General features: G+C 36.8%; 3 protein-coding genes across 3 annotated transcripts in view; all 3 read right to left on the reverse strand.

The window, feature by feature from the left end:
- Positions 1-53476: 53476 nt before the first annotated feature.
- LOC150098489 (uncharacterized) lies at positions 53477-68409 on the reverse strand. The gene is made up of 2 exons (XM_090405012.1): positions 68321-68409; positions 53477-57168 (listed from the first exon to the last, which is right to left on the reverse strand). The coding sequence occupies exon 2, from the start codon at positions 57122-57124 to the stop codon at positions 56180-56182; it is 945 nt and encodes a 314-aa protein (XP_090261138.1). The 5' UTR covers positions 57125-57168; positions 68321-68409; the 3' UTR covers positions 53477-56179.
- An 11827-nt stretch (positions 68410-80236) lies between these two features.
- LOC150098490 (uncharacterized) lies at positions 80237-104555 on the reverse strand. Its single transcript, XM_090405255.1, has 2 exons — positions 104376-104555; positions 80237-83291 (listed from the first exon to the last, which is right to left on the reverse strand). Exon 2 carries the CDS (start codon positions 83039-83041, stop codon positions 81839-81841), a length of 1203 nt encoding a protein of 400 aa, XP_090261381.1. The 5' UTR covers positions 83042-83291; positions 104376-104555; the 3' UTR covers positions 80237-81838.
- Positions 104556-135071: 30516 nt separating this feature from the next.
- Positions 135072-144179, reverse strand: part of LOC150098491 (uncharacterized) — a 9401-nt gene continuing 293 nt past the window's right edge. The window contains exon 2 of the mRNA XM_090405686.1: positions 135072-136388. Coding sequence (XP_090261812.1) covers positions 135125-136234 — 1110 coding nt within the window. The 5' untranslated portion in view covers positions 136235-136388 and the 3' untranslated portion in view covers positions 135072-135124. The remainder of the gene's footprint in view (positions 136389-144179) is intronic.

Below are 144179 nucleotides of genomic sequence, written 5' to 3' on the forward strand. Positions count from 1 at the left end.
ATTTCACCCTGTTTCTTAAACACGGGCCATACAGTCAAAGTAGCTCTAGCCAGTGAGCTTCAGCCAGCCTTTACAAGTGTGCATGTTGCTTGGGAAAATTAAGTTACAACCAACTTTTTATGACGATGTTATTGACCAGTTCATAAAGAAGAACTGTAGGGTAGAATTTGTATTCAAGTAGCTAAACTGAAAAAGATAGAATATCATTTGTAAAATAAATGTTGTATTTGTATGATTAAATGTACATAAATTTCTAAATACAGGTAACCCTTGTATAATGTGGTACTTATACAACACAGTTTTGATATAACGCGGTCTAAAATTGTAGTAATAACCCTTGTTGAACGCGGTACTTATACAACATGGTTCCAATAAAAACACGGTCTACAATTTGTAGTAACCCTTTATCTTTTCATATGTTTTTCACCGCGCGACTTAAAAATCAAATTTTATCTTTGTTAAATTTGTGTCTGCCTGTATCCCGCATGTAATTATAAGAAGCAAATTTATATTAGGGTAAATACCGCTTAGCACACATGTACCTCAATTGTTTTATTATTATTATTATTATTATTATTATTCCTGATACCTCCAAGGAGTCCGAAGACTCATCGTGGGAGGACACCTACAACTATCTCAACCACTACACCGAACCTCTACTACGAATCATCTCCATCAACGCCATCTACTGCCCACCTCCACCACAACTAGTATTTTTTGTCTGTAAATTGTGTGTGTTCTGAAGGGCCGATTTGTCTGTATGCGGGATGAAAAACCCGAGTTTCCGGGAGAAAAAACCCTGCTACCTCCATATGAGATCGGCTAACTCACCTTCGATTGAAATCGTCCAGATAAAGATTCCTCCCATTGCGACAAGAATCGAACTTAAGCCTATTCCAATCGAAGGGCACAATGTACCGTCGTTCTTCCAATTGCGCTACGGAGGCAGTAGATGGGGAGAAAATGGAAGCAGTTAACAATTTTGTGTTCCTAGGATCACAAAATTGTTAACTGCAAAAATTGTTAACGAATTAGTAAAGATGGTTATTTTACTGAAGAAGTTAGAAGAAGATTATTACTCGGAAAAAAAGCAATGATAAATTTAAGCAAGATCTTTAAAGATATCAGCCTCACAACAAAAATTAGAATCATGAAAGCAATGGTATTCCCTATGGTGCTGTATGGATGTGAAAGTTGGACCCTAAGAAAGAGTGAAAGAAGGAAGATAGATGCATTTGAATTATGTTTGGAGATGCTTACTAAGAATACCATGGACTGTAAAGCAAACCAATAAATCAGTGATAGACAGAATAAAGCCAGATTGCTCCCTTGAAGCTATGATCATGAAGCAAAGATTGTCATACTTCGGACATATTATGCAAGCAAATGACAGTCTGGAGAAGATGATGATGATGCTTGCTAAAGTTGATGGAAGCAGGAGAAAAGGAAGACCAAGAATTAGACGGGTGGATGGAGTTAAAGAAGTAACTGGAGTGCGCTTGGAAGTTCTGAAAGACATGGTCAGGGACACATCGGAATGGAGAGTGTATGTTCTTGGAGTCGCCAGGAGTTGGAAACGAATCGATGGATCATAACACACACACACACACACACACCTTAATTGTTTACCATATAAAATGTTTATTCTTGAAAATTGTCCTCATTTCTGCCAGGAAAGTGCATTAAAAATCATAAGTGTGTTCATCTCAAGCTGAGCACTTTATTTTCTGGTGAGTTACATACAATATGTAATGCTTGCTTTTTTTGTGTAAAAAATTATTTTTATAGTAATGGCCACAAACTGCAACAAAAGGGAAAAACCAACATTGAAAACAAAATTAATTTCTCTTGAAGAAAAATATTCAAAATCTTGGATCGGTTGAAAAATGGAGAAAACAGGAGTTTTTGCAGGGACTTTGAATTTAAATGAATCAACATTTCAAACAATCAAACAAAATGAACATAAAATCAGAGAAAGTGTTTATTGCTGGGTCAACGATAAGTGCAAAGCACGTTGCTCGTGTACACGATATTCTAATGGAAAAATGGAGAAATCTCTAATGATTTCGATAGAAGATTGCACCTCAAAAGAAAATTGCTATGAATGGAAATCTTATTAAACAAAAAACTCTCAAAGTTTATAAACATTTATTATGCAGACCAGGTGTTCAATGTAGATGAATCCAGGTTATATTGGAAAAAAGTGCAAAAACGTACCTATATTTTGAAAAATGAAAGATCAGCTCCTGGATTCAAAGTTTCCAAAGATAGAATTACTCTACTGTTTTGTAGTAATGCATCAGGTGATTACATGACAAAACCAGTGTTTATTAACCAATCCTCAAATCCTCGTGCTATGAAAGATTAAAATATGCACTATTTTCTTTTGCCTAAAATATTTATGCATTATGTGCAATGAAGTTTAAGTACAATTTATAATTTTTATACTTTTATACTATGTATTTGTTTCATAGTTTATATGTTTTCTTAACTTACATGAATTACCTGAATTAAATAAAAATATTTTTTTTGTTGGATATGTCGTTGTTTATATAATTTAAAAAAAAAAAGATTTTGGAAAATAACCCTACGTTTTCTATGTGATCTGAGACTCGCATAACACGTTTTATATAACGCGACATTTCTGTGGAACCACGTTATACAAGGGTTAAGTTAACATCCACGTTATACAAGGGTTACCTGTACATAGTTTTTAATGGTCAGTAATTCATTATTCTGCTATTCAGACCTCAATCACACCTCTCATTCCCTGAATGATAACAAGAGCAAGCGTGAATTTCAAAACCAGCATTCGCCCCTGATAAATACCCTTAACAACTTATATCTATCACCCCCCCCTCCTTTCTCCTATCCATTGGACTCTGCAAAGTGCATTTTCTCTTCTTTCTTCATACTCAACATTCCAGAGACCAACCTCCCCCCCCCTCATATGTGTGAATGGGCCCATTGACTCAGACTGTTCGAGTCCTTTTGTCCCATCTGCTCTATTTCTCATAGTTCTTTCCCAACTTTGTATATCATCTATAACTAATCGAATATCTCTATTCAAATCTTCCCCAATATCTTTAACATATAAGTAAAACAGCAATACTCCATGATCTTCCTTTAGCAAACCCATGCTGTTCATCAAAGATAATATCAATGTTGTCAACCCAGTTATGGATCTTGGTCCTCATTAACTTCTCTAACAGCATCAGACTGGCCTATAATTTGAAGCTTGAGTCCTGTCACCTCTCTTATGAAGGTACAATCTTGCCTTTCTTCCACTTCTTTGGAACTTGGCCCCTGTGTAACACTTGTTAAACAAGTATGTCATATCCTTCATCCTTATTAACATCAAGTTTATTAAATTACCCATATACCTCTTGCTCATTTACAGTCAGTCTCTCTTCCTCACTTTTCACTGCACTCAAACTCTGCGTGATGTCACATTCACGCACAATGTCTCTCCTCCACCCTTTCCATTGCATTCAAATTCTGCATCATATCACAGGATGAAATATCTTTATGAATTGCTCATTTAATATCTCAATTATATTCTCTGCAGTGATTATATTTTTATCATTTTCACCAATCAATATCATGCTTCCATAATCATTCTTTTCTGTGCTGGCTACATATTGAAATAATTCCCTATGGGTCTTTTTAGCTTAATTAGCTAACTGCTGTTCACTTTTGCTACTCTTACCAACCAAGTCACCTTCCTTCCTTGCCGGTTCTTTGCACTCCTCATGGAACTGATTATTACCACTCAAATGCGGCATTCATAATGCCTTCTTCCTTCAGATTGTGCTAAATCTCTTCATTCATCCATTTCCACCTACCTCATTTAATCTTCTGACCCTTGGAATACATTTAGACATCTGCTAGAATAGTTCTTGAATAGCACTCAAGCAGCATTGCTTGAGTGCTATTCAAGCGATTTCCATCCAACTCATTCCATGATACAGCGGAAGTTCTCTCCTGAACTATTCATAATCACCAGCCTTGTAGCTCTTCATATAGCTGGTAACCACCCTGATAATCACTTTAGATCACTCTCACCAAATGATGGGCATTGCTCCATTAAACAAGGTTTAACAGATCAATGCCCCAGCTAATACTGCACACTATGTGATGTTCTCTTCCCAGTTATCTAGCTTTGACCCTTAAGCACCCCATAATCCCACTCACTATACAAATAATGTACTCACCTAAGATCACTTCCATTTTTTTAATATGTCCCAGAAGGTCCATAGAGTCCCATCAAGTGATTAGTGGTACTGCATCTCTGTTTTCTTATAAAGATTTTGTTAACAAAGTTTTTTTTTATTAAATAAAAAAAATATATATTATATTTTGTCCAGTCTACTACTACTATTCAGCAGCTGACAAAATCTGCAGGTTCAGTGAGTGAGCAAGCATATTTGTCAAGTCTTGTCTCATTAAAGTACCTATAGAATAGACATAGAGAAGAAACTGATCATTTATCAGAGAGCAATTGGAGAGAACCTGTGAGATACGATTCTTCAATTAATGGAATATCATCTTCTGTACAGCATTCAAAACTTAGAGAGAAACCTTTGGTACACCATCCCAAAAGTGTGAGCAGTATTCCATATTTGAATAGATTTGGAATTTATATAGTGTTAAAAGTCATGTCTTGAATGGAAAAGTACAAGTTTCTAAGGAGCCGAATAAGTTATGGCTGGGATGTATGTATGCAAGGTCTTTCTTGTGAGAAATTAGGCAGGACTGTTTTTGAAGTTAAAGTTCACAAGGTTATCTCTGCCTCAGCAAAGAATAGCAAAATAGACCAGAGTTTAGAACATTCGCTATGGAAGATCTTGGAACTTCTAATGATTGGTCACCACAAGGTTTGTCAAATAAGGAAGAAGAATAATATGTACTGTAATCAGAAAAGCTATAACTAGGATTTGAAGTCAGTGAGAGATAATTTATGTACAAGAGGAAGTAGGTTAGAAGACTACACCCTCAGATACTCCTACATTGTAGGGAAATCTGAAGAGAGGAAACCATCTATTACCTATTACTATGACATGTAAAGCAACTAGAGAGGAAGTCTGTAACTAAATCATCCTCTCAGATAACACATTCTCCCCCCCCCCCAAACACACTATTTTCCATGCAAAAAAACTTATTATTATTATTGTTACCCCCCAAGACCTCATGGAGTCAAAGACTCATCTGGGAGATCCCTTTATCACACAACAGCTCATCATACCGTGTCTTAAACACATTCAAACTCCTTGCAGACACTACACTCTCAGGCAAGGCATTCCAATCATTTACAACTCTGCATGAAAAAAAAAAAAAAACCTGCCTCTCACTCCCCTACTCACGCCCTCTTTATACAGTTTCCAGGGATGACCTCTGGTTCTCCCATGATCTCCCACTATTTTCTGTAGAACTACTCCAACATTGATCCTATAACAGCCCCTTACCAACTTGTAGGTCTCCATCATATCTCCCCTCTTCCTCCTGTCCACCAGACTCTCCAAATTACATCTTCTCAATCTTTCCTCATACTCAACATTCCAGAAGTCAGAAACCCGTAGTTAGTCGCCTTTGGACCCTCTCCAACATCTCTTCATCCTTCTGGAAACCAGGTGACCAAATCTGGGCACAATAGTCCATGTGTGGCCTAATCAAAGCCTTATACAACAGAACAAGAATCTCCCTACTTCTACATGTCAGTGCCCTCTGCATCGTTCCCAGAAGCCTTTGTGTTGTCTTCATAATTTTGGCTGTGTCCCCTAAATTTTAGATCCTTATCCACTATCACCCCAGATCTCTTATTTCCTCCACCTCCAACAATATATCCTCACCAAGCATAAATTTTGCATCCCATCTTTGTTTTCCAAATTTTAAAACCTTACATTTTGCAACATTGAACTCACTTCCCCATTTCCGTGCCCAATCACTCAATTTATTCAAATCTTCTTGTAAGGCCACTACATCTTCACTACTCTTCATGGCTCATCCCAACTTTGCATCATCTGCAAACAACTGAATATCTCCATCCAAATCTTCACCAATATCATTAATATACAAGTTAAACAGTAATGGCCCTAAAACAGACCCCTGAGGCACTCCAGTGGTGACTTTCCCTTTCTTGATATTGCTCCCCCATACACAACTTGTTGATACCTATCAGATAGCCAGTCTCCAATCCAATGTACTAATCTAATATCCAACCCCATCTGCTCTAGTTTGACTGTCAACTTATCATGAGGTACTCTATCAAAAGTCTTTGCGAAATCCAAGTATATTACTTGGAGTAGAAAATATGAGAATGGGGAAATGGACAATGAGACTTATTTGTGCCTATGGTCCCACAGAAGGTTCTACTAAGGTAGAAGTGGAGGAATTTTTTGAGGCTTTAGAAAAAGCAACTGACACAATGAAAAATGAAAAATTGGTCCTTGTTGGGGATCTAAATAGCAGAGTAGGAAATGATTGTGAGACATACAAAAATATTTTGGGAAAATTTGGAGAAAAGAGCAAAGCTAATAATAATGGCAAATATCTGTTGGATTTCTGCTCAGGACATGGACTGGTTATTACTAACACCATGTTCCAACATAAAAATGTGCACAAATTCACATGGAGAGAAGAGGCTAGGAATAAGAAAAGTCTCATTGACTATGTTATTGTTGATAGTGATGTTTTCTCGCTGGTGCAGGACACCAGAGTGTACAGAGGATTTGAAATTGGAAGTGATCACTATTTAGTCTTGAGCAGGATAAAATTGAATTTCATATTGAAAAGAATAACATGTAAGAAAGTTTTAAAGCGAATAAAAGTTGAGCAGCTCTCAGATGTGAACTGTAGACTAAAATACAGAAATATTATTGAAAAGAAAATGAAAGAGTTTGAGAACAGGAATCAAACCTTGGAGATTCTGTGGCAAACTCTGAAGGAAACATTGATTGATTCTGCCAGAGAGGCATGTGGTGAGGTTGTGTGCAAGGATAAAAAAAATCAGAACTCCCTGGTGGACACAGGAAGTTAAAGAGGCAGTGAAGGAAAAGAAGAAAGCATATCAAAAGTTCCTGGCAAATAAGTCAGCTTTTACTCTTACAGAATACAGAGACAAATGTAAGAAAGCTAAACAGTGTGTAAAACTAGCTAAACAAAAGTCATGGGAGGACTTTGGCAAGAATATAGAAAATAAATATCAAGAAGGTGGCAAAATATTCTGGAGGTTGTTGAAGAAGCTTAAGAATGGAGGAAAGAGTGCTGTAAAAGGAATTAGAGATGATAAAGGTGAAATGAAAACAGGAGAAAAAGATATCCTTGAAGTATGGAGTAATTACTTTGAAAAACTGCTAAATAAAAAGAGCAGTGATGACAGAGAGTGGTAAAAAACACTGACCAGGCATGCAGTCAGGAATACATATCCATACTTGAAGTAGAAAAAGCCATCAAAGGCTTGAAATGTGGAAAGGCAGCAGGAGTCGATGATATTCGACCAGAAATGCTGAAGTATGGTGGTATAAGAGTCTTACAGTGGCTGCACTGCATAGTTCAGAAAGCCTGGACAGAGGGACGAATTCCCGATGATTGGAGTAGAGCTCTCATAGTATCCATATATAAAAAGGGAAATAAAACTGAATGTGAGAATTACAGAGGTATTTCCCTACTGAGTGTTCCTGGCAAGATCTATGCAAGTATACTTGAGAAACGGTTGAGAAGAATTGTGGAAGAAAAGCTTGGTGAAGAACAAGCTGGATTCAGGCCAAAGAGGCTGTCAGGATCAGATCTTCACTTTACGACAAATAGTCGAGAAAGCATGGGAATATAACAAAGATCTGTATTTAAGTTTTGTCGATTTGGAAAAGGCATATGACAAGGTGCCAAGAGAGAAGCTATTCAATACGCTTCAGTTATATGGTGTCAATGGGGCATTATATCAAGCAATACTTAGTCTTTATTTGAGTTGTGAGTCAGCAGTTAGAATTGAAGGAAGTACAGGAAGATGGTTTAATGTTAAATCTGCTGTGAGACAAGGATGTACATTATCCCCTCTGTTATTCATTATCTATATGGATCACATTATGAAGGAATGTGGTATTAAACCTGATATCAAAAATTGGAGATGTTAATGTCAGCTCTTTGCTTTATGCGGATGATGTTATACTTCTAAATAAATCCGCTACAAGTCTGCAAGATTCTCTGACTAAATTGAATAGCTGTTGTAATAGATATGGTAAGAAGGTCAGCAATAAAAAGATAAAGACAATGAAAATAGGCAGAATCATTGAAAATGTCAACTGTGTTGTGAATGGAGAACCTGTGGAACAAGTAAAACATTTCAGCTACTTAGGCACAATTTTTACTGAAGATGGTAAACTAAATATAGAAATAGACAACAGAATCAGCAAAGCTGGTATCGTGGGAAGTCAATTGAATAAATTCATATGGAATAAGAAAGAAATTAGTCGGAACACTAAATTAGCTGTATACAAGACTGTGTTTCAAACCAATTTTAACTTATGGATCTGAGAGCTGGGTCAGAAGTAAAACACTTGACCAAAGACTAGAGACCACAGATATGAGAGTCCTGAGAAAGATTAGAGGCATGAACAGAGGGCATCAATGGCAATATCATATTAAAAATGAGGATATTAGGAAAGAACTTGACATTGTCAGCATCCAGGAATACATTAGCAGAGCTAATCTCAGATGGTATGGTCACTTAAATAGAATGGGAGAGGAAAGATTAGCAAAACAAGTGTTCTCTGCCAGGTTGGCAGCAAAACGACCCAGAGGAAGACCAAGATATAGGTGGATTGATATGGTACAAAGTGCCTTAGACGATAGAAATATAAGATCTGATAATGTTGGGGTTTTGACAAGTAACAGACTGATTTGGAGGAAAATTGTAGATAGGAAGTTAGTAATGATGTAATTTTTTCATGTAGTACTGTCATATCCTGTACACCCCTTGAGGGTACATGTCAGGAATTGGATGATGATGATGAAGTATATTACTGTGTATCCTTCTCCTCTGTCCAAGGAAGCAGTCACTTAATTATAATAAGTAAGCAGATTACTAAAACATGATCTCCCTTTAGCAAATCCATGCTGTCCACCAAAGATAATACCATTGTAGTCAACCCAACTCTGGATCCTAGTTCTCACAAGCTTCTACAACTTAACCACAATACTTGACACACAGATAGGCTTATAGTTTGATGCTTGAGTTCGATCACTTCCTTTATGAAGTGGCACAATCTTACCCTCCTTCCACTCCTTAGGAACTTGACCGAGTGCAAGACTCGTATTAAAAAAATACATCAAGGCAGGTGTCAACTCCCTGGCACATTCCTTCAGTATACGTGATGATATATTATCAAGTCCCACAGCCTTATTAACATCTAGTTTAATCAACTCCCCATACACCTCTTGCTCACTTAAAGTCAGTCTCTCTTCCCCATCATCAACTGCTCTCAATCTCTCCATGAAGTCACATTCACAAGATTGAAAGACCTTTATGAACTGCTCATTAAGTATCTCCACCACACTCAACAGCTGTCTTTATATCATTTTCTCCAATCAATGTCATCCTTCCATAATCATTTTTTCTTTTGCTGGCTACATATCAAAAGAACTCCTTAGGATTCTTTTTGGCTTCATTAGCTAACTGCTTTCATACCTCTCTTTAGCTACCCTAACCAACCAAGTCACCCTCCTTGCATGGTCTTTGTAGTCCTCATGGAATTAGTTATTTCCACTTCTATTATGCTGCCTCCACAATGCCCTTTTTCTCTGTATCGCATGCTTAATCTCTTTATTCATCCACTCACACCTACCTTATTTAACCTTCTCACCCTTGGAATACATTTAGACATTGCATCTACTAGACAGTTTTTGAAAATCCTGCAAGTTGCACTGATCTCTTTTCCAGATAACTCCTCATTCCATGCTACACCCGCAAGCTGTCTCCTGAGCTCTTCATAATCACCCCCCTCCCCCTTGAAGTTCCACATATACCCTCTTCTCACAGAGCTCCTCACTGCTGGCAATCACCCAGGTAATCACCTCATGGTCACTCTCACCAATTGGTTAATGATTTGACACCTCATTTATGATTATATCCTCTGATGAGATGACAAAATCCATACCCTCAATCCTCGTGTTCCCTCTGTTACATACTGTCTGAGGTAGGTATCCCTCAAAAACTCAAGAAACACATTTTCTTTACTTCCAGTTGCTACCTCATCATTCCAGTCTATATTGCCATAATTAAAATCACCCATAATGATCACCCTTTTCTTATTTGCTTAGCTAATTTGATTATACATTTCATTATCACCACCATCCACATTACCTGGTCTATAACAACATCCCACCAAGTATTTGATTCTATTCACCTCTATCTCACACCATACTGCCTCAAAACCACTGGCACTATTTCCTTCTTGCATCTCTACTTTGTATGGACGACATAACTCTTTCTCTACCATCAACAGTCCTCCCCCTCCCTTTTTACCCCTTCTATCCTCATGAAACACATACTTCTCATTCACTCATGCAAGTTCTAGGGATGGAAACTACATGAGTGTCATTTGTTCTATCCTTTAGACAATCTCACTGCAGACAGTCATTGTCCTTTATATGGGAATATAAAGGACAATGACTGTCTTTATTTACACTGGGAAGATTTCTTTATATTCCATATAAAGAAATCTTCCCAGTGTAAATGCAGTAAATAACTCTCAATGGCTTAATTGTCTCAATCATATCATCCCTTTGTCTGTAATCCACCAACTACAGTTTTCATGTCCTCGGTATATTATCATAATGAACAATGTGCAGTTCTGATGTAATTTTTGTTATCCACCTCTGTACCCTTTCCAAGGTTACTGAGCACAATAATCCATATGTGGTATTAATAAGACTTTATTCAATGGAATCATCATTCTTTATTTCTACTAGTTTACTAGTTTACTTCCTTCAGTATTGCAGAAGTCTTGTGGGTTACCTTCCCAAGATCATGGAGATCAGTCATCTCCAAGATCTCTTGTACTCCATTTCCTCTAGTATAATTCCACCAACAGAGTATACAACTTCCCATCACTGGATCCCAAATTCCAAGAACTTGTATGTAGTTGCATTCAACTGATATCTCCCTTTCATTTTCCCATTTACTAAGCTTATTCAAATCTGCCTGTAGGGTTACAACATCAGCACCATTACTAATAACCCTTCCAACCTTCACATCATCTACAAGCAACTGAAAAATTCCCTACAATCCAGTGACAAAATCATTGAATAGTAATAGTTCTGGTATATCAAGCCTGTGGAATCCCATTTCTGATGTTCCTTTTCCTTGATACTACTCCCCTCCCCCATATACGTGTGTGGTCTGAAAAGTTCTCAGCCTAACAATGAAAAAACAAATTTATAATTTCAAAATTATTTTTATTTTTCAACATAATCTCCCTTAAGAATAATACATTTATTCCAGCGATGCTCCAGTGCCATTATCCCATCCCTGTAGTCAGTGGCGTAGCTAGAGCTTTAGCCACACAGAGCGGTCCCTGAGTTTGCTTCCCCACACACCAAAAATACTACAAAACGTCAAAACGACATATAGGGAAAGAAATTAAAACACTAGGTTTATTTTTGAAGTAAAACTTTAATTTCAACATTCTAAAATGTTGAAATTAAAGTTTATTATTGGTATTATTATTATTCGTGACACCTCCATTATTTTTTCTTGCTTTTCTGTTAGCAAAATCATCGATGACATTGCCGAATATCTATTTCATAGTAATGTAGATAATTCTTAATCAATTTTATTTAGAAAAACTCCTCTCACAACTAGCAACACTTACAGCAATTGTGAAGAAAATTCGCAGTAGTATTACAATATTTGGAACTGAGTTCTCGAGACTGTATTTTAGAATTAACTGCAAAACTTCAAAAAGGTTCAAGTGCTGCCTCCTCTGCACCCCCCCCCCCCCTAGCTATGCCACCGCCTGTAGTGGTTCTAGAAGAGTTTTAATTTTGGGAAGAGATAGAAGTCAGAGGGAGCCAAACCTTGGGAATAGGGTGGGTGTTCCAACAATTCACAGTGCAGATCCCTTAATTTTTCCATTGCCAAAACACCTTTGCAGGCAGATGCGTTGTCCTGATGAAAGACGATTTTTTCTTCTGCAAACTGGGTCTTTTCTCACGAATTTTTCCGTCTAGTCTGGTTAAAAGATCAGAATAATATTCCCCGGTTACTGTTTTACCCTTTTCAAGATAATTAATAAACAAAATGCCTTTAGCATCCCAAAACATCGATGCCATGACCTTTCCTGCTGACTTTGTCTTCGGCGCTGAACAACAAGCTTCTGTCCACTGTTTTCATTTAATGTTTGGATTCTGGTGTGTAATGGTGAATCCAAATCTCATCCATAGTAATAAATCAATGCACAAAATCAGCTTCATTCTTGTTAAAATGCACCAAGCACTGTTCAGAGATTTTCATGCAAGTGCATTTTTGATCTGCTATGAGCAAGCACGGCACCCATCTTGCGCAAAGCTTTTTCATTTGCAAATCTTCATGCAAAATATATTCTACACTTTTTTTTGAAATGCCTATAGTGTCAGCAATTTCACTCAGTTGGACTTGCCAGTCATCCATATTTGACTATTTGATAATTTGACTGGTGTCGAGGCTAGCTGGTGAAAGGACGTACTGTCAGAGAGCTCCTGAAAGATTTGTGATTTTTGTTGATTTATTAATATTTTGTTAGATTTAATTGTGTAATTTTAGTATATTATTGTAGTTTTATTAGTGTAGTTAGTGTACTAAAGTAATCTATGTTGGGAAGTCGCCGCTAGAGGGATTCGTAGTGTGTAGTGTACATGAAAGCTCCAGATAAGATAAGCGTTATTTTCAATTATCGTTGATAAATTTACCTTAATATTGCATAGTTTTGTTTGCCTTGCGTATCTTAGTGCGTTTGTTTGTGTGTTTTTGGTGTTTATAATTTATAATTTGATAAAATGCGTTACTAGTAAGTATGGCTCCAGTACGAAGGAAAATGGCGACCAGTAATGATGGTTCGCCATGTTCTTTCAAGAACGGTAATGTAAAGGAGATGATTTAGTGTACTATCTGCGAAATGTATGCTTTGCGTAGTGTGGTTAGATGATAATAAAGGAGTGAATGTGTGTAGAAAATGTAGGGAGAATGAGGAATTGAAGTGTATTTCGGATCGTGAGTGTGATATTTTTGTCAAGCTTCAGAATGAAGAAAATAGGGATATGACAAGAAACGGCGAGGTTGTACCAGAGAATTGTGAGAGTGTGAATGTAGAAAGTGTGAATGATAGTATTAATGGTTTTACAAAGAATAAAAAAGATGAGATAGATGCAATGAGTGAGATCGCGTTGTTGAATGGTGCGATACAAAGGGCAAAACAGCAGCTAGAGCGTATGAGCAAAAGTCGACTGAATGAACCAACCAATAATAAAAAGTATGACAGGAAAAATAGGCGTATGAGTGTGAACATGAAAAAAATGAAGGATAGAGTGCTGTATGGAGACTCGTTAGTACGAGGTGTGTTAGTAGAGGATTTGACAAAATCGTACTAACCTGGTGCGACCATAAAGGATGTAACTGAATCTATTAGAGAGCAAAAGGAAAGGGTGAAAGAAATGATTGTTGTGGCAGGTACGAATGATTTGAAAGGAGATAAAATGGAAATGATGGAAGACCTGAATGAACTGTTTGAGGTAGCAAAAGAAAAGAGTGAGAGAGTTAGAATGATTAGTCTTTTGCCACGGTATGATAGTGAAATGTTTAAAAGGAGGGCTATAATTGCGAATGACTTTATGCGTGGGTTATGTATGACGAGTGGTGTGGAATTTGTGGATGTGTGGAGTGAGTTCGATGGGCGAAAGGATCTATATAATATAAGATGGATGGCTTGCATTTGAATGGTTACGGTGTAAGGAGACTTGAGAAAGTGTTGCTGAATGTAATGGATGTGCAAATTCAGGGAAACTAGATTTATTAAGGGGGGGGGGGGTAGATATACAGTCCTTAGGGAGGCAGTTGAATGTATGAATGAATATAATATGCCCGAGCAAATAAGGACAACATATGATATATGGGATAGTTAATATAAGGCATCAAGGTAGGGTTGGGGCTAATGGGGGGGTCTTAAAATCATGTACACTAATGCTAGGAGTATTAGGAACAAGAAGGAAGAGTTTTTGGCCATGGTTGGCACTTCCAGACCACAGGTTATTGGTATTAGTGAATCATGGCTGACTGTAGATGATATAGCTAGTGGGATTGAATGTGATGGGTATAGTGTGTTCAGGAATGACAGGGAGAATAAAATGGGGGGGGGGGGGTATTGTTGATGATAGCTGATGAGCTACAACCAAGGAGAATAGAAGTTGAATTACAGGATAGAGAAAAGAGCACATTTGAGGCCATTTGGTGTGAGATTGTGGCTAGCAGAACTAAATATACAATTGGGAGTTGCTATAGACCAGGCGATGGAAAAGATGGTGGTGACAGTATGCACAAGCAAATAGAAGAAATGAGTGGAAGGAGGGTAATTATTATGGGAGATTTCAACTATGGTCGCATTGATTGGAGTGAGGAGAGGACACATGGGAGGAAGGAATTGGGTTTTATGCAGTTATTAAGGGATAACTATCTGCGACAGCATGTAATGGAAAATACTAGGGGTCAGATAGTGCTTGACCTAGTAATTACATCTGAGGATTTGGCTGTAACAAATATGACCACATTGCCACCAATTGGTGAGAGTGATCATAGGGTCTTGACTTGGGAGGTGGCTAAAGGGGTGGAATTTTCAATTAAGACAGGGCACATGTGAAATTATCGGGCTGGAAAGTATGACAAGCTTAGGAGTTTGATTGGTTCAGTGCCATGGCATGTACAACTGCAAGGACTAGAAGTTGATAGTGCATGGGAGGCAGTTAAGAAGTGTTTGCATGAAGTAATGGCTGACTGTATACCTAGAGTCCGAATAATAAATCAAGTAGGGGTTAAATGGATGAATAACACCATTAAGCTTGAGCTGCAAAAAAAGAAACAATTATGGAGGGAATTTAAGGAGAAAGGTAACCAGCAGGCACATGAACGGTATAAAGTGCAGGCCAGAAGGGTAACGAGTGTGGTAAGAAAAGCAAAAAAGGATTACGAAAGAACATTGGCCATGCAGGCTAAAGAGAATCCTAAACAGTTTTTTAGATATGTAGCAAGTAAAAGGAAAAATGTATATGGCAAAATGATTTTAAGGAATGCTGATGCAAGGAGGTCACTGAATTAGTCGATATAGTGGAATTACTGAGTGAGTACTTTGCAAGAGTATATCACCCAGGTGGTGGCATTGGAAGAATGAAGGACCCATTAGTTTATACGGGAACTGTGGTGAATGAAGTGCAGATGAATAGTCTTACAGAACCTTAATGTGAATACATCTGTGGGATTGGATGGTATACCACCACGGGTGTTACGTGATGCGGCTAAAGAATTATCAATGCCCTTGACCATGTTTAATCTGAGTCTCGGGTCTGGTTTAGTTCCGAAGGTGTGGAAAGAGGGCAAAATAGTTCCACTGCATAAAGGAGGATCCAAGACTACTTTTGCAAATTACCGACTGATCAGGAGTTGTTGTCAAGGTCTTGGAGAAAGTAGTTAAGGGAAAAATACAGGAATGGATTGATGAAAATGAGATACTGTACGGGGGGACAGCATGGCTTTGTGAAGGGTAGATCATGCCTCAGTAACTTGCTCGCGTTTTATAACACAGTGACGGCTGAACTGGATAGGGGTAATGGGTTTACAGTGATACTACTGGACCTTGCCAAGGCCTTTGACAGGATACCACATGGAACCCTAATCAGTAAACTGGAGCAGATGGGGATAGATATAGGGTTGGTGAGATGGATAGGAGGGTGGTTGAAGGAGAGATACCAGAGAGTAGTTTATGCAGGAGTGGAGTCTAAAAGTCGGCTTGGGACTAGTGGTGTGCTGCGGGGCTCTGTTCTTGGACCACTGCTTTTCAATTTGTTCATCAATGATATAAGAAAGGATTTGAGAGGAAGTGTTCACTTGTTTGCTGATGATGCAAAGTTGGGTGGAGCAATTGTGAGTGCACAGGATGTCAAAATTTTACAGGATGATTTCGATCGTTTGGAGGACTGGGCTAGGAAAAATGGATGTCAATTTAATGTGGCAAAGTGTAAGGTTTTGCACTTTGGGGTGAAAAGAATAGCAGCAGTATATCGCATTGGTGGAACCATACTCCAGGAGATTGATGAGGCCAGGGATTTGGGAGGGTTGGTGGATAGGGAATTGAAGTTTAGGGGGCACATTGCAAAAGTGACTAAATCAGCTCATCAAATCACTTGGCTTCTGAAAAATACTTTAACATGCAGAGACAAACAAGTTGTTGTTCCTCTGTATTGAGGCTTGATAAGACCCCATCTGGACTACTGTGCCCAGTTATGGGCACCAGGGTTTCTTCGTGATGGGGCGGAAGTGGAGAGGATCCAGAGACGAGTGACCAAGATGATAGCAGGTCTGTGGAATGGACCTTATGAGAATAGGTTGAAGATTTGTGGGTTGCAGAGATTGGACGATAGGTAAAAGAGGGGTGATATGATTGAGACATTCAAATTACTGAAGGGTTTCTATAAGATTGATCCAGAAGATATTTTTGAAAATATGACTGGTGGCGGGAGGACTAGGGGGCCATGCATGGAAGCTGGGCAAACGCGTGGTTGATAAGGGAGTTAGAGCTAGGTTTTTTTACTTGGAGAGTGGTAAATGAGTGGAATAAGCTTCCAGAGTCTGTTGTTGGGTGCTACGACCGTGAATGAGTTCAAGGCAAGATATGATAGATACTGTGTGAATGTCGAATAGTTGTTCTTGACATGATGTTAGGGCCTCCCTCGATGATTCTGTCGACTCCTTGGAGTTGCCCAGAACAATAATAATAATAATAATATTGTGTACTTGATCAATGATTTCTGGTGTTGTTACACTTTTTGGATATCCTTCATGTGGATCTTCAAGCTGGTATGGCCACACGTAAACTCAGCAGACCATTTCTTAATTGTCAAAAACAAAGGAGAAGAGTGCTCATAAACTTTTATGAACTTCGAATGAATTTCTTTTGGCATTAAACCTTCTTTTACAAAGAATTTTATAACTGCACAATACTCGATTTTATCCATTTCAAGGGATACAGACAACACTTGCTTCAGACAGCTGTATAAAACAAACTACTTGATAGAATGACTTGGTAGTTAGTTTCACATGGATGCTTATGACAGATGTATCAACTTAGAAAAAAAAATCTTGCCGATAGTGTTGCCATCTATGGCCAAGGCTGAGAACTTTTCAGACCACCCTTGTACAATTCTCTGATTATTATCAGACAGTTTAATTTCCAATCCTTGTCGCTAACCTAGCATCTATACCCATACATTGCAACCTTGTCAAATGCCTTTGTAAAATAAAAAAAAAAAAAAACTTTCCTTGAGTCTGATATTCCTCATGTAGTTGCTCTCCACCTCTTTCTTCATCTACAGTTTCTGTTTAATTTCATTAGTCATCCACTTTACACCATATCATGTTATCTTTTTCACTTAAGGTGTAAAATTTCCCAGTGGTGCTCATAAATATTCCTTAACTCTGCTCTCGTGCACTGCTGACATCTCTCTTTTCCAATTTTCCACCCATGGAACTCTCCTAAGTTGATTTCTAAGATTATTATAGTCACTTGCTTTATAATTCCACATAAAATTACTTTCTCCTTGACTACTGCATGTCTCTTCATCTTCCATGTCAAGATATGATCACTCTTACCAACTAGGAAGGGCAAGGATGACATCTCAGATCCAGGACCAAATCCAAAACTCTTAAACATTGTATTCTCTCTATCATGTTGCCAGAGATATTTCTCCTTCAAGAATTCCATTCCAATACTACTGTATGTTGGTTCCTCTGCTCAGATGATACTACTATAGTTATAGTTAAAATCTCACATAATAATCACTTGCTTTTCACTTGCCAAGCTTATCTAAATATTTCCTGCTCATCACCCGATCTTCCCTGGCCTATAGCAACATTTCACTAAATATTGAATATCCTGTACTGCACATTTCAATCCATATACTTTCAAAACTAAAAGTGCCTTTTCCTTCCAAATTCTCTACTCTGAAAGGACAAAACTCATCACTCATTGTACACTGCTTAGAAAGAAGTCAACTGACACCATAGTGTGAGGAACAAACAGCCATGGCATCGACCTTAATAACATGTAAGACCTTCTTTCGCTGTGATGAACCATAGCAATCTTACAGGCACACTTTCCACAAGCGTATAATAGCAATCAATGGGAATTTTGGACCATTCTTTCTCTTGGCATGTAATGGGATCCTGGACTGTTGTGGGGCAGACATCCCTTGACCTCACCCAATGCTCCAGTTCATCTTACAGATGTTCAATAGGCCTCCTTAGAGTGCTGTGGAGGCCAATCAAGTTGTAGTAACATTCATGTAGAAATGCCACAAAGTAGGAAACATCACACTGTCCAGAATGTTCAGATACCTCTCAGAGCTCAATGGTCTTGGCACCACAAACAGAAGTCCAAGGCTAAACCAGGAAAAATAGCATCATACCATCACACTGTCACCTCTGAATTTCATAGTTGCAGTTATGCACTCTGGTAAGAAATGTTCACCAGACATTTACCACATCCATACTCGTCCATATGCTCAGTAAAGGGTATAGCATGATTCATTGCTCCACAACACAGCTTTCCAAACTACTTCCATGTCCCACTGTACACACCCTGTACTACTAAAGACAACACTATATGTTACTTCAGGTAATGTAGGGGCTTGCATATTACAGTCCAACTATGGAAACCCATGTTGTAAGCCTCAGTTCTGAATGTTTCTGTGCTGATTGGTGTTCCAGTTGATGTTTGGAATTCTGCATTCAACAGTGTCAGCCAATGAATGGTGGTTTTGATATATATTATCCTTTATAGCACACTATGGTCATGTTTGGTGAGTGTGGTGGGCCGTCCGTTGCAGGTAGCACAGTAGCACTTGCAGTGGACTTCCTGCGCTTTCATCACAGTATGGTACCAGTGATGAAAGCGCAGTTTACCTGGGATGGCCCAATTTGTTAACAATTTACCAAACTGATAGGCACACAACATGGCATCCTGTAACAATGCTCTTTCAAATTCCACCAGTTCCCTTCTTGCAGCGATATCACCCAAACACAGTTGCATTGACTTGGGACCATCATATTCCTCTAATTTATAGGTTGCAAACATGTTACTCATCACACTGCACAATGCCTTGCCCATAAGGTATCCATTGACTTCTATCCAAGCAGTGTATGTATAATTACTTATCAAAACACACAGCTTATCATAAATATCATCACCTACCAAAACTTATCACCTATCATAACCTTTGTACAGGCTATCAATTCTATTAATTCATTCCCTTTATCAGAAGATACTCCTATCATTTGTATAAAGAAACACTAGTCATTACCAGTATTCCTGTTACCTATTATTTTCCTCCTCCAGACTTCATTTGACTCAGCAATATATCATACATTTTCCCAAGTGACTATCTTCACAAAACCCTGCTACCATCCACCCTGCCAACTGTAGTTTTCTACACCTAACTCTCACTTAACCAGAGAACAACAATCTCTCTCTAGATGCCTGCATGCTCCAGTGCTGAAGCAGCTCATCTCTCATGCACATGCTCTTCTGTTTTCAAATGCATTCTAAGCATTAACATGTTCCAGACCTCTCTCTCTCTCTTTCAACATATTCTCACCATCATTATTCCTAATATCAACCTCATCTCTTGCTACCTTTTGGTCATTCATATCGACAATCACTGTCATTTCATCCACATTCTTACTTGCTTCATTGCCATAGTCATAATCTATTATTATTCCACATAAGCCCTCCTCTAGTTCTATTCTGCAAACTAGGAAGCATTGATCTCCATACATCACACCCCTCACAGATCCATTAATTCTTTGCTCACCTGCATCCCTCATTTTTTCTCTTTCCCCCTCCGACACTCTTCTTCCCTGGTCTTTCACTTACCTGCTTTCATCTCATCTCTCTATACCTTGCTCCTATATTCTTTTCACTTCCTCTCATTCTTTGGTTCTCCCATTCTTTCATTCCCATAACTTTCTCTTGCCTCTCCTCTTGTTTACCTCATCTATCTCTCCCTTCACATTCTCAGTACATATTTCATACTCCAATTTCCTCTCTCTCTCTAAGCATTCCACCTGCACTCTTCAGATTCACTGACAAAAGCAACACCATCTGTCAAAGCCTCTAAATCTCTAGTCATACTACTTAATGTTAATCCATTTCTGCCTCGCCCTTACTTTCCTCACCTGTCATTATAATATTCGTATCTCTCTCTCTACTCGTTTCCATCACACCATTATTGTTGCCACTGAAATCAGAGATACTAATACCAAAATCACCCAACTATTCTATATTTCATGAAGACATGCACTCCTCCATCTCTTACCAGCCACATGATTAACTGATAGGAGGTATACATGCCACATATGCAGCATGCTAAAAAATCTTACAAAAAAATGTAATCTTTAATAGTGGCAGGCTTGGTGACAATATATCAGTTAATGGAGGTATGGTAACCACCATACTTGAAAGGAAGAAATAGCACAGACACATTATATCAGAAAAATACTTCAAACAAACATTCCACACCCAGTCACAACTAATGCATGAAAAATTTACTCTATATTTACAAATAAAATCCCTAATAAATTAACTGTGGAAAGGATACAAAGACGGATGACAAAGATGGTTTCAGGACTGTACAAGCATAGTTATGAGGATTTGCTGAGGGAATGTGGACTGCAGAGTTTGGTGGATAGAAGAAGGAGAGGTGATATGATTGAGACTTTTAAACTGCTGAGAGGTGGTTACAGGGTTGACACTGGGGAGTTCTTTCACTTGGTTGAACAGCGGGAAGGAGTGATGACAAGAGGCCATCCCTGGAAGTTACGAAAGGAAACTGTGAGCAAGAGGGTAAGGAGTGGCTTCTTTGCATGGAGGGTGGTTGAACCGTGGAATGCATTGCCTGATGGAGTGGTGGGAGCGAGAACGGTCAATGAGTTTAAGGAGTGGTATGATAGACTTTGTGTTTCTTAGGGGGGACCTCACCTCGATGAGTCTTGACAGACTTTATGTTCTTAGGAAGGAACCTCCCACGATGAGTCTTTTGACTCCATGGAGGCCTAAATAATAATAATAATAATAATGAATATCAAAACTTTTTCCTTTCACCTCACTCTGTTTGTTGTTATTATGTGCCATTCAGTCATTTTTGACTCTTGGTGATCTGGTGAATATTCAACAATTGTAAGTTCAAGTTAGTAAGTTCTTTTATGTTGTCCATCCAACTCGTTTGTGGTCTTCCTCTTCTCATTCCCTCAACCAGTTCCAATGTTTCATTAGCTCACATAATATGTCCAAAGTACATCAACTTCTGTTTAGCGATCATCACCTCCCAGAAGCATTCTGTCTTTATATTCTCTAAAACCTTCTTATCAGTCATTCTTGAAGTCCATGAGATTCTTAATAGTCCCCTCCACACCCATAATTCAAATCAATCAACTTGCTTTCTATCTTTCTGCTTAATAATCCAGCTTTCACATCCATACTGGAAATACCATTGCTTTGACAATTCTAACTTTCGTGGCCTTACTCACACTTCTGTCTTACATAATTTTTGTGCCAGGTTTAACATTAATTTTTTTCCCATGATTATCCTTCTTTTAATTTCATCTTCACATTTACCATCATTTCTGATTCTTGACCCCAATAAATCATAACTTTCAACGATTTCTATTTTATCTCCCTCTATTATAAATTCATTTAAATTGCCAGAAGCCATCACTTTTGTTTTGCTGATATTTAAATTAAGCCTGGCTTTGTTACTTTCTGTCTTAACCAATACAATCAGCTGCTCCAGATCTTCCTTAGTTTCTGCTATGAGGATTATTATGTATCATAATAATATATCTATTCTGCATAGCAAATTATAGTTGTAGAGAATTGTTAGACAGTCGTTGAGCCTAACATTTCATAAACTGAAATGTTATCAACGAGGCTATTTAACAATATTCAAATGAAATATATATTTTTTTGTTTGATGCTTATTTTTAATTGTTCAGAATGAGTAGCCAAAATAATCTAATTTAAAATCTTCAGTTTTACACCTACTGCAGCTGATGCAGTCTGAAAAAAAAAATCTGCAAAGGCCAGAAATGCTTTCAAAGAAGGGCACTGCAAAAAAAGCTAGCAAGAATATCCTTGACACTTGTTCCACCCAGTCTTAAATGAAGTTCCGAAAAGTTTATCATGCCAGTCTGTCCAGAAACAATTGCGGTTGAGCTCAGTACTCCACGTTGTATATCACCTTCATCAACTCAACAAAGTGAAAAGATATCAAAATATTTCTCATGAACTGACATCAGAATATGCTCAGAATTGTGCCAATGATTGTAGAGAATCGTTAAACAATCCTTGAACCTGGTTGGCTGAGTTGTTAGCATATCCACTCTCCAGCCAAAAGGCTGTAGGTTCGAATCCTGCCATGGGTATGGATGTTTGTGATTGTCTGTGGAAATATTAGTGGTGGTGGGCAGTAGATGGCATTGGTATAGTTGCAGTTGGTGAATTGAGTGGTGGAGGCAGACCTGTAGAGGAGGTGCCCTCCCTCAATGAGTACTTGGACTCCCTGGAGGTTTCACGTAATAATAACAATAATAATATTTCATAAATTGAAATGCTACCAACAATGCTATTTACCAATCTGGTTAGCAAAGCAAGTACTTTTGCTGCTCTCCATTTAATACACTGATGGGTTCAAATCCTGTTGTGAGCATGGATGTATGTGAATTTTTTGAGATAAATGAATTTCATCACCCAGTGTGAAACTACTGCCATGCTTAATGGTAGGCTTAAGTGACTTGAAAAAATTCTGTGTTTGTTCTCTCTCTAGAGCTGGTTTTAGGATTATCTAACTCTTAGTCCATCCACATTTTTGAAACCTTTTGTAAGTAGGATCTACATTAAGGAAAATAAAGAAGAAAAGACTACTTCAACAGTCCAAAATTGGTGGATCAACTCAGATGAAGCAATACTTCTAATTCTGGTAAAAGGCTGGGTTCAAGATTAAAGAGTGTTGTGCATTTGGTAAAATTCAAAGGAGAGGAACTCATAGCTATTTCAGAAAAGCATGCCATGAATACTTGCTTTCATTTTCAACAACTAGAGTAAGTGCTATACCATGCCATAAGTGCACTGCATGACAATTGTAAATTGAAAGCAGTCACTCTCCAAGACAATGTAAGGCTGCACAGTTTAGATGGGGGGGGGGGAAATAAAATAAGAGCCTCAAACGAAGCTTTTCTGTCACTCAGAATATCCAAGATCCAATTCTCATCTGATTATCATTTGTTTCCATTGATGGCTCACTTCCTGAGCACAGATGCACTTTACCAAGGTACATGAAGTTGAGAATAGAAATAGAGCAAGACCACAGAGCATAATGGCTTTTATGTTGTTGAATGTTTTTCCATTTTGAAGTGTTAAAATAAGGATGTCAAGTAGCCCAGATATGATCTAAGCATGAATTTATATAGCAGAAAACTTCAAATAACTGAATCTCAATTAACCAGTTTGGTTTAGTTGGAATTGGGACCAAAACAGCTAAAACTATGAAGCATGTTTGTTAAATGGTTGTTATCTGGCAGGTTTGCCTGTTTTTGTCAGATGAAAAATCCAAGCTTTATAGGAGAACAAATACTGACACTACCTTTGTATGAGACCATCTAACTCAGCTTCAGATGACAAGCTCGTATAAAAGTTCATCACATCCTAGACAGGATTTAAACACAGGTCTTTCTAAATGAAAGTTAAAAAGTTGCATTGTCCTCGTGACTACTGAAGAAGTGCTTCAGTTTATTATACATTTTACAAATTCTCTGCAAACTTTGTAAAATCTGCAGAGAATTTATCATCCTTATACAGCTTCCAGGGATGATCTGTTCTCCACTAGTCTCCCACTATTTTATGAAAAATCCCTTCAATAATAATCCTATAATAACCCTTTACTAACCTGTATGCCTCTATTGTATCACCCCTCCTCCTCCTATCCACTAGACTCTGTAAACAGCATCATCTCAATCTTTCTTTGTATTCAACACTCCAGAGATCAGAAACTATTTTGGTCAATCGCCTATGGACCCTCTCCAACATCTCTTCATCCTTTTGAAAACCAGGTGACCAAATAGAGCCTTATACAATGGAACCAGAATCTCCTTACTTCTACAAGCTAGTGTCCTCTGCATCATTGCAAGAATTCGTTGTGCTTCACAATTTCTCACAATTTTGGCAATATGCATTCTAAATTTCAGATCCTTATCTACCATCACCCCAAGATTTCTTATTTCTTCCACATTCAACAATATATCCCCACCAAGAGTAAATTCTACATCCCATCTTTGTTTTCCAAATTTTAAAACCACCTTACATTTTTCAACACTGAACTGCCATTGACACTCCTGTGCCCATTCACTCAATCTATTCAAGTCTTCTGTATGGCCACAACAACTGCTCTACTCATAGTTTCTCCCAACTTTCAACATCAGCAAACAGAACTTTCTCAGTTTATCACAGAGTTTTTCAAAGCAAGTGTTACCAAATTTTTCAAAACTTGCAACAAAATGTTTCAAGTTCCTTGAAGTATTTTATTCAGTTTGTTCACTGGTCCAACATTATATCATGTATGTATAAATGTGCACAGCTGATAATGATGATTACACTGGAATAAAAATGTATCTGGTTGCGTGATCTACATATATTTTATGCATTCATAACATACCTAACTTTTTATTAATTTTAGTAGCGGTTGGTGTAGTTAGTGGATTTAAGTGGTGGAGACAGAGATTTGTAGAGTGGGTGCCCACTTATATACGCACGATCACCTGTGCATCATCCTTCACTAGAAACCCGCTATACATGGAATTATAACTGATGAGCACATCCCTTAAAAAATATATGTTTACAAGTGATCCATGATGGGGCTAGTTTGGCTACAAGATTAGGATGTCAGTTGACTCCTGGAATGGCACTTTCTAATTGTACATTCAATTAACTGGCCAGCAAACTGATTTCCCAATGCAACCAGATAAATGAAAAACTACTTGACATCCAATAGGATATGAAGTGGTCTTTACAGTTTGTGAAGAAATGTGTGCTGCTTTGCAAACTTACAGTTTTCAAAGCAGGTAAAGCAAACAGAATCAGAAGTCCTGGAAATGTCGAGGGCGACAGCACACATTTCTCCGAACCTTTGAACATGGCACATGTCCAGTGGTGGGCGATGTAGGCTAAGATATCAGCCATGAATCTGAATTAGCAGAATCCATACTGGTAGTTGCTGATAAACTGGTGAACTTCTAGGTAGCGAAGAAGTTTAACATTGATGACTTTCTCCATTATTTTGAAGAGGACTGAGTTGATGGCGAGTAATTGGTAGTTGGATGGTAACCTTTTGTTTCCCTTTTTTTTTGAATGAGTTGGATACATCTTAGCTTCCATGAGATGGGATAAATGCCAGCTGAGTATAGATGATTGAAGAGACAATAACAGGACAGGTGTTAGCTCTGGAGCACCAAATTTAAGTAAAATAGGATAGTTGCCATCAGGATCAAATGACTTCGTAGTGTTCAGGTTGTCTAATATTCTTCTTATGTCTTTCTGCCAAAAGGCCATAGGAAGCATACAGTGCTCAGTTGCTGGTATGGAATGAGATGATTTGCCTTCGTCGCCTATGCAAGAATTACAGGAAAAGAGCAATAGAAGAAGACCAGCTTTTCTTTGGACTGTAACAGTGGTGTCATCTGGATGGGAGTAAAATGGAAGCATAGGTGAGCAAAAGTTATGTTCGATGAGTTTTGTGAGGAACCAGAAAGCATGGCTACTGTCTAGACAAGAGACAAGTTTTCTGTTATTGGCCTTTATGAAGTTGGATTTGGATTTGCTAATAGATGATTTGCATTTATTGCACACTTGTGCATAGGCTGAGGATGAAGCTGGGTTTCTTCATGCAAGGGACTTGTGGTAAGCCAAGTTTTTTCTTTATCTCCTTTCACACATCTTCTGTTGGACCAGGGTGTGAAAAGTGGATGGGAATTTTAGATGGAACAAGGGATGAATGCCTGCATGTACTGTGGATGATTTCTGTGACTTGTTCAGTAGCCATGCCTTCTGAGTCAGAAGAGAGGAAGCAATAGTAATGCTATGGAAAAGAAGAGTAGTAGTTCCAGGAATCATCCCCCTCTGTACCTTTTGTAGTGCCAGAGAGCACAAGGTTGAGTGTGATTGGAGGAGGGTAGTTCTGTGAGACTGGAAACTGCACAAGATTTATTGTGATAATAAACACAAAAACTAGAAGACAACTAAAAAATACTTCCAGATAATAAAGTAACAAATCTTAGTTAGTTTCTTAGTTTATTACAATAATAAACCAAATTATTTGTACACAAAATTTCTTTACTTTTCTTAGAGCAGTAAAGACACTGATCCCAAAGAAGAGAGTAATCAAATTCAGCATATATATCATAGATGACAGAAAACAAGCTGAAGAATATATATGAATGACTTTCTGTCGAGACAAATGTAAGACAATATGAAGCAAGATGAATTATAGAAAATGGTTAAATCATTTATGAGACAGAATGCCACATTGTTGGCATGTATATTTAGCAACTGGTATACCAACAATAGTGGAAGACAGCCAGTAATGCAATTAAGCACTGACTGGTCACCCATCATAATTTGAAAGAAATTAGTAATACTCAGAACTGCAGGTGTGTGTTTTTTTGTTTTTTTTTGTTTGTTTGTTTTTTCATAAATAAACATGTTAATTTGAAATATAAAGAATGGGAACTTTTAGCTGTAATCATAACAATGATTTATTTTTTAAAAATAGTATGTTTCACCAAGCCTAGACAGTTTGGTTGGTATTAATGATGTCTTTTCAATGGAAAGACAGGTTAAAATAATAATAATAATAAAAAAATCCTGTCTCAATTGATAGCGATTTAAATGATCTCATACAGAAATGGCAGGATTTGCACTACTGCAAACTTGGGTTTTTTTCATTGTGCAAAATGGGTAATCCAGCCACAACACACAATTTACAGACATAATACATTCACCAGATAGGCTTAGATGCTTCAGCACTGTAAATCCAAACAACTAACCAACCAATCAAATCCCATATTGAATGCGGGGATCTTAATAAGGGCTTTTCAATGGAAGATGAGTTAGCATGTCCTAAGGATTGATAGCACTGTTTTCTTCCAGGAAACTTGGGTATTTTTTTATCCTGTAAAACAGATAAACTAGCCAGGCTCACAGTTTGATTTGACAGATAGAGTAGAAGAGATAGGAAAATAGGATAGAAATAGAGTAGATAGAACTGTCTGTCCCATCATTATATTATGTTTACATGAACCCATGACATTGTTGAACCCAACGGTTTAAAGAGAAAGTGAAGGTCTCAACAAATGGAAATATTTTGACTTTTATTCTTTCAATACAGTATTTCCACATGAAAAGATTTTCAGTTTTAATGATCACTGCTTAGAGATTTGAAACTGATAAAACAAAATGGAATTACTAAATGCCAGCCTGGTTGAGTGAGTGGTTAGCATATCCACTCTCTCCAGCCAAAAGGCTTTGGCTTCAATAGTGTTGGTGGGCAGTAGATAGCGTTGGTGAAGATGATGCGGTTCACTGTGGTTGGTGGATTGAGTGATGGAGACAAAGAATAAGTGCCCTCCCTTGATGAGTCTTTTGACTCCTTGGAGGTGTCACGTAATAATAATAATAATAAATATTACTGCATTTGATCAGGTAATGGTATTTAGAAGTATTTAGCTTCAGAAGAGAAAGTAGAAAATAAATTCAATTCAATATTTAGAAGAAGGGCCAACAAATGATGTTTTTTTATTTGAAATAACTTTATTATTATTATTTATATGGGTACTCCATGGAGTCAAAAAGACTCATCTCAGATTTATATCAAATTGTTTATTTAAAAAAAAAAATGATATAAAACATCACATGTTTTTATAACTTTATATCATTTTTTTTAAACTTTTAATTTTTTTAAATTTGTAATGTTCCTTTTTCATTTTAAGGTTTCATTATTTAAAAATTATAACCAATGTTTCTGAAGCAGATATTTTATAGAATATTATTTTACTAAATATATATTAAAGATACCAAAACAAAGTTTCGTGCGTGAAATATATTCACATCCGAGCTACTACATAGAGGCTAAATGACTTCATATCACTTGCCTTAGTATGTATCCCATAATGCAAAGCACACCACCTTTCAGGCGTGTATAATGCAATGTATAATGGGAAGGGCCACTACTTGGGAAAAGGATTAAAACCAAGTATAAAATTTCTTGGTATCTTTAATGTGTTTTACACCCAAGGTAAAAACTTTCTACATCTTTCTCTCATCCAGATGTTTATTAAGAAGGCCAGGCACCATTTGTCTACTTGTATGATATGTATACGACTTCTGCATTACTTCTACCTTGGTATCTCTCCCAGATCTGGCTCCTACTGAAGAGATCTCAATAAAGGTCGAAACCGGTCTGCGTAGTGGCCCTTTGCATTATGCATTGCATTATACACGCCTGAAAGGGGGGGGGGGGTGCTTTGCATTATGGAATACATACTAAGGTAAGTGATATGAGGTCATTAGCCTCTATATACAAGTAGCTCGGACGTGAATATATTTCACGTGCAAAACTTTGTTTTACTTTACTTGGGAAAAGGATTAAAACCAAGTATAAAATTTCTTGGTATCTTTAATGTATTTTACACCCAAGGCAGTGCCGTAACTAAGGTGGGGGGCAGTCCACTCTGGCGGCACTTTGCATTTAAGAAATCTTGCCATACTGTCTATAGAACAGCAACTAAGTGATGAAACAGACTTTGACAATGTCATCAATGATTTTGCTAACAGAAAAGCAAGAAAAATAACATTTTAGAATGTTGGAATTAAAGTTTTACTTTGAAAATAAAGAGTGTTTTAATTTATTTCTCTATACGTCGTTTTGACTTTTTATAGTATTTTTGGTGTGTATTGAGAGGGGTAACAAAATCTCTAGCTGCGCCACTGACCCAAGGTAAAAAACTTTCCACATATAAAATAAACTTTTTGGTCATCTACACTCCACACTGCAATGCCACTTTTTTATTTTAAGAAGTTCAGATTTGAGAAAGATAGGCAAAGACATTCTCTTCTTGTTCAGTGAAGGTAAAAATAAGTTAGTACAAGTCAGCCAGCCAGCTTGGTATTCAGTATTATTACCATTATTAGCACATCCCCACTGAGTTAACAGGAAATTACAATACTGTATATGTTTTAATTTTGCACTATTAGCATTATTTTAGTTAAAGAAAAAAAGGAAACAGTCATCACCACTCCTTGTAATAAAGAGTGGTGATGACTGTTTCCTTTTTTTCTTACTTTAACTAAAATAATGTTACCTCCCAGAATAGATTATGTATAATTCAAGGGCAGTTTCTTCAATATCCAAACATTTGGATAACATGCATAAATGTTATCCAAACAAGCATGTTTGAATTTTGAAAAAGCCACTCTGATGAAAATGGTTAGTATAAAATAAATTTAAAAAAATTCACCACTTCAACAAATCTACAAAAAGTTACATATTACGTTTAAGGTTTTTTTTTTTAAATTATGTTTCTGATAACTACTACTAAAATCTTTACAAGTCTTTATTCTTTACTGTACTGTAATCATTTCCTATTCACTTCTGTGAATATAAGGATGGAATATAAAAATCAACTAATGATGGAATACAATGCATTTACCACCTTCTGTTATTTAGCAAGTTCCATTTTTTATCTTTTTCATTTCTCGCTTGCATCCTTTTAAAAATGATTGTTTTTCTTCAGAAGTCATGTTTTTAAAAATATTAACCACAACTCCTGTACCTACTATTATGAGGCCATCACAAATAATGAACCTTTGTTGACAACGTAATGCCATAGGCTTCTTCAATCTCATTGCAACTTTAGCATATTCACCTGGAATTATTAGTTCTTTTCCAGAAAGTTCTATATCTGATTTACAGTCCCATGTTTTTGAAAACACCCAATATCGAGCATATTGTAAAACTGGTATATTCCTACCTCCTTCACTCTTGTTCAAAACATAAATCTCAGCTTCAAAGTAATCATACTCTTCCATAGTTCCAGGATGACATATTATCATTCCTCTACAAATGTCAGTTTTCTTAATATCTTGAAGAAGGATAGCAATACGATCACCAGCTAATGCTTCTTCCAGTATTTGTTCATATGTCTCAATCCCTGTAATCATTGTTCTTAAATTTTTATTGTATCCAATAATTTCACATTCAGCACCTTTCTTTAACCTACCATTTTCTAATCGTCCAGATGCTACTGTTCCATAACCTGGTATGGAATGTACATCAGCTATGGGACATAAAAAGGGTTTTGATATATCGCCAACATGCATGGGTATATGCTGATCTATGGTATCTAAAAGTCTGAGTATAGCATTCTTGCCAATTTCAGGATTTCTTTCTTCCAATGTCATTAAAGCAGATCCAACTACAAGTGGTATTTCATCACCTCTATAACTCATTTCTGACAATAACTCTCTAAGTTCCATTTCTACAACAGCTATCATTTCCTGGCTTGCAACATCAGCTTTGTTAATAAACACTACCATGTGCTCAACCCCAGTCAACCTTGCAATAATAAGATACTCTTTAATTCGAAACAAAGAACTTTCTGTGGCCGAAACTACAAGGATAATTCCATCCATCTGATGTATTTGTGTAATCATACGTTTCATGTAATTAGCATAACCTGGATAATCTTTATGACCATACTGACGATTTTCTGTGCTATAAGTAACATAAGATGGGTAAATTGTTCCACCTCTTTTTTTTTCCACAGGTGCACTGTCAATTTCTTCACATTTTTTAAACACGGCTAATTCTTTTTCTGCAAGCACTTTTGTAATTGCAGCAGTCAAAGAAGTTTTTCCATGTCCTACATATCCTATTGTAGCAATATGACAATACGGTTTATCTCGCTGGAAAACTTTTTTAGGTACTGCTGCAACTGACGTTCCAAAAGTGGCTTTTACAGTTTTCCCCCAACGATCTTGAATGAAAGTATTACATAACTTCAGTATGTGACCTTGTTTGAACGTAAGAAAGCTAACCAATTGCCTCAACGAGATATAAAACGACAACGTTTTTACCATACTTCTTTTATATACAATGCTTATTCTTCCCTATGTCATCTACGCAATCTTTCATCCTTGCAATGCAGGTACATGCGAATTCCGCTAGGGAGCATACATAATAATAAACATTTTTATTTATTTATTTTTTCTCACTATGATAAAAATAGTACAGTATATGTAATATTTCAGGCTGTGTTAAAAGAGAGGGGCTGAGGTTTTTTTATTTTTTTTCCAGACACTGGGAGGAAACAACAATTAGATAACTGAAGATAACATGTATAACATGGGATAAATGATATGCCAATACTAGACAGTGCCCTCTAGAACTTGGTCGACCTACTAAGCAAATATATACAATGCGCAACAGTGCGTGATCAAAAAACCCCCGCTAACGCCGTTGATTTCCTTACAAGGACTAGGCGAGGCCATTTTAGCCCTATCTAACTTTTTTCGAGACTGAGAGGCAGTGGTTAAATTCAGCCAGGGCCCAGGCCGGGAACTTTTTTTATGCACCGGGCCCTAAACATTTTTGTTTTGTGAATTTTCTTCCTTTACAATAATTATGCCTACATTATTGTGTTATTATTCAACAATTGTTTACCGTTTTGAATGTTTATATAAAGTCAATATCAGTCTCCTGATTAAACCAAACGCTCTTAAGACTAATGGCTCAGTTTAGTAAGTTTCAGCGCGGTTAGTGGTTGGAAGGGGCCAATCGTTCGATGCTGTTGGTACACTCTCCCTTGATGAGTCATTGGACTCCCTGGAGGTGTAAAATAATAATAATAATAACAATAATAATAATAATAATAATAATAATAATGGCATGGAATACAAATGGGTTGATGAACAAGGTCTTGGAACTTCAAGAATTTGCGACTCGTCTCAGTGCAGATATCATCTTGATTGGTGAAACACACCTAAGACCAGCTAATAACCCAAAAATTCGTGGATACACTATGTACAGAATCGGCACAAGAGGTGGAGGCACAGCCATATATATTAAGAGTTACTTGAATCATAATACAATAGCCAAGCCCCAAACAGTAAACCTAGAGGTCACCGGTGTGGAGGTAAATACCTGCAGTGCTGGGAATCTCAAGATCTAATCTACTTATAATCCTCCGAACATTCCTCTGCTGACAACAGATCTGGACTCCATACTTGGTTCAAATAACTCCATTATAATAGCAGGAGACCTCAACTCAAAACACACAGCTTGGTACAGCTCTTCAATTAACACCAAAGGCCACACACTGTTCAACTTTGCAATGCTCAACTCTGCTGTTGTGTCCGGTCCTACTGAGCCCACCCACTTCAGCCCTTCAGGTAACTCGGATATACTAGACATCGTCATCTTTAAAAATATAAGATACCAATTCAAATTGGAATCAGTTAACGAATTATCTTCTGACCACAGTCCCATAGTGCTGAATCTAGGTTCATCAAATCAATTCTCTCCTCCGCACACATTCATACGATGGGACAAGTTAGCCAAGGCTCTTCCTGATCATATTGGTCTGGTGCCCAACATCAGTAGAAAGGAAGACATGGATTCAGCAGTAAATAACCTAACTACAAATTCAGAAAGCAATAGAATCGGTCAGACAATCCCTGTCTTCCACCCAACCAACAGTATCCCAGAACAAATCATGGAGCCAATCAGAGCAAAAAATAGAGCCAGAAAGAGTTACCACGATACCAGAGCCCCACAAGACAAAACAGTATTGAACAACCTAAACAGACAGGTCCGGGAAGCTCTTCAAAAAACACAGACACCATCAATGGAAAACAAAATTGGCTAACATCAATACTGAAAATCATTCTGTCTGGAAATTCTTAAGAGCGATCCGCACCAAAAAGCAACTCATACCCCCTATACAAACCAAGAAAGGGACAGTTCATAAAGATGAAGAAAAAGCTGAAGCACTAGTAGATAACCTAGAATCTCAGTGCAATCCATCTTATACATATCTAAATATTATCCTTATATATTTGATTCACCGTCATGTTAGGACAACCTTACGACAGAACACTGTTAACTCTGAACATATCACTCCTACAAATCCGGCAAAAATGATAAATATTATTACTTATCTAAACAGTAAAAATGCTCCAGGACCAGATGGCATAACAAGCAGAATAGTAAAACTACTCCCAAGAAAGGTCATAGTCCATCTCGTCAATATCACAAATGCCATTTTTAGATTCCAGCATTTCCCTACTACATGGAAAACAGCTACCAACATGTCATTGAAGAAACCAGGAAAAAATTCTCACCTTTCCAAAAGCTACAGACCCATAAGCCACTTGTCCAGCCTCGGAAAGGTGACAGAGAAAGTGATCCTCTCAAGTGTCCAAGCAGAAACAGATAAGTTAGGAATTTTGCCTAATGAAGAGTTTGGCTTCCATAAGGCGCACAGAACAGCTCAACAAGTACACCAGCTGGTAGAAATCATTATTAAAGGCTATAACTGGAAACTCGATACAGCTGCCATCTTCATCGACGCAGAGAAGGAGCTTGACAAAGTATGGCATCAAGGCCTTCCTATTCTCTACAAACTGATAAAATTTAACTTTCCAGTCAAGTTAATAAAAATAATACATTCTTACCTGAAAGACAGATATATGCAGGTCGTAGGCGAAACGGTTTCGACCAGACGCAGGATCTCGGCAGGCGTACCACAGGGATCTCTTTTGGCACCTCTCCTGTTTTCAATCTATGTAGCAGACATTCCTCTGAACCCGAGAACAACATTCACTGCATTATATGCAGATGATACTGCACAGATGGCAAGATCTCTGAGCCCAAAACTGGCAACTAGAAGACTTCAAACCAGCATACACATTTTAGAAAAGTGGATGGCACACTGGAGGATCCAAAGTTAATCACCAGTAAAGCTCAGCTATACTGCTTACTATATATATATATATATATATATATATATATATATATATGTGTATATAGAAATAAAATCCATAGCATAAAGGACATTTATTAATTGGGATTCATTTATTCCATGGAAGACTGAAGTTAAATATCTTGGAGTGATTCTTGATAGTAAACTCCTATTCAGCAAACATATAAGTTACATTACCTCAAAGACATCCAAAGTCTTAGTCCAGCTCTACCCTATGATCAATAGACAAAGTAAACTGGACACACAGACAAAATTAATAATTTACAAGATGTTAATTCGACCGGTCATCACTTACGCATCCCACGCATGGAGCCACACCGCGAATACAAACATTCTAAAACTTCAGAGATTACAGAATAAGTGTCTGAGGATGATTCTGGATGCCCCTTGGTTTATTAGAAATTCTCAGATCCATAGAGAAGTTAATGTCCCTTATATCTCTCCCCTTCTCCTAGATCTAGCTGAGAAGTTCTTTACCAAGACAAGCAACCAACCAAACCCGTTAATCAAGGAAGCTTCGGAATATAATAAAGCCGAAAGTTACAAATATAAAAGACCAAAGTCTATCTGAAGTTCAGTTGAACACAACTAATTTCACTGTCCTCAATGGACGAGCATATAGCTCACAAACACTCCATTCAAAGTTCTTTCATTACAGACAAAGGAGAATACGTTATCTTGCAGCGATTGTTAGGCAAACCTTATTGTAGCGGAATTTTGACAGACTCATAGCGATATTTTGTCTTTTCTGGTTGGCAACACAGTCAGTAACCAACAATTTATTATTATCATTATTACTATTATCCCATGGTATTATTACATCAGATGATAGAGGTCAAATTCATGTATTTTATACAGCACCTTTTCCGGGTTCTAAAGTTCACATTTAGAAATATTCATACAAGTTAATAAATGCATTGGTGATGCTTCCTCGATGTTACAGATTTTGCAGATGGAGAAGACTTTTATGCCATTGCTAAACTTCATTAGTCTTGAGGCGACACATCATGAAAGTGGCACAGCGATTAAACTTGTAGTTGATGGTAGCTCCTGATTTTTCTGCTGAATACCAGTGGGTGAATCATGTGTAACCAACAATAGAACAGCAGATTAACAGTTGTTTATCAGAGCTCGTGATTTTGAAAAGCAAAAAAAAAAAAAGAAAATCGTGTAATATTGTGTGTTTTTGTAGGCCTACAATTTCAACTGTGGATAAGTACATTGGTACCTTCTTGGAACGAAAAATAGCTCTGATGACAGTGATAATACAAAACGAGTTTCTAGTGACAGTTGGTGTGCAGTTTCTGAAGAGAAAGAAGTCTGTAACGAATTCACAGAAAGGCAGGATTCCCATCAGTTGCAATGCGATAATATTAATACGTTGTATTTGTATTTAATGTTTCTGGTGATGTGGAAGAGAAGGTCTGATAACTTTAACTCCATCAGATAAATAAAATTTTAAAAAATGTTGCGGCAATCTAACAATAGCCTCACATTTATGATCCTTACTTTAAGGGCCCCACAACTTATTCGTTTGGAATTTAACTGCTGCTGAGAGGTTAGTTCAAAATCCACCATACGCCAATTAAAGACAGCTGACCCAGATTATTACTAACAATACCCAGCATCGGGTGAAGAGAGGCAGCTAACAAATTCCGCCTTCTCGTGGTCTTTAATCCTAACACTATACATTTATTGTCTGAGATCCCGAAGGGGTGGAAAGAGCGGAAAATGGTTCCACTGCACAAGGGACGATCCAAGACTACTGCTGTAAATTACCGACCGATCAGCATATCAGGAGTCGTTGTCAAGGTCTTGGAGAAAGTAGTCAAGGGAAAAATACAGGAAAGGATTGATGAAAATGAGATACTGTATGGGGGACAGCATGGTTTTGTGAAGGGTAGATCATGCCTCAGTAACTTGCTCAAGTTTTATAACACAGTGACGGCTGAACTGGATAAGGGTAATTGGTTTAGAGTGATAATGCTGGACCTGGCTAAGGCCTTTGACAGGATACCACATGTAATTCTAATCCATAAACTTCAACATATGGGAATGGATATAGGGTTGGTGAGATGGATAGATGGGTGGTTGATAGACAGATATCAGAGAGTAGTTTATTCAGGAGTAGAGTCCAAAAGACTGCTTGTGACTAGTGGTTTGCCACAGGGTTCTGTTCTTGGACCACTGCTGTTTAATTTTTTCATTAACGATATAAGGAAGGGTTTGAGAGGAACGGTTCATCTGTTCGCTGATGATGCAAAGTTGAGTAGGGCAATAGTGAATGCAGAAGATGTCATACTTTTGCAGGATGATTTTGATAGATTTGAGGTCTTGGCTAAGGAGAATGGATGTCAATGTAATGCGGCAAAATGTAAGGTTATGCATTTTGGGGTGAAAAGATTAGCAGCAGTATATCACATTGGTGGAACTGTACTCCAGGGATTGATGAGGCCAGGGACTTGGGAGTATTGATGGATAGGGAGATGACGTTTAGGGGCACATTGCAAAACTGACTAAATCAGCTCATCAAATCACTTGGATGCTGAAGAATACGTTGACGAGAGAGAGACAAGCAAGTTATTGTTCCTCTATATCGAGCCTTGATAAGACCCCATCTCGACTACTGTGCCCAGATTTGGTCACCATCTTTTGATGGGGAGGAGGTTTAGAGGATCCAGAGTCTAGTGACCAAGATAATAGTAGGTCTATAGAATGAATCTTATGAGAACAGGTTGAAGATTTGTGGGTTGCAAAAATTGGTTGATAGGCAGAAAAGGGGAGATATGATTGAGACATTTAAATTGCTGAAGGATTTCTATAGGATTAATTCAGAGAATATTTTTGAGAAAAGGACTGGTGGTGGGAGGACTAGGGGACATCCATGGAAGTTGGGCAAGAGTGTGGTTAGTAAGGGTGTTAGAGGTAGGTTTTATACTTTTAGAATTGTGAATGAGTGGAATAAGTTGCCAGAGTCTGTTGTGGGTGCTATGACAATGAATGCTTTCAAGGCCCACTATGATAGATACTTAGTGAATGTTAAATAGTTGTGATGGACATGATGTTCAGGGCCTCCCTCGATGAGTCTAAGGACTCTTTGGAGTCGCCCAAATTATAATATTACTATTATAATAGTAATAGTAATAGATAATGTGGGTCCTACGGTCGGTTTTCTTGAGTTTTCGGGAGACGTAAAACCCGAGTTTTTTTGAGGAAAAAACCGCTTACCTCTGTCAGAGATCTATTAACTCTGGAACCGGTCGAACAAAGCTTTAGAAAATGTTCCTCTAGTCGACGATTAGATTTGAGCTTAAGTTATTCTTCAGGTGATCAAACTCCATGGAGTGTAAATGCCACTTCCGCTGCATTACACAGGCTAGTGGTGCATGATCATTAGGTTTGATCTCATGCCCTGTACATCTCTGGACGTTTTTTTTTGTTTTTTTTTTCATAAATGTTTCTCTCTGATGGTCGTGTTTGGATCTGGAAATTACCGGAGGATGGTTCTGACAGAACTGCATGAAGACTGCATCTTTACAGAACTGTCAAGTTTGATGGAGGCTCGGTAATGGTATGGGGATGTTCCATTTGGATGGGCTTGGTCTATAGTTGGAGGTGCCTAAAACCCATTATGTCTGATTGCTACCTGGACCATTTCATGTTTCCAACGCTGTAGAAGTACCCCAGAAGTGATGATCGTTGCATGCATCAGCACGACAATGCTCCATTCCATAGTACACTGTGTGTCCGAGACTGATTTGCACAAAACAATTTTCAAGTGTTGTACTGGCAGGCACAGAGTTCAGATCTTAACCCCATCGAACATGTTTGGGACAAATTAGAACATCGAATTTGTTCCATACCACAGCGGCAGTCAGCTACAAGAAGACCAAAGATACGGTAGGAGAATGAGATTAAAGAGAAGGCTGGAATTCAGTGACATAAAAAAAAAACTCAAGATAGAACTGAGTGGCGAACTTTGAGGGTGTAATTCACCAGGCAGTGGACAGAAAATGGCTTCTGCTGTCGATGATGATATAATTATCCGAAATACAAATGGTAAAAGAAGCTGCTGCACATCAATGTCTGTTATATGTCTGGTGCAAGTGAAAGAGGAATATGCCACTTAATTTTTTCGAAACACTTGCAATGACATGGGTTTGTTGCTATGTCATTCATTCTCCATCCTCCAAGCAGTAATAAACAAACATGAACTATTCTATTTGAAATAAATACTAAATATTCTGGTTTACTGTCTAATATAATAACAACAATAAGAACAAATATTTTAGAGAGGCTAAAAATAATGCCTTTTATTAAATTTCAATAAAATGCTTTCGAATAAATACTAAATTTTTTTTTTAATAAATATATATACTAAATATGTTCGAGCCTGTGTAGCTCAGCGGATGTGGCGTTTGCATACCGCCGCGCTTGGCCGCACGAAGGAAGACTTGGTTTCGAGTCTAGTCGGCGACTAGAGGAAATTTTTCTAAGCCTTTTTTCGACCAGTTCCCGAGTTAGTCGATCTCTGGCACGGGCAAGCAGGTTTTTCCTCCCGGAAACTCGGGTTTTTCGTCCTGTAAACTCAAGAAAATCGACCGTAGAACCCACATTATTTCAGACATTAAATATATTGTGTTAGGGTTAGGGACCACGAGATGGCGGCACATTTGAGCCGTCTCTCTTCACTGCGTACCGCTTAATTAGTGATAGCCTTGGGCCATCTGTCTCTGATTGGATACCAGTGGAGATTGAACTGCCCACTCAGTCTCCAAAAGTTAGATAGGGCTAAATGGCCTCGCCTACTCCCGTATACGGGAATAAAAAGGCGTTAGCTGATTTTTTTTTTTTTTAAATATGTTCGAATTAAAGCAAAATATATTTATAATTCTTTACTTTACTGATGAACCTGTAATAGTGTACAGGTTCTTGTACACTATTACAGTATTCAGTAAAAGATTTTATTTCCTTAAATTCTTTTATTTTTCGTAGATGTGGCTCCTGAGCTCGTCCTAGTTGTTCATTTTCTTGTGAGTGGTGGAGGAGAAGTGACAAATACTTCTGATTCGTTTCATTGTTTTTAATAGGACTTCTAGCAAATTATTCAGGAACAACTTTTCCATTGTATGTAGGTGGCGTAGTAGCAACAGGTGTACACTTACACTCAGATCAAATGAAATGTAGGCGTGTTGTCGTTAGTAGGGACAGCATAATTGCATTTAGTGCTTTCAGGAACCAATGACTGATGAGTTGTGCTACTGTCAGAAGGATGACCTATCGTGATATTAGAAGGAACATAGTTGTCGGGCGAAGATGTGGCTTAGTAACTCTCCTACCTCCAAGGAAGATAATAAATCCATAAACAACTGAGTACAAAAAATGTACACATGTGTCTTATACCAAGTAAGTAGCAAAGTCTATTAACAGATCATCACTGTATTTAAGGATATCTTCAAAAAAACAAACTATGGGAATAGTGAAGACGATCCTCACTATGGAATCCACGTTCAAACCAGATTGGTTTTTAAATCCGAAAAAAACACCAGGCTGGATTAGGTCCAGGAAGAGCAGTTGCAATCAAAGCACCCTATAAGTATTTCTAACAAAGAACAGAACATTTTGAAAATTTTAATTAGTCCTACAGGAAATTCACAAGTTCCCTGAAATTTGGGAACTAATACTTTCAGACTGGTTACTGAAGAGAGAGAAAAAATCGGAAGTACTGGAAACCTACTAACAGCAATCAATTATTGTTTGGAAACCCGCTATTCCTTTCAAGAATGAAGGCAGCAAATATTTCAACAATGTATCATTATTACATTCTACACAGTTTTAGTAACTCAGTCGGTATCGAAGACGCCCTCTGGTTGGAAAGCCACTTGAAGAAACAGTTATTGTTCTATTCACTGTGTAGACGAACTTTTTTCTAGTCTGTCTCGAGTTACATCTTTGGCACAGGCAAGAAGAATTTTCGCTCAGATAAACTCGAGTTTTTAACTCGCATCTCAATAATATTAAACGTAAAACTCGCCATATTTCAGACATAATATATGCTTTTTAGCAGTACGAGGTGACGAATCTTAATATTATTATTACTATTACTATTATTACGGGCAACTCCAGGGAGTCATTAGACTCATCGAGGGGATTATATGCTATAATCTCTTCCCTAAAAGCCGTCATTCATTGACAGATTCAAGCTCACCATCATAGATAGCTGAAGGATGCAGTGTAGCTGTCTACTCCGATCTTTAAAAGTTAATTATGGAAGTAGCTCTGCCTGTTTTCTTTGGAATTAAACTTGCGTTAGTGAATTTATTTATATGTATTGCTTTTTATGGAGTGGAAGTGAAAAAGAAGATAAAAGAAAAATATATCCTTGATTCCTTTTATTCTCTAAAGGCAGATGATTGCCTTTATATCTCACTAACTTCGTGAAAACTGGGAGGAGGGAATCTCCACTAATAGCCAGTCATAGATAGCTAGCCAAAGACTATTAGCGAATTCAATTGGCTTCTTGGAAAGAACACGGCGAGACAACTGCCTCCATCTTGTAGTCCATAATCCTAACGTTATATATCCTTGTATGAAAGAGCGTGAGTACTAAACATATCACGCACAGAAATAGAAACTTTCATATACCTATACCGATGCTTTTCAATTTCCTTCATTAAATGCTTCCGCACACAAGAAGTTTCGTTTCGTACAAGCCTTGTCAGACGACGGCGTATCTGAGAAACAACTTTGCTGTTTTCAAAATCGTGGCTTCAGCCAGATAGGCATCCACGGAAGCCCTTTATCGAACTCCGAATGATCCTTTGTTTTTCCCATTGTGATCGACATTATTGACAATTACTGACCAGCTGCATTTGTAAACTGTTGCCTAGAACACGGTGACGCATGTGACCAAGTATTTTACTCTATGCTGCGTAAGTGACGTTTACATACAGCTGCATAAAGGTTTCTAATTTTAATTCAGTGGCCGGTATGTGTGCTATCGATTTCCTTGAGATGCAGAAATAAAAACCGAGTTTCTAAGAAAGAAAAAAAAAGCATATATCCTGTATGAGAGATCGCCAACTCCGGATCAGGTCATAGCATATCTTAGTAAAAGTACTGTAGTTGATAACTAGAATCGAATTTTGAACTGTCTTTCTTCCGGAGGCAGGAGGAATGGTACTATAGATGCAAATGCCTTTTCTACAGGACTAGACAAGCTGAAGAAAGAAAGAAAGATTTAATTTTTATAAAATATGTTTAAGTGTAATGGTTACTGCATTTCGAATTACTGACGATATGAAAGTGACCAAGAATCAAGATAAATTATTTCAAGCGTAGGTAACTGACGTTCCCATTGTTTATGTCGTAGCCAGGGTCGAATTTAAGATATCTGCGACCGTATGATATAATTTTTAAGAGGCCCTCCCTCAAGTGAGAACATTTTAAGTTTAATAATATTTTCGAGGCTCCGGAAATTATGTGAGGTCCTAGTCTTCTACAGAAGCTACAGCTTAGTACTCACATCATGGCCAGATTTAAGCATAACCTAGAATTTATTATTATTATTAAGAGAGACCTCCAAAGAGCCAGAGACTCATCGAGGGAGGCCACATACGACACACACACCAACTATCATACTTATTCTTGAATTCATTCACACTGCTTGCACTCACAACATCCAATGGCAACCCATTCCAATCACACATCACCCTATGAGAGAAAAATCTAGCCCTCACACCTTTCTTAGCAGCATTCATTCTCAGCTTCCTTTTGTCCTTTCCCCAACGTCCATAAATTAAAATATTGTATTACCCTTTCAGAAGTTTGTACGTCTTAGTCATACCACCCTCTTTCTCTTGTTAGCTAGTGTCTGCAGTCCACAAAATTTTCAATTCTGTCTTCATAATCAGTATTCCACAATCCTGATATCATTTTTAACATTCTGTCCAATATATCAGAATCACAGCTGAAGTTAGGAGACCAGATCTACTATGTTACAAGTAATTTAATGAAATTTGCATTTTTCACTACGTTTATTGTTAAGATATGTGCTTTATAAAACTACTTTTTCTACATAAACGTTTGTCAAAAATTATCGTATATATATTTTACTTATTTTTTATCATCATCATCATCATCATCAAATTCCTGCCATGTATCCTCACGGGGTGTACAGGATATGATAGTACTACATGAAAAATTACATCATTACTAACTTTGTATCTACAATTTTCCTCCAGATCAGTCTGTTACTTGTCAAGACTCCAAAATTATCAGATTTTACATTCCGATCTTCGAAGGCACTTTTTACTGTATCAATCCGCCTATATCTTGGTCTTTCTCTTCGCCTTTTTCCTGCCAACTTGGCAGAGAACACTTGTTTTTCCAAGCTGGCAGAATTTCCTCCGTAGAGGAAAGATTAACATGAGTAAGTGACCATACCACCTGAGATTAGCTCTGCTAACGCATTCCTGGATGCTGACAATGTCAAGTTCCATCATAACAGCCTCGTTTTTAATATGATATTGCCATTGATGCCATCTGTTTATTCCCCTAATCTTTCTCAGGACTCTCATATCTGCGGTCTCTAGTCTGTGGTCAGGTGTTTTACTTCTGACCCAGCTGTGAGATCCATAAGTTAAAATTGGTTTGAACACTGTCTTGTATGCAGCTAATTTAGTGTTCTGACTAATTTCTCTCTTATTTTTGTATGTTTACATAATAAATTTATGCTTAATCACCTGTGAGTGTTATATTCTTAATTTGTTCTTATTTCAAAAACGTTATCACATATTGAGGCCTGTCTAGCTCAGTCCATGTGGTGCTTGCATCCACTGTACTAGATCGCTCAAAGTTAGATTTAGGTTCAAATCTAGCTGCCAACTGAAGGAACTTTTTCTAAGACTATCTTCTACTTGTTCCCGAAATAGGCGATCGCTGGAACGGGCAAGTGGGATTTTTCTCCCGGAAACTCTGGTTTTTCGTCCCTTAAACACCACCTTACCGGCCATTAAAGATCAAATACGCATCCTCAAAAGCTTCGTATCCATCATACATTTCAGTATAATATCAATGGCATTACAATTTTAATATGCACTTCGCATCCATGGTAATGTGGACGTATATATACCTCCTGGCCTGTAGAGTGGTTAAACTCAAGAAAATCGACCATAGTACTCACATAATTTCAGACAGTAACATATCTTGTTAGGGTTATATACCAAGATATGGCAGCAGCTTAAAATAAGTGATTAGTTATGGGCCAGCTAGCTGTGATGTGCTACCGGGTGAGATTGAACTATCCACTTGGTCTTCAGAAGCTAGATAGGGTTAAAATGCCTCGCCTAATCTCTGTAAGGGAATATAAGGCGTTAGCTGATTTATTCAAACAATCCAACCTCTAATGGCTCTGCAGAAAGATTAGTAACCTCTTCTATGTAACTTTTTTTTGTGGCTACCACCCATGGAAGATTTATTTGGGAACCTCTAGTACATTCGTACTATGGGCTGGTTAAAGATATTTTATTGATTTTGTATATTTTTTGTATTTTTCATTTATTTTTACATGGTCTGGAAATCCTGTTCTAAAGACCGAAAACATGGAAATTTTTCAAGCCTCCAATAAGCAAGGGTCTCACCCCAGGAATTCATTCCTCACCCAATGACAATTGCAAACATCCATGCTCACTGCAGGATTCAAACATTCAGCCCAATACTCTAACCACTTCGCCAACCAGGCTGACAATTACCTATCAACTTAAGGAAATGAGATACAACTCAGAAATACATTAATGTTGGTTCCATTCAACCATTAATGGTTTGCTTGTCATATTTTCCTAGAAAAAACATTAAATTGGGCAAGATATTTAACTGATGGAAATCTTGTATAAGTGAATGTGTATGGCAGTGGTGTCATCACTGCACTATGGGAAGAAGTGGTGCCATGAAATTGAAAATAAGTTCAGTGGATCGATATCTAGTTTCATTCAGTACACTTCATTTTCAAATTCATGACTCCACTTCTCTCTAGTAAGATTTTTTCAAACAGAACATTAGTTGGAAAATGGCAACAGTATTTATGAAGAGGTTCAAATAGCAATTTATTTTGCCCAGAGAAGTGGAGTCATGAATTTGAAAATGAGGATGAGACAGAATATAATCCCCTACCAGATGGTAATGAAACATGAAATCATGCTTTGTGATAATATAAATATTATCAATGGTCATTTTCTGCTAGGATACTGAATAGTATGATAGTCCAGCATAATTAAGATTTCATTACTAATTTCCTTTCTATTGATATCTTCTAAAATGAAGCTGTATTATGTGTTAATATAAATATACATGGATTGACAGTTGGATTCCCTGAATTGTTAATCCATGTATATTTGAAATAAAGATCTTGAATACTAGTAGTCCCATCTAACAAGAAATCAATGATTGAGTTCCTTAATTACTAATTGGATGATATGTAGCAAATTTGGTCTGAAAATCACAGAACTTAATGTAATTATAGGAAGCATTTTATTATTTATCCTAACATGAGAGGTAAAAAAACCAATAGTACATCAGTGCCATATTAAGGATTGAGTAATAAATCTATTAACATTTTTATTAAAATGCTGGAGGTTGAAATTGTTGGGAAACATTGTGGAAAGCTGTTCCAGAGGAGAGGTTGATAGAATAAATGAAGAGGATAAGCAGGTTCAATGTGGCTGTAGTTGTACTGAAATGATGGGCAGCTGCACCTCTTCATTTAACAGGCCCAATAGTAAACAGCGAAATGATGTTTTGTTTGCCAGTGCACTAGAGTATAGTGACCAGTCAATTAGAAGAGAGAGAGAGCTCAAACATTGTATCTCAGAGATACAGGCTGAAGTGAGTATGAGAAGTTATCTGGGAGTTGAATTGCTTTCTCCTCTCAACAGCATCAGGAATTTTTAGGAAAATTTTAGAGGATCCCAAATATCTGATCAGTATTTTAAGGATGAGCAGAATAGAGTTTGTATAAAGTTAGTAGCTGGGTGAGTGCAAAATAGCCTTGGGAAGAAAAGAATACCTAGTTTTTTAGAGGCTAAGGAAGCTATTGATAGGATGTGTTTGTCAAGAGAGGCTGGAGGTAAATGGCACTTCGAGGAGAGATATGATCCTGTCTTTTGAACTTGACATTCTGTGAGCAAACGGCTGCATCGAACAAAAAACATCTAAGCAGAATTACCAGCTGGTGGCAACGTGTAAGCTAATAAGTAACTATGGAGTATTGTTTTGAAATTCTTGCACTCCACCAGAAGTTTACAGGAATTAGTTTATTTGCATGGTCACTATATGAAGCTCTGCTGTTTAAGGACATCTGCATATAAGCCTAAATTCTTGTTTTGCTGAATAGAACTCTGACTTAATTTTTTAGTTGAACAGATTACCAATGTTGTAAACAAGTGTTTGGAGACTGACAGTTGAATACATCAATTCAACTGTGGAGTATGGTGAGAGTTGTAATGGTTTCATATGGACTTCGACATTCTGTTGCACTTCATGGAAGAATGAATGCTGATGGATAATGTAATGTGCTTCTTACATTGTAGTAATTTTATGGAAGAGACCTGTGTCTTATTAGGGCAATATACCACATATAGGTGCTACTGAAATGTAGTTTGGTTAGATTATATGGAAAAACTTACTGGTCTGCCCAGTTCTGATCTCAATCCAGTCCAGTTTATTGGATTGAGATCAGAACTGGGCATTATACTTGTCAAGTTCAAATGCCTCCATCAATGAATGTAAATCTCCCCCCCCCCACACACACACCACAAATTTTGCTAGATCTCCGTCTGCTTCTTGTTTTTTAACTTCATAGTGCTCTATGCGTTTTCGTTCTTTCTCTTTTCTTTTTTTTTTTAATTAACCCAGTCACAGGGTTGCAAGTCTATTGCATATTAATACTGTGGTTGTGAAGCATTAGATAATCTGAAACCCTTCTGAAGTGATCAAATCTTTTTCAAAGCTACTTTGGGATTTTAATAAGCAAGGTAATAGTCATGCATTGAGCTGGGAAAAACTGCATCTAAAGATGTTCTGTGATTTTGGAACTCAAACACAAAGATCATTACAGGCTCCTATCAGTCGATTAATCAAAGTGCTCGATTCAGCTGTTTAAGCATGTGAGCTAATAATAAAAATGTCAACTCTACTTGCTCGCCTAAATGGTTCTCTTCTAAACAGTAGTGCCATATTTGCATAATGAAGAGTGATCAATATATCACTGTTCATTTATTCACTAACAGGATGGATTATATGACAATACGCACAGTACAAATGGAAACACGTTTTTTGTTAGAAATTAGTGTTTTATTGTAAAAATAAAATAAGCTAATGCTTTTTATTCCTTTATAGGGAGCAGGTGAAGTCTTTAAACCTCTCTAGTTTTGGAGACTGAGTAGCCAGTTTAATCTCCACTGGTAGCCAATCAGAAATAGCTGATCCATGTCTATCACTAATTATAGGCAGCCACGAATGAAGAGATCATCAAACAAGTGCTGCCATCTCTTGGTACCTAACCCTAACAGTATGTTACTGTCTGAAATAATGTGGGTTCTATGGTCGATTTTCTTGAGTTTCCAGGAAAAAAACTTGCCTGCCCATACCAGAGGTCAACTAACTTGGGAACCAATCGAAGAAAGGCTTAGAAAAAGTTTCTCCAGTTGGCAGCTAGACTAGAACTTATGTCTATCTTCGTGTGGCTAAGCACAGAGGATAAAAAAGGGAAAAAATATAATATATACTATTAAAAAAAACTGTAGCTCAGTGGAAGTGATGCTTGCAGTGAGCTACAGGTTTTTTTATAGTATATATTATATTTTTTCCCTTAGAAAATTAGTGCTTATATATAACATACACACACACATTAGTGTAGATTTTCGTTTTTTACCATATTTAGGGTTTTATAGCATTTTTATTAGCCTCTGTAGCTCAGTCGGCAGACGAAGCCGTTTCGTCGTAAAGACCTGGGTTTGATTCCAGTCTATAACGTGAGGAACCTTTATCTGGATTCTTTTGACTAAAAGTGAGTTAACCAGTCTCCTACGGAGGTAGCGGGTTTGAAAAACCCAAATTACCCTCCTGGTAATTTGGGTTTTTCATCCCTCAAAACAGGCAAACCAGTCCCATGAACACACATGGCTACAGTCATAAAATATACTATGGCAAGGAAGGCAATGGGAAACCACCTTGCTCATAATCATCTTAGTATGGTAGGAACATTTTAAGATCTAAAAATATAGCACATGGAATTCAAAATTAGAAGAGATAATTATCGTAGGTAATTAAGGCTACTAGCGTTGAGTGATGAAGAAATGCATCACTAAATGAAGAATATTGGTTCGAAAATAGTAATCATAATGGTGGACTATTTGTCCAACACTATGGATAACAGTAAATCACACAAGAATGAACCTCAATTTATTGAGCTGTTACGAGACAAATTCCTCGGCAACATATAAGGAAGGAACTCGAGGTCAGAGTATTAGATTTGATTATAGGGTCAGAAGGGATTTTAGTTATAGATGACTATTCTGCCTCCAGTTGGTGGCAGAATATAGTTACTCCCACCAGCCTTAACTTCATATTCTTAACTACATATTCAGTGGGGGAAGTGGCCGTTTATGATTGTTCCATTCAGAAAAGATTTTGTCTGGAACTACAAAGCAGAAAATTCTGACCAACTGAGGATTATGCTGGATTCTTCTGCATGGTATGTTATTGGATGAAAAGGATATTGACAGTGCATAGGAAGCACTTAAATATTTAAGCATTTAAATCATTCAAGTGTTTGCATGCAACATTACAAACACTTGAATGATGCAATATCAGAATGCATCCCTAGAGTTCAAGGAATATATAGAGTTGGAGTGTAATCTTAACAAGAGATTTGTAAGAAAAGGATGATGTGGAAGGAATACCATCTGCATAAGGATGTGCATTATGAAAATTATAAGAAGCAGGCCGGAAGAGTCAACTGTTGTATGAAAAGCTGTCTGAGTATTAAAAAAAAAACTTGCTCTGCAAGCTAAGGACAAGCCAAAGAAATCTTATAACTCAAGTAAAAGAAAGAATGCATATGAAAGAATAACTAATTAGTGGAGATGGTGTTGAGGGTGATTAATGCAGAAAAGCTTGTTCAACAAATGAGTGCCCACTTTGCTAAAAGCTATCAACCTGGCATAAGCAACATTGCACTCACTGCTACCTCTTCACTGAATGAAGAAACTCAGGTTTGTGCAACAACTTAAGTTTGTTGCACAAACATTAATATATTGGCTTTAGCATGTAGTGCCTGTATAGCCTACTTGAAAAGGCATTTTGTTTGCTGGAGCTAGAATCGGATGTCTTTACATCCGATTGATGTAAAGACATCACTCTTTCCCAGCTTCCATAGATGTCCCCTAGTCCTCCCAACACCAGTCCTGATCTCAAAAATATCCTCTGAATTAATCCTATAGATACCCTTCAGCAATTTGAATCAGTGTCCCTGTTCTGCCAATTTGTGGGTTGCAGAAATCAACCAATTTCTGCAACCCACAAATCTTCAACCTGTTCTCATAAGGTTCATTCCATAGACCTGCTATCATCGTGGGCACTCACCTCTGGATCCTCTCAACCTCCTCCCCATCAAGAAGAAACCTAGGTGACCAAATCTGGGCACAGTAGTCGAGATGAGGTCTTATCAAGGCTTGGTACAGAAGAACAATAACTTGCTTATCTCTGCTCGTCAAAGTATTCTTCTGCAACCAAGTGATTTGATGAGCTGATTTAGCCACTTTTGCAATGTGTCTCCTAAACTTCATCTTCCTATCCACCAATACTCCCAAGTCCCCATCAATCTCCGGGAGTACAGTTCCACCAATATGGTATACTGCTGCTAACCTTTTCACCCCAAAATGCATAACCTTACATTTTGTCACATTAAATTGACATCCATTCTCCTTAGCCCAGACCTCCAATCTATCCAAATCATCCTGCAAGATTTTGACATCTTCTGCATTCACTATTGCCCTACCCAACTTGGCATCATCAGCGAACAAATGAACCATTCCTATTAGATCCTTCCCTATATCGTTAATGAACAAATTAAACAGCACTGGTCCAAGAACAGAACCCTGCAGCACACCACTAGTCACAGGCAGTCTTTTGGACTCTACTACTGAGTAAACTACTCTGATATCTCTCCATCAACCACCCTCCTATCCATCTCACCAACCCTATATCTATTCCCATCTGCTCCAGTTTACTGATTAGGGTTCCTGTGGTATCCTGTCAAAGGCCTTGGCAAGGTCCAGTAGTATCACTGTAAACCCATTACCCCTATCCAGTTCAGCCGTCACTGTGTTATAAAACGTGAGCAAGTTACTGAGGCATGATCTACCCTTCACAAAGCCATGCTGTCCCCCCCCGTACAGTATCTCATTTTCATCAATCCATTCCTGTATTTTTCCCTTAACTACTTTCTCCAAGACCTTGACAACTCCTGATCAGTCGGCAATTTGCAAAAGTAGTCTTGGATCCTCCTTTATGCAGTGGAACTATTTTCCCCTCTTTCCACACCTTCGGAACTAAACCAGATCCGAGACTCAGATTAAACATGGTCAAGGGCACTGATAATTCTTTAGCCGCATCATGTAACACCCGTGGTGGTATACCATCCAATCCCACAGATGTATTCACATTAAGGTTCTGTAAGACTATTCATCTGCACTTCATTCACCACAATTCCCGTATAAACTAATGGGTCCTTCATTCTTCCAATGTCACCACCTGGGTGATATACTCTTGCAAAGTACTCGCTCAGTAATTCCACTATATCGACTAATTCAGTGACCTCCTTGCATCAGCATTCCTTAAAATCATTTTGCCATGTACAGTTATTCTTTTACTTGCAGCATATTGAAAGAACTGTTTAGGATTCTCTTTAGCTTGCATAGCTAGTTTCCTTTCATAATCCACTTTTGCTTTTCTTACCACGCTCATTACCCTTCTGGCCTGCACTTTATACCGTTTGTGTGCCTGCAGGTCAACTTTCTCTTTAAATTCCCTCCATGGCTGTTTCTGTTTTTGCAGCTCAAGCTTAATGGTGTTATTCATCCATTTAACCCCTACTTGTTTTACTATTCGGACCCTGGGTACACAATCAACCATACCTCCTGCAAATGCTCCTTGGCCACTTCCCATGCTCTATCAACATCCAGCCCCTGCAGTTTTACATGCCATGGCACTGAACCAAGCAATTTCCTAAGCTTGTCATACTTGCCAGCATGGTAATTCTGCATATATATATACCGTCTTAATCGAAAATTCTACACCTTTAGCCACCTCCCGGGTCAAGACCTTATGATCACTCTCACCAATAGGTGGCAACATGGTCATATTCATTATTCACATTCTCAGATTCTATTACCAGGTCAAGCACTCTCAAACCGCTAGTATTTTCTATTACATGCTGTCTCAGATAGTTATCCCTTAGTAACTGAATAAAATCCAGTTCCTTCCTCACGTGTCCTCTCCTCCTTCCAGTCAATGTTACCATAGTTGAAATCCCCCATAATAATTACCCTCCTTCCACTCATTTCATCAATTTGTTTATCTCCACCATCTATTCCATCACCTGGTCTATAGCAGCACCCATCTGTATATTTTGTTCTGCTAGTCTCAATCTCATGCCAAATAACCTCAAATGAGCTCTTTTCACTATCCTGCAATACAACTTCTATTCTCCTTGGCTGCAGTTCATCAGCAATCATTGATAACATTCTTCCCCCCCCCCCCCATTTTATTCTCTCTGGCCCTCCTAAACACACTATAACCTACACATTCTATCCCACTAACTATATCATCTTCCATCAGTCATGTTTCACTGATGCCAATAACCTGTGGCCAGGAAGAGCCAACCAAGGTCAAAAATTCTTCCTTCTTGTTCCTAATACTCCTGGCATTAGTATACATGAAATGCTGAGATCCCTTTGTCCCACCCCTATCTTGATGCATTATTTTAACTATTCCATTCTGATTTCATGTCCTTAGTATTGGCTTGGGTACATTATATATATATACATACATTCTTACACTCAACTGTCTCATTGATGTCTGCATATCCACTCCCCCCCCCCTCCTTGATAGTTCTAGATAGCACGTCCATTTTCACTTCATTCACCAACACTTTTTCCAGTCTCCCACATCAAATCCATTCAAATGCAGGCCATCCATCTTGTATAAATCCTTTTGCCCATCAAACTCATTCCACACCACACTGTCTGCATAACCTGCGCATAAAGTCATTTGTGATTATGGCCCTCCTTCTAAACTCCTGTCATACCATGGCAACAGACTCGCCATCCTTCACTCTTTTCTTTCGCTACCTTTAACAATACTTTCAAGTCCTCTCTCATAAAAAATTTATCTCCTTTCAATTTATTCGTACCTGCCACAACTATCGATTCTTTCACCCTCTGTTTTTGCACTCTAATACTCTCACATCCTTAAATTTCGCACCCGGTAAGTAAGATTTAGTTTAACTCTCATCTATCACACCTCTTACTAACGAGTCATCGTACAACACCCTTTCCTTCATTTCTAACTCTTCCACTCTTATGCTTATTTTTCCTTTCAAACACTTGTTTATTTCCGTTAGCCGAGACACTCTGGAAAGTTTTGCAGGCACTCCAACTGCCACTTTGCACTGTGTATTACTCTGCGTAACTGTGCAATCTTACTCGTTACAACTAATTCCTCATTATTTTCATCATTTAAATCATTTTCTCTCTGTATAATTGCTTTCACTCTCTTTGATCACTGCTCTCATTGCCATCTTGTACAATATCGCAGTTTCCTATCAAGCAACTATTTTCACTCACTTTCTGGCTTTCTTCTACCACAACAATCTCACGACCTGACACATACTTCAATTCCCCTTTCTGCAGTCTTCCACCACTCATTGTTCATCCAAACTCCAGCCTCTTTCAGGAAAGCATACATCCCACACACACATCACACACTGGACAAACTCCCTTACATTAAAGTTTTTTGAGCAAAGACTCGTATTTTTGGACGCCATTATTTTTCATCGCATTGGTGCCATGTGCTACTCTATCAAATGTATCTTTAAAATACTAAGTTAAATAAAGCAGAATTCACACCAAAATCACACAGACATAACAAGCTACCAAAAATAAACAATACTAAGTTAAGATTTAAACCAATATTCCACTTTTCACTCAAAATAATACTTAGCTTTCAGGAACTCTGAAAACACTGAAAATATTTGCATAGGATGCAAGGTTTTTGTATCACATAAACTGTTTTTTAAAGTTGCATCTCAAAAAATTAACATGGAACTTGCATTATTACATACAATAACAGTAATACCAGGTTCAGCACTAAGAGTGGCAGCAGTGTTTGTCAAACTCCCACTCCAGAAAAGCCTTGCTAACTGCTAGCTTTAGCTTACTCTCAGCAAAGACTGAATGATTGGACCAGCTGCTCACCTGTCTTCATAAAGCTAATGCTTAAGAGCTCCACCTGCATTATCTGATTAAAATATCTGAACATCCTTCATAGTAAGTGGGTGTACCTAATAAAGGTGCATTTCTTGTACTGTATACAACTGGTGCCACTACTTGCTCTTTGCTAGAAGGAAAAACAAAACATCAAAGCAGGTATGAATAGAACAGTAAAAAATTATTTACAGAGTTTTACTTCAATATGTTATATAAATAAAAAATAAAACAGTAGAGTGTGTAACTCAGTAGAAGTAGCCTTTGCAGTCTACAATGCTTGGACACATGAAGAAATACTTGGGTTCAAATATAGTCTCTGAATAGAGAAACGTTTGAAGCTTTTTGTCCACTAGTTCCCGAGTTAGTTGATCTCTCGCATGGGCAAGTAGGTTTTTTCCTCCTGGCTATACAAGGTCACTTGCAAAGCACTTGTATTTCAGGATTCCTATATAGCTCACATCAAGGTTCTCAATATCAGTCTCTATTGGTCAGGTTCCGGATATTTGCTTGGCCTCTAAATAAAATGCAGCAATGTTTTTTTAAAAAAGCTACTCAATAGCCTTCAGTACAATTTTAAATCAAAAGTAAATTTTGTACACAACAGTAATCACAAAGGATTTATTTAATATCTGATCATACTAATGACTGATTAAAAAAAGCATAATACAAATATAGCTTCAACAATGAACAGATAACAGACAATATACAATAGCAATGCACAGTAAAAGCTGTGCATCTGCAGAAATTTTAGGACATAATGTTTTCAATAGTGGATGATATGATTCCTGAAACACAGAAATGAATTAATATCCAAGTATTATTTTCCATGATGCAATAAACTTTCACTGTCCCATAACGAAAGTTACAATATTAGTTTTCACACTTTACACTAGAGCTTTATAGATTCAGCAAAAAAACAGCTCCTATGTAAGTAATACACCTGTTGAAGCTGCTAAATGGAATTACACTGTAAAGCATTTCATGTGATCCAAAATAGTGTTAAGTGCATAATCAGAATATGGTTATAAAAATTATTTTTAAAGGATTGAGGAAAAAAATATTAGGAAATGATGTGGATGATGCACAATTTACTGTAATTAATAAGGAAGTGAAGAAATATGATTACAAAAAATACTGCATATTTACTTGTGACTTATGCTACATCAGTATCTTAGAATAAATTATATTACGATGTACATACAACTATGATTATTATTAAAATCCTCTATCAGTCCATGCAGTTAGCCTAGTGGCTTTGCGCTTTGCAACCCATATGCTTGGGGAAGGAGTGTCCCAGGTTCGATTCCTGTCGAAGACGTGAGGAACTTGAGGATCTTCCTCAGGCATAGCCAAGTTAGCCAATGTTGGGCATAGGGAGTAGGGTTTTTTCCACCAGTTTATCTGATATTTTTCATCCTGCAAGCAGGCAAACCGGCCCTGTGAACATATGCTGCTACAGTCAAAAAATATATATCCCTCCCCAGCAGCAGACTAAGCAATGGGTTGGTTTGGAGTGGTACTAACAAGAAGTTGCATCTAGGTAGCATGCAGACCCTGCAAAGGAAGCAGGATTAACGCATAGTGAAAGAAGATTAAAATCCTCTATCACTTTTTTATTCTCCAAAGGAAGTAGGTAGCACTCTTTCAGTCTTTGTGAAATTGATACAGCCAGTTTGTCTACATTGCCAAGACTGAGTGCTGATGTTTTTCACTTAGTTATATTATAAATTAAAGATGCAAATTAATTATATTTTTGGTTTCATCCTTTATCCAAGTGTAAGCAAAGTTTGTGCACAAAGTACAAACTTTGCATACACTTGGATAAAGGATGAAACCAAGAATATAATTTCTTGGCATTTTTAATTTCAAGACAGTGCATTTTCACAAAGTGCCAGATATAAAGCTGCATTCCTAATAATTCTATCATAAAAAATCCAATGCAGAATTTTCTTTTCTACAAATTTGTAACACAGGGATGTTTTGTTTTTCCACTATCATATATATGAAGGCTTCTTCAAAAATATTTTCCTGACTATTTCCATGTGGGAAAATGGGCCATATTTTCTGACTATTCAGTTCTTAGATGATTAATCATATGGTTATTGTGCACACAAAACAAAAATAAGCAATGCTAAATATGCACTGGGGATAAGATACAGGAAACCAAACATTACTTTTACATCTGGTTTCCAGATATCAGACAGTTTTCTATAGCCAAAAGTCTCCCAAACCTTTGAAATAAACCATAGTACTTTTCATATAGATCAGAAAATCTTTTTTTATAGATAGCACTAAACAGTCATTCATGTTTTTAAACAGTATCATGAGAGTTTAAAAAATCAGATAAACCCTTTATGAACTTTTCCAATCTGAATGAAAATATAGCCAGCCCAAGGTTGGGATAATTTTAACTACCAATTATTTTTTGAAATACAATGTCAGTTTACTGCACTCTCTAATAGCCACCTATCATTATTTCCTTTTACATTCAGGCAATTTAGTTACTCTGAACTGATGTTAATATCAACAAAAAGCCAAGACCAAAATTATTAATTAAACTAGCTTTGTAAAATTAATTGCATACCATGTTTATGAATTACTTAAATTGATTCATTCCAGCAGAAGGACTCTGATGGGGAAGAACTAGAATTTTTATCCTTTTTTGCAACACTGATCTGGATGGCTATTGCTATCAAGGATAAATTGCTCTTTTTTAACATTATCGGACATTAAAATGATTTATCCAGTATTATGATATGAGTAAAGGATATGAAAGAGTATAAACCATTATTTTAGGATCACCTTTAACAATTCCATAAAAATTTCAAAAGGTAAGTAGTGCTTATAATGCAAGAACAAAGTTATCAATGTGCATTTAAATTAGCTGAGTGTTAAAATATCTTCTTGTACACCTCACAGCACCAGTAGGATGTCTCCTAAGAAACAATCTGCTTTTCACATTAACTACTAATGAAATGCACAAAGATCAGAATAATAAAAGAGCAGGGTTTCCTGGTTATGAAGTAAAAAGCATTTATAAACTAATTTGAAATGTGCTTCGCAACAGAAGCACTTATTTTTCAATAAACGTTTTTTTTTTTGTTAGATAAATAAATATTATTTCACATTTTATAAAAGAAGAGCTTTCTAAGAATAATGTTTCTTAAGTTAACCAGGCATACAAGTCCATTGCTATATATTTAACAAGAGAACTACCAACATCTTTTTTCTATTCTAGGCAATTTTTTTTGCCAAATTGTCAAAGTGACTTCTGAGAATGTAATAATAAGTGTTTTTTTAAAGAGCATGCATGTGAGAATAGTTTCCCACACACTTCACAAGCAAAAGATTTTTCCTTATTATGAACCAAGAAGTGTGTTTTCAGGTTGCATGATCTTGAAAATGCCTTGCCACATATTTCACAACAGAAGGCTTTTTCCTTGGTATGAACTACTAAATGTTTCTTTAGAGAATATGCCTGTGAAAATGCTTTGCCACATATTTCACAAAAGTAAGGTTTCTCCTGAGTATGAACAGACTGATGTGTTTTCAAATTATCTGATCTTGAAAATGCATTGCCACATATCTCACAAGAGAAGGGTTTCTCCTGAGTATGAACTAATAAATGTTTTTTTAGGGAAGATAATTGTGAAAATGACCGACCACATGTTTGACATAAGAAAGGCGTCTCCTGTGTGTGAACTAATAAATGATTTTTTAAAGTTGATGAATGTGAAAATGTTCTGCCACATATTTGACAAAAGAAATGTTTTTCTCGAGTATGAACTAATAAATGTGTTTTCAGATTATCTGATCGTGAAAATGCCTTGTCACATATCTCACAAGAGAAAGGTTTCTCTTGTGTATGAATTAATAAATGTCTTTTTAGAACAGTTGGATGTGAAAATGTCTTGCCACATATAATACAGATAGCAGTTTTCTGATTATAACTATTGTCTCCTGTTTTACTGCATTCAGCTGCTGGTAATGGCTTTCTACAATTGCTTTTTCCAGCAGTACCTTCAGGAGTATCAGAAATTTCTTTGCTACAAGTTTGCAACTGAGGAACATTTTGTTTTTCTACTATATCATATATATGAATGCTTTCTTCTTCCAAAATATTTTCCTGACTATTTCCATCTGGAAACATACTTTGTTGATTTGCTTTAGCTATGTTCCAAAGATTATTTCTGTCAGTTTTCATTAAATTATTTGCTGCAGTTGGATGAATCTGCCTTTAGCACAGTTCTGAAAAAAGAAAGAATAAATTAAATTCAGAAACAATTAATGTAAATTAAAATATAATGCAATTAATTTTTTTCATATTAAGTACACAATGAGATAATATATGCTGTTTTATTAGACAAGAAATATAGGTTTTTCTGGGGAGGAGGTGCTTAAGAGTAAAACTAGATAACTGGCAGGAGACCTCCATAGTCATTTAAATGAATGCTGAGAACCAACCAACATTTTCTAATATAATGTTCAATCCTCACATGTAATATTCAATTCTCATGTTGCATTCTGTTAATAGGTTGCCACTTGGACACTAAATGAACAAGGACGAGTTGGCAACTTGGGATTTAGATGACCAAATTTTATTCTGTATTGGCTAAACCAAAAACAATGAAATGTCAACCCAGCTGAGACAAAGCCCCCTTCTGCTGCTTTTTCCCTACATTAGGGAACCTAGACAAACAGTGAACAGTCAATTACTGGAACAAACACACTTGATATCAGCAGAATTCAAGACAGGCACAGGCACCATCAATGCAATTCAATGAAAAAGTGGAAATGGCAGAAGAACTAGAGAAGTACCACAATATAATTGGTGTAACCAAAACAAAGACAAAACAGGTGACTTTCTTCTAAATAATTACAGGATGTTATATTCATGCTATTAATAGTGATCAGGGAAAAGACATAGCTATAATATCAACACTAAATAAAGATAACCTTGATTGGCACAGCTTCATATAGAGCAGAGATTCCCAAACTTTTTTCAGAATGTAGCACACTTAGCAATGTAAATTCCTGTCATGGACACCTGTGTTTTACATGCTGGACTTGTATGATTAACTGCAAATTTATAGCATTTTACAATTTCCACCACATTGACTATGTTCAAATTCTATTAGATACATACACTGAGTTAGCAATGCATTAGGAAGACCCACCCTAATTTACATATTTGGTGCAATAACAAAGTACGTGATATCAACATCATGCAACTACTACAAATGGGCACACCTATCCTTTCTACGTAATCAGTAGACATTTGTCAGTAACGGGGAAACGTGGCAATGTAAGCCAATTTGACCAAGGGCAGATAGTTGGGGTCCAGTGGACAGGTGACAGTATTTTGGAAACAGCTGCAGTTGCTAGCTACTACCATACTACTGTATCAAGGGTATACCAGGAATGGATTAACCACGAACATACATCCAGCAGAAGTGCACACATTGGTCAGCCATGAGTGGTTTATCCTAGAGGTGTGCATTGGGTGTTACACAACATGCAATAGTCATACAGCTCACCCTTCAGTATAGCAGGGAATTTCAACCCATTTCCACATGCACCTTCCTTTGCATAGGGTTCACAGTCAGATACCAACAAGGATACCCATGATGATGGCCATGCATCCCAAACAATGCCTCGCATGGGGGAAGAAACATTGGTAATTGATCCTCGACAGATGTAAGGTCACCTGGAATAAGCAGCATGAAATCCTATCCCCTGGGTGAACAGTTAAGGTTCAACAGACTGGTTATGGTCCAGGGAGTTTTTCCTGGCATGCCCTAGGTCTGTTGGTTATCATCCCACAAATACTGAATGGTGAATGCTAACAGCGACTTGTTAGCAGACTATCTCCATCCATATCTGCAGGAGGTCTACCCCAACCACAGTGACATCTTTAACAGGACAACACACCTTGTCTTCAGACTTGTACAACAATTGAGTGGTTGGAGGAACATGACAATGAATTCACCACCCTGACTAACTCAATCAAGGATGTGTATACCATTCTCCACAGAATGGGCATGAACTGACAAAGTTGCTGCAGCATACATAGGTTAAGTTATGCATGGAAGATGTTTGACATAGGAATCTGTTCCTAGGTGTCTGTGAGCCATGACTGCACAGAGAGGTGGACTAATGCATTATTAGGTGGGTGTTCATAATGTAAAGCTAACTGAGTGTACATTTTTAACAAATTTATTCCAAAGTAGACTCCCACTATTTTAAGCAAAGAGCCTTGGAACGTTCTATTTAAAATATCCAAAACTTTGGATATTTTAAATAGAACTTTAAATTGAAATCTGTTAATGTCAGTATCACTCTACATTGATTTCTTGAACAAAAAAAAAAATTTTTTTTTAATTTAATAAAATAACTTTTTAAACAAAATCTTTTTTATATTTAAAAACTGTAGCACCACTGATCAGTTGATGGAACTCTTATTGAATTTCTGACCTGAGACATCATTAAAGTGTCTTGGAAGAATGGAATTTTGCACAAATTGTCACACCCTAGCTATGCATATAGCACTTTACTAAAATATTAATAATAAATTTTATTTATTATTAATTTATAACTAACCTATGTGAAGCCAACACACATCCCCGGAAGTCCCACTCGATCTGCAATACATCTATCGTGACAACTCATTCATATGCCTAGAATTTACAACACAATATAAATTATGTATTTCCTTACCAACCATTCTCCAAGTAAAAAAAATTGTATTCATGTACTCCTACCTCCCTTTTTCGCTACACCTTCATGTATTTATTATGGATTGCCAATGATTCTCATCCTATGTATAATCTTTCTGTATTTATCCTTTAAATTTCCTTCACCAGCTTAAATATCTCTACCATACACCTCATTTCTGCTTATTGACATTTATATTTTTATCTTCTTGACCTTCATGTGAGTCACAAGACTCACTGTGAAAGGTCAACACCACTCAAACTCATCCACCATTTGCACTTTCACTGCCTTCTCAAGTAACATATTCTATGCTCCTACCAGTCTCCTCAGTGTTAATATGATAATAACCCTTCCACAGCTTAACTCAATCATAACCCACTCCCTTTTTCTATCCACCAAGCTCTGCAAGTCTGCATGTCCTTAGTCTATTCTCATAATCAACATTGTACAGTTCTGATATAATTTTTGTTTTGTTTCTGCATTCTCTCCAAATCCCAGTGGCCAGATCTGAGCACAGAAATCCAGATATGGTCTGATCCAAACTTTATACCATGGGACCACCACACTTATCTCTCATGATCGATGTCCTCCTCAACATTGCAACAATTCTCTGAAATGTTTTCAGAATCTCAAATCTCTATCCACAATCACCCCAAGCTCCTTTGCTTCCTCCATTTCTTCCAGCATAACTCCATCAAGTACAAAACATCTCATCTGTAGATCCCAAATTTCAAAACCTCACATTTAGGTTGCATTAATTCAAATCCTCTTGAAGAGCCAAAACATCAGCACTATTTTTAATAACCCTCCCAAACTTCATATCATCTACAAACAACTGAGTAGCTTCCCAGTAGTCCTGTGACAATATCATTGACATAAGGATTGAACAGCAATGGCATCGGTACCGAACCCTGTGGTGGAACTCCACTTATAACCTTCCTGATACTGCTTTACCATATACATCTGATATCAGAAAGCCAGTTCCCAATCCACTAACCTGATATCCAAACCCTTATGTTGCAACTTAAAAACCAACTAGTCATGTGGCACCCTATCAAATGCCTTTGAAAAATCCCAAAAGATAACAGTGTGTACCTTACCTTCATCCCCTGCTCTTGTTATTCTATTGTAAAAGGTAACCAGATTACTAAAACAAGAATGTCCTTTAACAAATCCATGCTGGCCTGCATAAATACTGCCCTCACTTTCCAATTCTGAATACAAATTCTTACTAATTTCTCCAAAATCTTAAAATCTGCAGAAGAAATACAAACATTACCTCCATTCTACCACCACCTTTATGAAATGGCTTATCTTACCCTCCTTCCATTCTTTAGAACCCTTTCCTGTTGCAAGACTTTCATTAAACAGTCATGTCAATAGCACGGCCAGATCTGCAACACATTCCCTTAAAACATGTGGTAAAATTCCATCTAGTTTCCCCCCACCTTACTGATATTTAGTGTACTCAGTATTTGGAATACATAGTCTTCATTTACTTCTAACACTTATCCTTTTAGGAATAAAGCCTGCTATACAAGGATAGGAAAATTAATATAGAGTTTATCAAACAGCTCAACTGTGTCATCTGCACTGATCACCCAAATCCCATCTCCGACCAGCAAGGAAATCTGTCCACTTTCATTTTCCCTTCTGATCATTACATTTCCTCAAACTCTTCTCATAACCAACATTGTCTTGTTTTGCATTTAGTTCATGAGTTTTCTCTTCAAAACAGAATCCAAATGATGAAATCTGTGCACAGAAGTGTGATTACATTGTACAGCAAGATCACACTATATTACTGCGTGCATGAATAAGACAGGCATTGTGTTATTTTTCAACAAAGATAAGGAGAAACTGATATTAAAAGATATTGAGAGCATTATGGTATTTTTGCAGCATTTACATGTTTCCTGAACTTTCAAGGCATTATCTACTATTATTCCCAGATCCCAAATCTCATCCACCACTTTGGGGTATAGTTCCACAAATACTGTACAGCTCTCTACCTTTACACTCGAATACAACTGATGCACTTATTAAAGGCAACTCTGATTACCCATCTGCCATAAAAGTATATTTAAATTCAAAGAGATATCTGTGTCACTTCTAATAGGTTCAATAATTTTACACCAGAAAACAACTGAACATCCTCTTAATCCATGTGAAATAATATTAACAAATAAGCTGAGCAGCAGGAACCCAAGAAAAGAACCCTGTGCTATGCTATTGATTACCTTTCTTGTCTGAGACACTGCTCCATTCACTTCTTGCATCTTTCAGACATCAATTTCTTGTCCATCTAACATATTATCCATCTTACTATGCAGTAACCAATCAAATGACTTTATAAAGTCCAAAAACACTGCCCAGCATATTTGTCACATTTCATAAAATGTAAACAGACTGATAAAGAACTGAAAGCTATGCTGAACATCAACGAATCCTGTATATATCAACCCCAAACTATGTTATATTCCTATGTAATCGTTTCAATACCTTATGCACAACTGCAAGACATATAGGGTAGTGTATAACTAAGAAAAATGTCTTAGTGCACTTTTGTGTGATGACACCATTGTATTCTTTTCACTTGACCTGATTATCTGCTAAATTATCAGATCAAGAACATACTCAATTTTGTTACACATTTTCTAAAAATATTTTGCAATATGTCACCCAATCCCATAGCTTTAATATATAGCCTACCAAATAACTCATTACAAGAATGCCAAATGGAATGACCTCCATAATTCCTGTTCCTCCTTTCCATTGATACTCACATGAAAACTGCATATTTTTCCTACAGGAATCTCAAGTTTTTCATCCCAAAGGACAAAAAACTGCATGCAATTTAACAAATTGTTAAAGAGAATAGAAGCAATTTACAGACAAAAGCTACGCTTTTTGTCTGTAAATTGCTACAGTTGTTGGTGGTAGTATGGACTGTAGATGGTGTTGATGGTAGCAGAAGTATGTATAGTGTTGTATATTCGGATAATTAAGTAGTAAGAAAGATGATGGGGTGTGTGTGTGTGTGTAAGCACAGTAGAGTGCCCTCTTGCAATGAGGTCTTGGACCCTTTGGAGGTGCATGTGATAATAATAAATTGTTAACTACCTTGCATCCTCTGCGTTTGGCCACACAAAGATAGACTTATAAGTTACAGTCTAGTCACTGACTGGAAGAACTTTTTCTATGCCTTTCTTTGACCGGTTCTCGAGTTAGTCAATCTCTGGCATGGGCAAGCAGGTTTTTCATCCCATAAACTCAAAAAAACTGTAGAACCCATTTTATTTCAGAGAGTAACATATCCTGTTAGGGTTAGGTACCAAGAGATGGCAGCACTTGTTTGCTCGTCTCTTCATCAGTGCACCTATAATTAGTGACAGACATGGGCCAGCTATCTCTGATTGGCTACCAGTAGAGATTGAATTGCCCACGCACTCCAAAAGCTAGATAGGGTTTAAAGGCCTCGCCTACTCCCTATAAGCAAATAAAAGATGTTAGCTTACTTTTTTTTTAACCAACTACTCAACCTATTGTACTCACATCATTGCTGTCCAAAGTGATGGACATCATATTCCTCCCTTTGTAATTGTATTTCCAGTTTTCTCTTGGATCATTCACTGCATGTTATGGTGAAGTGTTCTCTCTTCAGATTTTTTATTAATGGAGATGTTTTGCAGGGCTCTTACTTCACTTTCACCCTTTCCTCATATACCTAAATGCCCTTTGCTCACTGACTTAATCCCTGGCCCATCAAGGATGATGCTGAGAATATGCCATGGATGTAGCTGACTATATCTGTTTTTCCCAAAGATGGACTCTACTTCCATCTGGCTGACAGAATTGCATCCATTCATCTCTCCTTAAAAGCATTCTTATGTGACCAACTCATTGTCCACCAGTAGATTATGCAATCACACACTTGCCACAAGCTGAAAAATTTCCCCTGTATCTATATGCTGTAAAACTTCTAACTTGATTGCTTTCGTTACATCTCACCTTCTCTTTCCAACTTTAAAGAAAAACCACACTCCTTCAGTATCTTTACATGCAAAATTCCACAAGCCAGATATGATTTTATTTAGCAATTTAGGCAACCATTTTGTTGGCAATATTTCAGTTAATGCTAAAAAACAACACATTAGAGATAACATTTTTATTTACAAAAGCTTAAATAAGATCAACTAAAACCGTTTCAAGTAGTAAGGCTCAAACTAGGGAATGCAAGACCCTTTAAATATTATTTAGCACCTATGCATTACTTAATAGCGTATAACTTCTTTACATATTTTTGAACCATCCAAACCATTTTACAATCTCATCCGTGGCCTCCATGAGGAGTCACGTAATCATATCACACCATAATATAAACATCAAGAAACTGATCATTATAATTTTTGGGCACTCATATGCAGGGTGACCACATCTAGTACTTTCGTACTAGATCTAGTACGTTTTATAAATTTTTAGTGTTTAGTACGTTCACTAACATATCTAGTACTTTTTCACTTCTGAATAATAACAACATGACAGTTAGACATATGAATTTAATATTTTCTCTTCTCCCACCTCCCCCACATATCACATTCAATGACACAAGAATATGATTTCCCTTTTTTTCCTACCCCTCTCACTGTTTGCTAGTCCTCTCACCCTACGATCCCGTACTCACCAGGGTGACCACTCAGCAAAAATATCTCGTACCAACTTATGCAAGAAAAAGGTACTAAATCTGAAAAAAAAAAAAGTACTAAATTTTTTATTTGCTTTCATTACACTCTGTTTTGGGCATTTTACAATATCACTACCTTATTATCATAAATGAACTCAATGTGAAAAACCTCTAAATTAACACATGTACGACAAAAATGAAAAGATAAAAGTCAAACTCATCTCACTGTAGTCATCTATGAGTCCAAGAGTTGCAGTTGTCATTCATCATAACAGAAGTCCCACTTCTAACTCTAGCACTTAATATGTGTATTAATTTAATATATAACTTTTAGTGTTTAAAATAATGTAACATTAAATTTTCAGTTATTTAATATGCTATTTACATATATACATACACAGGGCTGCCCATTCACAAGAAAACACTGGAAGTATTTATTCATTATTTTTAGCAGATTTTGCTAAATTAATTAACTCTTCAGAAATAGTAAAATCTGTAGCTGATGAAAGTTTCAATTTTTCTTTTGTCAAAAGGAGTCCATTCATTAAGTGAGTTTGTAGTTGATTTCTTATTTTATTCTTATTTATTTTCCCTGCTGAAAATATTCTTTCAGTTGCTGCTGATGAATGAGGCAGGCACAGTACAGCTTTAACTAATGTTGTTAAATTAGGAAACATTTGTTCTCCTACAGCATTTCTCATTTCAAAAACTTTATTCCAAAAAAACCTTTTTTTTCAAATGCTTCTACAGTCTTCAATAGTTGCCATTCTCTATCAAGCTCTTCGTAACACCCCTAGATATACATTTCTATGTATAAAAACTGGATATAAATAATATATAAATATAGATATAAATATGAATAATGGATCATCTTTTCAATGGGGTCCAATTTATGCTGTGCATAAATAAAAGGTGGTTACTCATATTAAAATATTTAATTTTGCACTTGTTTTCATTGCTGTAGTGATCTTATAATGCACGAGAGGTGTTTGAATAGCAAAGAATATATTTTTATTAGCTAATACCTGTTGGATTGTGGGTGGGGAAAAGAAAGTTAGCGAACAGTGAGGAGAGAAAAAAAGAAAAATCATGCTTGTGTCACTGAATGTGACATGTGAGAGAAGAGAAAAATATTAAACTCATATGTTTAACTCTCATGTTGTTATCATTATTATTAGGAAGGAAGTACTAGATCTGTTGGTCAATGTACTAGAACACTAAAAAATTATAAAAAGTACTAGATCTAGTACAAAAGTACTAGATGTGGTCATCCTGGTGCTCACGCAATCCGACTGGCATTAGTCAATGAAAATATATTCTTCGCTGTTCAAACACTCCTTGCGCGTTATAAGAAGTCCAGTGTTTTTATTAACAAAAATTTCTTTAATTTTTCATCAAAAATATTATTATTTAGATTTTACTTTTAAACATGGACAAGAAAAACTTTCTAAATTTAAATTTGATTCTAAATCTCAGGGGAAAATGTGTAGTGCATTCAGTCAGTAAAGTACATAAAATTGAAAGTGAAGATCTCAATGTCAGTCCTTTCCACTCACAAGAAACCACTTCTCACACAAGTAATTCAGATAAAAGAGAAAGTGATGCCAGTTATGATTCAAATTCAGGTTTACAAGGTTCGTCTAAAGATGAAAAAATCATATAAGCAAAAATTCAAAGAAGAATGGTTGGAGGATCCCATTCTTAAATCCTGGATTTATTCAGTTAAAAGTAAAGGACACACTGCTTATTGTAAATTTTGTGATATAAGCATTAATGGTAGCAAATGTCTATTGATTCGTTATGCAAACACTCCAAAACACAAGCAGAATGTAAAATCTAAAAGAAGTCACCAGGTATAATGTCATTGTTTAAATCCAGTTCCAAATTCTAGTCGGGAAAATAAATTCAAGAGGCAGAATTAAGAATATGTGCATATGATGCAGACAGCTCCCTTCTGTACAGGGGTGCAAACAACCCGGGAGGCACAATTTAGGGGTGATATAATTGAACACGTTCCTAAAAAATAGGGAATAAATAATACACTGAATTGTCTGTGCATATTTGTCACCTTCGAATGTTAGAGATTTCAGTGAGGGGCTGAGTCGCTGGGTAGTTAAATAAATGGTACAAGCTTCAACACAACTTACTTTAATCACTGCTTTCAGCACACTGAACAAACATTCTAGGAGTTTCTTGAGTTTTCTTCTTGATGGACCTGTGTTTCACTCAGGATTTCTCCAAGAGTGCAGGTCACAAAGGTGCCTCCAATGATCTCAATCCTCTTTCTTCCATGTTATACCCATAGATTTCACCAGTGGATCTTCTCTTGTAAGTGGTCTTCCTGGTTTTCTATTTATTCTTGTTGCCAGTTGAATATTCTATATGTGCATCTATTATTCCTCAGTCTGGCTATGTGACCTGCCTATCTCATCCTGCTTTCATGTACTGCAGTTACCACATCTTTTATGCCTGATCGCTTTCTTAGTTCCGTGTTTCTAACATGTTCCATTTTGCTGACATTACAAATCCTATGTTCCATTGCATGCCGAGTTATTCTGAGAGTCTCTTCTTTTCTTGTCGTGTTCCATATTACATTATAGGAGTATGTTTGTTTATTATATAAAAATAAGTGTTTTTTTTCTTTACTATTTGTGTTTTTTCTTTATTTTAATATACGTTCCTTTTAATGTGCAGTATAATAAAATTATTCATAACGCATTATTGTACTTTGGGATCCTTTAATTTTTAATGGAAAGGGTGGCACAAAATTTTGCATTCAGGAGGCGCAAACCAACTGAATGATTTGCGTTCAGTTGGCTGGGCCTGGATGCCGAACACAATCTACTTTTATGGCTTATGGATACTCTTCCAACTCTATTGAAAACAATTGCTCCTGATAGTGAAATTGCTAAGAAAATACAGTGTGGATGCACTAAATGTAACCATCTTATTAAAAATGCATTGGCTGTAGATTCACGCAATGAAATCTCAAAAAAAAAAAAAACTCCTTTGATGAATGGACTCCTTTTGACAAAAGAAAAATTTAAACATTCATCAGCTAGATTTTACTATTTCTGAAGAGTTAATTAATTTAGCAAAATCTGCTAAAAATAATGAATAAATACTTCCAGTGTTTTTCTTGTGGGTAGGAACCCCTGTATATATGTAAATAGCATAATAAATAACTGAAGATTTAATGTTACATTATTTAAACACTAAAAATTATATGGTAAATTAATACACATGTGAAGTGTTAGTTACAACTGGGACTTCTATTATGATGATTGACAACTGCAGCTCTTGGACTCATAGACGACTACAGTAAGGCGAGTTTTGACTTTTTTTTTTTTTCATATTTGTTGTACATGTGTTAATTTTGCGGTTTGACATTGAGTTCATCTATGATAATAAGGTAGTAATATCGTAAAATGCCCTACATAGAGTGAAACGAAAGCAAATGAAAATTTAGTACTTTTTTTTTCAGATCTAGTACCTTTTTCTTGCATAAAATATTTTTGCTGGGTGGTCACCCTACTCATATGCCTCATCCGTTATGTTCTCTGCGAATGACTGTGTTCATGTATAATTTGGAAATGGGAAGTTCAGACTTGTTCTTACATATGTAAATGCCCTTCCTTTTTATTTCCGCTTTTCATTTCGTTCAGAAGTATTAAACTCATTTTATCGCATAAAATGTGAAATTCTAAACAACTGCATTAAAACATTCTCAAAACGCCCCAAATTTTTGTAAGCAAGAAATGAAAAACAAGCAAATGTAACTGGGCACATTTTTCTTATTCTTAACAAGTACTATTAGGAGGACACATGTTGCACTGATATGAACTAATCAACTAATGTAGCATTTAATACTGAACAGGAACTTGAAACCATTAAAGGTCACCATCTAATTATGGTTGTAAAATGTGGTTCCACCTACAGTAATCGATAAAACACAACACTCTGATTTAACAGTGATAACTGAAGAAGAGCAAACAACCTTACCGCACTCAAATAATAACAAGGTCTAAAAACCATCGCCAAACAGAAGAAAAAACAATGAATGTAAAGCTTCTACACAAACGCTATCCGAGACTTGCGCAATGGCAATATCTGCAACATGTGTAGCGCCCTCGCTACTTAGAATTCTGCAAAAGAATTTTTTTACTCTCCCCCTCTCTCTCTGTGTGTATTCCTAAGAAAAAGGAAATTCAGTCATTAATCCTATCATCTCATATAGTGAAATCTTAAGCCGAAGATCGACCAATTTTTAACGCAATCTTTTCGAAATATTGTAACTGGCTATTCGAAAATGTGGTCAATAAAAATTTCTTCTGTAGTAGTAATGATTAAAATTATCTAATACAGTGTCACGTTTCAATAGCAAAAGCTGCTGACATTAAAACAACTTGTACATAACGAAATCATGAAAATAAAATAATGACATATATCAAAACTAAAGGAAAATTAACAGAGAACATAATAATTAAAATGACAATTCATTTTGTTGCAAATTATTGATATATACACTAAAGGATATTTTATAGTACTACATAATTTACTATTACTAGCTTCTTTTTTTTTTCTTTCGAAATTAATCTGTTATTTGTAAAGTCTCCAACATTTACGCACAAAGCAAGTGATTATGATACATTTAGGATCCAGCTTGAAGCAGTACCATGGCATAAAGATCTGCAAGGAAAATATGCTCACAGTGATAGGGAGTAGTCAAGGGATATCTGGAGGAGGCAGTATCAACTGTGTACCAAGGTCAGGAGAGTAAATCGGGTAGGAGTTAGATGAATGAGTACTATCATTAAGCATGAGATACACACAAATAAACTGTTTTGGGGTATAAAAGGAGAAAGGTGATGAGACAAGAGTGCTAACCATCATGATAAAGAGGGGAAAGTCAGATTCTGTGAAGAGATTAGCCGAACAGGCAAAAGAAATTCTAAAAGAGTTTTTATTGTTATGTTGCAAGTAGTGGGAAAAAATGATTATGAAAGGAAAACTTATCAGTGCAGAGGGAAGAGACGTAACGGAGGTAGACAAAATTGTTGAGCTACTGATTGATCATTTTGCAGGGGTATATCATCCAATTGAATACTTTATATTGTCATAAAGTATTCAGTTGGTACTTTATAACAATACTCTTATTGTTATAATTGGAAAAGTATTGTTACAGACCTGACAGAGACTGAAGTTGATGAATTGGAAGAACAAGATATTGCTGAATTTTAATGCAAATAAAGTCGTGGGATTGGGTGGGATATTAGCTCGTATTTTACGAAAATGTGCAGGGAACTGGCGATGCCTTTTGACTAGGCTGTTTGATTTAAGTCTCAATTCTGGTAAAGTCCCAAGACAATGGAAAAAGGGCAAAATAGTCCTTTGCATAAATGAGAATATATCGGTAGCAGATGAGAGGTTAATTTCATTGCCCTGTGTGGGATTACCGCCCCACTTATTGGAGGCCTGAAGTAGCTTGAAAAAGTTCCATATCTGGTCTCTAGAAAAGAGTTTCCAGACTACTCAAAAAACACAAAAAATTACAAAAATTATATATAATTTTTAAAAAAAGGAAAAAATTCTTAACTCACCCATGGTAGAAATGTGCTATAGATCTACAAATGACGTCTATGGGTAGGGAACAAAATATAGCCTGTGTAACTCAGTGGAAGTGGAGGTTGAACTCCTCAGCAGTAACTCTCCCGAAGATAGACTTAAGTTGAAGTCTAGTCGTCGACTAAGCGAATCTTTTTCTAATTTTTTTTCACAGGTTCCCCGAGTTAGTCGATCTCTGGCACGGGAAAGCTGGTTTTTCGTCCAGTAAACTCAAGAAAATCGACCGTAGAACCCCCGCACTATTTCAGACGTTAAAAATATTGTGTCAAGGATCACGAGTTGGCAGCACTTGTTGAACCGTCTCTTTACTCCGGGCTGCTTAAATTAGTCATAGCCTTGGACCAGCTATATTTGATTGGCTACCAGTGGAGATTGAACTTCCCACTCAGTCTTCAAAAGTTAGATAGGGCTAAAATGGCCACGCCTACAGGAATAAAACTTGTTAGCTGAATTTTTCATTTTTTGTTTGCTTTAAACATAAAATGAAAATAATCTCAGAAGTGATGGTAAAAGTACTAGAAAACTGTTCAAAAACAAAATTCCGGAATGAGTGGATAAGAATATGATACATCTATGAAGCGGGAAGCATGGCTTTGTGAAGGGTTTTTCAAGCCTTAGCAATCTACTAACATTTTATAATAGAGCGACAACTGAGTTGGATAAAGGCAGTGGCTACCAGTGCTACTCTATGATACTGCTGGATTTTGCAAAGGCGTTTGACAGAATCTGTCAAGCAAACTGCAACAAATGGGGATCGGTATGAGAATGGTGATATGCATAAAAGGATGTTTGATGGACAGATGCAAAAATTGGTATAAATGAGAAGCAGAATTCAGGAGATGGCAGATGACTAGTAATGTGCCCCAGGACTCTGTGCTGGGGCCACTGCTATTTAATTTTTGAGCATAAATGATGCAGGAAATAATTTGAATGGGGGTATTCAGTTGTTTGCTAATGATGCAAAGTTGGGCAGGATAATGGTTAATCAAAGTGATGTAGAGAGCTTGCAGGATAATTTAAATAGGCTGACAAAATGGCAAAATATAATGGATGTCAATTTAATGTGAAAAAATTGTCAAGTTATGCATTTTGGGACACAGAATTTACATGCTGTATACCAGTTTGAGGGAACTGTAGTACAGGAAATTGATGAATCCAGGGATCTGGGGGTAGTAGTAGATAGAGAGCTGTAGTTTAGAGGGCATATTGCCAAAGTCGCCAGGGTGGGTCACAGGGTTACTTGGTTATTGAAGAACACATTAACAAGGGAGTTGTCCTTCCTTTTCATAAAACCTTGATACGACTACGTGTGGATTATAGTGATGAGGTCTAATCACCTGGGTTTCTTGGAGATGAAAAAATGGTGGAGAGGATCCAGAGGCAAGTGACCAAGATGGGAGATATGATAGAAACACTTAAGTTCCTTAACCACCCAAGATGTATGTATAATATATATATATATATATATATATATATATATATATATATATATATATATATACATACACGTCCAGGCAGTGGCATAGCTAGAGCTGTTGCCGCCCAGGGTGGACCCTGAGTTTTCCCCCCTCTCAATACAAAAATACTATAAAAAGTCAAAACGACGTCTAGGGAATAATTAAAACAGTTTATTTTTGAAGTAAAAGCAACACTTACAGCAATTGTGAGGAAAATTCGCAGTAGTATTACAATATTTGGAACTGAGTTCTCGAGACTGTATTTCAGAATTAACTGCAAAAGTTCTAAAAGGTTGAAAGTGTCGCCCGGGGCGGACCCCCCCCCCCAGCTACGCCATTGCATCCAGGTTACCATGGATGTGAAGTGCATATTAAAATTGTAATACCATTGATATTACATTGAAATATATGATGGATACGAAGTGTAGAGGAGTGATGTATTTTATCCATATTGACGGCGACGTGGTTAAAGAATTATATAGCACTGATGCATGGGAGATATTTCTGCACTTGGCTAGTGGAGGTGGAACAAGAGGATCCCTAGAAGAGTTGGGTAAGAGTATGGTTATTCAGGGTGTGAGAACTACATTAATCAGCTGTAAATGCTGTCTATTAATGACTTCAAGGAGAGGTACGATAGATATTGTGTTGACAGTTTCAGTATCTCATGATGAGTCATGGGACTTCATGGAAGTGCCCATACAACTATAACAATAATAATAATAATAATCTTCAGCACTGCAATAATGCTGGACACCCAGAAGGAAGTGGATTATAGATTCCAATCTGGACCCCAAATGGAGTAAATTTTCAAACTTTTTTAGTCAGCTCTGAAATAGGTATGGTTTTTTCTCTCTGAAAATCTGGATTTCAACCAGCATCTTGGAAAAAATCGACTGTAAAACCGAGTTTCAATAACAGGCTAGTGTAACGGTTTAGGATCGCGAGATGTCGAGAGTTGTCTACCTTACTTTCCCTGATGCATTGAAAACCATATTGTAGTCATGGCCTCAACTACTGTTGATTGCAAAGGATGGAGACAACTGCCTACTGATTTCCTAAAGCTAGTTCGGGTTTAATGGACTCCACCTGCTCCCCTTGGGGGAGATAAAAAGACATTAAACTATTTAAAATTATTAATTTGTCTAATATATTTAAAGGATGCATCATTTATCCCCTTAACATACAAAGACGTCTGTGACACATCTTTTGTTTATTGCACTAAAATTGATTTTGAATTTTGGTTTCACATATAAATTAAACCGAATATAGACGCTAGACAAACTTGTGTCTATTTCCTTTCAGCCGAGAAAAGTTGCTGTTGTGTCGGAAAAAGTGATGAGTCATCCCCTTTTCCCACCCAACATTACGTTACCTCAGAAGGAAGGGATAAGGGCATGTTTATGCCTCCTGATGGGAAATGTACCAAATAATGTCCCAAGAAAATGTAAATAACCAGAGGGTAAATTCTAAACAGTGTCAAGATAGCCCATATGTTTGTTGAGATAATAATTGTGAATGAATTAAAGTAGAAAGTTACGTAATATTAAGAAATAAATATGTATAAGCTAAGTACAAGTTTAAGACATGTGAAGACAGTTCGTAGCCACGGGGTCCAATCGGCTGCCGCCGTATGCGTGACGACACCGCCGAGTGAGGGAGCTGTTCCGGAGTATAAAAGTTTCGTCCGGAGTTCGAATCGTTCTCTTATCTCTGATTTCTTGTGTCTCGTCTCCGAGGTTCGTCGGCACCAAGTTTCCCGAAGGAGAGCTATGTGGAGCTTGCCGCCACGTGTAGCAAGGATCTCCCCTTGCTATATGTACATGTTACATCGTTCAAAGCTGCAACTACAATGTGTTCAAACACATAAGGAGAAAGAGCCGCTGATGAAATCCACGTCAGCGTACAGGTCTGTGTATGAGTGCTTTCGGTTCGTGTAGAACAAAGGAACAACGAAGCCCGCCATCAGAGAAGGTACAGTGAACAGATCAGAATACCTAGTCAAAGCAAGGACGGTAAACGAAGATTTTCTTATATTAATGTAGGATTAAAGTATCCCTGGAGTAAAGAAACAGGAGTTAAGAACACACGCTATTTACGTGTTGTGCCACAAGAACAGTCTGCAATTTGGACACTTTTGTCTACTGTTAGGAAGAAAGCATATTAGGCTCCAGCCGAACAGGAGGCCGAGCTCCGAACTGTTTAAGTGATTTAAGAAAAGTAATGTCATATGATCAGAAAGTGATTAAGTGTTAACAGATATTTTGGAGGAGAGAATTAAGTAGAAATAAGTACTATTGTCCTAGAGAATTACTTGTCAGATTTATTGAATTGTCTAGTGTTTACAAGTAATGTTTCATGTATGATATTATCAGGTAACTTAATTGTGAGAGTCTGAGGATAGATATATGTACAGAAGAGTCTGAGGATAAATATATATACAGAAGTGAGGAATTTATGTCCAGTAAGAGATTACAAGTCTTGAATTGTGATTTATTCAGAAAAGGAACCCAGACTCTTTTAAGGTTAAGAATTTAAATAACATGTATACTTGTCTTTGTGAGATAATAAATGTGTTTCTTTTTACATAATCAATTGAGTTTGTCATATCTTCTGCGGATTTGAATTACCATTTGGAAAATTTCGTACCTTGCATTTAAAGGGGAAACCAATAGTGATATGAGAATAGGGACCACGACTGCATACATCTTGATCCCTACAATTTTCTTTAAGTATTTTAGATAGCGTATCAGAATTTAGTTGCCGGCCAAATTTGTCGGCAACCGAAGTCTGAGAATAAGAGATACAAAACTTAATGTTAAAGTTAAAGTAAAGAGATTAAAGATAAAAACCACAAAAACAAGGGATATAACATTGCCAACAGCGTGCATCGGCTATTTCATTTGCGTTTGCACAAATTCATCATTATTTTTCAAATAATGATGAATTTGATCCAGCAAATCACCCTCACCCCAAAAATTGGCAGAAAAACGACTGCTTTCTGATTTTTAATTGGTATGTTAAGGGGTTTAATATAATAAATGCAATAATGTAGGAGATTCGGTAAAAAAAAAAAAAAGGTATTTAGTAAATTAGTATTTTATTTCTCATAAAGTGAGTTTTAAGTGAATTACACTATTTTCAAGTTGTGTAGCTCAGTAGAAGTGGCGTTTGCACTCTACCGCACGACGAAAGGAGTTCGAATCTAGTCGCCGACTAGAGGAACTTTTTCTAAGCCTTTTCTCTACCGGTTCCAGAGTTAGTCGATCTCTGGCGCGGGCTAGCCGGTTTTTCGTCCCGTAAACTCAAGAAAATCGGCCGTTGAACCCACACTATTTTCAGACATTAAATATACTGTGTTAGGATTGGGGACCACCAGATGGCGGCACTTATTAGCCGCCTTCTTCACTGCGTGCCGATTAATTAGTGATAGCTTTGGGCCAGCTATCTGTGATTGGCTACCAGTGGAGATTGAACTGCCCACTCAGTCTCCAAAAGTTATATAGGGCTTAAAAACGGCCTTGCCTACTCCGGGAACAAAAAGGCGTTAGCTGATTTTTTTTTTTTTTTTTACTTTCAATGAAAATGATATGCTAAGATAATTTTATGCTTTCTGTCGTTAAAAATTTGTGGTGTTACTAAAAAACACCACTGCAGGAAGGTGTATATACGTTTACATGTAAACAGATTCATATTGATATATATATAGACAATACTTACTAGCAGGATCCCTGATTAAGTGCAAACAGCAGTGTATTATGAAATGTAATTCGAGATCATCACTTGAAACCAAACACAAAGATATGATTACTGTCCGACCACAGACGCGAGCCCCCTCTACACTTCTGCGCATGGCAGAAGGCGAATCCATTCCGAAAATAGAGTAATCAATGATCAGTGTTTATTATTATATCTAGGAAAAATGAGTTATTCTTTATGAAAACGAAAGTTTTTAAAGTGGTATTTTGCTTGTACAACAGTTGGAAAATTTTGCGTATAAAGTACGTGATTTCACCTGTTGGTGACGAATTCGTACATCGCCTAATTGCTTTCTCCTCTTCAACATGAATTCACTCTTCTTGGCACAGTGTCAGCCAAGGTTCTCGCATCTGTGGTCAGACAGTACAACATATTTACCTGATGAAGGGTGATCATAATTCTAATACATTAACTCTAATAATTCACTAACACCTTTCATTTTCCAAAGGGAGTTGGAGAGACTGTTTTAGCCCTGTCTAACTTTTGGAGACTGATGGGAAATCTGTCTTCAAAATGTCATCCCTATATTGCTTCTTTTTCAGATTTCTCTCTCTCATTCTATGGCGTAGGTAAGTAATTATTTCCACTCCTGCAACTCAGAAAAAAGGAAAGCAAAATTCTCATTGTTTTGCAAAATAATCCTTGTTAACATTAAAAAAACAAGAAAGTGTCAGTCATCCACATTATTCTCATCTCCCGTAAGTCTACAAATCGTTAGTTGGAATGAAAACTACCAACGAGTGGACCAGCTGTCTCTCTATGGTTTTGAAAAGATCAAGTTAAAAGCATTCTGTGTAATCTCCTTGAGATATCAAGAGATTTCGATGAATTTTTTTTTTTTTTTTTGACAAAAGAATTTCAAATGAATATAATAATTTTTATCAACTGATATCAAGGGTTCATACTAAAATTTGTCATCCAGCGAAGAGAGAAAACATGAAATTTATGCACACATACATATATTTAGGCAAAAGACCAGCCACATTAGCTGAAAATTATGGTTACTAAAGTCATTAATTGGGTAGCAGTGAAATCTCATGAGAAGAATGAAGCCAAATTTATTGAGCTCTTCTGATACGACCTCCTTAAGCAGCATGTGACAGAAGAAACTGGAATTCAAACCGAAACCCCTTTACAGTGTTACAGGAGGTTTCAGTTAAAGACAACTGTTCTGGCTTCAGTTAGTGGGATTGATTACGCTGCTTGGCCCTCGGAAATGGCCTAAGCATATGGATATACCATTCAAAGACGGTTACATAATAAACTACAGGGCAAGAAATTATGACAAGATGGATACCAAGTTGAATCGGATCATTGAGTCGCCATACATTATACCTCTTACCATTCCCTCGCTCCTTATTGTTTTTAATTGTGTACTATTCAAACCCCAGATGTTAAAAAATTTCTAAGGAAACTAGAAGTTTGTTGCAGAAAAACCAGTTAAAAATGTAATAAAAATGTATTATCATATAATAACTTCATTATATACTATATTATTCATTTTTGTATAAAATCCATTCAAATTATCAAAATGATCCTGGCCAGTTGTTTGGTAAAAATTTAAATTTGAAATCTTCAGCTGCTTAACATAACCTCTTAGCAAAGATAGTAAACTACACAAATTGCAGCTGCAACTTGTTTGAAATACTGTATTTAGCAATAGATGCTGTTTTGAAATGAAAAGTTTGACAGGGACCACACAATTTACAGAACTCTTCTTATTATTAATTATTACATGACACCTCCAGGGAGTACAAGGGATTTATCGAGGGAGGGCACCTACTCTACTAATCTTTGTCTCCACCAACTACAACGAACTGAAACTTCATCCACATCAACATCATCTACCGCCCACCACTGGTATTTTCACAGTGAATCACAAATGTCCATACCCAAAGCAGGATTCAAACCCACAGCCTTTAGGCTGGAGAGCAGATGCGCTAACCACTCGGCCAACCAGGCCGGCAAATCCAAATTATGGAAATCATTATTGGTCAGTTATTTTCATTAACCATCTCAGCTTTGCAGAGGTATTGTACTGTAGGCATACTTGCATGCATGCAATTATTAGAAAATTTCAGAGGAAATATTTTTTGCCATGTTGAGACTTTTAAACTGTTGACAGGTGGTTACAGGGTTGACACTGGGGAGTTCTTTCGCTTGGTTGAACAGTGGGAAGGAGTGATAACAAGAGGCCATCCCTGGAAGTTACGAAAGGAAACTGTGAGCAAGAGGGTGAGGAGTGGTTTCTTTGCGTGGAGGGTGGTTGAACCGTGGAATGCATTGCCTGATGAAGTGGTGAGCTCGAGAACGGTCAATGAGTTTAAGGAGTGGTATGATAGACTTTGTGTTTCTTAGGAGGGACCTCCCCTTGATGAATTTCAACAGACTATGTTCTTAGGAAGGACCTCCCGTGATGAGTTTTTTGACTCCATGGTGGCTTGAATAACAATAATGTTTGCCATAGGCCTGTGGAGTGGCATTTGCACCCACAGGTATAGGATGCCTCAAGAAAGCCATTCTCGGTTCAAATCCAGTCACCAACCACAGGAACGTTTTCTAACCCTTTCTTTACCATTTTCTGAGTTAATTGATTGCAGGCACAGGAAAGTATGTGTTTTCTCCCAGAAACAGGTTTTTCATCTGATAAACTAACCAAAATGGACCATAGAACCCACACTATTTCAGACAAATAATACACTGTGTTAGGGTTAGGTACCACAAGATGGTGATACTTGTCTCCCTCTCTTCACTAGATGCCATTTAGTGATAATCATGGATTAGCTATCTCTGATTGCTTTTGATAGAGACTGAACTACCACATCGGTCTCCAAAAGTCGGATAGGGCTAAAACAGCATTGCCTACTCCCTATAGTGAATAAAGTGCATTAACAGACATTTCCCTCAACATCATGGGAGCATAAACTTTTAAAATGTGCCATCAAACATCATTTGTATTTTCATTAGGTCATAATTTGAATTGTTTGAAAATATGCATTTCATATTTGTTAAAGACATTACTGGAAATTTCAAAGAAAACTATTTGTTGTTTCCTGGACATCAGGGAGATGTATTTTAAATCATTTAAATCACTTTAAGGTTAAATCCTTCATAAGTTAAAATTTCATTAGGTTAGTTTATGTGGCATGATTACAATTTTAATTATTGAAAAGTATATTTTATGCAAATAACAGGGAATTTCAATGGAAACATATTTTCTAACATCAGGAGAAGATAAGCTTTAAAATGTGTAAGCACTTTTGCATTAGGACACAATTTCCTTATTGAAATGTGATTCCTTACTAAATTAAGTGTAATAACCCCATCTTTCAGTATTCTATATATATATATATATATATATATATATATATATTAATGGAGCCTCCATATCACGGTTAGTAGTGAAGCCTTTTGGTTGAAAAGACCTGAGTTTGAGGAACCTTTATCAGGTCTTTGAGTTAGCCAGTCTCACACATGGGAGGTTTTTCTCCCTTCAAAACAAGCAAATTGGGTTCTAACCACACACATATCCACAAACAAAGAACACTTTGGAGAAAGATAGTAGCCTGCACTGGTCCCTGGCTAGGAAGTAATAACTTCTGACCAATACTTCATGTTGGATCAAATGTCAATACTGGTATCCTGGATAATAATAAAGTTAGTTTAATCCTTTATCCAAGTGTAATAAAATAAAGTTTGTGCTTGAAGCAGGACTGAGGAAACTCGTAGTAAAGGTGGACCAAGCTCTCATCACTCCTTGTCTCAGTATCTCCTATAATACAAAGCACATCTCCTTGTGGACATGTATAATGCTATGTATTAAGGGAAGGGCCACTACCCAGACTGGTTTTGACCTTTATTGAGGTTTCGTCAGTGGGAGCCAGACCCAGAAGTGGTGATACCAATGCAGAAGCAACGTGGAGGTCATATTTACTTATGTGAGTTGCCAAAATGGTGTACCACCTTATTATTAAATTACTCTGGATTTAGAGAAAGATGTTAGAAGCTTATTTTCCACTTGGTTAGACTAATAAATTTAGTTTAATCCTTTATCCAAGTGTAAGCAAACAAAGTTTGTGCCTAAAATATCTTCAGGATTGAGACAACTTGTAGTAAAGGTGGACCAAGCTCTCATCACTCCTTATCTCAGTATCTCACATAATACAAAGCACATCTCCTTGTAGATATGTATAATGTTCAATTTTATGCATCAAGGAAAGGGCCACTACTTGCCTGGATATTCTCATACACTAGCAACAACAACATTATTTCAAATTTGGAAATAAAAATTATTTTATTCAAGAAATAAATTCATTATTAAGTGTAATACACCCAATCCTGTTTTTATGTTTTTACACAGTTTTGTAATAACATGGTTGACAAAAATAAAGTAATTTTGTTAAGTATGTATGTTATATAAGACCCTGATCAGACCACACTTAGACTATTGTTCTCAGATTTGGTCCCCAGGATTTGAAGGGGATAAATTGACTATGGAAAGGGTACAGAGGCAGATAACAAAGATGGTTTCAGGACTGTACAATATGAGTTATGAGGATCAACTGAGGGAATGTGGACTGCAGAGTTTGGTGGATAGAAGGAGAGGTGATATGATCAAGACTTTTAAACTGTTGAGAGGAATTACAGGGTAGATATTGGAGAGTTCTTTCACTTGGTGGAACAGTGAGAAGGAGCAATGACAAGGGGGGCCATCCCTTGAAATTATGAAAGGAGGCTGTACATAAGAGGGTGAGGAGTGGTTTCTTTGAGTGGAGGGTGGTTGAACCTTGAAATGCATTTCTTGAGAGAGTGGTTGGAGCAGGAGTAGTCAATGGATTCAAGGAGTGGTATGATAAACTTTGTGTTTCCTAAAAATGACTTCCCATGATGTGTCTTTTGACTCCATGGAGACCTCGATGAGAATAATAGTAATAATAATAATGATAATGTATGTAATTTTTTTTTTATTTAAATTTGTATTTCTAATAAAATTTATTATTTTTAATAAGTTATTTTCATATCATGTTCATATTGCATATTTTCTTATGATCTTCATCTAAATTCAACAATAAAAATTTATAAGAAATGTCCAAGTTTTTTTCAAGTTTTGATTTCTAGTGCATTTATAGTTTTAAAAAAAATCAGCTAACGCCTTTTTATTCCCGTATATGGGGAGTAGGCGAGGCCATTTAGCCCTATCTAACTTTTGGAGACTGAGTGGGCAGTTCAATCTCCATTGGTACCAATCAGAGATAGATGGCCCAAGGCTATCACTAATTAAGCGGTACACAGTGAAGAGAGACGGCTCAAATGTGCCACCATCTCGTGGTCCCTAACCCTAACACAATATATTTAATGTCTGAAATAATGTGGGTTCTATGGTAGATTTTCTTGAGTTTACAGGACAAAAAACCCGAGTTTCTGGGAGGGAAAACCTGCTTGCCCGTGCCAGAGATCGATTAACTTGGGAACCGGTCGAAAAAAGGCTTCGAAAAATTTCCTCTAGTCACGACTAGACTCGAAACCAAGTCTTCCTTCATGCGGCCAAGCACCATGGTATGCAAACGCCACATCCACTGAGCTACACAGGCACTTATAGTTAGATTGAAAAAATAAATTTGATTTGAAGGTAAGTTAGAAATTTTAAAACATGATTTATTTAACTAACTGAAAATATTTTCTACCTTGACAGATAAAAACAACTAAAAAGAAACCAAAACAAAATACAATTTTCTTAGAAAATAATATAGAAATAGGTGTTCTAAGGCAAGTGATGTGAAGTCATACCACCTTTGCATGAGTCACCACAGTTTTAAAAACACTTCAGGTGCAAACTTTGTTTGCTTATACTTGGATAAAGGATTAAACCAAGTATATAATTTCTTGGTATCTTAATTTATACAAAACATTTCCTTGGACAAAGTGACTGTGCATCAATTCATCACAGAAGGATATGCTTTCTATCAGAAAGTGACCCAGAATAAAAAAAAAATATTATTAAATCCTGTTTTCATGTTCCTGAATTATAATATTGTTTTCTTTCTGAAATTCAATTTTTATTTTATTATTTCAAAAAAAAATTTTTTTTGTTAAAATACTGAAATAAAATTTTATCTAGGTTTTAAATAAAATATGGATGGATATGCTCAAATAAACAAAATTTATGTTTCTTTTACCAATATTACTAATTTTTAAGGTTTCTTGGAAGTTGTGGCAACTATCTAATATTTTTCTATATAAAATACATACTGCATGTCTTTTTTATATTTTTTACACAATATCATTTGGAATATATACTCTGTAAAAACAGAATTGGAAGTATAGTTAAAACACCAATATATAAATAGGTCACAAGTTAAAAAACTGTTTCAAAATTTCAATTTGTGTATTACAAAAACAAAGGAATTCTTGGCAATAATTTGCTGCATATATCACAAAATCAAATCTATTAGTTTCTTTTAAAGATGTGAATCTGAAATGTTTGCTATATCATATCTTCTTTGACAGTCATCATTTCTGAATGTGAAATGGTACATATGTTTTTAGGATGCTTAATCAAATGTCTTACTGTATATTTTACAAGAGAAATGTTTTAATTAAGCATGATGATTAATACATATATTCACAGAAGTTGAATTATATGAAAATACTCAATACTCTATTTTATGCAAGGATTTTCCTATGTATGAACCAACAAATGTGTTTTTAGATTCCATGACCGTGAAAATGACTTGCCACATACTTTACAAGAGAAGGGCTTTTCCTGAGTATGAACCAATGAGTGTGTTTTGAGATTGCTTGATTGAGAAAACTGCTTGCCACATACCTCACAAGAGAAAGGCTTCTCCTGAGTATGAACTAATAAGTGTGTTCTCATATTACGTGATTGTGAAAATCTCTTGCCACATACTTCACAAGAAAAGGGCTTCTCCTGAGTGTGAACTAATGAGTGTGTTTTCAAACGAGATGACTGAGAAAATGCCTTTCCACAAATTTCACAAGAAAAAGGTTTCTCCTGAGTATGAGTCAATAAATGCCTCTTAAGATCACTTGATTGTGAAAATCTCTTTCCACATGTTTGACACAAGTAAGGTTTTTCTTGAGTATGAAGCAATATATGTGGCCTGAGGTAACTGGATCTTTTAAATGTCTTACCACATATCTCACAGGAGAATGGTTTTTCCTGAGTATGAATTAATGAATGCTTTTTCAGATAAGATGAATGTGAAAATGTCTTGCCACATATTTTGCAAAAGAATGGTTTTTCCTGTGTATGTACCAATGCATGCATTTTTAAAGATTCCGGCCTAGGAAATGTCTTGCCACATATTTCACAAGAGAAGGGCTTTTCCTGAGTATGAACAACTGAATGTGTTTTCAGGCCAGAGGACTGCAAAAATGCCTTTCCACAAATTTCACAAGAGAAGGCTTTTTCTTGAGTATGAATTAATAAATGCTTATTTAGAGAAGATAAATATGAAAATGTTTTGCCACATGTTTTGCAAAAGAATGATTTTTCCTGGGTATGAACTAATGCATGCACTTTTAAAGAACCTGATCTTGTAAATGTTTTACCACACACTTCACAAGAGAAAGGTTTTTCTTGAGCATGAACCAGTGAGTGTGTTTTCAGACGGGCTAATTTTGAAAATGCTTTGCCACACAAGTCGCAAGTGAAGGGCTTCTCCTGTGTGTGGACTAAAAAGTGTTGCTTAAGATTACTTGATCGTGAAAATGTCTTATCACATGTTTCACATTTGAAAGATTTCTCATTGCAACTTTTTGATGTATTATTATGTTTTGATACAGGTAATGATGTTCTAGGATTTCTTCCATTACCTTTGAGAATAATGGTGTCCACTTGGGGTATAGAATTTTCCATTCCTTTTACTGTTTTATTTATGGATTCTTCTTTCTGCTTATTATATCCTGATTATTTGCATCTGAAAACATTTCTTGCTGATTATTTAGAATGCAATCCTGTTAGCTCACTGAGAGTGTGTCTATAAACTTACCTTTGCTGTTTGTTTTAATAAAGTAATTTTCTTTAATACAATAGCAATTTCTGATCACCCACTAAATGTTTTTCTTTCACAATGATTTAAATAACATAGCCTCCTTTTGATGCTGCTCTGAAAAATATAAAGACAAGTTTATATCAACACAACAGGAAATGCATAAATAAATCACAAAAATTTTACATTTTCTATTAGAAATATCTAGGATTAAGATTTTCACACACACACACACACACACACACACACACACACACACACACACACACACACACACACACACACATTTGTCATTTTTCTTTTTCATTTCAAAACAGAAATTTAAAAATTAACCTGTATTATAATGGTGCCATGCAATAGAAGATAAAAATTTATTTAGTTAAATAATGAGAAAAGAAATGAGACAAAAAAATTGAAATTATTGCTACTGCCCTTTAGCAAGAGAAGTGATAATAGTGTTGCCCACATGACTGAATGATCTACCTAGCTGCACACATGGCCTACTGTAATTATAAAAATTTTATGGATGGAATTCTTATTAAGTATTTTAAGTTATCAAATATTTTCAATATATATTCATTAAATTTTTTCACCTGTTGATTCACTTCATCTATTTTTATTTATTTATTTTTCAATATATTTTCAGATACCTAATAAGCATAGTAGTGATCTCGTACCAAGCAATAAACTCATCGACCATTTAGAGATATCAGTTTTCATCAATGTATCAACTGTACTAAAGTACTATGTTTGCAACTTTTCATGAATGAGAGTCAGAAACTGAGTATGCAATGTTTGGCTGATGTTTGAAAATTGTTTTTCAGTTTTGTGTTCTTGCATTATATAGTGATAGTAGATAAAATGGTGATAAGAGAAGGTCATTGTGTTAGGAAGCTCATAAGTTAAATGTATACTGAGCAGTGTATATTTCACTAAGATGGTTAATAGCAACAGGTGTAATATGCATGCCTGGGATATATCTTATGTATCCCAGGCATACATATTACACCTGTTACAATGATGGACTGCAAGGTTTTGGTGTATGAAAGTAGAGACCGAGGAGTAAATTATGTCAGACAAAAAATAAGCAGCAAAGACCATAACATTCTGATGTAGCAAGTAGAAGGGCAAGCAAAAGAATATGAATGCTGACGTGAGGAACTGGTAAGCAGGAAAATGAATATAAAGTAATTGAAATTAACAGACTAACTTAAAAGTTGGCATAAAGGCATATGTAGTTTGAAATCAGATGTGGATATAAATCGAAGGTTGCAAAACTATCAAGTAAAAGACAACCACATTGAATGGTTCAAGAGTGGTGCTGAAACACATCTTACGGATATGTATAATGTTATGCATTAAGGGAAGGGCCACTACCCAGACTAGTTTCGACCTTTATTGAGGTCTCTTCAGTGGGAGCCAGGCCCAGAGGTGGAGATACCAGGCAGAAGCAATGGCAGATCATCTGTACCTATAGGAGTTGCCAAAAGGTTCTGAAGATATTTTCAGGTGCAAACTTTGTTTGCTCATACTTGGATAAAGGATAACTAAATTTATTATAGTCTAACCAAGTGAAAAATAACTTTCAACATCTTTCTCTAAATCCAAAGTAATTTAATAAAAAGGTGGCACACTTTTCGGCAACTCCTATAGGTAAAGATGACCTCGCCATTGCTTCTGCCTAGTATCTCCACTTCTGGGCCTGGCTCCCACTGAAGAGACCTCAATAAAGGTCAAAACTAGTCTGGGTAGTGGCCCTTCCCTTAATGCATAACATTATACATATCCGCAAGGAGATGTGTTTTGCATTATGGGAGATACTGAGATAGGAGTGATTTGTTTTCTAAGCTGAAAGTATGAGGGTAATTGAAGCTTTGGATATAAGGGGTGAGTGAGAGTTCGAGGTAGCTGTAGGAAGAAATGACTGGACTAGACTAAAGGAGAAGGTGAGTATTGATATTGGACAGAGTGAAAGATAACAGTGTTGTAGAAGCAGTCAGTGTGCTGCTTATTAGTATTACTTCCCGTCCTCCGTGAAGTTCAAAGACTCATCGTGGGAGGTCAAATACTCAAAGACCAAAATAACTTATCATACCTTGCTATGAACACATTCAATGTTGGACAACTTACTAACCATTCTGGCAATGCATTCCACTCATTCATGATCAGGCAAAAAAACATTTTTTTGCTTTACATCACCCATTATCCTATGCAATAATTTCAGTATAGCTATTTGATAGGCTCCTCTCATCAGCTTATATGTCTCAATCACATCATCCCTCCACCTCCTGTCCACCAAGCTCTGAAGGCCATATCCCCTCAATCTATCCTCATACTTGATATTCCTGAGAGTCCTGAGACAGTTTTAGTTATTCACCTCTGCACTCTCTCCAATGTTTACCTATCACTGATATAGCAAACTGACCAGATCTGTGCACAGAAATCCAAATGAGACCTAATTAGCAACTTATAGAGCAGAACTATCAATTCCTTATCCTTACATGTCAATGTTCTTTGCATTATAGCAGCAATATTTTGGTAACCCTTACAAAAGTTGTAAGGGTTACCAAAATATTATTATTTCGGGCTGCTCCAGGGAGTCCTTAGACTCATCGAGGGATATGTGATGTGTGTCCCCTGAGCTTCAGTTTCCTATCTACAAACATGGCCTAGATCACTTGTCTCCTCCACCTCCTGAAATAAAGTTCCTTCAATGTGGTAAACTTCATCCCATCTTCTCTGGCCAAAGTACATACCTTTACACTTAGCAACATTAAAATGACCAACCTATTCAAATATCCTCTTGTAACAAGAACACCAGAAAATCGTGACATTACCCTTCCTAATTTAGCATCGGCAGCAAACAACTGAATATCTCCTTTGACACTGTGAACTATATTATTGATATAGTTATATAATTGATAAATTACACAGCAGTGGTCCCAGAACAGAGGCCTGTGGCACTCCATGAGTCACCTTCCTTTTTTACTGGGACACTGCACGTCCATACACAACTCTCTGGCTCCTATTAGTCAACCAGCCTTGTAACCAAGGTACTAAATGATTATTCAATCCTATCCTGAATAATTTTAACAGTAGTTTATCACGTGGTACTCGATCAAATACTTTAGCAAAATCCAACAAATAAATCACTGTATAAGCATCTCCCCCCATCCAATACACTAGTCATCCTATTATAAAATATAACCAAGTTACTAAAGTATGATCTCCCCTAACAAAATTATGCTGCTCTCTTGAAAACTTTCCATTCTCATCAATCCACATTTGTATTCTGTCCCTCTTCAACACCTTACAACTTTTCATCATTACACTTGACATACATACACCCTGGCCTGTGGTTTGACACTACTGACTTGGATTCTCCCTTATGCAGTGGCACTAGTTGAAATTTCTTCTGTCCACTCTTCTGAAAAGAAGGCAAAATACTGTTTCTGTTATCAGACTTCTATTCAACAACCAAATCAAGGGTACAGCCAGCTCTTTTGCACATTCCCTTAATACACATGGTGATATCTCATCCAATCCCACAGACTTATTAACATTATAGTTACTTAAAATTCTAAACACTTCCTATTCTTGTACTGTCAGTTGTCTGTCCTCCTTCCTATTGCCATTCAACACTACTCTTAACCCCTATATGAAATACTCTAACCAAATACTCATTAAATATTTCCACAATATCTTCAGCAGATGTGACTCTTATTCTACCTATAGCAACAAAATTCAACCTTCCACATATATTCATCTTTTTTTCTACTCGCAACATAACTGTAGAATTCTCTAGTGCAGGGGTTCTCAACCTTTTCCAGTGGCATACCACTATATTTAATTCAAGATATTAGATGTATCAGTAAGGCAGTGGCTCACATACCACCAGTGGTATGCATACCATAGGTTGAGAATCCCTGCTCTAGGGCTTTGCTTTGCTACTTCAACCAATCTGTTTTTTATATGTCAATTTCTCTTTCCTTACTATACCTGTCACCTTCCTGGCTTGCATCTTATACTCCTCATGCTGCTGATGGGTACCCTGTTCTATATACCTCCTCCATAACACCCTTTTTCTCAGAAGAGGATATGATGGATAATTACATAATTCATCCATTTCACTCCTACTTTATCCTCTAAGCCTTAAGAATACAATCTGGCATTAGTCTGACATGAGCAAAGGTGGATGGGATGTTGGAACATCTGTGTGAGTAAAAGGTAGGTTCAGTTTTTGAATGAGTGGAAATGTATATTTGAATGTTTAGTGTGGATCAACTGAAGATTCTTTTGCTGGAGGTAAATGTAAGAGGGATCCGAGGAAGTGAGAAGGTGGCACAAAAGAGCAGTATACTAAGTGGCTACTGGAATGTGTGGTGTAGGAAGTGAATGATCTGGGATGCTAGGAGAGTAGTTGGAATTGGGGAAAAATACAGGATAGGTAAGACCAGTTATAGACCCAAACATGGGTTACTATTTGTTTATAAATGCCAGGAGCATCAGAAATAAAAAAATAAAAAAAAAATGAAAGAGTTGTATTGATGAAGTTAATTTGCTTAAAAATTGTTGGTATCAGAGAAACAGGTAGAGGAGGATAGGAGGGACAAGATAGGAAGTGCTGTTGATGGCAGAGGAATTATGTCTGTACAAGGTGGCAATGCAAGGAGAAAACAGTGACAGGTTTCAAGCAGGGTGCAAAGCAGAGGTGGACAGATGAGGCCTGGTATGTGGTGATAAGGAAATGTATAAACAAGCTGATTTAGTACATAAGAGAAGAATGATCATTTTGGCAATTTTATTATTATTTTCTTGACCTCTGTGGAGTCACAAGACTCATCATGGGGAGGTTAACAATGGTTAATAGAAAGTCTATTGTACTACCCCTTAAACTCCTCCACCATTTGCACTTTCACCATTTTCTCAAGCAATGCATTCCATGCTCCTATCACTCTCCATGCAAAAAACTTACTTCATACCCTTTTACTCACCACTTCCTTTTGCAACTTCCAGAGATGGCTCCTTGTTCCTTCTCCTGATTCTACCACATGAAAAATCTCCTCAGTGTTAATCCAATAATGGGAATTTGAGTCTCGGGTCTGGGCTAGTCCCGAGGGGATGGAAAGATGGGAAAACAGTTCCACTGCATAAAGGAGGTTCCAAGACTGCTGTTGCAAATTACCAACCGATCAGCATATCAGGAGTCGTTGTCAAGGTTTTGGAGAAAGTACGCAAGAGAAAAATACAGGAATAGATAGATGAAAATGGGATACTGTATGGGGGACAGCATGGTTTTGTGAAGGGCAGAGCACGCCTCAGTAACTTGCTCACATTTTATAACACAGTGACGGTTAAATTGAATAAAGGTAATGGGTTTATAGTGATACTGCTGGACCTTGCTAAGGCCATTGACAGGATATCACATGGAATTCTTAATCAGTAAACTGCAGCATATGGGGATGGATATAGGGTTGGTGAGATGGATAGGAGGGTGGTTGATGGAGAGATATCAGAGAGTGGTTTATTCAGGAGTAGAGTCCAAAAGATGGCCTGTGACTTCTGCAGGGTTCTGTTCTTGGATCAGTATTATTTAATTTGTTCATTAACGATATAGGAAAGGATCTGAGAGGAACTGTTCATTTGTTTGCTAATAATGCAAAGTTGGATAGAGCAATAGTGAATGCATAGGATGTCAAAATTTTGCAGGATGATTTGGATAGATTCGAGGACTGGGCTAAGGAGAATGGATGTCAATTTAATGTGGCAAAGTGTAAAGTTATGCATTTTGGGGTGAAAAGATTAGCAGCAGTATACCACATTGGTGGAACTGTACTCCTCCAGGAGATTGATGAGGCCAAGGATTTGGGAGTATTGGTGGATAGGGAGTTGAAGTTTAGGGGTCACATTGCAAAAGTGGCTAAATCAGCTCATCAAATCACTTGGTTACTGAAGAATATTTTGATGAGCAGAGACAAGCAAGTTATTGTTCCTTGGTATCAAGCCTTGATAAGACCCCATCTTGACTACTGTGCCCAGATCTGGGGACCAGGGTTTGTTCTTGAAGGGGAGAAGGTTGAGAGGATCCAGGGGGTGAGTGACCAAGATGATAGCATGTCTAAGGAATGAACCTTATGAGAACAGGTTGAAGAATTGTGGGTTGCAGAAATTGGTTGATAGGCAGAAAACGGGTGATATGATTGAGACAATCAAATTACTGAAGGGTTTCTATAAGATTAATTCAGAAGATATTTTTGAGAATAGGACTGGTGGTGGGAGGACTAGGGCCATCCATGGAAACTGGGCAAGAGTGTTAGAACTAGGTTTTTTACTTGGAGAGTGGTGAATGAGTGGAATAAGCTGCCAGAGTCTATTGTGAGTGCCATGACTGTGAATGAGTTCAAGGCAACGTATGATAGATACTGTGTGAATGTTGAATAGTTGTTCTTGACAAGATGTTTAGGGCCTTCCTCGATGAGTCTAAGGACTCCTTAGAGTTGCCTGTGATAATAATAATAATAATACCTTTCAACAGCTTACATCTCCTAGTTATATCTCCTCCCCACACACACACATACTTTTATTGTGCAGTCCTGATGTAATTTTTGTTATCCATCTCTGCACTCTTTCTAAGGCTACTTCATCCTCTTCAAATCCCTGTAACCAGATGTGAGCACAGAAATCTAGATGTAGTTTGACCAAAGCTTTATACAATGGGATCACCCTTTATCTCTCATGGTCAATGTCCACCTCAATATAGTAGCAGTTCTCTGAGATGTCTTCCCGACCTTTGAAGTACACACAACCTTTGCAAATATAGATTGGAACGAAGAAATGGCATCTAAAGCAAGGAAAGTAAAAGTAGTTCATATTTTGCAAAAAAAAAAAAAACTACCAAAGGCAGTATGTAAAGAGCATTCAAGGATGAAGAGCTTGGATTTAATCACTGCATAAAAAGGATGGAATTGTGAAGGAGGCATCAAATCTGCCTCCAACTTGAAAACTGTTGGTATAAGTGAAAACATAGGTGGATGAGATCAAATGCTGATGGAAATAAAGATGGAAGGTGTCAGGGTGTAATGAGGATAGAAAGTAGGAGGTGTTCTCGATGATGGCAGAGGAATTGTGCCTGTACAAGGTGGCAATGAAAAGAGAAAAGAGCCAGTGGTTTCAAGAAAGGTGCAAGGTAGAAGTGGAGAGGATGAGGCCTGGAAATGGTGATAAGGAAATGTATAAGCAAGCTGATCTAGCACAAGAGAAGAATGATCATTTTGGTGATTTTAACTGCAATGATACAGAATGGAATGAAGAGATATTATCTAAGAACAAAGAAAATTAAAATTAGTTCAGATTTTGCAAAATAACACCACAGGTAGTATGCAAAGAGCACACAAGGATCAAGAGTTTTTGTTGTTAATCTGTGCATAAAAGGATGAGATTGTGAAGTCGTTTCAAATCTGCCTCCAGTTGCCAAAAGAGACTGAGGAAAGTACCTGGATGGGTAATCCATATGAAGGGTTTCTGCGAGTAAAAGATATGTGGGACTAAAATGACAATGATTATGGAAAACTCAAGAGAGTTTGTTGCAAAAGTAAACAATGAGAACTTATATGAAAAAGAAATCAACTATTTGGGAATGGTCATGAACCATCTAATAGAGGTAATAGAGGCAGTATCTGACTATTCAGATGAACTACAGAAGAAACTGGACAAACTGAAGAGTGTAACACAGAATTATAGGATACACATTAATAATAAAAAGGAGCAAGATTTTACATTGCATAGAAAATTTACAAGTTACTTGTCTTAGAATTAGTGAGTGAGACTTGAAGAGGAGTGAGAACTTCAAATAATTGAAAGGTATACTTTCTGGTGATGAAAGTTTAGAGCAAGAGATATCGAGAAGGATTTAACTGGGCTAAAGTTTCTTTAATGGTGTAAGTGGTCTACTGTCAGAGGGTGAGCTCCCACTGAAGTGTATACTTTTCTTAAGAGAAGTTTCTTTTCTTTTTTTGTCCATTCTGTCTTATGCAGTAGAGGCATGAACACCAAAGAGATAAGTAGAATAGACAATGCAAAATGAAAGTTTTGAAGATAATGTTGACAAAAGCAAAGAAAGACAGAATAAGAAATAGACTTTTTTTAATATTACACAGTGATCAGTATTTATTTTGATACTATTATGGAGATTACTTCCTTATTAATCCTAGTATTAAAAGCATATTGGAGACTAGAAAGTGTTGAAGAAATGCTTCGACACTTTCTTGAAATGTTTTGGATATATAGAAAATTCAGAAAGCATACCAAAGAGAATGTATGAAATGAATATTGAGAGGAAGAGACAAAGAGGAAGGCCAGAAAAGGAAACTTCAAAAGACCTAGAAACTGGAACAGTGTTTATGAAGAAAGACTATGATAGGACAGAAAGAAATTGATGGTTTGATCTGCCTGACCAGACAGTTTCTGTTGAAGCAGTTGCTGATGATGATAAATGATGGCCAGCAAAGGTTGGTTGATTGGCAGAGCCTCTGCTACTAATGGCACACGCAAAAAGTTAAGTAAGTTTGAGCATGGTTAGTACTTGGAAGGAGTTTAATTATTCGATGATGTTGGCACATTCTCCCTAGATAAGTCTTTGGACTCCCTGGAGGTGTCACATAATAATAATAATAATAATAATAATGAATGTCAAAATGTATTCTGAACATCAGGAGGTTTATAAAATAGATGAATAGTGAGACTAAGCAGTCACTGAAAGAAAGAAAAAGGCATTATTAGTGGCAGTATAATTTTGGAGGTAATTCTTGAGGGACAAATGTCTTAGACAACATGTAACAGAGGGAACAAGAGTTTTGGATTTGGTTATAGCATTAGAAGAGTTGATAATAACTGAGATGACATCTCTCCCACCAGTTGGAGAGAGTGACCATATGGTTTTGACTTGGAAAATGAATAGACATGTAGGAGTATCAAAGAGAAGGGAACTTATGTGGAATTATAAAGCAGGTGATTATAATAGTCTTAGACGTCAACTTCGGGAAGTTTCATGGAGGGAGGAATTGGAAGGCCGGGATATCATTAGTGCGTGGGAAATTGTGAAAGAATATTTGTTAGTAGCAATGGTAAGTTGTATACCACGAGTGAAGAAGAGAACACAATTTGGAGTAAAGTGGATGATGAACAATATTAAACAGGAATTGCATGCAAAAAACAATCTGAAGATTGGCCCTAAGATCCAAAGAAAATACTAGGGAATTTTTTAGCTATGTGGCCAGTAGGAGGAGAAATGACTGTGGAAGAATGATATTGTGGGATAAAAATGGGAATAGAGTGACTAATGCAGAGGACATAGTGAAATTGTTCAATGAACACTTTATTGGAGTATTTTATCCTAGAGGAGTCAGTTTTAATGCTAGAGGGATAGGGCAGGTTCAAGGAGAGTGCGTTTCAGATACTGAGTAACTCTGGATGTCAGTAAAGCTTTGGGACTGGATGGTATTTCACCACGAGTTTTGAGAGAATGTGCTAAGGAACTGACAGTGCCTTTAACCTGGCTTTTCAATGAGTCTAGCTGCAGGAAAGGTGCCCAGGGAATGGAAGGAAGGTAAGATAGTGCCATTGCATAAGGGTGGTAACAGACTGGAAATGTCTAATTATAGACAAGTTTGTGTGTCATCAGTAGTTGTTAAGATCTTGGAGAAAGTAGTGAGGGACCGTATACAGCACTGGGCAGATGAGGGTAATGTTATCCATGAGAGTCAACATGGATTTGTGAAAGGACGCTCTTGTTTTAGCAATATGCTAGCCTTTTATAATAAAGTTACAAGAACATTAGATGAGGGAAATGCATATACTGCAATTTTCTTAGACTTAGCGAAGGCATTTGACAGGGTGCCACATGATAAGCTGATATTTAAGTTGCAGTACATGAGTCTGGATGTCAGATTGGTCAACTGGATTCAGGATTGGCTGTCTGATAGGTATCAGGAAGTTGTGTATGGTGGAGCAGTTTCAAGGAGGCAGATGGTTACAAGTGGGGTCCCACAGGGCTCAGTACTAGGACCTATATTGTTTAACCTTTATATCAATGACATTGTCAGTAGATTACAAGGGGATATTCAGTTGTTTGTGGATGATGCGAAGGTGGGAAGGATCATTAGTAATAGTGGATGTGGTAGCCCTGCAAGAGGATTTGAATAAGCTAGATAGATGGGCAAATAAATGGGGATGTCAGTTTAATGCAGCAAAATGTAAGGTCTTAAGGTTTGGGAAACATCGATGGGATGCTGCATACTCTATGGGAGGAGCTATACTGGAGGAAGTAGGGGAGACAAGAGATCTTGGGTTGATGATTGATAGAAACCTGAAATTTAGGGGACATATTGCAAAGGTGGTGAAGGTAACACAGAGGATTGCTGCAATTATGAGAAGGACACTGACCTGCAGAGATAAAAGGGTTATCATTCTGTTGTATACGTCTCTGATCAGACCACACTTAGACTATTGTTCTCAGATTTGGTCCCCAGGATTTGAAGGGGATAAATTAACTGTGGAAAGTGTACAAAGACGGATGACAAAGATGGATGGTTTCAGGACTGTACAATTTTGGTTATGAGGATCGGCTGAAGGAATGTGGACTGCAGAGTTTGGTGGATAGAAGAAGGAGAGGTGATATGATTGAGACTTTTAAACTGTTGAGAGGTGGTTACAGGGTTGACACTGGGGAGTTCTTTCGCTTGGTTGACCAGCAGGAAGGAGTGATGACAAGAGGCCATCCCTGGAAGTTACGAAAGGAAACTGTGAGCAAGAGGGTGAGGAGTGGTTTCTTTGCATGGAGGGTGGTTGAACCATGGAATGCATTGCCTGATGGAGTGGTGGGAGCGAGAACAGTCAATGAGTTTAAGGAGTGGTATGATAGACTTTGTGTTTCTTAGGGGGGGCCTCCCTTCGATGAATCTTGATAGACTTTATGTTCTTAGGAAGGACCTCCCACGATGAGTCTTTTGACTCCATGGAGGCCTGAATAATAATAATAATAATCAGTTACATGAATATAAACAGCATGTTATAAAGGTGACTTGTATGGGTCAGGCAAAGAAAAAGGAAAATGATATGAAACCAGCCAGCAGCAGAAGAAAGAGAAAGAATGATTATTGGAAGAGCAGACTGGGAATCATTGTATAGGATATAATTTAAGGATTTAATGAACAACTCATCAAGGTATTTTATCCTTCTGTATCATATCATGCAAAGCTTGAATGAAGAGGGAAGCAAATGAGGAGGGAACCACTCGGCCAGCTAAGCTGGCCGAGTGGTTAGCGTATCCTCTCCAGCAAAAAGGCTGTGGTTTCAAATCCCACCATTGGCATGGATGTTTGTGATTGTCGGTGGAAATACAAGTGGTGGTGGTCGGCAGTAGATCGCGTTGGTGCAGTTGCAGATGAGTGGTGGAGAGAGCTGTAGAGTAGGTACCCTCCCTCGATGGGTACCTACTCTACTCAACCTTAGAGATGTCATGCAATAAATAATGTTTTAGCTATCTATTTATGTATCACAACAGGATGACAAATGTATTGGACAAAAGAAAGATGTATAGGCAGTAGCATATTAGAATTTTGCAAAGTCTTTCAATAGGCTGACCCATGATGAGTACATAATTAAACTGTGTATTGCAGAGTGGTATCCAAGAACGAGAAATGTCAATAGTGGTATGCAACAGGGGTCTGTTTTAGAAGCATTATTGTTTAACTTATATGTTAATGATACAGTATTAGGAAAAAGTTAATGTGGATATGCAGTTATGTGATGATCAGATATGGGAAGAGTTTTAAGCAGGGGAGAAGTTGACTGCAGTAAGTTTTGAGTAGACTATCTGAGTAGGAACAGGAATGGAGCTTACCAATGCAATGTTACAAAGAGTAAGGGTTTGAAATATAGGCAAGTATTAAATGCAATGTTTTATTAAATTAAATGCAATAATTGATGGGGATATCTGAAAGGAGGTGGAGGAGATAAGGGATCTGGAAGAAATGGTGGACAAGGACCTAAAATTGCAAAGATAATAATGAGGAGTTCATTGCCATGAAATTTTGGGTTCACTGTGCAAAGCCTTGATTAAGTTCACATGGATTACTGCACAGATTTGGTAATCTGGTTTTTCAAGTGGATGCAGATAATTTGGACATCATTCAAATAAGAGTGGTGTCAGGTCTCTGGAATGTTGAAGGGTTTTTTTACCAGATTAATGTAGAAGTGGTTTTTCATAGAGGGAGATAGAACAGAACAAGAGGCCATCTCTAGAAATTGTATAAGTAAAGGGGTGAGGATCGGGTTTGTTTGTATGGTAGTGTAATTTACTCTTTATTTCCTACATAAGTCTCCATTCTGTAATTTCTTATGACTGCTCTTAAAATTCCTGTTTCTGCTATGTTGCAACCTTTCAAATAAGTCAGGTTGCCTGACTTATTTTAGCACAGATTTGTAAGAGGAAAAGGATTTTTTAGTAATTTAGTTATAATTTATACCAGGATACCAAGGTATCTATTAAAAAAAAAAAAAAAAGAAAATGTAGTTACTACATGATGTGTGTATACAGCAATCTTTTCTAAATTTTGAAAGGCAGCCAAAGATCGAAACCATGTGTATGCAGGAACAGTATCTTAACAAAGATAAAAAAAAGAAAGAAATTCCAGAAGGCTATTTTTTATGGCAGCTCCCATTCAACCTTTATATTATGGATATTGCAAATGAAGTGGAGGAACCTTCAGTTATTTACAGCTAATATAAAGTTAAGGTGACTTACTCAGACTGATCCTAGTAGTACAGGAGTCGATAGAAAAATATAAGACATCATTGTACGGGTAATATTTAATTCGGTTAACTTGGATTACCTCCATCCTGAATGACAACACAATTATGAGTGAATCGTAGGAACAGTGACATGAATAGGATCTGTAAGAGGGAGCAAGGTCATGAAAATAGTTACGGAGCCAATCAAGTAGGCCAAAATGACGTATTTACCAATAAACGGATGTCTGTGGTTCCTGCCCGGCCGAAGCAGCGGGAGCGAGATGGCAACACGTGCACGGTTGCTTATTTACTTATACTTACATGTATTCGATCCCAGTCTCATTTTTGCCAACGACATATAAGTGAGCGTTAATGTTCTAAAATTCATCAACATACATATTATAATTCAATCGTTATTCATTCACGAACTTAACTTCTCTATGTTGGAATTGAGAAAGGCTGGTAGTAATACCAGTGATATTAATACCAGTAGTTTATTAACACCAGTGATATTACTAGTAATAGTAATAGTAGTAGTAATAGTAATATAATAATATATACTATATTATACATACAATAAACACTGTATGTATATAACTATAAAATAAACAATCTAAAAACTCACATAAGTAAGCATCTTCTTCGCTTGTCCTATTATAATTACGTAATAGTAAAATAGAGGGGGTCGATAAAACATCGAGTAACTCTTGAGGGGGTCGACAGTCAAAGAAGTTTGGTGACCCCTGTAGTAGTATTTCTTCCAGAGAATTTAAATCAGCTGGTTAAGGGCAGATGAAGAGGAATATTAGTTTCACATATTAGTTTCCTGAATTCTTCTAGAATTCAGGAAATACATTGTGAAGACAGAGGATTACTGAAATGGCAAAGAGAGAATAACCAACACAGCCAATGATGTGACAGCTCTACTACATATGGGCCATATGACATATGACAGTGTTGTTATATTTCAGCCATTAATAGGCTGTACAAAATATGGTCCATCCTAGCCAAGTCAAATACATCTTCCATGGTATGGCCTATTTCCATGAACAGGGTTCTAGTGAGGCAAGTATTACTGCCTCATAAACATATCTTCCCGATTATTGTAGATGGAAATACCACCTACATGTTACAGGTGGTAAATGACTTTCATCACCTGGTGAAACACCATTACCCTGTTTATTGGAGGTGTGAAGTAAATATGAATGTTCATCTCCAGAGTGGTCCTCCTCCATAGTGAAGAATTTATGGAGACACAACACACACATGTTAGAATAATTACTTTATTTAACATTAAGCAAGTAACATTCGATGTTTGACTGATAATAATGACCTCTGTATTCAGGTCATTATTATCAGGAAACATACACATGTACTGTATGCCCACAGATGCGAGATCCTTCGACACTTCTGCGCATGTCAGAAGAAGGAGAATCCATTACAATAATAGAGTAATCAATCCGTATTGTGAGATGAGTTCATTATTATCACACGTCGGAAAATTAACTTCTCTTTCATGAATATTGTAGTTGATGAAGTGGTAACTATTTTGCTTGTATAATAGTTCAAAAATTTTACATATAAAGCAAGTGATTTTGTGTGTTGGTGACCAATTTGTACATCACCTTATTTCGTCTCCCTTTCAACACAAATTGACTCTTCTTGGCACCAAGCCAACTGAGGTTCTCATATCTGTGGTCGAACAATACAAGATACAAGTTACATGACATTGCACTATACAAAAACAAAATGAATCTAAATGTTTGTTAATCATTTATCCTAGCATGACCTGAAAAAAAAAAACAGTTTTGCCCACCTTCATATTTCTTTATTATCTGTAATTTCATCTCTAGATCAATTGCACCATGATGGTTCACATTTTGATTCAAGGGCATGTTTACCACCAGTAACAATTTCTAAAGTCCTTTCATATTGAGATTTTCTTCATGGGTCCTCCTACTACACATTCTTGGAATAATTAATACATCATTTTTGTTCATATTTGGATGATGTTTCAGCATTTCACAAGCTTCTTTGAATTTTCTTCCAAACCAGGTTTTGGTGCAGTGTAGAGACTTAGTGCCTTTCCAGTCAGTTCTATGGCATATTTGGAGTGCGTGGTCTGACAGGATTGTTAAGGCTCTGTGTTTGAGGGTGCTGAGTAGTGGAGGTATTTAATGTAGCATTTGTGTTTTGTGGCATCTTTTCTGATTGGAATGGTGTGTTCTGTTTACCCTATGTAAGGTACACTGAATTTTGTAAACCCTTAGGTGGGCAAGGTATGGAAGAGGATCTTTGGAGGAGCTAAGTAAATTTCTTAATTTTGCCGGGTGTTTGAAGGTTGTCTTAAAGTTGTATTTGAGTAGTGTTCTATCTGTTTTTTCTGAAATGCCTCTAATGTAGGGTAGCTATGCATTCTTGTAATCTTTTTTTTTTGCTTTTAATGGCATTTTTATGGAGTATCTTGTGAACTATTTTTTATTGTGGCCATTTTTTTATAAATGTTTAGTTAATAATTTCAAATTCCTGGTTCAGAGTTTGTTTGCTGGGGCAAATTGTTAGGGCTCTTTGTTTGAGGGTGCTGATGACTCCTAGTTTTTGTGTTGGATGGTGGTATGAATTTTATGTAATGTATTGGTCTGCATGTGTAGATCTGTGGTAGACAGTGATGGAGAGGCAGCCTGAGGAAAAGCATGTGACGAGTGTGTCCAGAAAAGGAAGAGAGTTGTTGTTTTCAATTTTGATGGTGAATTGGATAAGTTTGTGTTGTTTATTCAGGTGGCTTAGGAAGATATTTAATGTTTTCTTTATGATGTGATTTGTAGGGTTGTAATTCACCATTTGGTATGTGCTGTGGTCAGATACGTACCAAACGGTGAATTACAACTCTATAAACTACATCAAAAAGAAAACAACAGATTAATCAAATCGGTGATCACATGGCTAGAGGAAATAACCGAAAAACTTATAATGCATTATGCTCGCGCTCCCAGAATTTACAGCCTGCCAAAAATACACAAAACAAACATGCCACTATAACCAATAGTTGAAGGAATCAATAGCCCTAATTATCACTTAGCCACACTGATTAGTGGCCACACTCAAGGAGTTGGTAGGTCTTTCCCTCTCCTACATAAAAAATACACAACACTTCATAAATAAGATTAGAAACACCACACTCAACTACGAAGATTTATTCAGCTTTGACATACCTGCCCTTTTCACTAAGGTCCAGATCAATGATACTATTCTTCCCTTACAAAACTTATTTCTGCCTGATATCACAGCCCTCTTTGCCCACATACTCCACTCTGGGCATTTCGTGTGACAAAATAATTTTTACCTACAAAAAGATGATGGCCATGGGCCCTCTCCTCAATAGCAAACTTTTACATGAAAGACTTCGAGCAACGAGCTCTACATTCGGCCAGCCTAAAGCCCAAAGTCTGGCTCAGATAGGTTGATGATATTTTCGCCATTTGGTCTCATGGACACGAAACATTAAATACATTCCTAAGCCACCTGAACAAACAACACAAATGTATCCAATTCACCATCGAAATTGAAAACACAACACTCTTCTTTTCTAGACACACTCGTCACACGCCTTCCCTCAGGCTGCCTTTCCTTCACTGTCTACTGCAAACCTACACATACATAAAAATTTATACTGCCATCTAACACAAAAACTAGGAGTCATCAGCACCCTCAAACAGAGCTCTAATAATCTGCTCCAATGAACAATTCCAAACCAAGAATTTGAAATTATTAACCAAACATTTGTAAAAAAATGGCCACAATAAAAAAGAAAAACAGTTCACAAGATACTCTATAAAAATGCCATTAAAAGCAAAAAAGATTACAAGAATGCCATAGCTACCATACATTAGAGGCATTTCAGAAAAAACAGATAGAACACTACTCAAATACAACATTAAGACAACCTTCAAACCCCTGGTAAAAGTAAGAAATTTATTTTTGAGTGGGCTCAGGAACAGGACACCAACAGAGTACAGCTCACATCTGAGAGCTGCTCAACTTTTATTCGCTTTAAAACTTTCTTACATGTTATTCTTTTCAATATGAAATTCAATTTTATCCTGCTCAAGACTAAATAGTGATCACTTCCAATTTCAAATCCTCTGTACACTCTGGTGTCCTGCACCAGGGAGAAAACATCACTATCAACAATAACATAGTCAATGAGACTTTTCTTATTCCTAGCCTCTTCTCTCCATGTGAATTTGTGCACATTTTTATGTTGGAACATGGTGTTAGTAATAACCAGTCCATGTCCTGAGCAGAAATCCAACAGATATTTGCCATTATTATTAGCTTTGCTCTTTTCTCCAAATTTTCCCAAAATATTTTTGTATGTCTCACAATCATTTCCTACTCTGTTATTTAGATCCCCAACAAGGACCAATTTTTCATTTTTCATTGTGTCAGTTGCTTTTTCTAAAGCCTCAAAAAATTCCTCCACTTCTACCTTAGTAGAGCCTTCTGTGGGACCATAGGCACAAATAAGTCTCGTTGTCCAGTTCCCCATTCTCATATTTGCGCACATTACTCTACTTGAGACTGACTGCCATTCAAGAAGATTAGCCTCGTATTTTGTGTTGAATATTATGGCTACTCCTTCTTTTCCTTGATTGTCATTGCCTGAATATAACATTTTGTATATATTGCTCAGAAAGATCTCACCAGTTTTGGTCTTTTTTGTTTCAGTCACCTCTATTATGTCGATCTGGTACTTATCTAATTCCTCAGCTAGCTCCATTTCTTTGCCATTCAGGCTTCTTACGTTGATAGTACCGATCTTTAACTCTGGTGATGTTGAGTTGGGGTTTATTTTCAGATTTGTTCCAGTAGCTGACTTTTTGCTGTTCGCCCTGGTTCCCTGGCGAAAACAATGGGGGCCTTGTTTAACCGGCGACGCCCCAGCCGGCATGAAATTTTGTCATGTTGTACCATCATTTTGTATTTTGGTTTAAGCCAATAAGAATACAATTTGGTCGGCTAAATCCCAAATTGCCAGCCCATCCTCGTCCGTTCAGTATCCAAGGAGATACCCAACAGGGTGCACCACGAGAAGGTGAGGATTGGACATTAGGTCAGAAGCCCTGGTCGGTTCTCCGCATTCCTTTAAAGGCTATGTGGAGGTCTCCTCTCAGTTATACAGCTTTGAACCTTAAGCACCCCATATCTACCATTATTTATACTCTTTATTCCAACAAACAATCAAGGACAAGATATTTAATATTATTATTAGTATGATTAATATAGGTACTCCATGGAGTCAAAAGGATCATTGTGGAAGACTCACACTATCAATTAACACAATACCTCTCATACATCTTAAACATATTCACTGTTGGGATGCTCACAACCACCTCTGGCAATCCATTCCAATCATTTAAAAATTCAAAGTAAAGAATTCACTTCACTCTCCAAGTAAAGAACCTAGTCCACACACTCTCACTAACCACAATCTTAGACAACTTCCAAATGTGACCCTTGTTTTTGCACTGCTACCCATGTATTGAAAAATTTATTTTGTGTCAATCTTATAGAATCCTTTAGTAATGTACAAATTTCTATCATATCTCCTCTCTCTTCCACCTGTCAGCTAAACTCTGCAACCCACACTCCCTCCTTTTAAAAAAGCCATAGAGTACCATATTCGTATCCACCCATTTCTGAATTTTACTTTTAGCCAACTTTTCCAATACTTTAACTACCACTGCAGAGATACTAATTGATATGTAATTTGCTTCTTCTGTCTTGGACCCACCTTTATGTAATGGAAGTATTTTATCCTTTAGAATCTTGTCAGAGATAGATTAAACAACTTTGTCAGAGGTGCTGCCTCCACTCCACCATACCCAACTCTCTGTCTGTATGTCTATTAGCCACCTTCCTATCCATGCCACCAGTCTCATTTGAATATTCATATTCAGTTTTACTGCAGTTAACAAAAATATCCTGCAAAAATAAATAAATAAAAAATCAAAGAAACAAAACTCAATCAAAACAACAACAATAAAAAAAAAAACATTAATAGCACTTGCAACCAAAAGGAGAAAAAAAAAGAAGTTGCTATATCCATTTTACCACCATTTGTGGCCTTCAGAGAAATTAAAATCATGTGCACAACCATCACTTTTATTCATCCAAAGCTTAATGTTATTTCTATTTGGTGACCTTAACAAGTATCATCCATCTCAACTGCCCAAACCACCCCTTATAGAATTCCTTCTCTCAAAAGGGTAGCATATATACATTGATCAGAAATGACATCCCATGTTAGATAATACTAAACTCTGAATTCTACCTGTTTGATCTGCTCTGACTTAAAATTCTTACCAAACTTTGTTGCATTTATTTGCTGCTTCAAATTTTGATATCCATTCTAATAGCACTCATGAAATTTATAACCTTATAATACATTATTATGTGTGGGATAAGGATTTATTTTAGATATATTTCTTTTGTATTTTTTTCCACTGATTATTTTCCTACTCTAGAGACCACAGAGAACTTTTTCAAGCCACTTCTGGCTTCCAATAAGCAACGCAGTGGTCTTACACTAGGAAATGGAAATTTCCTCTCAACAAAAGACAATAGCAAACATCAGTGCATATGGCAGGATTCAAACCCTAGCCTGCCGGTTATGGGGTGGAAAATGCCATCCACTATGCCAACCAGGCAAATTTATAGAAACAGTCCTATAATCCTTGCAGGATTTATTGGTTCTGAAACCACACTGGATATTGGAATTAGTTACTCCAGAAACTTTGTTTATAGAATAATGTGGTTTCAAGCCTGTACAGGCCTCTAACAAGAAGGATGATGGTCTCATACTAGAAATAAAAATCATTACTACCTAAAGATAGTCACAAACATTCATACTACAGTAAGATTTGAATCTTCCGGGTTCATTTGAAAAGTCAAATGATCTGGCACTAGGAAAGTGATGCCTGATAGAATAAGTTTGGAGAGAGAGAGAGGAAAAGGGAGTTGAGATGCTCTGGCAGATTTTAAAAGTTTGAAAGCCTCTGTAGCTGAATGGTATTGAAAATGTCCTTTGGTCTTATAAGAAACTTCACTGAAGAAGAGTTTGCTAGTTTAGTTTGACATAAAGGCGGGAGTTTCCTGTAACAAAAGCAAGCTGATCTGAAGAACACACTCACAATTAATAGGCATAATACACTGGACTCATAATCTTAGTTGATTGGGCCATAATTGAAAAGAACAACCTCGAGATATGAAAGGAAGTGAGGTATTATAGTGGACAGCCTAAATGATCTTGCAGTTATTATTCTGTCATTCTTATTTAGGTATGGTTGATGAATGATGGCTTAGCATGCCCCTTTTAACTACCTTCCAATTTATGTTATGGCAGATCTAGGGCTACTAGATTGTTATGTTGCATTCTGTACTGTGTGATCACAGATGCAAGACCCCTCAACACTTTTGCACATGTCAGAAGAAGGCGAATCCATTCCAATAATAGGGTAATCAATGTGTTTCATGGGATGAGCATTCTTATTATGAGTCAGAAAATTAGCTTTTCTTTTATGAAAATTCTAGTTTTAAAGTGGTAACTATTTTGCTTATACAACAGTTGGAAAATTTTACATATAAAGCATGTGAATTCGCATGTTGGTAACAAATTCATACATCGCCTTATTCCTCTCTCCCTTTCAACATGAATTGACTCTTCTTGGCACATTGCCAGCCAAGGGTCTCTGTGGTCAGACAACAAATTAATTTGTTTTTCTTGTTAGCTTTTATAGTATTATTAATGATAATGGCACTGGTAGTGCTTCTGTCTGTGTTGGATTACTCTAAATGTTGGTGGTAATGCTGATATTTATCATCACTTGATTTATTATTATTATTGTCCATTTCATAAGTGGGTGGTCTGATATGATCTTCAGGCATGTCACATGATTAAAGCTTCTTCCAGTGGCACCAACCACGTGAAGAATACATGTCACATTGATTTTGTAGAATTTCAGTCATCAGAGAGCAGTATCTGTGATATACTAGTACCGCATTGCCTACGATTATCCTTCTCTGTGCTGTGCTAATTCTGGTAACTTGTTGCAAGCACTACCTGCATCGTCTGCTAATTTACTCTCGTCACCAGCGTTTCAACGAGTTTCAATAAGGATATGCAATATGCTTATATATCCCGTTCTTATATATGTAATATATATGGGGGTTGGTTTCATGTTCCTGCCTCCACCTTGTTATTGCGTGTTTCTTAGAGATTGCAGGATAGTCATAATTCTTTCTCTTTTTTTTTTTAAGTGCGAATATGTTTATCCTTTAGGAAACAATCGCCTCAATAAATGTAAAGCAGTTCGATTAACGTACTATAACAACTGGTCTAGAATTATTTACCTGCAGGATCATAACGCTCAATACTAACAGCACCATACAATACGGGCAAGAAATACCACCGTCGTAAGGTGCAGTTATTTAGTCTATGAACATTAGAAGTTCCCAGCAATTAACACTGCCAATGGAATGTGCAACTCGCTAACTGGCCATCATGAACAGACTGACCGGATTCAAATAAAAAGGAAGAACTACTGATGACGGAAAAAAGTTACCAGAAAAAAATTAGGAACCAAGTCTTATTGACATATATCACAATTACAAACGTTTATTAAGCTGGCAGCGCACCCTTGCAAACATTACAGTAAAATTATTAAAATACAATATATATTTTAGTGATACAAAAATATACAGTATAATTTTAGTGTAATATGGAATAGCGTAAAATCCGCCAAAGGAAATAGGAGAGGCCGTTTTAACCTTTCAGACACTGAGGATAGTCAGTCGCCATCGTTAGATAATCACAGATACCGTGCCCAAGCTATCAATGAGTTTAAAAGGCATTCGGTGAGAAAGTACAGCATACAACTACTATCATGTTCTCCCCTAATGAAATATATCATTGTCCGAAATCGTAAGTTCTTGGGAATTCTAGATCGAATAACTCGGTAACCAATCGAAAAAAAAAAAAGTTTTGAAAAAGTTTCTCTTCTCCTTTGAGAGAATGTACTGGAAAAACTGAGGAGAAACTCGAAGCACAACATGAGAAAAAGTGTCCCTGTATACCGAAAGATGATGCTCCACAACAGACTGAAACAACTAGAAAAAAGCAATAAAGTATGAAAAGACAAAATAATTTTAAAAAAATTGCTTGAAAACTGAATCTAGACAATAAATTGAAATAAATAGAAAAACAGACGAAAGCATTAAAAAACATAAAAAAATATAGATACACTGGAAATATAATCAGGACAGGAAATTGAAATAATTTGAATTGAAAAGAATGGAGAAACAAAGGACATACTTGCAACTACTGCTTACCTTAAATCACGTGGAGGAACAATGTATATGTTCGTGCGCAGATTGTGTAATTACATAATTCATGAAATGCGCAACTCTTTGTACATTCCGTGAATTGTACAGTTCACGAAATGTGTAGCATTTTGGACAATTCATGAACTGTGCACAGCAATTGCTCATTTCGTGAACTGCATAGTAGGCGAAATATAGTTATTATTCCAATATTTTTTTTCTTACAACGAAAATAAAATCAAAAACGATATATAGTGAATACTTCAGAATAAAATGTTTGGAAAATTATTATTATACAAATAAATATAATAAAAAAGGCAACCGTCATCTACACCGGCGAGCGAACATACGACAGCCAGTTTTGAGAAATGTTTATTTACCTTCTACACCACTCAGAACGCATTATAGAAATTTAAATTTATTAATATTTAAATTTTAGAATATCTAAAAGATATTCTAAAATATTAATTCCAAATATTAATTATTTAAAGTTTTCACGTCTTCATTTGGAAATAACAGTTAAGCAAGATTTAGCCAGCAAAGGTTGGTCGATTGGTAGAGCCTCTGCTACTAATGACTCAGTTAAGTAAGTTTGAGCACAGTAAGTAGTTGGAAGGGGACCCAATCGTTCGATGCTGTTGGCACATTCTCCCTCAATGAGTCTTTGGACTCCCTGGAGGTGTCAAATAATAATAATAAGATTTACATCGAATCAAAGAGCAAACGAAACGAACGATATCAATAACAAGACTCAGTGGCGTAGCTAGGGGGGGGGGGTGCGGAGGGAGAGGTCCGCCCCGGGCGGCACTTTGGACCTTTTTGAACTTTTACAGTTAATTCTAATATACAGTCTCGAGAACTCAGTTCCAAATATTGTAATATTACTCCGAATTTTCCTCGCAATTGCTGTAAGCGTCGCTAGTTGTGAGAGGAATTTTTCTAAATAAAATTTGATTAAGAATTACCTACATTACTATGAAATAGACTTCGCCAATGTCATCGACGATTTTGCTAACAGAAAAGCAAGAAAAATAAAATTTCAGAATGTTGAAATTAAAGATTTACTTCAAAAATAAACAGCGTTTATTTATTTCACTATACGTCGTTTTGACTTTTTGTAGTTTTTTTGGGGGGTCTTGAGGGGGGTGGCAAATTCAGGGACCGCACCGGGGGACAACAGCTCTAGCTACGCCACTGACAAGACTTCCTTTTTTAGGTATTATTTAATTACCATTTAGATATCATTGTTGTGATATTTCGACTATATCTGAAAACATTCCTATCTCTAGTAACGGCATTATTATAACAATACCAAGCTAATACTTGCTACGAGTAGGAGCTCGGTAACGATTATTGTTATGTATTGCAAGGGGAATTGGTGTTTTTATTATGACCAGAGAAATGACGGCGATGTGTTATATAAGAATGCACAATTCATGAAATGTGTAAAAGGGATGAACAATTCATGAAAAAAGGCAAGAAACTACATATTATAAAGGGAGGTTTTAATGACGGGAATGGGCTTGATAATGGAAATGCTGATGAGGAGAGAATGATTTTGATTTTGTGTTCGTCTGGTTCGGACCATCAAACGTGTGCAAGGTTGTCTACATCTATTAGGAATTAGAGAGGAATAGAGATCTGCAAGTTGTCCAACTGTGTCATGCACACTGCAGAAAAGAATATACAAAAGACATGCAGGTAGATTATTAAGTCTGTACACGAATGTTAGGAGCATCAGAAACAAAGGGGGTCGAGTTTGTTGTTTTAGTTAATATGTTGGAACCTCAGGTTATAGGCGTTAGTGAGACCTGTCTATCAGAAACAGACATATCAGTTGGTATCAAGTGTAAAGGATATGCTATTTTTAAGGACAGAGAAAATAGGTGATTAAGGGGGCGTGCTGCTAATGATATCGGATGACTTGAATCCAATTCGACTTCAGACCAAAGATTGTAGTACTACTATTACTAACAGTATTTTATGTGGCAGTGAGTTGAAAGCCACCTGGTGTGAAGTGGAATCTAACAAGATGAATTACATAGTGGGGTGTTGTTGCAGACCTGGTGAATCGGTTGCTAGTAATATGAAATGTATCACCGAATAGAAAAAATGAGTGCGAAAAGAGTCATCATAATGGGAGATTTTAATTATGCATATATTGATTGGGTAGCAATGGAGTCTCATGAGAAGAATGAAAATTCATTTATTGAGCTGTTGTGGGACAACTTCCTCAAGCAGCATGTAACAGAAGGAACTTGATGTCAAAGAGTGTTAGATTTGATTATAGCAATCACAGGGTGTTTCATTTAAGATGTAACTGTTCTGCCTTCAGTTGGGGACAGCGATCATACAGTACTCACTTGAGAAGTGAATATTTTTTTTTTACATAACACCTCTACAAAAGACTTATCGAGGGAGGGTACCTACTCTACAACTCTGTCTGGCTCAACCACTGCACCAACCACAACCACCTTCATCACCTATACCAACGCCATCTACCGCTGACCACCACCGCTAATATTTTCACAGACAATCACAAACAACCATGCCCAGGTGGGATTCGAACCCGCAGCCTTTTGACTGGAGAGCGGATATGCTAACCACTCAGCCAACCGAGCCGGCGAATGTTTACGAATGTTCCATTCAGAAAAAATTAAATGCTGAATTACAAAGCAGGAATTATGACCAGAGGAGTATATTGAGTTCAGTAGAAGAAGAATGGGATCGGTTAATGGATGGGAAGAATATCAACAGTGCATGGGAAGCATTTAAACAATACTTAAATGATACGACATCAGAATGTGTCCTCAGAGTTCGAAGAATAAATAGGGGTAGGAGTCAAATGAATGGGTAATCTTATTAAGCAAGAGATTCGTAAGAAAAGGATGATGTGGAAGGAATACCATGTGCATAAGGATGATGTCCGTTATGAAAAGTACAAGCAGCAAGCTAGAATAGTCACAACAGTTGTACAGACAGTAAAGTCTGAGTTAAAAAAAAAAAAACGGGCTCTGCATACTAAATGCAATCCCCAGGAATTTTATCGATACGCTGCAAATGAAAGAAAGAATGAATATGAAATAATAACTCTGCTAAATGCAGATGGCGTGAGTGTAACAGGTGCAGAAGAGGTTGTTCAACTAATGAGTGCCCATTTTTAAAAGCTATCAACCTGGTGAACGCAACATTGAGCTCACTGTTACCTCTTCACTAGATGAAGAAACGCAGGCATACAATGCCGAGGTTTTAGATTAGAGCTGTTGCACAAATTGAATAAGAATTCAGCAATAGAGACTGATGGAATATCACAAGTATACTAAAAGAGTGCTCAGCTGAACTGGCCATTTCTTTGACCAGGCTGTTTAATATGAGTCTCAGAACAGGGAAGATTCTGCAGGAATGTATGGTAATTCCATTGCACAAGAGTGGTGCAAAGACCGACGTATCCAACTATCGACCGATTGGTATCTCAGTAGTGGTGGTGAAGGCTTTAATAAAATTGGTTAGGGCTCGCTTTCAGAAATGGTTGACAGAGAATTGAATCTGCACTTTGTAATGAGCAACATGGGTTTACTAAAGGAAGGTGATGTTTTAGCAACTTGCTCATATTTTATAACAATATTACCATTGAACTAGACAAGGAGAACGGATACACCATGATACTTTTGGATTTTGCTAAGGCTTTTGACAGAATACAGCATGGTAGACTGTTGCATAAATTGGAGAATATGGGTTTGGATTATAGAATATTAGCTTGGATAAGAGGATGGCTGACTGACAGATATTAAAAAGTGGTCTAGGGGAATGAGTCTGCAAGATTTAAGATAATAATAAAGTAAACTATTATAAAAATAACCAAGATCTAGTTAGTGAGGTACAGGAGGAACATGGGGCAACTCCGAGGTTTACCAGCGCCACCATCTCTTTACATGGCATATGAAGCGCAGATAGTTATGATTAAAGCAGCTTGTGCTTACGCAGAAGGATATAAAAGTTCTTTCCGTGAGGGCCCTATAGGGTACACTAGTGGCATGGCATTGCCACCAGAGAATGACGACAATAATAAATAGAACAGGCGTAGGGTAAAACACTTATAAAGACTTAGGCCTATATGAAGTCCGGGCGAGATGTCTGGACGTGATATAAAGGTACTACAGTTCACCCGCCGTTTGTTGGTTTCTCCTTGGCATTTTGCCAAGGATAGTCGATTCATGCTGAAGAGGAGAAAGAAATGAAGGATATATGAATTGGTCGCCAACATGCGAAATCACGTGCCTTCTTGTCTGTCGCTTTACTAGTATTATATTATAGTTTGATTTTTTTTGTCGCTTTTTTTGCATTATTTTTTTATTATTAATTGCTATGATAGATCCAGTACAGTCAACAAGTTCTGGTGATAAACGTTTCAGTAGCTCTTGCAAAAGAATATTGAATAATGTGCTGACATTCTGCGAAAAAGAATCGTCAGAAGGCCCTCTTCTTGTTCCCCTTTCTCAAGTCATAAAAAGTGCAAGTGCAGCTGCGGGCGTATCGGGGTCAACTGTTAAAAGAATTCGTAGGGAATCAAAAGGGGAAGGTAAGCCAAATTTTAAATCTCAAAAAAAGCTCCAGAGAAAGAAAACCATCGAAACCGTAGCTTTGAATGATTTTGATGTAGACGTTATAAGAAGAACTATTCACGAATTTTACGCGGTGGAGAAAAGTGTGCTAACTGTTCCGAAATTTTTTCCTGTGCTGAAAGAAAAAATTAATTTTCCTTGGAAAAGAGAAACTTTAAGGAAAATACTTCATGAAATCGGATTTTGTTTTAAAAAGTCCCAGAATAAAAGGAAACTTATCATGGAGCGAAGTGACATTGTTTTATCTAGAACGCAGTATTTGAGAGCAATAAGACGTTTCAGGGAGGAGAAAAGACTGATTGTGTATCTAGATGAAACTTGGATTGATAGTAATTTAACTTATGGAAAATGTTTGTAGCACTCCACGTTCTTCATTCTAATGAAGAACGTGGAGTGCTACAAACCGGAAATGCCTCGCGGCGCATACTAATTTTGTGTGCGGGTGGAGAAATAGATTTTTTTTACCGAATTCAAACTTACTATACAAAGCCAATTCAACTACTGGAAATTACCATGGAAAAATGAATTCTACGATCTTCGAAAAGTGAGCAGAAGAAAAACTGATTCTAAACCTTTCTATAAATGCTGTTGTTATAATTGATAATGCTTCATATCACTCTATTCGATTAAATAAAGTTCCAAATTGGTCTAATAAGAAGCAAGTTCTTATGGATTGGCTCTCTGCAAATAACATTTCTCATTCCCCAGATATGCAAAAAATTGAATTGCTTGATTTGGTCAAAAGAAACTCGCCCACAACTAAACTATTTAAATTCGACACGATGCTCAAAAAGCATGGATTTCTAGTTTTCAGGCTACCACCATATCATTGCGATATTAATGCTATTGAGTATGTTTGGGCAGAAGTGAAAGGTTTCATTCGCCACCACAACGTAACTGGGGATATTGACATGTCGAAACTTTTTAAGCTTTCAGAACAGGCGATTGAAAGCATTACAGTTCAAAACTGGGGAAAATATTGCTTTCATGTCACCTCATTGAAAAATATGTATTGAGACAGAGACGAAATTATCGAAGAATTATGCGAACATTTCGGGATCAGTTTAAGTGAAAGTGATGGCGATTCGGATACCGATTCAGATGACTCTGAAGATTAAAAGGATTTGATAATGGTATTTTTTCCAATATTTTTTTTTTCATGGGTTTGTTAAAAGAGTCACAAGAAGTCATAAATAATTAATCGGTTTAGGGCATTAAAGTGTCTCAGTTCTCTCAACTGTAAGTTTAGAATATCTAAGTTCACTTGAAAAAATTTCTGTTTATCATTATAATTATTTTTATTTTATAGAAAACTTTCTTAAAAATAAACTTAGTTAAATTTTTGTTTTATGCTATACCTTTCTAAATTTTGTTAATACTCTACGTACATTTTTCCAACTGTTATACAAGCAAAATAGTTACACTTTAAAAACAACAATGTTCGTAAAATAAAAGCTAAATTTTCCGACCTGTAATAATAAACAAACTCATCCCAGAAGACAGATTGATTACCCTATATAGGAATGGATTCTCCTTTTTCTGACATGCGCAGAAGTGTCCAGGGATCTCTAATCGGTGGGCGAACTATACTGCTCATAATCAGTACAAAGATTAATAAAAAATAAATAAATAAATAATAAAAAAAAATAATAATAATCTGGAGTGTATCACAAAGTGCTTGGTCCACTATTGGGAAGGATTTTACATGCGACATACAGTTATTTGCTGATGATGGAAAGATATTAGGGAAATCAGAAATGCTGCTGATATGCAGTACTTGCAAAATGATTTGAATATGCTGGAATTGTGGTCATAAAAATGTCAGAAAATGTAAATCATGCACTTCGGCGTGATTAGATATCCAATGTCGTATTATATTGGTGGGATTGGGAATGAAGAAACTGAGGCTAGGGATCTTGGAGATAGCAAATTGGAAGTTGAAGTTCAGGGGCCATGTAGCAAAGATTTCAAATACAACTCAAAAGATAATTGCAATGCTGAAATGAATGTTCACATGTAAAGATGAGGATGTCATTTCGCCTCTTTACAAGGCCTTGATAAGACCTCACTTGGACTATTTTGTGCACAGGTCTGGTCTGATGATGTCAGTTGTGATTCTAATATATTGGACAGAATGTTAAAAATTATATCAGGATTATGGAATACTGATTATGAAGACAGATTGAAAATTTGTGGACTGCAGCCACTAGCTAACAGGAGAAAGAGGGTGGTATATGATTAAGACTTACAAACTTCTGAAAGGGTAATACAATATTTCATTTGATGAAATTTTTCAATTTCTGGAGGGTGGGGAAAGGACAAAAGGAAGCTGAGAATGAATACTGCTAAGAAAGGGGTGAGAGGTAGATTTTTCTCTAATAGGGTGATGTGTGATTGGAATAGATTGCTATTGGATGTTGTGAGTGCAAGCAGTGCGAATGAATTCAAGAATAAGTATGATAGTTGGTGTACGTGGTATGTGGCCTCCCTCGATGCGTCTCTGGCTCCCTGGAGGTCTCTCTTAATAATAATGATGATCATAATAAAAATAATATACATCTCTAGTGATATTGAGTGGCTTTTGTAATCCAAAACAGAGAGGAATGAAAATAAACGTCATACCAAACATCACAAGAGCAAGAAGTGATAAAGGCAGTGTAAAAATCCGTATAGAGAATAACATAAATAATACACATTAATGTTCTGAGGCTAAATTGTAATGCTTTAAATCTTAAGGATACTCAAAACTTACTAATAAATCAAAAATTGAAATCTTTGAAAAAAGAATAACTCCCTATTACATCCTAATTTACAAATTTGCAAATAAAATTAAGTGGTGGATTAATAATATTAATAAAACGCAACCCGGAAATTAGTTATATTCTCGTAAGGTACCCACAAGGCATAAGTGTTAGAATATGTAGATGGTAAGCACAAACATCTACATAGGGCACATCGGGAGGCATAGGGATAGCAACCTCATCTTCGGGACGGGTACGGCTTGGCAAGGCTTAGGAGAGCTCCTTAACAGGCCAATAGGCCTAATATGAAAAAGGAAGGAGGAGGTTAGGGAGCACGAAATAGCGGCACTTGCTAGCCACCTTCTTATTAATTAGTGATAGCCTTGGGCTAACTATCTTCGCTTGGCTACCAGTGGAGATTGAACTGCTCACTCAGTCTCCAAAAGTTAGGCAAGGCTAAAACGGCTTTGCCTACTCCCTATGCAGGAACAAAAAGGAATTAGTTGATTTTTTTAATAGGTAACAACTAGACAAATTATCGATTTATATACAGTCATCCTTCGACTTACGTCCAGGTTCCGTTCCATCCGGCAGGACGTAAGTCGATAAATTATATCAACAGTTATAGGGGTTAGGTACTAAACTGTCATAAGTATCCTGTCATTTTAATTTTTGAAAATGTCCAATGAACTTTGCTTATTCCTCTTCTTCTTTTTATCATAAATTTGTTTACAGCAAGGAAACTCATGTACTTTCCTTTCTACTAATAAGTAGCATTCAACATTGAGGTCCACATCTTCAATCATTTTGAGAACATTGCTAACTGCAGAGAATATTTGCGCAAAACCCTTCACTGTAAATTGTTTAACTACCTCTTTTTGTTTCTCTTTTTCCTTTTTTTTCTCGTTCTTCCTCTTCTGCAACACATGTTCCTCGATTTCGACCAATTCTGCATTGGTCAAGTCTTCAGGGGAATTTTCTATGAGTTTAACTACGTCGTCATCATTCACTTCTTAATTCAGATTGTTTTCTAGGCTCATTATTTCTTCACTCAGTTTAAAAAGGTTTTCATTTTTTCAAAACTTCCAAAATCGTGCACAAATCTTTTTAATGTCTTTTTCCATATGCCACTCATACATTGAGAAGTCACTTCGTCTCAAGCCACAGCAATATTTTTTCTAGCATGATAAATATTGAATGCTTTACAGAATTACATGCGAGTCTGATAATTTCGTTCAATTGCAGAAGTGGCTTGTGAAAAGTTCTCCATATATAAAAAGCCTTAAACACTACGAGAACACTGGCTGGATCAATGAAGTAGTGTTTGAAGGGAAAAACATGACCTTGAACTTGGTGAAGATCAGATATAAAACAGATGACCTGGAATCCTATTTAGAATTAATAAAATTTTAAATTCTACATTTTCTTCCACACAATAGCTTCCCATTTCACTCGCATAAGAACTAGAAGAGTATGCTTCCTAATGTTTTTGAAGGCTGGTGAATTCTCAGTGCCATATCACAAATAGTTTGTTTATATCCAGCCACATTACCCGCTAACAGAATCGTAATACGGTCTTTAGGAGCTTTGAAACCAGACATTGGTTTTAGCTTTTTGTGGATAAATGTCCACTCGGGCATTTTTTTCCAACACAAGTAGGTCTCATCCATATTAAATATTTCGAGTGGCAAATAATCTTGCTATGTAATAATTTTACCTAATATCCACAAACTCCTTTGCTGCCTTCTCATCGGCACATTTTCACATTATGCAGCGCAAAACGCTCCTTAAATCTCATGAAGCAACCGGAAGAAACGTTGAATTCACAGTCGTAATCGGGTCCTGCTTTCTCCTTCAACATGTTGAAGAGACTTAGTGCCTTAAGGGTTATGGGTTTAGTACTAAGGGGTATATGCTTTTGGTTCATGCCCTCTATCCATGATGCAAGTAGCTTTTCCACATAACCGATAGGACCTTGTCGTTGCTTCACTATCGCCAATTTATTGGAAGCAGGTCCTTTTGCAGCCTGTAAGATTTTATCCTTATTTTTCAAAATGGTCTTCAGTGTAGAATGAGACCATCCGAAGTAATGTGCGATCACACTGACGGACTTACCAGCTTCATGTTGCTTCAACTTGCAACTGTTGATGCATTGTTCCTAAATAGAAAGCTTTTTGCTTTACGCTCGCTTACATCTTGTTTGTAAGTGTAGTCTGAAACGTTATAATAAATTTTATTTTATAAATTTCTTTCACTACGCGTTATTCCCGCTTCCTTTGCAGGGTCCGCATGTTACTTAGATGGGACTACCTGTTAGCAACACTCCCAACCGACCTGTCGCCTAGTCTGCCGCTGGGAGATATATATTTTTGGCTGTAGAGGCATATGTTCACGGGGTCGGTTTGCCTACTTGCCTGTTTTTTCCACCAGATAACTGGCAGAAAAAACCCTACTGTCCGCACCCAAGACCAGCTCACTTGACTATGCCTGAGGAAGATCCTCAAGTTCCTCATCTTCAACGGGAATCGAACCTGGGATACTCCTTCCCAGGTATATGGTTGCAAAGCGCAAAGCCACTAGGCTAACTGCGGGGACAAAAGATCGAATAATGACTTCTGAAGTTAATTTTAAGCGTATTGCAGCCAGACCATCTCCCTGTGTTAATCCTTGAGTTATTGGAAAGGAATATGTTAAATCAGATTGTATTTTGCCTATGCATTGGAATTTTCCATTGTTAACCTTGGAAGTCTTATTTGCTTATCTTGAATTCTAAAGTGTATAAGAATCGCATATCATTTTGCTGTTAATGGTCTCATATGATTGTTGGAAATCAACAAAAATCTGATGAATATTTATATCAAACTGCCAAAACTTCTCTAATAATTGTTTAACTATATTTATATGATCAATTGTGGATGATCCTTTCCTGAAACCTCATTGGTAGAAACCAGTTGTCTTCACCATAAATGGATTTAATCTGTTCTTCAAAATGGAGAAATATTCTATATGGTGTACCTAACAGTGAAATATTGCTATAATTTTCGCAGACCATTTTATCATTGGTTTTATGTATATGGCAGATCAGGTTCTTTCTCCATTCTTTTGGCATTTTCTTTTTTCCATATGGTTAAAAATCAATTCATATATCTCGTCTTCTAGTTTCTTTCTTCTGTTTTCATCAATTCTGCAGGGATTATCTATTCCTAGTGATTTGTTGTTCTTGAGTGAATGTATTATATCATTAAGCTTTTGCCTTGACAGCTGTACAGAATTATCCTCTTCAATAGCAGTTGGCATATAATTTTGAGTTGCAGAGCTAATATTTTTATTTAACAATTCATGGAAATACTCCCTCCATGATTTATGCTTTCTTTGTTGACGTTTCCTTGTTCATCTCTACATATATCACTGTTTAATTTGCTTAATTGTATCATAAGCTTGTCTAAGATAGCCACTGTTCTTCATTTATGTTGTGCACATCATTTCATTAGGGCTCGTCTTTTCTTCCTTCGACATATTTTATCTGTTTCTTGTCTGTCTTTATATTTTCCTTTTGTAATCACAGTGTTGGTCTTACAGTAAATTCTTTATATGCTTTAGTTCATTCTATTCATCATCAAACCAATATCTTTTCTTTTGCTCATTTCATATTCCAGTTTCTTCTGCAGTATTTAGAATTCATTGTTTAATGCATGTCCAGCTTCTTTCTTCACCCTGTCCTATATGTATTTTCAACCTCTATTTTTGATTTATTATTATTAACCACATAACCGGTCATTATGGATCAAATAGGCATCCTCATACACTTTGTATCCATCATATATTTCAATGTGATATCAATTGTATTACAATTTTAATATGCACTTCACATCCATGATAACCTTGACGTCTTGGCCAGTAGCATTGTTAATAATAATATTATTAAGGCACCTCCAGGGAGTCAGGGACTAATCGAGGGAGGCCACATGCTACACAAACAAGCAATCGTACTTATTCTTGAATTCATTCACTGTTTCACTCACAACATCCAATGGCAATCCATTCCAAATCACACACCACCCTATATGAGAAAAATCTAGCTCACTCCCATCTCCTTAGCAGCATTCATTCTCAGCTTCCAAGGATGCCCTCTTGTCCTTCGCCACCCTCCATCAATCCAAAAATTCCATCAATTGAAATCCTGTATGACTCTTTCAGAAGTTTGTAAGTTTCAATCATATTACTCCTCTTTCTCCTGTCTGCAGTATTCTGAATGTCTTCATAATCATTATTCCACAATCCTGGTATCATTTTTAACACTCTCCTTTGCACTCTCTACACTATATCAGAATCATATAAGAAACCAGACTTGTGCACAAGTTATAGTGAAATCTTATCAAGGATTTGTAAAGTGGCAAAATGACATCCTTATCTTTACATGTGAATGTTCGTTTCAGCTCTGCAATTATCTTTTGAGTTGTATTTGCAATCTCTGCTACATGGCCACCGAACTTCGACTTCTTATCTACTAATACTCCAAGGTCCCTAGATTCACCAGTTTCTCATAGCATAATCCCACCAATATAATACCACATCAGATAACTAATCATGGCGAAGTGAATGACTTTACATTTACTGATTTACTGACATCCATTTTCCCATGCCCACAATTCAAGCCTATTCAAATCATTCTGCAAGTACTGCATATCAGCAGCATTAATGATTACCCTATCTTTTCATTATTAGCAAATAGCTGTATGTCGCTTGTCAAATCCTTCTGAATATCATTAATGTACAGATTGAATAACGTTGGACCAAGCAGTGATCCTTGTGGTACACAACTGGTTACCTTAAATCTTGCACTCACATCCCTCATAGATCACTTTTTGATATCTGTCAGTCAGCCATCCTCTTCTCCATACTAATATTCTATAATCTAAATCCACATTCTCCAATTTGTGCAAGTCTGCCATGCTTTGTCAAGTCTTAACAAAATCCAAAAGTATCATGGTGTATCAATTCCCTTTGTCTACTTCAATGGTAACATTGTTATAGAATGCGAGCAAGTTACTAAAACATGACCTTTCCTTAGTAAATCCATGTTGCTGATTGCATTTTTCAAAATCTTCACCACCACTCCTTGAGATACTAAATGATCGATAGTTGGATACATTGGTCTTTGCACCACCCTTGTGCAAAGAAATTACCATAAATTGTTTCCATTCCTGCAGAATCTTCCCTGTTCTGAGACTCATTAAACAGCCTGGTCAAAGGAATAACCAGTTCAGCTGAACTCTGTTAGCACATGTGCTGTATCCCATCATTCTATTGCTGAATTCTTATTCAGTTGTTGCAACAGTATTAGTTATAGTGGAGTTACTAGTAATATTGACGATGTTTTGGCCTTTCCAGAGAATTTGAATAAGCTAGAAATGGGAATGTCAGTTTAACGTAACTGAATGTAAGGTTTTGGAAATTTGGGATTCACAGATGGGATGCTTCAGTCTCATCTTCTATAAAGATTTGATTAGTCAACATCTGAATCATGGTGTTCAGATCTCGTCACTGAGATTTGAAGGAGATAAAGTAACCTTGAAGTAAGCTGTTGAATGGTTATTATCGAATTAATACTCAGGGGATTTTTCTTGTAGTAGAACAAGGGGAAGGAACAAGGACAAGGGTCCATCCGTCGAAGTAACAAAAGGAAGTAGCGAGTAAAAGGATACGAAGTAAGTTTGTTGTTTGTTTTGCATGGAAAGTGATAAGAGGATGAAATGTTTAAACAAAGAGTTTTTGTGAAAGTGCAAATGGTGGATGAGTTTAAAGAGTGATATGACAGACTTTGTGTTAACTAGTGACCTCCCAGGATAGAAATGAGACTTGTGACTCCATGGAGGTCAAGAAAATAATAACAACAAATATTAGGATGGCAGCAAAATGTTTTGGAGACTATTGAAAAAGCCTAGAAATGTAGGATAGAGTAGTGTTAAATGAATCAGAGATGATAAAGTGACCTTAAAACTGGAGATAAAGATATTCTTGATGTCCAGAGTAATTACTTTGAAAGACTACTGAGTGAAACAAGTGATAGAACACTTGTTTCACTGATGGAAAATAGTCAAGGGAAATGCAGTCAGGAGTACACTGCTTAGAAAGAAGTCAAAAGACACCTCCATGGGCAAGGTGCATTGTGCCATATAATGAGTTGCATGTTTGTAGCTGGTATAAATTGAAGGGATATGATGTTCACAAGACAGTGCCACTGTCCAGTTAAATGGCTGTGAGAAGGGAACTGATGGAGTTTGAAAGCATTGCGATAGGTTGCCATGTTGCAAGCTTATCTGTTCAACAAATTATTGACAAACAGGCCATCCCATGTGAACAAGCAACACCATACTGAGATGGGAGTGCAGGTCATCCACTGCACTACACTCACTGAACGTTACTGTATGGTGTTATGAAGGATAATGTTTAAAAACCACCATTCGTTGCTAACACATTCAAGCATCAATCAGAACATGAATCTGCAGAAAAACATTCAGAACCAAGGTTCATAAACATGAGTTTCAATGGTAGGACCACAAGCCCCACATTACCAGAACCACATGGATGTCCAGTTGTGGTGCAAAGAGCATTTAGTGGGAGTGGAAACTTGGAAAGCTGTGTTATGGAGCATGATTCATTGCTACTGAGCAGATGGATGGCTGTGGGTGTAGTGGATGCCAGGTGAACATCTCTTACAGAATATGTAACACCAACTATGAAATTTGAAGGTGGCAGTGTAAAGGTATGGTCCTATTATTCCTGGTTTGGCCTCAGACTGCTGTTTGTGATACCACAAAGGGTTCTCTTCTAGAGGTATCTGAACATTCTGGACAATGCAATGCTTCCTGCCTTAGTGGCATTTCTATGGAATTGACCATTTCTTTCAGCAAGACAATGTGTCATGCCATAAGTCTGCTGCTGATCTACTGAGTATCCCATTTTTTCCCATGTAAGATAATATTACATGGAAAAAATTATGGAAAAGAAACACAGAGAAGAAAAGCTGGGTTCAGGGCAAACAGAGGTTGTCAGAATCAACTTTTCACTTTAAGACAAATAGTTGAGAAATCATGAGAACAGAACAATCTGTGTTTGAGTTTTATTTCTTCAAAACAGTACAATTATTTGCTGTAAATGGTATATTATATCAATCAATGCATAAGTTTATATTTGAGTTGTAAGGTGCACATTACCTTCATTGTTATTCATCAAGGAAAGTGACATTAGTCTTCATATCAAAATTGGAGATATTCGATTCAGTTCTTTCTTTATGCAGATAGAAGACTGCAGAATTCCCTAACTGAGTTGAATAGCAGCTGTAATAAATTCAGTGTGAAAATCAGCAATAAAAAGACAGACTCTAAGAACAAGCAGGGAAGCTATGAAAACATCAATTGTATCCTGAATTAAGAACCCATAGAACAAGGAAAACATTTTAGCTATTTAAACACAATTTTAATGAAGATGGCAACTAAATATGGAAAACAGACAACAGAATTATAAAGCTGGTGTGGCAGGAACTTTACTAAATAAATATATATAAAATAAGAAAGAAATTAGTCCAAACAAAAAACTAGCTATGCAACAAAAGTGTTGAAACCAATTTTAACTCATGAACTGGGTTAAAAATAACATACTTGATGACTGGAGACCACAGATATGAGAGTTTTGAATAAAATTAGAGAAATGAATAGATGTTATCAATTGCAGAACACATCAGAACACACTCAATTTATAGATAAAAAAAATAATGCTTCTTGGTGGTAGATAGTGTGGACTGCAGATGTGTGTGTAAGTGGGAGACTTAAGTATTAGGGAGGATAGTGAGATATGCATGTAGCAGCGTGCCCTCCCATGATGAATCCTTGGACTCCTTTATATATATATACACACACACACACATTATTATTATTCAGGCCTCCATGGAGTCAAAAGACATCATGGGAGGTCTTTTCTAAGAAACACGTCTATCAAGACATATTGAGGGAGGTCCCTCCTAGGAAACACCATCTATCATACCACTCCTTAAATGCACTGACTGTTCTCACTCTCGCCACTCCATCAGGCAATGCATTCTTGGTTCAACCACCCTCCATGCAAAGAAACCACTCCTCAACCTCTTGCTCACAATTTCCTTTTGTAACATCCAGGGATAGCCTCTTGTCATCACTCCCTCCCGCTGTTCAACCAAGCGAAAGAACTCCCCAGTGTCAACCCTGTAACCACCTCTCAACAGTTTAAAAGTCTGAATCATACCACCTCTCCTTCTTCTATCCACCAAACTCTGCAGTCCACATTCCCTCAGCCGATCCTCATAACTATCCTTGTACAGTCCTGAAACCATCTTTGTCATCCGTCTTTGTATCTTTTCCACAGTTAATTTATCCCCTTCAAATCCTGGGGACCAAATCTGAGAACAATAGTCCAAGTGTGGTCTGATCAGAAATATACAATGGAATGATAATCCTCTTTATCTCTGCAGGTCAGTGTCCTCCTCATAATTGCAGCAATCCTCTGTGTTACCTTCGCCACTTTTGCAATATGTCCCCTAAACTTCAGGTTTCTATCAATCATCAACCCCAGATCTCGTCTCCCCTACTTCCTCCAGTATTACTCCTCCCATAGAGTATGCAGCATCCCATCGGTGTTTCCCAAACCTCAAGACCTTACATTTTGCTGCATTAAACTGACACCGCAAATTCATTTGCCCATCTATCTAGCTTATTCAAATCCTCTTGTAGGGCTACCACATCTGCACTATTACTAAAAATCCTTTCCAGCTTCGCATCATCCACAAACAACTGAATATCCCCTTGCAATCCACTGGCAATGTCATTGATATAAAGGTTATACAATATAGGTCCTAGCACTGAGCCTTGTGGGACCCCGCTTGTAACCCTCTGCCTCCTTGAAATTGCTCCACCATACACAACTCTGATACCAATCAGACAGCCAATCCTGAATCCAGTTGACAAATCTGACATCTAGACCCATGTGCTGCAACTTAAATATCAGTTTATCATGTGGCACCCTGTCAAATGCCTTAGCTAAGTCTAAGAAAATTGCAATATATGCCTTTCCCTCATCTAATGTTCTTGTAACTTTATTATAAAAGGCTAGCATATTGCTAAAACAAGAGCACCCTTTCACAAATCCATGTTGACTCTCAAAGATAACATTACCCTCATCTGCCCAATGCTGTATACAGTCCCTCACTACTTTCTCCAAGATCTTAACAACTACTGATGACACACAAACTTGTCTATAATTAGACACTTCCAGTCTGCTACTGCCCTTATGCAATGGCACTATCTTACCTTCCTTCCATTCCCTAGGCACCTTTGCCGGACTTTCATTGAAAAGCCAGGTTAAAGGCACTGTCATTTCCCTAGCACATTCTCTCAAAACTCGTGGTGAAATACCATTCAGTCCCAAAGCTTTACTGACATCCAGAGTACTCAGTATCTGAAACACACTCTCCTCCTATACCTCTAAACCTCGAACCAGCCCTATCCCTCTAGCATTAAAACTGACATCTCTAGGATGAAATACTCCAATAAAGTGTTCATTGAACAATTCCACTATGTCCTCTGCATCAGCCACCCTATTCCCATTTTTATCTCACAATATCACCACAGTCATTTCTCCACCTACTGGCCACATAGCTAAAAAATTCCCTAGGATTTTCTTTGGATCTTAGGGCCAATCTCCTCCCATATTCCAGTTTTGCTTTCCTTACCACACTAGTCACTCTTCTGGCCTGTGTCTTATATTCTTCATGCATCTTCTCTTCACCTGTCTCCTTATATCTCTTCCATAGCCTGTTTTTCGCATGCAATTCCTGTTTAATATTGTTTGTCATCCACTTTACTCCAAATTGTGTCCTCTTCTTCACTCGTGGTAAACAACTTACCATTGCTGCTAACAATTATTCTTTAACAATTTCCCATGCACTAATGATATCCTGGCCTTCCAATTCCTCCCTCCATGAAACTTCCCAAAGTTGACGTCTAAGACTATTATAATCACCTGCATTATAATTCCACATAAGTTCCCGTCTCTTTGATACTCCTGCATGTCTATTCATTTTCCAAGTCAAAACCATATGGTCACTCTCTCCAACTGGTGGGAGAGATGTCAACTCAGTTATTATCAACTCTTCTGATGCTATGACCAAATCCAAAACTCTTGTTCCCTCTGTTACATGTTGCCTAAGACATTTGTCCCTCAAGAATTCTAGAAATTCCATTCCCCTATTGCTACATGCATCTTCCTCTCTCCAATTTATACTACTGTAGTTAAAATCTCCCATAACAATCATTCTTCTTGCACTTGCCAAACTTAGCTGTCTAAACATCTCCTGGTCCCCATCCTCTGTGCTCCTGGGTCTGTAGCAACACCCCACTAAATATCCTGTCTTGCCTACCTCTGCCTCACATAATAATATTATTATTATTAAAAATGACAATATTAGGAGGGAACTTGATATTATTAGCATGCAAAAATGTGTGAACAGAGCGAATCTAAGATGACAGAATGAGGTGACGAACAGAATGGAAGAGGAAAGGTTAATAATAGAAGTGCTTTTTGTCAGATGCAGGAAAAAATCTGATAAATGGACTGATACAAGTGCCGGTAGAAGACTGAAATATAAGATCTGATATTATTGAATTCCTGACAAATAACAGATTAATTTGGAGGAAAATTGTTGACAGGAAGTTGGTTATGATGTAAACTGTTTCAAATAGTACTAGAGTAATATTCTGCCCCCCCCCCCCCTCACACACAAAGGATATCACAAATTTGATTATTATGATAATGCAAAGCTATGTGACTAGTATTCTGTCTGTTAAGTGTGTGTTCATATTCCTGTTAGTCTATATATAAACCCAGTTTACATGGAGATCCTCCATAGCTCAGTTGGTATAGACGACGCCCTTTGGGTTCTATTCCCTTCTATGACATGAGGAACCTTTATCTTGTCTCTTTCAACTAAAAGTGAGTTAGCCGGTCTCGTATAGGTAGAGAGTTTTTTTTACTCAGCAATTTGGGTTTTTTCGAACCTCAGAACAGGCAAACTGGCCCCATGAACACAGCTATGAATACTTAAGACAACATGTGGAAGAGATAAGGTCCTTGCCACATGTCATTATGGCATTAGTTAACCATGAATCACATAATGGTAGTCAACATCCTGGATAGGAGACAGCATGTGAATGGGATGGGAGTTTACATGACTTGAAGGATGAAAAACTTGATTACCTGGAATATCTGAAAGGAGAACTCATAAGGGCAAAATGTAGCATTCACTGGTTGCATGGATTTATGTTTTTCTTATTGTACAGAATTCACTGCTACTGAGGTAAAGTAACATCTGCGCAAAAGAAAAGAATCTACTTGGATGTTGAGAGTTGGTATCTGTGATATACTGGAGAATATTAAAAGTTAGAACTATCCTAAAGGAAATCTCATCTTGTTTAGAGATTTGAGAACTGAAAAAGGTAAGAATGAAAGAGATTTTGAGATATTACAGAATTAAGTTTTGCTAGCAATGAAGTTAGCAAAGCTTATCAGAACCTTATCAAAAAATGAATTGGAAATCAGAATTTAGGATTGTAAAAGAAGATATTCTAGAACTTTTCTTCTCTTCTGAAGAACAAGACACAACAAGGAAGGGGTGTGCAGTAAACCTGTGGATTCATCCTTCAGCCAACTAGTGATATCTAATGTACAGAAAGAAGAAAAATTAAAGACCAGAGCATCAAAGTACCCAGCATTAATTTTCGTAGTTTGAAAATAAATATCCATCATCACATGTAATGTGCTCTCCACATAATATGACTCCACATCTTGCTATTCAAGAAGATCATCCTCATATTTAGTGTTGAATATTATACCCACTCCTTTCTTTTCCTGATCATTATTTAACATCTTATATTTATTATTTAAAAGAATCTCACCTGTTTTTGTTTTCTTTGTTTCAGTAAAATCAATTATATCAACATGGTACTTCTCTAATACTTCTGTCAGTTCCTCATCTTTTCCATTGATACTTATACTGATTGTTGCCAATCCTGAATTCTGCCGATGTTGAATTTGTTACAGCAGTTGAGTTTACAATGTATGCTCTAATTCACTGATAAAAACAGCAGGGGCTTTGTGTAACTGGGTGATGCTCCAGGAAGCATGGCAATTTCATCTTCATACCATCACTGTTTTTTGGTTTCTGCTAATACAGATTACAATTTGATCAGATAAATCTTAAACTATCAGCCCATCCTCATTTGTTCAGTATCCAATAGTAGATATCTACTAATGGGGTACACCATGAGAGGGTGAAGATTGGACATTAAGTCAGCAGCCCTAGTCAGTTCTGAGCATTCCTTAAAAGGCTATGGAAGTCTCCTCCCAGTTATTCTTTGTTTTGCTTACTTGGGAAAAGGATTAAAACCAAGTATAAAATTTCTTGGCATCTTTAACGTATAATACACCCAAGGTAAAAACTTTCTACACACACACACACACACACACACACACACACACACACTGATTCAGTCCATTTTCTTCATATTTAAAAATAATCAGTTACATTTTAAACTCGATCAACAAGACCTGATTATTTTGTTAGAGCCAAATGACATCACAAAAATATAAAACATATATAGATAGATTTTTTTATTTTATTTTATTAAAAATAGCCATCTTATGTACAAAAGTTCAACCAGATTAATTAACATGGATTCCGCATTCAGACACAGAGTTTACATAGACATCGATTATTAAATGTAATAATTATCTGCAAGTAGGTGGTCAGTTGCTTCTCTTAATGAAGGTGTTGTCCTCTTTACTCGTGTGTCTGTGATAAAAGTTATACACATGTACAGTAAAACCCCAAAGTTACGCGGTAGGTGGGACCAACAAAAAGCGGTTAAGTCGAATTTGCGTCACTCGGGGTATAATTTTGTAATTTATATATACAAACATGTCATGTTGTACCATCATTCTATATTTTAGCTGTATAGCTAAATTGTCTTGTATATAGCTAAATTAGCTGTATACAAGACAGTGTTCAAACCAGTTTTAACTTATGGATCTGAGAGCTGGGTCAGAAGTAAAACACTTGACCAAAGACTAGAGACCACAGATATGAGAGTCCTGAGAAAGATTATAGGCATGAACAGATGGCAACAATGGCAATATCATATTAAAAACGAGGATATTAGGAAAGAACTTGACATTGTCAGCATCCAGGAATGCGTTAGCAGAGCTAATCTCAGGTGGTATGGTCACTTAAATAGAATGGGCGAGGAAAGATTAGCAAAACAAGTGTTCTCTGCCAGGGTGGCAGCAAAACGACCCAGAGGAAGGCCAAGATATAGGTGGATTGATACGATACAAAGTGCTTTAGACGATAGAAATATAAGATCTGATAATGTTGGAGTGTTGACAAGTAACAGACTGATTTGGAGGAAAATTGTAGATAGGAAATTAATAATGATGTAATTTTTTTCATGTAGTACTATCATATCCTGTACACCCCTTGAGGGTACATGGCAGGAATTTGATGATGATGATGATGATATATACAAACATACAATTGGGACCAAAGGTTTACAAAAACACCTATTTTTTTTTAAGAAATATAATCATAATTGTAGTCTTTCGTACATAAAAAAAAAGTTATTTCGATGTCGATGGTTTCATAAATTCTAATAGATTCATCTGACGGCATAATGTCTTTTTCTTGTCATGCAAAATTTCTTCATAGCAAGCTAATGATTTTTTTTATTCCTTGCCTTGTGGCTACAATTCGTTCCTAGTTAGAATCTATGTCCTCCAAAATCTGTAAACCTTTCTTTTATGATTGTTCTTATTGTGAATTGCTGTAGATCGAACTTCTTTGCTAGCTCACAAATTTTCATTCCGCCTTCAAAATCCTTAATAATGTTGAGTTTTGTTTCCAAAGTCAATGTCTTTCTTTTCTTGCTAGCTGTAGAAGAATCGGACTTGCTTCTTTTGGATGACATTATTATTTTTTATGTGATAAAATTTTTATCAAGAACATAACATTAAACAATCGCAAGGTTTGTAGACTATAAAAAACGTGTATGAATGGAGACTGCACGAAACATGTCAGTGCTTGTTCACAGCATGTGCGACACTGCCGAATGCGGCCGGCACCTGAAAGATACGACTAGATAGAATATTGCAGTAGAATGGACATAGTTTGAGAGATAGTGGTGCATTTACCATTTGAAGGATTGTGGATAACGCAAGTCCTCTGGTGACTATTTCAGAATATGTTCAAGAGTTGTTGCACAAGTCTGGAGTGTCCAAGGAGAAAGATAATCCTATAAGAGGTGATTTTGTTTTTAAGGAAAACAAGGCCCCAGCCTCCCTTGTTGAGCATCTTACAGAGTGCCAAGTAGGTTGTCCAATTGTTCTGTTCCAGAGGAATCATGTTATTGACTTCTGGATTTGATGGGGAAGTCTTCAGGCAGTGTTAATACTTTAAAGGTGTGCCACAACACACTAGCAGCAAGCTGGTTGATGATTAACACTCTTCCCCTAAGTGAAGAAATTACTTGTATGCTGTGTCTAGTTGACTGAATTGTGAACTTGGGTGTCACCGAGGTAGATTCCCAAGTATTTTTGTCCTTCACTTGACCAGTTGCATTTGACTGGAGAGTACAGTCTGCTCTCCGCTAGGTGGCCAAGGGGTTGCATGTGCTTTCATATTGCTCCTGACTTTTTTCACCTTTTATACATTTGTCTGCAAAGAAGGGCTTGCATTTTTATATAGTTATATTCTGCAATCTGAGAGCTATTCACTCATGCCAGTTGTGCATGTGTAACGATAAGTGATATATGACAGTTTTTTTTTCCACTGTATTAGTTCCAAGCCATCTTCAACTTGAATGCCAATCCTGTTGTAAGGATTGGCATTCAAGTTGAAGATAGCTCGTTGGACTGCTCACCTGTGGCTATCGGGATGAAGGATTACTTACCATGCCAACTGCATTCCTGTACTACCACTGACTCAGCAAACCAAAGACCTCTCCCCCACATACAGACTTCGGACCTAGAAGGAAGAGCAACATTCACAGAAGCTATAAACATGGAAAACAGGCCAGTTGATTCTAAATCTTATGCTAATGTAGTATGCTGTGTAGTATCCAATGGAAATATCCTATCTTCCACCAAAACACTGATCTCACACATGAATGCTACATCAGTCAACTGTAGACCAATTAATGCAAAAACAACTATCACTGTTACTAACATCATTTCCCGAGAAAATGGAATTGTTATTTTTGCCACCAAAGAAAACACCCCACTAGAAGAGTATCTGACAGTGATTGTCAAAATTGTACCTACAAAAAATATTACTGATGCCTCCTGTGTAGCTAGTACCATGCAGGAGTATTTCTGCTGTACCTCATGAGCACAAACAGTATTGCAAAAAAGGCATCAACATTGGTGTCTATCACCTTGAAGCTGCACCAATAGCACTGGCCCCAACAAAAGTTACAGTATCAAATGTTCCCCCCTGAAATTCCTCATCAAATCCATGTTATCATGATACACTTCTGTCACAAGAAAATATGCACACTCTCAACAGCCACGAAAAAGCATGAACTCTCCTATGTCAAGAGCTTTTGAAGACAGGCATTAATGCACTTTCCAAACAAAGATGCACTACACAGCCCACCACAGTTAATCAACACAGACAGAAATGGAATCACCTACACTTCCTACTTGTCTTTCTCATCACATTACTTCTTCTTTCATGAGGAGGGTCACATTAGAAAATGCTGCCCCTATATTTCCATTGATTCATCAAAAGATATCCAAGCCCAGAATAGTAAACTAGTGGAACAAAACATCATACATGAAGAAAATCAAAGCATAAGAAAAAATAAATAGAAAATTCTCTCCCTATCAAGAATTTCAGAACCAAGAAAATTCTGAACTGTACAAGACATGGTTCACATTGCTCTTGAACGCTTGCCGAGTAATGACATTCAAAGCACTAATAATGAAGTTTCATACCACACAACCATTAATAAACAGCATGCAAACACTGATCCTTTTAACAGAGATGACCAGAATGAAAAAATTATAAGCAATCCCAAGACACAACAACTATGCAGCTTTCCATTAATTCAGAACTTAATTCAATAGAAGAAACTACTCAGAATGGCCTTTCATCATCTACAGTCAGCCATGGAGGAACAGAGTTCCCAGACAACGAGGAAATTATACTTCCATGTGACAATTTAAAAGAGGAAGAAGCTGAAGGTGAACTTCTCCACACTGAGGGTCCCCTAACCATGAAGCAGCTGTCATCCTTCATGCAAAAAGTGCAAAGCTCTCCCCTCACAAATTAACTATAACCCTTAAATACACCACAAGAATCCCAGAACTTATATCTCAACTTCAGGATCTGCACTTGAAGCTGAAATGCAAAAAAGAGCAGAGGTTAACAGGCATAAGCATGTCTACTACCTAATTAATGGACTGCAAACACAATACCAGGCCCAATATTATATTCAACTTTTTCATAAACAATGTCATTGAGTTGTTTTTGATCTCAATGCAAGAGGATGTGCCTCTGCTTTAAGCAATAAAATAGTCCTTGACCAGGTACAGAAATATCATATGGATCTAATACTTCTGCAAGAAACAAATATCAACTCCTCATCCAATTGATCTAGAAAATGGGTGGAGTGGCCTTATGACCTACATCACTGCAACAACACCATAGAGCAGGGGGTTAGCTCAGGCATCCATCATCAATCTCTCTACAAAGTGATAACGATTGCAGACATACCAGGATATGCCTTGTATGCTCACATAAAAACATCCAACTATAAAACCCTGCATGTGTTCAATATCTACATACCACAGCAGAATGATCTAACATTGCAAATCTTGGACTTATTCAAAACCATCTTTCCAGTATTGACTAAGAAAAAGACTTAAATGTGCTGAACATTGTAACTCATTAAAAAAAAACTTCAAATACTGGTAAATGATAATGAATTCATTAAAGTCTTTGGGCATCAGCATCCAGATAAGAAGTCCTACACATGGGAGGGCAGCAATCATAGCAACTAATAGGCCTCTCAACTAAGTACGACTGGACAAATACTACATTTCCAAACACACTGTTCCTCTAGTTAGAAACATCTCACACATTCCTTCCTACATCTCGGATCACTAGCTTCATCAAGCTGCAACTTTCATTATGTTTGGAAGCATCCAAATCAGGAAGCCTACTGGATCTTCAACAATACCCATCTGAAAGATTCAGATTATGCAATAAACATTCAGGCTTTTCTATCTACTTTCACTGACTTAAAAGTGAATACAGAATCAATGAAAATGTGGTGGCCCCAGCTAAAATCACAAATAAATTTTTTTATGCAGATTTACAGTCACCAGAAAAATCAACTGAGGAGCATTAGCATGCAACAAGTAGAACAGCTCTAATATCTCACATAAGAAAGCCCTGAATATCAATCAGCCCACCAAGCCATGCACAAAGACACAGAATTATTGGCAAAGGGTGCCCTTTGCCAATAATTCTGTGTTCCAAAGACTGCAGCATACATGTGTAAATCTTTCAAGATACATGCACAAAATATTTTTCTCTCTGGAAAAAAAATACCAGGCAACAAACTGAATCTCCGTAATTACACTACAAGACTGCAACATCACAGAAGATCCAAATAAAATTACTTCTGAAATCCTATAATACCACAAGAATACATACAGTCTATAGTCATGCCATTATTTCATGAAATACTGAAGGAAGCAAAAAGAATCTCCAACAGATCAGAATCACTTAGAAAAAGTAATCACTCTAGATAAACTCAAAACTGCATGCACATCCTTGCCAAAAAACAAACTTCCTGGCTTTGATGGTCTTGCAAGAGTGTTTTTCCAAGTCTTCTGGAATCAACTTGGACCACTGCTCCTTAAAACACTGCAAGAAGCCTACTTCAATTGGCTCCCATAATCCGGTAGCACAACTGATACCAAAGAAGGGAGACCACCCAGACATTCAAAACTAGTGTCCAATCTCACTAATCAATACATATTGCAAAATAATTTCCAAAGTTATTGCAAATTTACAAAAGCCAACACTGCCTTAAGTTACTAACCAATATCAAACTTATTCTGTTCCAGGAAAATCAATACATGATAACCTCCATCTAATAAGATATCTCATCCACATCATAAATATCCAAAATGAAAGCCTAGCATTCTTCAGCCTTGATAAGGAGAAGGCTTTCGACAGAGTAGAGCATGAGTACCTTTAGGAAATACTAAAGGCATTTGGCTATGGTTCTTTCATTATTGAAACAGTCCAACTGTTACACAGAGATACACTCTCCTGTTTAAAAATCAACAACAGGCTCACCTGCACTTTTCCATGTTCTCAAGGGATCAAGCATGTCCTTTCTCTGGACACACTAGACATAGAACCTTTCTTAAAAATGTACATGACACCACGATCTCCAAATGAACCAGCATAACAGAATCACATCTAAAATTAAGCTTATCAGCATATATTGATGATGTCACCATAATGACAAGGAAATGAAAGTAACCAATGAAGCACACAGATTATATGCACAGGTCTCAAGGGCCAAGTTAAACTCTGCAAAAACCATGGGCTTGTGGTCAGGCAGATGGAAAGCTAAAATGATTCTCTGATTGAATGTACCTGGTCAACTGAAGGACAAACATACTTAGCACACCTTGGCAACACCAAAATATATAATATGCTGAAAAATATAATACACAACTGTACAACACTTTAAACAAATGCTAGGAAAATGGAACAGCATATGTTCAATGTCTTCACTTGGAGGAAGAGTCCTAATAACCAGATGGCTGCAAGTGTGCTATGGCATACCCTCAAAACACTGCCCCCCCCCCCGAAGACTTTCTCCATCACATACAAAAGGCAATCGCATGTTTCCTCTGGAACAATACTAATTGGACAACTTACCTTGCATGCCAATCAGTAAGGGAGGTCAAGGCCTGATTTCCCTTGAAAACAAGATTACATCTTTCTCCTAAAGACACTTCAGTTCAATCACACTTATTAACCATCTTCGATTATATTATGAAATCGTCCACCAGAGGACTTGCACTGTCCACAATCCTACAAATAGCTAGTTCTGTGCTATCACCTACTAAATTACCTCATTTTTATGGAGATACCCTACAGCAGTGGAAAATACAGAACTTCACACAATGACAGGATCAACAGAGTCAGCTGTACTTACAGAACCACTGTTTTTGAACAGAAACATAACAAGCCTCACAACCGACCAGAGCTCTCTTTTCCCTACATGAAACTGGGCAGGAATAAGAATCATATTGGACCTCCTGACCCAGATCCTAAAGTGGAAAACATTCACATGCCTACCACTGAAAAACCCCAAACCAAAAAGCAATATCAATAGATGCAAGCTGCTATTATAAAAGCCTTTCCATATATCATTATGCCTTGGAGAAACCGAATTCCTTCTAGAAACTGCAGGGAGTCCATCTTTTATCATCTGAAGCCTCACTTCCATTCTTTCTTCCAATTACAAGAAAATATACCACTTCTTTATGTCAGTGCATCCAACTTCACCCTCATATTCATCCATATCTTTCATCTACAAATCTGCACATGCCACACAATTTTCAGTAGAATCTCCCATATAAATCAAAGTGTGCCAAACCAGATTCTGATATACAGTAGAGGCTATGACACAACATCTTATCAACTCCTAAGCTGTACAAACAACTTAGAGAATCAGTTCTGTGTCTGTTCTGTTATGTTTCAAGTACCTTGGAACACATATCTAACCTCCTGCAAACAAAGCAATGATCACCTATGCCCTGAATACTGCCTCTAGCACCTGTAACTGCACTACACACACACACAGCCAAGAAGTACTGGAATTTAGTCCAATCATGCAGACACAGAATATGCAACTTCTGCTTCATATGTGCTAAGGCTCTCATCTACAGTTTCTACCTCAAGCACACAAGAAATAACCAGCACCCATAAATCACTGAAATGGAACAAACCCTCATGTGGAATGTACATAAGAAACTATTAAGTAGGCTTTCACTAAAATATATGATTACAAAGAAACAAAAACAGTAACCAAATTCATTGAGTGGAATCCAGTGGTACTAAGGTGGAAGCTTCCACCTCTGGGTCTTGCTCCCATTGATGAGACCTCAATAAAGGTTGAAACCAGTCTGGGTATTGGCCCTTCCCTTAATGCATAGCATTATACATGTCTGCAAGGAGATGTGCTTTACATTATGGGAGATACTAAGACAAGTCGTGATGAGAGCATGGTCCACCTTTACCATGAGTTGCCTCAGTCCTGAAGATACTTCAGGTGCAAGCTTTGTTTGCTTACACTTGGATAAAGGATTAAAGTAAATTTATTAATAGGTGTATGCTATCATATTTGGACTGCAGACTTTCCATAAATCTATAAGCTGTGTTTCTCAGACAAGTTTGTAACTGGTTGTAGCCTGATATCCTAGTAATGGAGTTTCCCCAATCTAGTCTAGTGCCAGATTTTTGATGCGGTTAGTCACCCATCAGAAAAATTAGAGATTCTGTAAAAGATTCTGTAAATAGAAACCTGCATTCTTTGCAGGTTTCTATACCTGCAAAGAATGCAGGTCTATCTGCTTGCTGTGAATATACATTTATGTATCCTATTGTGTGGTCTCTATAACTCCAGTCCAAGGTTAAGATTCTATCTTCTGCATCCTCTGAACATTGTGGAAAGCTCTAAGGAGGGGAACAAGAATCAGTATTCCCACTCTGGCAGAGTGTGCTGTTCCAAAATTCTAGTATGAAAGCACTGGATACTTGTTGGTAAGGTGTCTGATGTTCTGGTACTTATAGAAGTTGGTTTCTTGCATAAATAAGTCATATTTTTTTATAAATTTATAACTGAACATAGATTTTCATATCACCTCCTATTTAGATGGTGAAAAGATTCCCTGCATGTTAAGACAGGCAATGCAAGAGGGAAACAACATGTATAAGCATGCTGGTGTTCCTTGGCCGAGATCTTAGATATCTAAATTTTTAATAAAAAGGATTAACACTTCAATCTGTAACTAGGTGGGGAAGGGACTATGTAGCCTGCCCCAGTAAGCTTTCTTCTAGTTTAGTGCATGAACCTGTCAATTTCTAGCTCATGTTGTCTGTTCTGAATTTTAAAACTCATTATCTTCCTGTTTTCTATTTCATATTTGTATGTGCTGAAGTTTTTTCATGTATTTTCTGATCATACTACTTAATAGGCATTCTATTTCCTGTTTAATGGGAATGGATACTTCCAGTTCCATGTGATGGAAACAGTCTCTGTGCTAAGTATTAGAATTTTAGTTGGGAGTGTCAGAGAATAATAGTCTTAGTAACAAAAATGTTTGGAAGTCATTAATCAGATTCCTCAATACTTCATTTCACCTTTCAAACAATAACCTCCATACAGTCTTAGAAAGCAAACAATGCATGCCATGTATCTTTGTGACTCATTCTGATTGTTGCTCTTTTAACCATTTATTTGAGATAAGCTTTAATTTTTAATGCTTGTTTACTTTCCACTCTGAAGAAGTCACTAATACCTCAGGGTCTGTGTGTGATCTGCTTATAATGACTATTATATAAGGAAAAAATATGATTTAATATATTTTTTTTCCTTATTCAAATATTACTTTTTTCTGTTGCAGCTTTTTTTAGAGTGGCCATTTTAAAAGTTACCTGCATGGGCAAAAAATCAAATTCCAAGAAGTAGAAATTCAAACTATTCACATGTGCATATATGTTGTAGAAACCATCAATATGAGCAATGCCAGAAGATGTATTGTTAAAATAAAATGAGAATATATTTGAAAAGAGTAATCAAGATCAGGAAAACCACTGAACAGAAATAGTCCACTTGAACTCCTATCACTGAATTTTAATGAAACATGAAAAATTATTTCATAGCTAATCATATTTAATGGCTCATTATTATTATTTTTTTTGTGGTGGTGTTTTTTAAAATACACTTGAAGATCAACCAAAATTCCTATCTAGAGCATTTTGGAGATTTATTATACATGATTTACTCTTCGATTGTGAATAGCCATGTAACAGGCATATGTAAACATATTTATATATAAATAGCCATGAATATTAATGTTTTTAAATAATATTCAGTGATAAAAAAGTTTCTTTCCTTAAATACAAAATACCTATCACCATTTCCAATAACCATTTGTAGTAAGAAATAGATTCTCACTACAATTCCATATTTTATAAAATCAGAAAATTTCTTTACTAGCACTGAAGGCATCCATAAAATCACTCCCCATTGCTCAAAGGGTGCATATGGTTACATGGTTGAGTCAACGAAGGAAGAGTCTCTCCATAATAGGATTCTGCTGGAATATAATTAATTTCTTTGAGATTTACCGGACTTGAAAAAGGAGCAGCATATGTCTCACAACTAAAAGATTTTTCCTGAGAATGAACTAATAAATGTCTTTTCAGATTGCTTGGTGTTGAAAAAGCTTTGTGACACATTTCACAAGGAAACAATTTCTCCTCATTATGAACAAATAAATGTGTTTTTAAATGGCTTGAACGTGCAAATGCCTTCCCACATATCTCACAAGTGAAGCATTTCTCCCGAGTATGAACCAGTATGTGAGTATTCAAACTAAATAATCTTGCAAATGCTTTGCCACATGTCTCACATGTATAGGACTTCTCCTGAGTATGTACTAATAAATGTGCTTTTAGGTGATCAGATCGTGAAAATGCCCTGCCACATGTCTCACAAGAAAAAGATTTCTCTTGTGTATGAACTAATATATGGGTATTTAAACTGAATGATCTTTGAAATGTTTTTCCACAAATTTCACAAGCAAAGGGTCTTTCTTGAGTATGAACTAATAAATGTGTTTTTAAACCACCTGATCTTGAAAATGTCTTACCACATATTTCACATGCAAAACATTTTTCTTTGGTATGAACTAACATATGTGTTTTCAGATGACCTGCTCTTGCAAATTCCTTGCCACATGTATCACAAGAGAATGACTTCTCTTGAGTGTGAACTAGTAAATGTGTTTTTAGATTACTTGACTGTGAAAATGTTTTGGAGCATATTGCACAAGAGAAAGGTCTATCCTGAGTATGAACTAATGAATGTCTTTTGAGATTGCCAGAATATGCAAATTGTTTGCCACATGTTTCACATTTCAAATCTTTCGTGATTGGAGTTTTGCCATTTATTATAACATATTCATCTGGAGCAATATTTCCTATATTTTCCTCAATGTTTTTGTTAGCAGTGGCATCCTGCTTATTCGTAACATCTGCCATTGAATTTTCCAGTAATTCTGCTCTTTGTCTGTGTATGTTTTCTTCTTGGAAAATATTTTTCTGACTGGTTCCATCAGTGAACATTTTTATACATGTGGTTTGGAATAAATCACTCTTATTCAAACTTGGAAATATAACTTCATCATAGCATACATATATTTTATTTTGGAAATCTGCATCTATTCATTTCATTTCCTTCGTTAATGATTAGGATAATACTTTCTCTTCCTTGTCACATCTGAAAAAAATAAATATATAAATAAACACAAAATAAAATACCATAGTCTCCCCTTATCTGCAGTCAGTCCCAGTCTGAAAATATTAAATGGTAAATTCCAGAAATAAACAATTTATAATTATATTGGCAAAGTGGATATTAGATCCAGCATTCTTTCAATGCTGAATGTTTGTAGAAACTATGAAAGATTTTAAGTTGACCTGAGAGCTTACAGTGATCAGTACCTGAGTTGCCTTACCTTGCACCACTTAAGTAGCTAAGGCAATTCAGAGATGCCGAGGATTGTATTCTCATAAACTCTCAGGTCAACTTATGAAACTTTCATAGTTTCTACAAACATTCGGCTTTGAAATAATGTTGGATCTAATATCCGCTTTGCCTATATAATTCTACATTGCTGAAATGAAGCAGTGTGGCTCTTTCTTTTAGTAATAAACAATTCAGCTGATTCCAGAGGTAGTCCAACATCAGGGCAACTCTCTGCAAAGGAGGAGAAAGCTACACACCTTGCAGCCTTTGAGAAATCAGGAATTGAGAGCCATTTTGAGTAGTTCACAGTTATCAGATTGACTGCTGCAGTATCACAGCGCTTGTGTTCAAGTAACCCTTAATTTACTTAATAATGGCCCCAAAGTGCAAAAGTAGTGATGCTGGCAATTCAGATATGCCAAAGAGAAACCGTAAAGTGCTTCCTTTTAAGTGAAAAAGATAAAAGTTCTCCAACTTCATAAAATAATAGATAAATACACCTGCAAGATTTCATTCACATTCAGGTAACTTTTATTACGGTATGTTGTGATAGCTGTTCTATTTTATTATTAATTATAGTTGTTAATCTCTTACTGTGCCTAATTTATAAATTAATAAATTAAACTTTATCATAGGTATGCATGTATAGGAAAAAACATAGTGTATATATATATATATATATATATATAGGGTTCAGTACTATCCACAGGGTGTCTTGGAACATATCCCACAGATAAGAGGAGACTACTGTAAATAATAAATTAAAATAAAAAATAAGGAATAATCTAAATTATGCAGATAAACAATAAGTACACATATACTGCACTTCATTCTAATATAGATTATGTTTAAAACTAAGCATTAGTGGGAGCTGATTAAACATTCTGTCCCACTAGCTAATAAATATACGTCAAATTACATGACACTTCAAAAGGAATTCCATGACTAATCATGGGACTACTCTACATTGCACAATACCAACAATTCCATTCTACATTACCCTAAACATAGTTTTTGTTTATTTACTTCATGTTTTCCAACCAATTTGATTTTTGCAAGAGCAAAATTCTGAATTTCGAGGAGAGAAAATTTCTGCTACATCCATATGAAACCAGTTAACTTCAAGTGAAAAAAACCTTTAGAAACATTCCTTCTTTTGAATGCACTACATTGTAGGATAGGTTCTATAATCATCAACTCAGCCTTTTTGTTACAAATACTATTATAATTAAAATATTATTAATATTATATGGTGGGATGCATTTTGTGCTGTACTAGTGCAACATAAGGCATGCCACATAATGCAGCATGAACATTAAATAATAATCACATCTAGAAACTCCACAGTATTCTCCTTGTCTTACAGTTATTGTCAGACAAACAGAATATTCTCTAATTTACTTCTCAAGTAACTAGACTTTGCCTTTGATAATCAATCACATATCAGATAAATGGATAAAAAATTACTAGTGCTACTTTAAATATGTCAAGTACTTCACAATACAATAATGTAGTGGTTGTAGAGAATTTATATACATTTGTTACATTAAAAACATTTTGCACAGAATTTCAATGGCTGAGATTAGAAAAAAAATCAATGATTGCAATTTGCTTGTAATCAGCTCACCCCTCCACTTCCTTCAACTGCTAACATCTTGGTGTTTTATGAATTTATTGGAAACCAGATATCAAAATTCTAACTCAGAAAAATTATTAAAAATTGCAATTGCTTAGTAATATTTCTAAACATGATGGCCTAGTAAAAGAAAGAGGTAATTATGAGCTGATACTTTATTTTCGATAACTGCTTTATTTACTCAGATGAAATGTCATATGAAAAGTTATTACTATTATTATAATGATTAAGGACCACCATGGAGTCACAAGAGTCATCGTGGGAGGCTTACCCAAGAAATGCAAAGTCTATTATACCACTCCTTGAACACATTTCCATTCATGCTCTCACCACTCTATCAGGCAACACATTCCATGATTCAACCACCTTCATGTAAAGAAACCACTCTTCACCCTCTTGCTTGCAGCTTTCCTTCATAACTTCATGGGAAGGCCCTTTGTATTTGTTCGTTCCCCTTGTTCCAATAAACATAGGAACTCGCCAGTCAACCCTGTAACTTCCTCTCAACAGTTTAAATGTCTCAATCATATCTCTCTTTCTTCTATCTACCAGACTTTGAAATCCACATTCCCTCAGTCTATCTTCATAACTAGCACTATACAGTCCTGATATCATTTTTGATATCTGCCTCTGCACTCTTTCCAAGGTTAATTTATCCCCAAGATTTGAAGGGATCATTTACAGCATTGGGCATATGAGGATAATGTTATCTGTGTGAGTCAGCATGGATTTGTTAAAGACTGATCTTGTTTTAGTTATCTGATTGCATTTTATAATAAAGTAACAAGAATGGTTGATGAGGGAAAAGCATATTCTGTCATTTTTTTTGGATTTTACAAAGGCATTTGATAATCTGCCATACAATAAGCTAATATTTAAGTTGCACCACATGGATTTGGTTGTCAGGCTAGTGAATTGTCCAGATGTGGTCTGAGCTGCTTTGTACAATGGAGACAACTCTAATCTCTGCTGGTAAGTGTCCTTTGCAGTAATGCAGCAATCCTCTGGGTTACCTTCACCACCTTTGTACTCTGAATTTCAGTTTCTATCAGTCATTACCTCTCCCACTTCCTTCAACAGAGTATGCAGCTTCCCATTGACATATCCCAAACTTTCAGACTACATTTAGCTGAATTAAACTGACATTCTCATTCATTTGCCCATCTGTCCATTTTATTCAAATCCTCTTGAAGGGATACCACATCTGCACTATTACCAATAACCCTTTCCAATTGCACATCATCTGCAAACAACTGAATATTCCCCTTGCAATCCACTGACAATGTCATTGATATAAAGATTAAACAATACAGGTCCCAGTACTGAGCCCTGTGGGACCTCACTTGTAATCTTCTACTTCCTTGATACAGCTCCCTCATACACAACTCTCTGATACCTATCAGACAGCCAATTCCCAATCCAATTCACTAAGCTGACATCCAAATCCATGTGGTGCAATTTAAATATCAGCTTATCAAATGCTTTTGTAAAATCCAAAAAAAAAATGGTAGAATATGCCTTTCCCTCATCAACCATTCTTGTCACTTTATTATAAAAGGCAACCAGATAACTAAAACAAGATAAGTCTTTAACAAACAAATCCATGCTGATTCACACAGATAACATTACCCTCATCTACCCAATGCTAATGATCCCACACTAATTTCTCCAAAATCTTAACATCTACTGATGACATATAAACCGGTCTATAGTCTGACACTTCCAATCCACTACTGCCCTTATACAATGACACTAACTTACCCTCCTTCCACTCCTTGGGCACCTTTCCTGTGGCCACTCTCTTATTGAAAAGCCAGGTCAATGGAGCTGACAGTTCTTTAGTGCATTCTCTCAAAACCCATGGCAAAATTCCATCGTCCCATTGCCTTATTGACATCTAGAGTACTCAACATTTGAAACACACTCTTCTTGCACTTCTAAACCTCGAACTTGCACCATCCCTCTAGTAATAAAACCTACTTTCTAGAATGAAATATCCCAATAGAGTGTTCATCGAACAACTCCACTATATCCTTTGCATCAGTTACTACACTTCCACTTTTATGCAACATCATTCTTCCACCATCATTCCTCCTACTAGCCACATAATGTAAGAATTCCTTAGGATTTTCTTTGGATATCAGAGCCAATCTCTTCTGATATTCCAGTTTTTCCTTCCTTACCATACTAGTCATTCTCCTGCTCTCCAATATGTGGCCTTGCATTATTGTGGTGCAATAAGAAGCCATTCTTCAGCAATGGACGCTTCTTTTTGACGTGCTAGATGATAATCGCTGCTGTGTTGATTATTGTCTCTGTGATGGACATTGAAGGTCTTCCCTCACGTTCAAGATATTCCACATTTTGCCTTCCTTCCTTAAAAGTTTTATGCCAGCGAAAAACACTTGCCCTCGACATTACTTCATCATGGAAAGCTTCGTGTATCATGTTAAGAGTGTCCGATGCCGATTTTTGCAAACACACACAAAATTTAATCGCATAACGCTGTTCCAAGGACGCTTCTATTTCGAAGACTGGTCACACCTCGTAGGCGCCGATGAGCACTTGCATTTAGTCACGTGACACTCTGGCACATCATCCCGTATATGCCATCTATCAACCTCTTTTGTTAATACATACAGCAACATTTCTTTATTCCACAGAAATTAATATTGTGATGAGTGGTTTTGCCACAGTAAAATTAGTCTGATTACTTATTGAACAGCCCACATACATACAGTTTCTTCTTCCAATTTACACTGTTGTAGTTAAAATCTTCCATAGCAATCATTCTTTTTGCACTCACCAAGCTCAACTGCCTGATCATCTTCTGCTCGTCACCCTTTATACTCCTTGGCTTAGAGCAACACTCAACTAAATATCATGAGCTGCCCACCTCATGCCATATGCCTTCCTTACCATACTAGTCATTCTCCTGGCTCGAGTCTTATATTCTTAATGCATCTGCTCTCCACTCTTCTACTTATATTCCATAACTTCTTTTTAAGCATTAGTGTCATTGTTATTCAAATCTTCCATTCTGAGAGGATACAACTCATCACTTATCATAAGCAACCTCATTTGCCCTTCCTATCCTGCTGAAAAATGCTACACCCTTCTACTTCTGTCACTATATCATATTCTGGAGGTAGCAGAAAATGAAGGATAATTGGTTGCATCAGGAGTATAAAAAGCAGATCAGAAAGGAAGGACTCTCTTCGTAAGGATAGCAAAAGTGTACAGATGAGTAAAGACTAGCTAAGGTCAAGAAAAATCCTTATTTAGAGTCCTCTGATATATGTCATAAGTATTAAAAACAATGATTATAAGAGATAAGATAGTGGAAGAAAATAAATTTGCAGGACTGAAAAAGATAATAGCTGAAGTATTCAACAAGCAATTCATTAGGATATTTTATCCTCAGTAGAGTTACATTACGAGTAGCTTGAGTATAAAGGAAATGGAAGAGACAGATAAGTGAGAAAGAGGTATGTGGAAAATTAACTAAATTTAACGTTGATGAAGGAGTAGGAATCAATGAAAAATCACATCATACGGTAATGACAGCCTTGGCACATCTGTTTATCTGGCAACAGGCCAAGTAAAAAAAGAGCAGAAAAAGATTAAAATTTTTTCACTTCATACACCATTTTGTTACAAGACTGAAGCAATAAATTATAGAAATCTGTATGCTCAGTTATGGTTAAAATGGGAGAGGGGTGGTGAGAGTTAAGATCCAGAATTAGGTTGATAATAATAGTAACATTACTCTTTGATAGATATCATGGTATCGCTCTCTAAGGAGTACCTTCACTCCGTGGAGTCTAATATTAATAAGAACAGCTAACACCATTTCAGATCTTTTCAGAAATCAGGAGGGGGAGGAAAGAGAGAAATAATACTAGAGTTTAACAATCTTCAAGATAGTCCTCCAATACTAAAAGAAGAAATATTGACAGCTACAGAGAAAATGAAGACAGGAAATTCACCAGGTCAAGATGATATTCATACAGAAATGCTAAATACACACACACACATATATATATATATATATATATATATACACACACACACAAAAATGGATATGTTACTAATGAACTCAGGAATTCTATCTTTATAAATATCCTGAAAAAGACTGAGGCAGTTGAACATAAAGATTACAGACCAGTAAGCCTAATGAGCCATACAATAAAATTACTGTTACAAATTACATTGGAAAGAATAAAATCAAAAACAGCAAATGAAATAAGGGATGTCAGTGGATTTATGAGAAACGAGAGAGAGGATATATTCAATATTAGAATGATATAAGAAAGAAACCTGAAAATGCAGAAAGATGTTTATTTTTGTTTTATAGATTATAAGCATTTGGCAGTGTTCATCATAAGAAATTAATAAAAACATTAATAAATTGACAGGAATGACATAAGACACTTATTCTATATATATTGGAACCAAACAGCACATATAAAGATCAGCAATGAACTGTAAAAAAAACTTTCCAATACCAAAAGATGGGGCAGGGATGTGTGCTTACAGTGAAGAAATTTTTAAAGCATTGAAGAACTGGAGGGAATAAAAAGTAGGAGAAATAAATAACCTTTGTTGTGCAGATGAATGCTGAAAAAGTTAACAGAGCAAATAAATACAGAGTAAAAAAAAATATAACCTTATTAATTTCAAAAAAAAAAAAAAAAAAGCTGCAATGTAAGCAGGGAAAACTTTATCCCAAAGTTAAAAGAACTAAATTATAGAACAAGTCAAATGTTACATTTATTTAGGACATAATTACAGAGGATAGAAAATGCAAAAAAAAAAGAGATTAGGAGAAGAATAGAAATTGTAAATCACCCTTTAACAGAAAGAAGAATATACTGACACTGACAGTGATAAGTAAAAATACTAGAGAATGATTAAATTAAAGATTATGCCTTATTTGGTTTACTTTTCTCTATGAAGCAGAAACATGGACAATAAACAAATAGGTTTGATGCATTTAAGATGTAGATGTACAGAAGAGCATTGAAGATCTGATGGATCCAGAAAAAGAGAAAAATTAAGTTTTTGAAATGATGGGTACTAAACTGTAACTAATAAAGAACACACAAAAGAGAAAACTATCATATATGGGTCATACTGTGAGGCATGAAAGTCTTCAGGTTTAAAAATATCACGGAGTGGCTGGGCCTGAAAACTATAAAGAGAAATAGAGGGAGATCCTTAATAGCCAGCATCTTGGATGGGGATAACAGGACAGCACCATAACTTAACCTTTCACTATCACAGTTTCATACAAAAGTGGCATGGTTATTTCCTCCTAAAATTCCCCCCCCCCCCATCCTGCAGAACACAAAAACTAGCCATAAGAACAGTGTCTGCAATTTGCAGACAAAATAAAGACTCTGCACTCAACCTTAAGATGTTTCAGCTGTATTTACAAACATCATCATCTTATATGGAGTCTTTTTTTCTGGTAAAAGGCCAATTATCACAAAGTTACCACATTTTAATCAGTTACATGCAAAGGCTTCGATTTTATTAGTTTTTTTCCAATAGTGGTCTTTTAAAATAAAGTAACCAGGTGTAGTTCTATAAGAAACTGATTTTCATATGGTAAAGTAAGCAAAAAGTTAAAAAGGCCAGAGCCCATACAGGGCTATTGAGCCAGCGATGATGCCACACTTCCATTCCTTAAATGGGACACACACACGCCAGGATCAGTCTCTTAATCAATACCCATTTCCTATCGCAGGCGGGCTGTTTTACGCACTCTATACATTCCTTCGCGTGGAATAGATAAATAAAAACAAAGCTATCACCATACAGGATGTAACTTCAAACTAGACAAACCAGCTTTTTGTTATCCTATATTTCTTACACCTACACATTTCAATATTCTCAACGAT

The sequence above is a fragment of the Typopeltis vanoorti genome, chromosome 15 (assembly GCF_054136105.1).
Source record: "Typopeltis vanoorti isolate ZY-2024b chromosome 15, IOZ_Tvanoo_1.0, whole genome shotgun sequence".
Classification (NCBI taxonomy): Eukaryota; Metazoa; Arthropoda; class Arachnida; order Uropygi; family Thelyphonidae; genus Typopeltis; species Typopeltis vanoorti.

Bases quoted from the DNA above. Each gene is read 5' to 3' on its own strand.
- LOC150098489 (XM_090405012.1), bottom strand. From the start codon at position 57,124: ATGAAAACTGACAGAAATAATCTTTGGAACATAGCTAAAGCAAATCAA.
- LOC150098490 (XM_090405255.1), bottom strand. From the start codon at position 83,041: ATGGAAAATTCTATACCCCAAGTGGACACCATTATTCTCAAAGGTAAT.